Source organism: Lepus europaeus, chromosome 10 (genome assembly GCF_033115175.1).
Source record: "Lepus europaeus isolate LE1 chromosome 10, mLepTim1.pri, whole genome shotgun sequence".
NCBI classification, from domain to species: domain Eukaryota; kingdom Metazoa; phylum Chordata; class Mammalia; order Lagomorpha; family Leporidae; genus Lepus; species Lepus europaeus.
Window position 1 is genome coordinate 100,922,371 of NC_084836.1, and position 109,776 is coordinate 101,032,146.

General features: G+C 61.9%; 4 protein-coding genes across 4 annotated transcripts; all 4 read left to right on the top strand.

Moving 5' to 3' along the window:
* The first annotated feature begins 3,873 nt into the window (after positions 1-3,873).
* BPIFB2 (BPI fold containing family B member 2) lies at positions 3,874-15,439 on the top strand. The gene is made up of 15 exons (XM_062202546.1): positions 3,874-3,982; positions 5,871-5,970; positions 6,755-6,859; positions 8,504-8,650; positions 9,637-9,697; positions 10,063-10,123; positions 11,355-11,446; positions 11,556-11,741; positions 11,937-11,990; positions 12,423-12,593; positions 13,142-13,209; positions 13,345-13,390; positions 13,976-14,039; positions 14,312-14,388; positions 15,398-15,439. The coding sequence occupies exons 1-15, from the start codon at positions 3,874-3,876 to the stop codon at positions 15,437-15,439; spliced, it is 1,383 nt and encodes a 460-aa protein (XP_062058530.1).
* A 6,754-nt stretch (positions 15,440-22,193) lies between these two features.
* Positions 22,194-32,782, top strand: BPIFB6 (BPI fold containing family B member 6). The gene is made up of 15 exons (XM_062202335.1): positions 22,194-22,290; positions 23,414-23,513; positions 24,408-24,512; positions 24,879-25,028; positions 25,167-25,230; positions 25,558-25,618; positions 26,189-26,280; positions 26,889-27,068; positions 28,278-28,331; positions 28,693-28,866; positions 29,350-29,417; positions 30,807-30,852; positions 31,605-31,668; positions 32,024-32,100; positions 32,750-32,782. The coding sequence occupies exons 1-15, from the start codon at positions 22,194-22,196 to the stop codon at positions 32,780-32,782; spliced, it is 1,365 nt and encodes a 454-aa protein (XP_062058319.1).
* Positions 32,783-38,247: 5,465 nt separating this feature from the next.
* BPIFB3 (BPI fold containing family B member 3) lies at positions 38,248-51,564 on the top strand. The gene is made up of 15 exons (XM_062202336.1): positions 38,248-38,365; positions 38,838-38,994; positions 40,011-40,115; positions 40,462-40,602; positions 41,449-41,512; positions 42,986-43,046; positions 43,626-43,717; positions 43,828-44,007; positions 45,875-45,928; positions 47,684-47,854; positions 48,557-48,624; positions 49,521-49,560; positions 50,207-50,270; positions 50,740-50,816; positions 51,535-51,564. The coding sequence occupies exons 1-15, from the start codon at positions 38,254-38,256 to the stop codon at positions 51,562-51,564; spliced, it is 1,416 nt and encodes a 471-aa protein (XP_062058320.1). The 5' UTR covers positions 38,248-38,253.
* A 9,383-nt stretch (positions 51,565-60,947) lies between these two features.
* On the top strand, positions 60,948-81,033 carry BPIFB4 (BPI fold containing family B member 4). The gene is made up of 16 exons (XM_062202337.1): positions 60,948-61,062; positions 61,610-61,672; positions 62,108-62,639; positions 63,767-63,871; positions 64,277-64,420; positions 65,296-65,359; positions 65,735-65,795; positions 66,560-66,651; positions 67,852-68,055; positions 69,423-69,476; positions 71,400-71,570; positions 71,778-71,845; positions 74,697-74,739; positions 76,737-76,800; positions 78,698-78,774; positions 81,010-81,033. Exons 1-16 carry the CDS (start codon positions 60,948-60,950, stop codon positions 81,031-81,033), a joined length of 1,881 nt encoding a protein of 626 aa, XP_062058321.1.
* Positions 81,034-109,776: the final 28,743 nt, after the last annotated feature.

Here is a 109,776-nt window from a genome sequence, read left to right on the forward strand (position 1 = left end):
AGTGGGGCAGCCGGACTCGAATCAGTGCCCATATGGGATGCTGGTGCTGCAGACCAGGGCTCTAACCCGCTGCACCACAGCGCCAGCCCCTGCTCCACTTCTGATCTAGCTCCTCTCTAATGCACCTGAGAAAGCAGGGGAAGATGACCCAAGAGCTGGGCCCCTGTACCCACGTAGGAGACCTGGATGAAGCTCTTGGCTCTTGGCTTCAGCCTGGCCCAACCTTGGCTGTTGTGGCCATTTGGGGAGTGAATCAGAGGATGGAAGATCTCCCTCCCCCTGCTTTTCAAATAAATAAAATATTAAAAAAAAAAAAAAACGTTGCTGGGGCAGGCACTGTGGTGTAGCAGTTAAAGCTGCCACCTACAGTGCCACATTCCATATGGGTGCTGGTTTGAGTCCCAGCTGCTCCACTTCTAATCCAGCTCTCAGTTATGGCCTGGGAAAGCAGTGGAAGATGGCCCAAGTTCTTGGGACCTTGTACCCATGTGGGAGACCTGGAAGAAGCTCCTGGCCCCTGGCTTCGGATTGGCCCAGCTCCGACCGTTGCGGCCATCTGGGGAGTGAACCAGCAGATGGAAGACCTCTCTCTCTCTCTCTGCCTCTCTGTGACTCTGCCTTTCAAATAAGTAAATAAATAAATAAATTTTTAAAAAAGTTGCTAATCTCGAGATGGGGAGAGTCCAGTGCCGTCACAGGGGTCCGTGTAAGTGCAAGAGGGAGATGAGAAACGGCAGCAGGAGCCATACGTGGCACAGCGTGGCAGGTGGAGGAAGGGCCTGGGAGCCGAAGAACGCGGGCACAGCAGCTCCTCTGCCGCAGCCTCCAGAAACAGCGCAGCCCTGCCAGCGCCACCGAGGGCTCAGCCCGGGGAGACCTGGTGGCGAGCTGGTCCCTGAGTCTGGGGTGTCGTCGCTGCAGCGACAGCAAACCGACCGGGCGCCCTTGAGAGTATTCAGCGAAGGGCAAACTTGGAGATTCTGCCCCCATAATCGTCGCTGGGCTCTTCCGATCGTACATTCCTGCAGCAGAAATTTATGCCGCGCCTCGTGTGTTCCAGGCACTGGTACAGAGCAGAACCGGGATGTCGGGAACATGGCCGCATCTTGCACACACGATGACGAACGGTGCTTGCCACTGCTGGGCTGGGGATGAGCTGGTGAGGATCTGGAGGCTTTGTGCCCACTGGCTGTCACCCAAGTGTCCCCTGTGCTGAAGTGTCGAGGAAGAGGAAGCGTTCGTGTCAAGAGCAAACACTGAGCGTGACTTCAGTCAATATTTGCTCCTCTGACCCCTGAGTCTGCCGTTGGCCTTGGCCTTGGTGAGGGGCAGCAGGGCCTGATCTCAGCACCACGACTGACCGAGGCCAGGGTGGCTGTGAGGGAGCACTGGCCAGGAGGCAGCTCTGGTCACCAGGGGAGGGCTCTGTGGTGGCTGTGGTCCCTGTCAGCTCTGGAGCACACGTGGGGACCCAGCACAGGGTGGGCCTGGGCTCCGGGACTAGAATCCAGGCTGGTGTGGAGTTGGTGGGAGTCACAGAGGGCTACGGAGTGGGGGAAGGCGCCAGGTGCGTCACACAGAGGCGTGGAGGGGCCTTCCCTGCAGCCCTCATCATCTTCATGTACATGTAGGGGCGCACACACATGCAGCACCCCAATCCTAGGAGATGGCCCACTGGACACACATGCACACATGCACCTAACAGTTGACCAAGCCCATATGTGCACACGTGCACACACAACTCCCCACGTCGGTGTCAGTGGGGGTGTAACACCGTAAAGAAAGACGTCAGCTTCCCCGTGTGCTGTGCACACCCTGCTCCAGCACGTGTTCTGATGCCAAGGACTATGACTCAATGCACACGCGCCCAGGAGCCTATGCACACAGACTCCCACGTGTGCATACACAAGCTCCTCACACACGCTCGATAGCGGGGGTCCCCTGTAGCCAAGGTGGCACCTGCAGTTTGTGGCGTAGGAAGTGGTGAGGGGCTGAGTCCGTTGTGAGTGGGATGTGCCGGGGTCGGGGAGGCTGGGTTGCTTCACAGCAGGGACTGGGTCACTCATGCTTTCTTTCCTCTTTGAGTGCCAGGGTCAGGGCTCAGTGTGTGGCTGGGAAAAAGGCTCAGTCTATGATAAAAGTGAAGGCTCAGTGTGTGACCACGATCAGAGCTCAGTGTGTAGCTGAGATTAGGGCTCAGTGTGTGACCCCAGGACCAGGGCTCAGTGTGTGACCCCAGGACCAGGGCTCAGTGTGTGGCCAGGGTCAGGGCTCAGTGTGTGGCCAGGATCAGGGCTCAGTGTGTGACTCCAGGATCAGGGCTCAGTGTGTGACCCCAGGACCAGGGCTCAGTGTGTGGCCAGGATCAGGGCTCAGTGTGTGACTCCAGGACCAGGGCTCAGTGTGTGACCCCAGGACCAGGGCTCAGTGTGTGGCCAGGATCAGGGCTCAGTGTGTGACTCCAGGACCAGGGCTCAGTGTGTGACCCCAGGACCAGGGCTCAGTGTATGGCCAGGGTCAGGGCTCAGTGTGTGGCCAGGGTCAGGGCTCAGTGTGTGGCCAGGGTCAGGGCTCAGTGTGTGACCCCAGGACCAGGGCTCAGTGTATGGCCAGGGTCAGGGCTCAGTGTGTGACCCCAGGACCAGGGCTCAGTGTGTGACTCCAGGATCAGGGCTCAGTGTGTGACCCCAGGACCAGGGCTCAGTGTATGGCCAGGGTCAGGGCTCAGTGTGTGGCCAGGGTCAGGGCTCAGTGTGTGACCCCAGGACCAGGGCTCAGTGTATGGCCAGGGTCAGGGCTCAGTGTATGGCCAGGGTCAGGGCTCAGTCAGTGATAGGGATTGGAGCTCAGGGAACTTATGACTTCTCTTGAGAGGGCTGTGTGTCCGGGGGAGCCAGGCTTGAGGGATCAGCGCAGCCGTCCCGCCGCCTTCAGGGTCCCTGCTCCTCCAGGCCCTGGCCGGACCTGGCAGGGGTGGTGAGAACCTCCTGAGAGCAGCCTGCCTTCCAGAGACCTCCTGGCCCCACTGCAGGGTCTCGCAGCCGTTGGCAGCCAGGCCTGGCGACGTGGCACATGAGATGACCCGGCTTGGCACGAGCCGTGTTTGCAGGGAAAACACCTGCGACCACAAGCAAACCTGCCTGTCCGGGGCCCTTCTCCACAGCCCTGCACACTGGGGAGCCTCATAAGGCAGCCTCCACCCCTGCACCAGGAGCAGAGGTGGGCAGGCCACCGGCGCAGGGTCCCCTGCTTCAGCGAGTGAAGGTAGGAACGTGTGAAACGCCTCCATGGAGGGGCCTCAACTTCTCTGTCTGCTCAGTGGGTCCACAGAGGGATCCATCAGCCCAGACCTTGCTGGGGCTCAGTCTGCCTGGCTGAGCCGTGGCTCCCTCTCCCTGGGTCAGGCTCGGTTCTGCCTACGTAGGCTACACTGGGCCAGGTGGGGCTGGGGGTTCCAGTGAGAACTGGATGTTCAGGCTGCTCTTCCCCTCGCCAGGGTGAGACATGGGCGGGAGCCACCCTGGGTCCTCCAGGGCTGGGTCTGGACAGCTGGACACCAGCCTGGGCGGTCACCCTGGGCGGGCTGCCTAGTGCCCAGAGCCTCGAGGTGGTGGGCCTGGGCTTTCGGCTTGAGAGCCCCAGGAGTCGCCACCCACCTCCGACACAGCCTGGATCCCGCACCCAGTGCCAGGCTGCTGCTGGGCCTCAGGCAAGGCTGTGTGCCCTCTACGAGGCAGGCAGGGGCCGCGGACAGTGGCGTCTCCCTCGGGGCTTGCGCCTTCCCGGCTGCTGTGGGCTCTTCTGGCCAGGCTCCCTGATGCTTGTCCCCTGACCCCAGCCCACAGATTCTGGGGGGCAGCGGCCCGGGCAGCCATGGCCAGCGCACGTGGGCTGGGCCTGCTGCTGCTGCTCCTGCTTCCCACCATTGGCAAAGGTGGGCCCAGCACCGTGGTCAGGATCAACCAGGCGGCGCTGAGCTACGGTAAGGGACGCCAGCGAGCGCCTGCAACTGTGGGTCTGTATGTGGGTTTGGAATTTCTTGGCCACACGTGCCTGTCGGGAGGGGTGCCTGCCCACGGCATGTACCTGACGTGTGTACGTGTGTGGTGTCTGTGTGCACGCGTGTGCTGCCGTGACCAGCTCAGTGCCCTGCTGAGGGCACGGGGAGAGAGCCAGCGCCTCCCAGGGTCCCCGAGGCTGACAATTCTGCCCCACGCCCTGCTTCTACAACCTTCTAGGTCCTGCTCCATCCCTGGGGAAGGGACAGTGAGGAAACCAAGACCAGGGAGGGACAGAGGCCGGGCATGACCCCTCCCTGCGCCCCCTGCATCCTGGGGAGCTGGGGGTAGAGCTAGATCGGGTGTGAGAAATCAGAAGCTGTTTCCCCAAGGCCAGACCCAGCTCAGGTTACGGGTAAGGGACCCCCGGCCACACAGGCAGAGCCGGCCTGGAGGCAGGGAGGCGAGGCAGCGACTCGGGGCAGCACGAGGGTGCGCTTCCCCAGACGGCAGGTGGGTCTGGCAGGCAGTCGGGCCCTGAAGGGGGTGAGTGACCCGTGTGGGAGCCTGCGGCCCTGCAGCAGGGACGGGAACCGCCAGCAGATCAGCGGCTCCAAGGCAGGGCGGGGCGGCGACTTTCATGCCCACAGACCCCACCCCGCATGCCCCAGAGTTCCAGCCCTGTGCTGGGGAGCACAGGAGATGGAGTCCCAGGCCACGGCGTGAGTCTCCGCTCAGCTGCCGATGGCCAGGCTGGAGAGGGGTCCTGGGAGCATGGAGACCACCGCCATTATGCCCCAGCCTGGGAAACTGAGGTCCAGGGACTGCCTAACGTCCCACTCTGGGGCCTCTTGGCTCCCTCCCGGCACCATGGCCCCTCATTTTAATTCTGCCTCCCCGGCCCAGCAGCACAGCAGGTGAGGTGGTCCGTGGAAGCCAGGATCCTCCCTGGTGCAGGGCCAACTTCCCCCGCCAGGTGTCTCACCTCCCTGTGAAATGGGCGCAACCGTGGTAAAAGCAAAGTACCCAACAGGAGAGGGGCACCGTGTGGTGACAGCCGCCAAGGCAGCACGGTGACAGCCAGCACTCACCGAGGGCTCTTTAGCTCCAGAGGTGTGGCAACAGCGGTGGTAGTCACCGCAGATGTGTACATGGGGAAACCGAGGCACGGCACAGCCGCACAGGCAGCGATGCAGAAGCAGATGCTGCTGGGGGTGGGGAGTGTGTCCGCAGCGGAGCAGCCCCCTGGGGAACGCACCTTCTGTTGGGGACTGTCAGGGGGACGCGTCGGAGTCTGGCAAGAGGATTATCACTGTGTTTTCTTTAATGTTTGTTCATGTGAAAGGCAGAGTGACAGAGGGAGAAGGAGAGAGAGAGAGGGAGAGGGAGAGAGAGAGAGGGTCAGAGAGCTCCCATCTGCTGGTTCACTCTCCAAATGGCCCCAACAGCTGGCGGTGGGCCAGGCCAAAGCCAGGGACCTGGAACTCCATGCGGGTCTCCCATGTTGAGTGCCGGGGCCCAGGCACTTGGGCCATCTTCCGCTGCCTTCCCAGGAGCATCAGCAGGGAGCTGGATCAGAAGCAGAGCAGCTGGGACTCGAACTGGAGCTCTGAGACAAGATGCTGGTGTGGTCGGCAGTGCGTTACCCTGCCGCGCCCCAGTGCCAGCCCTAGGCTCATTGTCTTTAGGGTGGATAGGCAGCATTTTGAGAGGCAGAACAGGAGAGGGAGGGCCTGGCCCTGCTTGCACGGCTCCCTCTGTGCCTGGGCCCTTCCGGTCTCCGAGTCCCCTCCTCCGCAGGGCGGATGGAAGGTGCTGGAAGGTGTCGTGTAGCTCCAGGGGGCCTGACCTTGCTCTGCCCTGGCCCCGCAGTGTCGGACGTCGGGAAGGCCGCTCTGCAGCAGGCCCTGCGGGTCACCGTCCCTTCTCTCCTGGACCTGGACGAGAGCGGCGAGGTGCTGCGGGCCACCAGGTGCGTGCTACTGCCGGGGGGAGTGCACCTGTGCACCGGGTGTGCCCTTGGGCTGCAGCTCCCATCTGCTGGGGAGACCGGAGGCCTCAGCTTTAATGAGTTCTGTTCTCGGGGCTGCGACCCTGGCCCAGGGCGCGCAGGATCTGCCTCCAAAGGCTGCACACCTCCTCCACACCCCAGCCCCTAGACCCACAGGGAGTGGGGGCACCCCACGCTCAGACATCTCTGGTGGCCGGGCTGCTTGTCCCCACCCACATCTCTGGGGCCCCGAGAGATGCTGTGTCTGTGCGGGTATAGACACAGATGGTGGCGATGACCTCAGCACACACAGGTCCCCAAACCAGCAGCTTGGGAGCTCGGGTGTGAAACTGAAGCTGGACTAGGCGTGGCTACAGATGGCAGGAAACTGGGAAGCCAGCGACACCGGGCCACTGAGACCCTGCCCGGGCATGTGGCCTGGCCACGCAGCCGATCCACGTGTGTCGGTGTGGGACAGCTCCACCTGTCCTGAGAAGGGGCAGGGGACCACAGCCCAAGGCTGACAGTGGGTGGCTCGCACGCAGGGCTTCCGTGTGACCTGTGAGCCTTATGCCACCGTGTCGTGTTGGGTGTGCTCCCCTCAACGGCTCTGCAGGATCACCCCTCTCCTTCACCTCATGGTTCCGGTCCTCAGAAAGTCCTCCTTTGTCACACCCACGTGTGGGCGTGGCTCGGCGTGCCCGCCCCAGAGGTGAGCCCACGGCTTCACTGGGGCCCCCCTGTCGCTTCGATTCCCACCCTGCAGGATCCAGCTCCTGAGGGTCCGCGTGTCCAGCCTGCACCTGCGGCTCCTCGCTGAGCTGGGGCTGCGCTTGTCGGCAGCGGCCAACTTTACTTTCCAGGTCCTTCGGTGAGTGAGTCTCCCAGGGCGGGGGGAGGAGGTTGGCGAGGGGGCTTCGAACGGGAGCGACTCTGAGAGCCCGGCTCAGAGCGCGAAAACGGCACGCTCAGACAGACCATGCGCCTGATGCACAGGGAAGATTCTGATGGCCACATTCATTGAGCACCTACTGTGTGCACTGCACTGTGAATGCGAGGGCGGGGGCTCCGGGGGAGAAGACTGAGGGGAAAGGGCTTAGCAACTCGCCCAGGCTCCCACCCAGGCCTCTCTCCCACCCCGAGGCGGGGGCCTGCGAGAGTCCCTGAGAACTGAGACCCCGCTTGGCAGCCCTGCAGCTGGGCAAAGCCGCTTCACCCTGCAACCCTCAGCGCCGAGATCTCTAAAGTGGGATGGCACGTTTCAGAGTAGCTGGGGGGTTGTGGAGGTGGATTCATGGCCCTCCCGTTCGCAGCACAATGCACACAGTCGGTGCTCATTAAATGCAGCTGTCAGAATTAGTCCTGTGGGCCGGCGCCGTGGCTCAACAGGCTAATCCTCCGCCTAGCGGTGCCGGCACACTGGGTTCTAGTCCTGGTCAGGGCACCGGATTCTGTCCCGGTTGCCCCTCTTCCAGGCCAGCTCTCTGCTGTGGCCCGGGAGTGCAGTGGAGGATGGCCCAAGTGCTTGGGCCCTGCACCCCATGGGAGACCAGGAGAAGCACCTGGCTCCTGGCTTCGGATCAGCGTGGTGCACCGGCCACAGCGGCCATTGGAGGTTGAACCAATGGCAAAGGAAGACCTTCCTCTCTGTCTCTCTCTCACTGTCCACTCTGCCTGTCAAAAAAAAAAAAGAAAAAGAAAAAAAAAAAAAGAATTAGTCCTGTGGCTCAGGCACACTGTGCTGCTGCATTTTACTGCCACACCGTGAGCTGGGCTTTCAGAAGAGTTGCTTACCAATCCCTCTCGGCGACACTACGGTTTGACGACTGTTTATCGTGGCCGGGCTCTGGGCTCTGAGCTCTGGGCCTGGTGTCGACATCTTGGAAACTCAGCACGGCCCTTTGAATAGGCACTCTCTCCTCCTCCTCCTCCTCCTCCTCCTCCTCCTCCTCCTCCTCCTCCTCCTCCTTCTCCTTCTTCTTCTTCTTTTAAGATTTATTCATTTACTTGAAAGTCAGAATTACAGAGAAAGAGAGAGAATCTTTGATCTGCTGGTTCATCCCCCCAGTGGCTGCAACAGCAGGAGCCAAGCCAGAACAAAGCCAGGAGCCTCCTCTGGGTCTCCCACGTGGGTGCAGGGGCCCGAGCACTTGGGCCATCTTCTGCTGTCCCAGGCCGTCAGCTGGGAGCTGGCATCCGTATGGGATGCTGGTGTCGCAGGTGGTAACCGCTGCACCACAGCGCTGGCCCCAGGACCTCCAATCTTGTGTCCACTGTGCAGAAGAGGAGCTGAGGCTCAGCAGGGTGAATGACCGAGCTCACGCCCACGTGCCGAGTGTCCATGCCTGGGCAGATCCCAGGGCCCCCGGGCCCCCAGGCAGGGCCGTCTCACTCTGGTGGTGGCGAGCTGGCATCAGGGGAGGAGGCCTGGACCAGGGGAGTTTTGGGGTTCCTTGTCGGCTGGGGTGGGTGCCGCTGGGTGGTGCCACTGGGCTCAGGCCTGGCCTCCCCGCAGGGTCACAGAGCCCCTGGAGCTGACACTGCCCGTGGTCCTGCAGGCCGACGCCCACGTGGCCCAGGGCTCCATCGGGACCCCCGTGGTCAGTGTCTCGGCCTGCTCCTCTGTCTTCGGCACTGCCACCATGCCTGGTGCCAAAAACAGGTGGGTGCCTGGTGAGTGCTGGGCGCCACAGTGCCAGGTGGGCCAGGGCTGCGGATTCTTCCTTGGGCTCCCCCCGTCCCTGCAGTACCGAGCCCACGAAGAGACCTCCATTGTGAAGCCTGTTTTATGGTTGAGGTCGTCAAGGCTGAGAGGCGCAGTGTGTCTGTGTGGCATGCGCCACTTGGCAGTGCCTGCTCGCCGTTGGCATCCTCTCCGGCAGCATATGGGCGGACGGGACAGGCTGTTAGGGACCTGGGAGGGCTGCCTCTCCTGGCAGAGATGGGGAGCCAGGAGCCCCAGGAGCGGCGGGAGCCCGCTGAGCTCTCCTGGTGAGTCAGGCGGCTGCCCACGGCTGCATCTGGCAAACAGCAGCTCCCACCTCCAGAGCACCTGCCGTGTGCTGCACCCCGTTCTGGGCCCTTGAGGCAGCTCTCCTGGCCTAACCCTAACCTGAGTCCTACGGGTGGGTGAACTCCTGCCCCACCATTTTACAGGAGAACAAAAGGGGCCACAGAGCAGGTAAGAGACTTGCCTAAGGTCACATAGCAGTATGTGGTGTCACCAAATTCCAACTCGTGCAGCCTGATGTCCTCACCTGCCTTTGTGTGCCCGAGAGGTGGCTGAGCGTTCTGGAGACTTCCCAGAAGGCAATGTGTGCAGAAGGGCTGTGTGCACACGAATCTGTTCATGCTGGCTCCCCGCCGTGCCCCTGCCCCTGCCCCTGCACCTGCGCCCCTTGCCCTGCTCAGAGCAGCCCCGAGGCCAGCCCGGGGAGACATCCTCCACCCCAAGCCCAGCCTCGCTTTCCCGGCCACTTCCCCAGCCTGACTCAGATGACCCTGCCCTTTGAGACCCGGTTCCCCATCCTTGGGGACGGGTATGTGGGAACGGCCTCCCTGGTCTTCCTCCGCAGACCTGGGCTGTGCTGAGACAGGGTACCTGCTGCGCACGCCCGGAGCTCAGGCCCCTCCCCGTGTCTCCCGCAGCCCCAGCCCTGCGCTGCTGGCCCGCGTGCAGACGCACATCCAAGCCGCGATGAACAGCAAGGTAAGAGTCGTGGGGAGGAGCTGTTACGCTTCTTGTCCCTGTGGTCCTCGCTGTCCCTATCCGCCACCTTCCGCTGGGGAGAGGCTGTGGGTGGCACTGTGGGAAGGGAGACCAGGCCGTCTCCTCTCGGCGGCCTTGCCTAGACAGGCCATGAGTGCCGGCCTTGCGGTCTCTCTTATGCGCCTGCGGGCCCACTCCACCCTTGGCCGTCCTTGGGCTGCTGCTCCTGGTACTCAGGGCCCAGGGAAGACCCCAAAGATGCCCCCTGGGTGGTGGAGGGAGGAGAGGCTCCTGGGCTTGGTGTGAGGGCTGTGGGAGACTCCAGACAGCAGTCCTGCCCCTGCCTCCTCCCCTGTCTCCGGCAGCTCTGTCTCAGGGTCTCCAACCTGGTGCAGGACCTCAACGTGCACCTGGGCACTTTGATTGGTAAGACTTGGGGCCCCTGGGGCCCCTTCTTGGGTCCCCGACTCTGGATCAGAAGCTGGGCTGATCTGAAGCCAGGAGCCAGGCGCTTCTTCTGGGTCTCCCACATGGGTGCAGAGGCCCAAGGGCTTGGGGCCATCTTCTGCTGCTTTCCCAGGCCATAGCTGGGAGCTGGATTGGAAGAGGAGCAGCTGGGACAGGAGCTGGCACCTGTATGGGATACTGGAGTCGCAGATGGAGGTTTAGCCACTGCACCACAGCGCCAGCCCCTGTATTTATATATTTTACGCACTACATGTTGATATATAAAATATTAACTATAAATTTATATATTCTATATACAAATAAGCCCAACTGTACATCATATGTAAATAATAGATATTTGATAGTAAGCATATGAATGGTCTAAATAGATACATCGAATAGGAACTCACACACACGTACACACGCACATAAACACCGCAGCCTGGGTTAGACAGAGCCTTCGGGGGAGGGGCTGGGGCCGAGAGTTGAATGTTCCCGAAAGCTGGAGCTGAGCCTTTTCCCCGCCGCGCCTTCCAGCCGCGTCCAGAGGTGGGGTTGGCACGGGCGTCCCACCCTCTGTGATACTCCGAGCCCCGGGCCTCCTGGCAGAGTTGGACCTTTCGCTGTGCCTCCCCGAAAGCTGTCCTGGTCGTCTGTAAGGTCGACGCCATGTGTGGCAAGAGCTCCCGCAGAGGGCAGGGTGGCCAGGTGGGCGGCGCTGTCTGGAAGTCAGGCTGAGCAGCTGTCCTGGGCCAGACTGGCTGTCGCCCCGGTGTGTGCTGTGCAGGTGCACGTGGGGCTGACAGCGCCCGCCGAGCGCCGCCGTGAGGCCGGCTGTGACACTGTGAGTCCGCTCTCAGCACCTGGGCACGTGGCAGCGCTGTGTTTGCTGCCGTGGTTCCTTCTTGCCTCTGAGCCCTTCTCCTTCCCCTCCCCTGGAGCCACTCGTCTCCTGCTGATTGGGAAGGCGGAAGCCATTCCTGTTAGCGCTGTGTCTAACCAAGCAGGCTACAGGCTATGAGTAGCCGGAGCGGGCCGTGTGGCGTGCACACTGTGCCGCTGAGACACGCTCGCTCAGGGGCCTGGCCCTGCCCTTTCGGTCCCTGGCTCCGGCCAGCAAGGGTGCTGGAGAGCTGAGTTTTCAGGACGTACGAGGTGCTGGTGCACAGTGCTAACTCTGTGGCTGTCTCTTTGCTGTGACGTCACGGAGGTCTCACCCCCGTGGGTCCCGAGTCCCAGATCCGCTACACCATGGTCAGCGTGCCCACTGTCACCAGTGACGACATCTCCTTGGATATCGACGTAAGCTGGAGCCCTGGGTGTCCTGGGAGATTCCTAAAGAGGCAGGGGGGCTGTGGGGGGAGAGGTAGGGGCGTGGCACACAGGCTCCCCCCTCCTGTGCCTGGCATAGGCTGCTCTCTTCCTGCTGGGCACGCCCATTGTCCTGCCTGAGGACACCACCCCCTTCGCATTGCCGCGGCACGGGGGTGCCCGGGACGCCATGGCCACCGTGGGCCTCTCCCAGCACCTGTTTGACTCTGCCCTCCTGCTGCTGCAGAAGGCTGGCGCCCTCAACCTGGACGTCACCGGGCAGCTGGTGAGGGCCAGGCCTGCTCCCCGGGGTGGGTGGGCGGCCGCGGGCAGTGGCTGGTATCGGGAGACCTCCCAGCCCATGGGAGTTTGGGGCCTCAGGCCGGCTGTGAAGGCCTACATGGAGCCCCTCGGGGAGGGCCGTGGGCCTGAGCGCCGGCGGCCCTGACACCGACCGATCGCTGCGCGTGGCTGGTTTCAGAACTCGGCTAACAACCCGCTGAACACATCTGTGCTGGGCCAGCTCATCCCCGAGGTCAGTGCCGTCTCCAGTGGTTCCAGGGACTGGCGGGGTGGGGCCGGGAGAGGGCTCCCTTGGGCTGCGAGGGCTCTGCGGCTCATGTCTGTCCCCAGAGGGCTTCATTCCAGGCCCTGCCCTTAAAGCTGCTTCTTGTCCAGCCCAGGCACGTGGCCCGCTTCCCTCTCCCTCTGCCTTGGCCCAGGCAGTGCCGTCTGCAGGGGGTGGCTTTCTCCTTCCTTCCCTTTATCCGTCTTCGAGACCAAGCCCAGGACCCCCTCCCCGGGGAGGTCCGAACCCCCTGTCCAATCCAGGGGCCTGGGGTGGACTCACCTCCACGTCCCAGTCACAGCCAAGGGGGTGGGGACCTGGTCAGCATTTGGGGAGCAGCTGCAGGGGAGTCCCCAGCCTCTGCCTCCCTCGCCCCCCCCCCCCCCCCCCGCTTCCCAGGTGGCCCACCAGTTCCCAGAGCCCATGCCCCTGGTGCTCAAGGTGCAGCTAGGTGCCACGCCCGTGGTCACGCTGCACACCAACAATGCCACGCTGCGGCTGCAGCCCTTGGTCGAGGTCCTGGCCATGGCCTCCAACTCGGCTTTCCAGTCCCTCTTCTCCCTGGACGTGGTGAGCGAGCGGGCTGGGCGGGGGGGGGGGGGGCTGGCTGGGAGGGCAGTGGGCGACTCAAGGAGCACCTGCTCCCCCGTGCTCCCCTCCTTTGCTCTGCTCTGTCCACGCTGGTCTCCCTGCTGCCCTTTGAACAGGCCAGGCCGTACCTGCCACAGGACCTTTGTGCTTGCCCGCCCCTCTGCGTGAGGTTCTCTTCCCCTGCCTCTGTCATGGCGGCTCCTTCCCATCTTTCAAGTCTCAGCTGAGCTGTGGCAGCCACAGTGGGCTGCCTCCAGCCCTCTCCAAGCTACCACCCTGCCTTCACGGCACCATCACTCTTGGTCTGGTTACTTGGGCTGTCGTTTGCCTCTCCTGCCGGCCTGGGCTGGGTGTCAGGGCCAGGGCCTGTCCTGTCCCCGCCATGCTGTCTGCAGTATGCAGTGCACAGTGCAGGGCTGCACCATGGCAAGTGCTCCATCGACACCTGTGCCTGCTGAGCGGGGGATGGGTGGGAAGCCCCCGCGGGGTGCTGCGCCCTCCGACCCTGCTCTCCCCATGCTCCCCAGGTAGTGAACCTGAGCCTCCAGCTGTCCGTGTCCAAGGTGAAGCTCCAGGGGACCACGTCCGTGCTGGGGTAAGTGAGGCCTCAATGCGTTCCTCTTTGCTGTGGATTCGCAGGCAGGGGGCTCCCAGGCCAAGGCAGCTGGGGAGGCAGTAGGGGCCGGGGAGGCTCTCGGCCCCCTCTGGAAGCTTCCTGCTCCTCTTTCAGGGACGTCCAGGTCACTGTGGCCTCCTCCAACGTGGGCTCCATCGATGTGAGTGGGGGTGGGCAGCCTGGATCAGGGGAGGGGTATGTGTGCACCTGTGCCCGCATGTGCTATTGGCTATCACAGGCTGGCTGGCTGCTGCTCGGTGGGCTGGGAGCCCACCTGCCTGCACGCTGCTGGGCGACCAGTGGCATGCACCCCAGCCCACAGCCCAAGAGTCTGTGGTGAGACAGTGGCCAGATGGGCCACACACTGTCTCGGGAAGCGGCTGGGCCCTCGGCCCCCGCGCATCCATGTGTCCTTGGGCCTGTCACTCAATCCGCAGGAGCCCCTTCCTCTCCCCCCCGTCAGTCTGTCTCTCTGTCAGTCATCTGGCACCAGGCAGTCTGCCACACAGCCTGCTATTGGCCTCCCTGTGCACGGAAGCCAGCCAACCAGGGCTTGTCCCCCAGCCTCCCCTAGGGCTCAGCCAGTCCCCGTGGTTACCTGGGCTCCCCGGAACTCAGGGCCTGGGCAGTGTGCCCTCCTCCACTCGTGGGTCCCTGCCACCACCCATCCCTCTGTCTGTCTGTCCGCCTGTGCACGTGCCTAACTGCCAGTCTCTCCCGTATCTCCCGGGCTCCACGGCTGCAGCCGGCTCAAGTGCACTTGCTCATGGGCACGGTGTTTGAGAAGCCTCTGCTGGACCACCTCAACGGTGAGCCGTCCCCTCGGCCCCAGCAGGCCCCTCCCCACCCGTGTCTTCTCCGAGCTCTGCCCCGGCCCCTGTGGGCATCTGGGCACACACATGTGCACACTGCATGGCAGCTGTGTGATCTTCGCTAGAGGCCCTGTCGCAGCCTCAGCTTTCCCTTCTGAAAGATGGGAGTAGTAACAATGGCGCCCACCTCTCCCAGGTGTGGGAGGGCTCAGGGCCACGATGCTCATGAGGACTTGCAGCTGAACTTGATCTCTCCTCTCCCTCTGCAGCTCTCTTGGGCATGGGCATTGCCCTCCCCAGTGTGGTCAACCTCTGCTACAGCAACCCTGAGGTCTTTGTCCACGAGGTGAGAGCCTTTGCGTACGGCCAGAGGGGCTTCCGCCACCCTTGGTGAGAGGCTGGCTCAGGGGGAGAGGAGGAGGGGGGCGCCCGTGTCCTCCTCCCTGCTGGGGTACACAGTGGGTCCTGGGATCTGCCAGGCCCGAGGGGGGTGCCCTGCTCCTGCCAAGACCACGCTGTGAGTCCTTCACTGCACTGAGATGGAAAGTTCCAGACACCAAGAGACTGTGCTGGTGCGAGAGTGTCACCAGCCCTCAGCACGGCCACAGCAGGGGACACTCAGGGGACTCAGGCCTTCAGGTGGCCCACAATCCCGTGCCCTGGGATGGGCCACCCAGCCCCATGAGGAGGAGCAGTGGGTACCCGGTGGGACAGAGGGAAATCACCCCAAGGCTCCGCGTGGTCAGCGCCTGCCCCACTGTGGCCCCTGGGTCAGAAGTCAGAGACCCCAGAGCCGCAGCGCTCCATGGGGCTTTGCCCAGGGCTGGGGGTCTGCTCTGTTCAAAGCCACGGCCTGTGACCGGCTCAGCGGTTGCGGGCATGCAGAAGGGGGCTGGCTGCAGGCAGGGAGCTGGGCTTCAGGGGATCGACATGTGCTTCACAGCTGTGGCTGATGGCTGGGCGCCTCAAGGGCAGCGCTGGCTCGGGCTGGTCCCCTGCTGGGCTTGGCGAGTGGTAGAGGCTCGGTGAAGGCTGGTTGGGTGACTAAGGGAAGGAAGGATGGAGAGCTGTCTTCCAGAATGGAGGGAGGAGCCCTGGGGAGGCCTGGGCTGCAGACAGCACGCGCGGGTTCTGGGCTCCCGGGCACTCGGCAGCGGCGGCCCTGACCGTGGCTGGAGCTCGCCACAGCCTCACCAGGCGCGGCTGCTGTTGCCACACCCAAGTGACAGAGCAGGGCACTGGGGTCCAGACAGGCCGAGGCTCTGCTGAGGGTGCACGGCGAGCTGACGGGGGCCGGAGCCCTGCTCGTCCGCACGAGGCCTCTCACCCAGCCTGTGGTCTCCTTTGCTCTGCAGGGCTACGTGGTGATATCCAGTGGACTCCTCTACCAGCACTGAGCCGGACCACTGCGAGGGCCAAGGGCGGCCGGGTCACTGCTTAGGGGAACCTCTGACTAACCTCAGGCCACTGGGGAAACTGAGGCAGGGCCAGAGTGCTCTGAGTGCCTGCATCCCTCTCTCCTGCCCCTTCCTCTGTCCTGTGGGAGAAGCCCCTGCCCCCGGGCTGTGCAGCCCCCTCCCCTCCTGTCCCCTCCTGCATTAAACACCTTCTCTTGAGCTGCACCTCCCGGCCAGGCCCCCACAGTCTTTGCACACCTGAGGCTGCTTCCCTACCTGCAGCCCCTGGGTCGTGTCAGTCCCCAGGCCACCAAAACTGCCTGGAGAGGAGGAAGACCGGACCTCGCCTCTGTTGGCCACAGATCGGAGGCCTCTTGCTGCCTTGTCTTTGGGAAGAAGACCCTGGCAAGCAGCTCGGACAGGCTGGTGCTGGTGCTGCAGGCACCACGCCCTCTGTCCACACCGTCCCTGGCCAGTGTCATGCCCATCTTGTTCCGAAGACCTCGTAAGACCCCTGCAAGCCAGGCAGGCAGGGTCCGGAGTTCCATTTCAGAGATGTGGAGATGGAGGTCCAGCGAGAAGGGGACTGCCCCCAGAGTCCTTCCGCTGAAGGGTGGGCAGGGCCCTGGCTGGCGACTTTCCTGGAACCCAGCCCCGGGGCGTCCAGTTCTCTCTGCCTTTCGCCAGCACTGCCACCTAGACTCTGTCCTTGGGTCACAGCCGTCAGGTGGAGTGGAGTACAGTGTCTCTCCAGGCGGCGTCTCCATCGCTGGTGCCCGCTGGTCTCACTGAGCATGTTTAACCCTGCTCCCTCGGAACACTTGCCAAGCCGGTGGCGCACACAGGACAACACGGCCTGGGGCTGAGCCAGGGGTGCGATGCCAGGGGTCTTCTCCCCTGCCCAGCTGCCCGCTTAGCCGGGGTCGGCTTCCTCCCCGCCCAGATGCCCAGGGCTCGGGGTCTGCTTGTCTTGCCTCTGGAAAGTGCCCAAGCAGCCCTGTCAGCAGGCACATCCTTGGTGTAGGGCGACACCAGCTGCTGTCCCTGCAAGGGTCACAGGTTCATCCCTCCAGGCGCAAGTGGGACAGGCAGAGGGCGCTGGACCAAGCCCGGAGTCTCGGAGTCTCGAGGAGGCTGGGGGTGGTGCTGGGAGACTGGAGAGGGCAGGCCGTGACATCCAACTCACGGTTTTGCTTAGGACAGTGGGGCTTTTATTTCGTAGGTTGCTTAGTTGACGAAGGCATCAATCCTGCATTCACTTGGGCTCGCTCAGTTCTAGGCCAGGTGGTCTGGAGCATGGGAGACATGAAACGTGTAAGCCATGGAGGAAGTAAACATACAGAAAGATCAGGAGCACAGTGCAGGATCCATCATTAATCAGTCTGTCCAGGGAGCTGTCCCCGCGCGGTTCCATCCATCCCTCTACCCGCCCCTCCGTCCATGCACCCTCCATACACTTGTCTATCCACCCACCCATCATCCATCCACCCACCCATCCATCCATCCACCAACCATCCATCACCCAGCTAGCCACCTCCATTCATCCATTAATCCAGCCAGCCAGCCAGCCAGTCACCTCCATTCATCCATTAATCCAGCCAGCCAGCCAGCCAGCCAGTCACCTGTCAACTCACACAGCCACCCACACATCTTGTCCATCCGTCTGTCCTGGTCCACTTTCTGCTAGCCCAAGACTGGGTCGTCTGTAGATACAAGAGGTTTATTCAGCTCACGGTGCTGGGCAGTTGCTGGGCCTCAGGCACGGGCCTCATGCCTATGCCTATGTGTGGCAGAATTGTGGGAGCTCGTGCGGAGAAATCGGGGTGAAGGAGCTGAGGGAGAGGGAGAGGGAGAGGGAGCTGATCCACTTTGTAACAGCTTGCTCTTGAGTGATTAGCCCAATCCTGCGAGAGCAACAACTCGCTCAATCCATTTGTGGCGGGACTTGAACACACCCCGTATCTCCAACCTCCCAGTACTGTCCCACTGTGGAATAAAGCCTCAGCATGAAGTTCAGTGGAGCCAAACTATAGCGCCATCTGTCTGTCCATCCACTTATCCAACTATCCATCCACCCATCCATCCACCTGTCTGTCCATCCGTCCATCTGTCTGTCTGTCCTTCCATCCGTCAGCCTATGTTTTATGTCCAGTCCCCCCATCCCTACCTCCATCCATCCATTTGTTCAATTACTTTTTCCATCCTGCCAGACTTTGCCCACAATGTGCCTAATTCTATTCTTTGAGTTCTTCGAAGAGGAGGGGGAGAAAAATGCTCGGGTCAAGTTCCCAGCCCAGAAGGTAGCCGTGATCTGCCCAAAGACAGCTGACCCAATCCCCAGGGGACACCCTTGAATCACGCGGTGAGGTGCCTGCTGAGCACCGGCTGCTGAGGGGGACAGTGGTCCCCCCACAAGGCTGAAACCCTCAGGAGCTTACAGAGTTCAAAGTGAAGAATGGCGAGCCGTGTGGGAGAGTGTCTACAGGATGAGACAACTCTGGGGTACTCGGAGGACCCAAAGAAGGGCGACTTTGAAGGGCTTCCGAACTCTTGGGAGAAGGCACTGCTCAGGCCACTGGGCAGCAGGGAAGTTCCCTGGTGGCCATTTCAGAGCTGGCCAGGGAGTGCCGTGCAAACGATGGGCAACCTCGGGGCCATGCAGGCACTGGGGGGCAGGGGCTGGGGCTGTGACCTGCAGCTGGAGCAGCTGCTGGAGCAGGTGGCTCTCTGGGCCCCAGGAGGCTGTGAGGAGGCCATGCAGGGGGACTCGTGGAGGAGGCCAGGTGCTGGCATGGGCCAGAGGCCTTCAGCGTGGTGGCCAGGTGGGCATGGCTGTCAGGGTATCTCTGGGCTCTCTGCGGCGGCTGCAGAGGGCTGGCCCCTGGCTGAGGATGTGAGTGTGCAGGCCGTGTGGCTTCCAGGTGTGGGCTGGGAGGAGCTTCCCTCCACCATCTCGCCCCCTCACTTCTGACCCACCCAGTCCCGGAAGTCACAGGAAACCTCTTCCAGTGCACTGCTGTCCAGCGCCTTCGCCTGAGGAAGGTTAACATTGTGCTCACCTTCTGTTTGATCTGTTATTTATCTTCACTTTTATTTGAAAGAGCTCTTCCATCCGCTGGTTCACTCCCCAGATGCCTGCAACAGCCAGGGATGAGCCAAGGCTGAAACCAGGAACCAGGAACTCCAGCCGGTCTCCCACAGGGCTGGCACGGGCCCACGGACTTGAGCCATCACCTGCTGCCTCCCCGGGTGTGCGGTAGCGGGAAGCTGGAGTCAGGAGTGGAGCCAGGACCCCAGGCACTCAAATGTGGGATGGGGGCATCCCGAGCTGCATCTTAACCCTGCGTGGGCCCCCCTAATGGTGAGATTGCGCCCTGCACGTGTCCTCTCCAGGCCTTCGCCTTGCTCTTGGCTCCACGTGGGATGCCTTCCCCGGAGCCTGTCCACCCCCAGGCAGCAGCTCCAGTGTGCTGTCCCCAGGCTGCAGCAGCGGGACAGTGCTGTCCTCCTCCAGCCCAGGCCACTCGCATGCCCTCCAGCTGCCCCTGGGAGTACCCACCTCTGAGCCTTCTCTCTGACCCTGCCAGAGCCCAGCACACAGCAGGTGCATAACAAACATGTGGTGGGTGAGCAGCTTGCAGGCGTCCATGCTGGAATTCAGCCCGAGCCCCCTGGGAGGCCGTGGAGAGTGACCGGGGCTGCCTGTGCTAGGTCCCCAGAGGGTCCGAGGGAAGGGAAAGGCTGACCCCGAGCTTCCGGGCTGGCGCAGTCTCCTGGCCCCTTGAGCCCCAGCTGCTCCTGGAAGGCCGGGCAGAGCTGCAATGGTGGCAGGGAGCCCACAGGACAGTCCTGGGGCAGCGGCCAGAGGGAGAAAGGCGGCAGAGGCTCCGCTGGGGACACCCTGGCAGTCCTCATCTGGGGTCTGGAGTCCTGGGATCCCTCTGTGCACCCAGCTTGGGAAGCCCCGGCTGTGCCCGTCATGTGCTGTGTGCCCTTGGGCACATGTTGAGCACTCAGCCTCAGCCTCTCTGTCTGAAATGGAGGCAATCGCCGAAGTGCCCACCTCCCAGGCCAGCTCTGAGGATTCAGCGGGCTAGAGCCTGTCCAGCAAGGAGCACCCTGCCGGGCCCAGGTCAAGGGCAGGGCCACTGGGCCCTACTGCCGCTGGTGTTGGCAGCATCAGAGCGCTGCCCCTCTCTCCAGCACAAAGCGGATGAACCAGCGGCCATGGAGGCCGGAGGAGCTGCCACCGAGGTTCAGTGGCAGGGGACGGGGTTCAGATTCCTGAACTCAACGGGCCTCTCCTGCCGTCCCACACCCGCTGTTCTCCCTGTGCGCCCGATGCGTCCAGTCCACGTGTCCCAGGCCTTTGCACCTCTCAGCGCCCAGCTGCCACACCCACTCCTACCCTGCAGAGTGGCTCTGCTTGCCCGCTGGCATGAGCCCCAACCCCCACCTGCAGGATGGCTGGTGCCGAGGATCACCCTGTTTCTGCTCTCTGTCCCATCCCCCAGGGATGGGAAGGGTTTTGTGGCTGGGGATCTGGGGAGCGTCCATGGCCCCCCTCGGGGGGAACCCCACTGCCTGGTTCACAGTGATCAGCCCTGCAACCTTGACAGGCCTGGCACACAGTAGGTGCTCAATAAGTGCTTGCTAGAGGACTGCATGCATGCCTGCTGTGTGCCCAGCCTTGCGGGAGAGGGGACAGCGCGGGCACTGGTGCCTGCCTGGACAGCCACATCCTGTCCGCAGCGCCCGTCCTTGGCGGCTGCCCTCGCCCTCTATGCTATTTACGTTGGAACAGACCGATAGGTCACGTGAGCCCCGGGCTCCCGCCTGTGGGCCTCGAGATGATTATCTGGGCCTTAGTAAACCCTTAACCACCAAGCAGCTAATCGGGCTCCCGAATATAAGGGCTTCCTCGTCCTGGGGGCCCGGCCTCTGCGGGACTTCCCGAGCTCAGCAAGGTAAGGGCGGCCCCTGCCCAGGGAACTTACCCCAAAGAGGATCCAGCAGATGAAGAAACGGAGGCCCAGAGAGGGAAAGGGGCTCGCCTGAGGTCACACAGCAAATGGGTGGCAGAACGAGGGCTTGGCTCTGTGTCCTGACCTGCCCAGGGCTCCCCCACCTCGCAGGCAACAGGCTGCAGGTGCCAGGGACCTAGGAAAGACCTAGGAAAGGGTTGAGGCTGAGGCTCTGCCGGGTGGGAGCTCAGAGCGCAGTTGGTCAGCTGGGGTGGGCGGTGCAGTTAGGAGCACGGGACTCCGGCTGGAGGAGGAAGAACGAGCAAAGGGGGCCACAGTGGAGACCCCTTCCTTGTTGGCAGGGGTCATGGCCAGGGTCAGGCTCAAGCTGTGAGCTCTGAAGCAGGGCCAGGTGAGGCTGAGAGGGGAAGGGGTGCGCAGGGGACACATGGTGGGGGTCAGGTGTGCTACAAAGCAGGGGCAGAGCTGCCCGCACAGCCTTGTCACCCCAAGCAACCTCTTATCCCGTGAGGGGCCTGGGTTTGGACCTGGGGGCTGGGAATGGGGAGACAGGGGTGGCGCTCAGTCTTCCCGCCAGGGAGCCCTTCGCCAAGCCCCTTCCAGCTCTGCCTCCCCGGCACAGAGCTCCACGAGGCCCCTGGGGACAAGTGTCCGAGCGCTTTGGCCCTGGGAGCGGGCACAGGCCCACGGCCCCGTGCTGCGGGAAGTATCTGACTGCTGCTCTCCCGTCCAGATGGATGTGGGAAGGGGTGCGAGAGAGGTGGCCGACGCTTTCGCCCGCGCTGTTGGCCCAGTGTCCCCGGCTCCTTTTCACTCTCAGCCTGAACACCTCCTCCCCAGGGTCCCCCCTCCGCCTCTGTACCCCTGCCCCTTTCTATGGCTTCTCATCTGCCCTCTGCGCCCCGCCTTTGGGATTCAGGAGGACGCCTGGAGCCCAGAGTGCTTGGTGCAGAGCAGGCTCTCAGTACGTGGAGGTGAATGAATGAATGAATGAATGCGGGCATAGGCTCAGACGGGCAGGTGTGCCCACGGGGAGGGGCACCTGTTAGTTTGTGGCTTAGGGGAGCTCAGGGCCCGAGCCCGCTGTCTGCAGGGCACCAGCTGGAAGTTTCCCCCCTGTGCCACCACAGGCTTGGCTCCCGCACACACGCCGATGCGTCTTGGTAAGCAGGAGGGAGGGAGGGACGGGGCGGGGAGCAGTGTCAGGGGTCAGGGAAGGCTTTCCTGGGGACTGCTGAGGGTCTGGGGTGGGGGGTCCTTATTCCGTTTGCCATTCACTGGCTAGGAGACCCTAGGTGTGCCTCAGTTTCCCCACTGGTGAAGCAATGTCTCAAGAGACTTTCAATGGCTCTCAGTCGAGATTCAGGGGCTCCACGTGGCAGTGAGGCTGAGCTGGGGAGAGGGGTGCTGTTGGCTGGGTGTCAGGGTGCCCCCTCCACTACAGTGGGGGCTCCGGGAGACAGGGCAGGGTTGGAACCTCCTCTGCGGCTCCAGCATGCCCTGGCCCCAAGCCGCACTTGGACTCAGGAGCTTCTATGACCTGCTGCTGTGGGCTGCTCAGAGCACCCCACAACCCTGGGAAACCGGAGGCCTAGGGGGCCTCCTGAGCTGGGGAGTCCTCCGGGGAAGGCAGTCACCGTAAGCGCTGCCCGTTCTGAGGCAGAGGCTCCTGGGCCCCCGACAGCCTCCAGGGGGCTCGGTCTGCCCTGTGCATGGGCCTGGGCCTGGTGGGCTGCACCCGATTCGGGCCCCTCGGCACAGGTGGAGCCATGCTGCGGATCCTGTGTGTGGCGCTCTGCAGCCTGCTGACCGGCACCCGAGCCGAGCCGGGGGCGCTGCTGCGGCTGGGCGTGGACATTCTGAACCGCGGTGAGCCTGCGCGTCCGGGCGGGGGGCTGCGGGCCTTGAACAGCCTGCAATCCGCAAAATCAGTCTATAAGCAGTGTAGTACTATCCCCCCACTGCACAGAGGGGGCAAACTGAGGCCCAGAGATGAGCCAGTCTGCAAGTTAGAGGCAGGGCTGGAAATACTTCTCTCTGGGAGTCTTCCCTTGGCCCCGAAGGCAGGGGTTGGTGGCCACAGGTGGGAGGGGCGTGGGGCAGGTGTTTGGCCAAGTGGTTGAGCCTCGCTTGGGATGTACCCATCCGTGCTGTGGTGCCCGGGTTTGTTTGAATGCCAAATGCCAGCTCCGTTCCCAACCCAGCTTCCCACCGTGCACCTGGGAGGTAGCCAACGATGGCCCCAAGTGCCTGGGTCCCTGCCACCCGTGTGGCAGATCCCGGTGGAGTTCCTGGCTCTGGGCTTGGGCCTCACCTAGCCCTGGCTGTTGTCTGGGGAGTGAACCGGCTCCATCTGTCTCTGCCTCTCAAATGAACACCTAAGTAACTGATGTCTACAACAAAATAAACTGCGCTGGGGGCGCCGTAGTAGAATTCATTTTCCACTTCCAAGCTGCCGGCCCCCGTGGTGGCGCCACCGGCACAGGAGAAGAGGGGGGCACCCCAGTGATGAGGGGCGAGGGAGAGTCCTCCCCGCTGGGCGCAGGACGGGGCACGGCGGGGCTGCACTTCCGGCCCAGACTCTGCACCTGGACAAGCCTCAGACCCATCCCCAACCACTCAGGTCTGCAGGCGCAAACTGCCCCGCCTCCTGCCAGGCTCCCAGCTCCCGGCTCCCAGCCACCACCCTCCCCTCTCCCACCTGTGCACACGCTGTGCCCTCCACCCAGGGTGCTTCCTGGGGAAAATTCCGACTCCTACTTCAAGGACTGAGGGAGATGTCACCTCCTCCTGGGAGCCCTCCTCAGCTTCCTTTCCTGGCCTAGACCGCTCATGTGGTTGTCCCGGCTGCTCGTGCCCAGCCCACCATGGCTCTCAGAGCTGTGGGAGGAGGGGAGGGGCTGCCAGGACTCAGTGCTGCGTCCCTGGCACTGCCCAGAGGAGCAGGGGCAGCCACGCCACGTGTCTTTCTGGATCCCCTCCCCCACAGAGGTGCAGAGCGCGATGGATGAGAGCCACATCCTGGAAAAGTTGGCGGCAGAGGCGGGCAAGCCCCAGCCGGGGATGAAACCCATCAAGGGCATCACCAAGTGAGCAGCGGTGCGGGAGGGGCTGCGGGGGAGGGGAGAGAGCAAGGTGGGGGTGGGGCTCTCCCTGTGCGGCCTGGGCCTCCTCTGCCAGCCCCTGGGAGCACTTCCTGTCCTCTTGGAAGCAGGGTCATTTTGAGGAGGAAGTGAGGGTGCAAAGTCGAACTGCACCTCCTGGCATGCCGTGGGAGCTTCTTGAATGTGCATATTAAATTGAACATCCTCAGAAATGGCGCGGAGAAGTAATCACAAGCATCTAATGACAGGAGGAAATCGGTGCCTAGTGCCATGCTGGATTGATTGCTCGGCGCTGCTCGGGACAGCCGGGGAGGGTTCTGAGACACTATTGGGGCTGAGCAGGAAATGGAACTGTGCTCAATTAGCAATGCCTGCCAAGAGCGTAGGATGAGCAGATGGAGGTATACGCGCCACGTCTGTTATCCTGGCTTTCAACCCGTGCTTCTCAGCCAGGGCAATTTTGCCTCCAGGGGGATGTTTTTAGCTGTCACGACTTGCAGGGGAGTGGGGGAGCACTCCCGGTGTCTAGAGGGCTGAGATCGGAGACGCCACTCAACACCGCACTCTGCACAGGAAGCCTCCCACTGCAAAGAGTATCAGGAGCACCCCTGATGAGCGGCCTGATCTGAGCACAGCCCCACTTTGCTGCTGGGGAAAATGAGGGCCCAGGTCATGTCAGCCGTGGGCTCTGCCTGGAAGACGATTGCTTCCTGCATGCAAACTGATTTTTTGTTTGTTGTTCACGACAGCCCCAGGGGCAGGCTTACCCTGTGTGTGGAGGGGGGCTTTTCCCAGGGCCACCTAGCAAGGCAGCAGAGGAGCAGGTGAGGGCCGGGGTCTGCCCTGCTCTGTCCTCACGGTGGCACCTGTGCCCCCCAGTATGAAGGTGAAGGATGTCCTGCTGCCTGTCATCACGCTGAACTTCGTGCCCGGAGTGGGCATCTCCCAGTGCGTGTCCACGGGCATGACCATCACTGGCAAGAGGTGAGAGGGCAGAGGAGGGGCGGGGGGTGGCCGCCCTGGGCCACCCTGGGCTGGGAGCCAGACCTTAGCAGTCACAGACCAAATGACTGTGCTGGGACAGAGGAAGCACTGGGCTGAGTGGGGGTCACAAAAGGCTTTGGAGAAAGATGACCGCTGAGCGGGTTCTGAAGGATGTGTAAGAGTTCACACAAGCGCAAGGGGGAGGGGACAGGCTGGTTGTGTGACCGTGGGCAGGTGCCAGCCCTTCTCTGTCCTGTGGGAACGGTCCCCGCCCTTCCCCTCTGCTGCTGCTGAGACTGTGGGAAAAGAGGAGGCCCCCGGTGGGACAGTGACCCCAGGGGCAGAGACGTCCGTGGTGTCCTGCAGCTTCATGGGCGGGAACATGGAGATCATCATAGTCCTGAACATCACGGCCACCAACCGGCTGGCGCAGGCGCAGGAGACGGGGCTGCCCGCGTTCAGCAGCGAGGGCTGCGAGATCACCCTGGTCAGCGTAAAGACCAACCTGCCCAGCAAGTGAGGGATATGGGGCGGGGGGGGGGGGGGGCGGGGGGGGCGGGGAGGAGGCGGGGCGGGGCCGCATCGCATGGCCTCAGCGTCCCGCTGCTGAGCCCGACTTTCCTCCGCGTGGCCCTGTGTGTCCTGCCCACCCAGCATGCTGCCCAAGGTGGTCAAGAAGTTCCTGGACAGCACCCTGCACAAAGTCCTCCCGAGCCTGGTGAGTGCAAGCACCCAGCCCCCATTGCCTCATGGGTTGAGTGTGGCTGGCTCAGTGGGAGGAAGTGCCGCGATCATCTAGTGATGTCTGCCGTGATCGCAGGTGGGGAAAGGCCGGCCTGCACACCAGAGCTTGCCCACTCTGCTTCCCCGTCCTCACTGACTGGACGCAAGCACAGGCTTTGCCATTGACCATCTGTGTGATGTGGGGCCTCAGTTTCCCCATTGCTCCCTGTGTCCTTGGGACTCCCGATGGAGCCCACTGCCCTGTGAGGGGTGAGACCCTCCCTGGGGAAATGCATTCAGCCCAGGGCCTCCTCTGTTCCAGCTGTGCCCCGCCATTGACACGGTCCTGGTGTACGTGAACAGGAAGTGGGACCACCTGAGTGGTGAGTGGAACCCCAGGGACACCGCGCCCCTACACACAGCCAGCGAGAGGGGTCAGCCCTGAAGCCCACTCCCCATTCAAGGGCCTGCTTCCTGCCCCGCCTGGGGGTTAGAGGGGTGCGGGTGTCACAGTGTCCTCTGTCCAATGTCCCAGGCTGCACCCCCGAGCACCTAGGATGTGGCCGCTTTGCTGCAGGCAGACCCAGCTCTGCTTTGCTGGGCCATCTGCTGCCTCCATTGCTGCAGGGCCCCCAGGCTTCCCGAGTGGGAGGGAGGAAATCCCAGTGGTGGGAAGGGAAGAAAGCCAGCCGGCGTCCCCAGCAGCGTGGCTGGGCAGAGTCAGCCCCTCCCCGAGTCTCCCCCTGCCTGTGTGTGGGTCGCAGGCCACCGCCCCGACCCCGGCTGTCTGCTGTGAGACCCCGAGGGGACCCTGTGCTCTCCAGGCCATTCTGCTGGTGCTCCCAAGGCCCAGAGAGGCTGGGCAGTTTGCCTTGGGCCACACAGGGGGCAGAGCTAGCTCCTAGGGACGCCTGCGGTTGGCACCTCTCTGAGTAGAGCCCCTCTCGGCACAGACCCCATGCCCGTGGGCCAGGCGGGCACCGTCAGATACGTGCTGGCAGCCTCGCCGACCACCACAGCCAGCTACATCGAGGTGGACTTCAGCGTGAGTGCGGAGGGCCACCAGGGGCTGGGGTCCCAGGCTCGCCGGCAATGTCGCTGGACAGGGCTGTGGAGGCGGGCGGGCCTGGGGGGACTCCTTTCTGCCCCACTTGTGAGCCTTGAGTCCCCTCATGAGTCCATGGCTGCTTGCTTCTCACGAGTGGCTCGCCCCTTGTGCCCCCCACCATGGTGCACAGCCCAGGGGCCCGCAGTGCGGAGGGCTTGGCCGGGCCTCATCCAGGTCTCCAGGGCCCAGGTGTTGGTGGTGGTGGTGGGGCGTGGGAAGAGCCTTCCTCAGGAGCCCCTCACAGGAAGTCTTCCCAGGCCTCCCTGGTGGGCCGCTCCCCCTTCCCGCTGTGAATGAAGCAGAAATCCGGATAGGTGAGGGCTCCAACCAGCGGGGGTGCGGCCAGCCCAGGTTCCCTGAGTGGCCCCAGGAGACACCAGCCGTGGAGTGGTGACTGCCCCTCCCCCCGGCCCCTCGGCCTCGGTCTCCCACCTGCAGTGCCCTGGGAGAGGCGGCCCTCTCCAGCGTGACTTGCAGACCTCAGGCCTGATTTGAGCCGGTGCCTTTGGGGACGGGAGACCCACCCACAGCCCCGGCCCTCACAGCCCGTGGTGCAGCGGCCCGAGGGCGGAGCCATCAAGGTTGCTGCTGAGAGCGAGGAGCCCCCGGCGCTCCCCGAGGGCTATGCTGAAGGCTCCTCCCAGCTGCTGCTGTCCGCCGCCTTCCTCACCGGCCAGCTGGCCCTGCTGCAGCAGTCCTTGGACGCCAGTGTCCCGGAGAGGAAGGTGAGCCCCCCCGGTGCCCCGGCCCTGTCGGCTCTGTCCTGGCACGGCAGGTCCTGCCCAGCCCCTCCACGCTGAGAACGGTCCTGGGGTTGTGGGCATCGCAGGTCTGGGAGATGGCAGCACTGGTTTGAGCTTCTAGCATCGGTTCACTGCTCCCCGCCCCGCCCCCATCCCTCTGGCTGCATCACCACCATGGCCTCGTCCGGACACTCACTATCCACACAGCCTCTGTCTCGCATGCCTTGGCCATCTCCCAGCCTCCCCTTGTCCACCAGCCTCTGTGTGCTCGCATATCAGCTACTGTGCACTCGAGACCCGGTTCTACCCCTCCAACAAGCATCCATCCACCCCCCCACACCCACACAACACACAGAACAGGGCCTGCCCGGGCGAATGGGTGAGTCGATGCATCTGCCATCAACCACAACCACCCCTGCATCCATCCACCTCTCCATGAGCTGCTATCTACTCACTCAGCCAGCAGCTGTCCGTGCAACTGCCCACCGTGTGTCCCTCCATCCCTCACGGATCTAACAGTTCCTCCCATCCATCCACTTACACCACCCAGTACACCTCCCATGCACCCTTTCCTCATCAACCCCATGCCTGTCTTTTCCTTTCCACCATCCCGTTCCACCGTCTTCCCAGCTACCCCATCCTCCTACCCATCATGCCTTTCATTCATCAATCCACCCACTCATCTACGCACACCTCATCCATCCATGTATCCCCCATACCTCTGCCCGCCCATCCACCCACCTCCCACCCATCATCCATCCATCCATTCATCCATCCACTCGTACAAACATCTATCACCCACCCACCCACCTACCCACCCGCCTACCCACCCATCCGCCTGTCCATTCATCCTCCTCCCCATGTGCCATCTGTTTATCCATTTTCCTCTTCCACCTGCCTCTCCAGCCATGAATTTATCCAGCCATCCCCTCTCATCCACTGCATCTACCCACTATCCTGTCTGTCTAATGTTTGCTCAGCATGTGGCCCTGTGTGAAGTGCTGTGGCTGATGGAATGCGTAAGCCACGGTCTGGCCTACCCGGACGCTCTCATCAGCTTAAGCACAGAGTGCCAAGTGTTGTGACGAAAGCAGTCTCAAGGCGGGGGTCTCAGGCAGTCGGGAAAGTGTCTGCTAGGACGCGTCAGGCCGGGGGGCTTTGGTGATCCTAACCTTGACGTTTCCTTTGTAGGTGGGTGAGCTTCCCCCACAAACCACGGAGACCCTGGCTGCCTTCATCCCAGACGTGAGCACCCCGACTACCCACGGTCCCCACCCCCCGGCCCTGCCCTGTTCTCCAGTCCAAAGAGAGAGACCAGGAGGCAGCTGCTGCACGCCACATGCCCCTTGCCCAGTGTGGGAAGGTCTTGACTTCTACGTAAAGTGCTCCCTGGGCCCCGCCCCGGAGGAACTCAGCTTCTACGCAATGGGCCTTTCCCGGCCCGGCACAGAGGCAGCGATGGCGCGCTCTGTCACTTCCTCACACACAGACACCTGCTCTACTTCCTGCATCCAGGGCGGGAGCCACCTGGTTCACGGGGGCTCCTGGTTTCAGCAGAAGCCACCAGGCTAAGGACTGGCCCTGAGCGAGTGCCTGCTTTCCGTAGGTGGCTGAGGCCTATCCCAAGCCAAAGCCCTTGGTGACCCAGATGAGAATAAACAAGCCGCCCAAGGTCACCATCAAGTCAGGCAGGAGCCTGCTGCACCTCCACGGCACCCTGGAGCTGTTTGCCGCCTGGGGGCGGGGCAAGCCCCCCACGGCGCTCTTCCTCCTGGAAGCTGTGAGTGCGACGCGCCTCATGCGCGATGGGGGATCAGCCCTGCTCCCTCTCTTCCATTGACACCCACTGGGGCAGTGAGGGGACTCTGGGAGCCAGAGAGACCAGAGCCAGGCTGGGTAAATCACAGAGGACATCCCAGAAGAGGTGATGACGGCTGGGTTATGTTGGAAGCCTAGGCAGGATCTGGCCGGGGAAGGGGTTGACACTGGGGAGGCTGGGGGTGGAGGACACCCCGGGCAGAGGTTGCAGGATGCAAAGGCCTGGAGCGATGCCATGCTGAGTCCCAGGGCCGGCCGCGGGGCCTGGTATTTGGCAGGGAGGGGAGTGCTTGGCCCTGGCCCAGGACAAGGAGCCTGGCTTGGGGGATGGGAGGAGAGGAGGACCCCTGTGCTGCCCCAGCAGTGGTACTGGGGAGTCTGGCTCTGCCAGCCCTGAGTTGGGGGGGGCCTCCCCGTCTTCTCTCGGCTTCCTGCCCGGCACCAGCACTTCAACTTGAGAATCCAGTACTCGGTGCGCGGGAACCGGTTGCAGATGGCCACCTCTCTGGGCAGGTAGGAGTCTGCTGGCCCTTGCTGGTGCCCCGCAACCCCTGCATTGCCCTCCCCGTGCCACCCAGCGTGGCCCACATGCCCAGGATGCTCTGGCCACTGCTCCCTGCTCTGGAGCCCTCAGTGGCTCCCACTGTCTGCCGGATTCGGTCTCAAACCCTAGCCAGGCTCAAGGCCTTTCCCAGTTCTCCCACCTCTGCCCTCACTCTTCCACCAGGCTCTTTCATGGGGGTGTGACCACGGGCCCCTGGCCCCTCCTCCAGGAACAGGCTCCCACCCGTGCCGTCTGAATGCCACTGGAGAGTCAGGGCCCAGCTCCAGGGCTGCCTCCTCCAGGAAGCCTTCCCTGGTTTGTGGAGTTCACTACCTGTGCAGCACAGGCTGCAGCCATTGTAGCCGTGAGCCTGCTCTGTTCACACACCCTGGGAGACGGGGACTGACACACCCTCGCCTTCCCTCCGGCTGCTCACAAACCCCTCTATGTGCCTTAATAGACAGTCAGACTTGTACTAGGCCGGCAGAATCCCAACTCCAGCTGCCTTAAGCCCCAAAGAGAGTCTTTTATCTCACATGATTGGAAACTCTAGGGGTAGGTCTGCCTTCAGGCATGGTTGGATCCAGGTACACAGCATTCTCAGTGTCTGTCTTCCTTCCTCCCTGTGCCTTTCCTGTCCACTTTGCTGGCTAGTTCTCAGGCTAACGGTCCCCACGGGATGCAGCATCATCCCAACAAAAGAAGCCTCTTGGTCCAATGATTAACAAAATTGCCCAGGCTTGGGGGTGGGGGAAATCTAGCCTGGGTCACATGACCACCTCCAAACCAGTCGCTGTGACCGTGAGATGGAATGCTCTGACTGGCCAGGTGTGGGTCTTATGTTCACCCGAGGGGCTCTGTGTCCAACCGCTCTGAACAACTGGGAACACGACTAGAAAATGGAGGGCTGTTACAGGAACAGAGGGTGGGGCCACCAGATGCTGGCGACATGGCCAGGACCCCTCAGTGCCTCCCAGGGGCTGTGCAGGAGGTGGGGCTGCCGCTCCGGGTCCACCAGGAGACTGCGGCTGGGCTGTAAACCTTTGCGTGGCCGGCCTGGGGCAGGAATGGCAGGCCTGGGGACCCAGAGGGTGGAGCCGAGCCCAGTGAGATGAGACACAGGCGAGCCCCCCGGTCTGAGCTGTGGGAAACAGCGTGGGCACTTTCCCACCAGCGGGCAGGGCAGTGGCCCATCCTCTGTGGCCTGGAGCAGCGGCCATGACCCTGGGCTTCAGGTTGTAGCAGGCACTCCTGCTTCCGGGAGGGCAAGAGCGTGCATGGGATTCCCTGCCTCCAGGGCCAAGGCCAGTGGCTCCCACCACTTTCCCCACCCCTACCCGTCTTCCCCTTCATTGCAGAATACTGAGCCTGTCCCGGGGCGCCTCATCGATCGGCGACTTCGATGTGAGTGTCCCAGGTGCTTCTGCCTGGCCGGGCTTGGGAGCCAGACTGGGCCCATTCTCCCCGGGGACTGCAGGGAAGAGGCCCTGGAACAGAGGCAGGGTGCACAGGGCCAGGCCTGGCGAGGGCTAGGGCTCCAGAGCTGCTGTGTGACTTCTGCCAAGTCCCTTCGCCCCCCCGGGTCCCTCCTTCCTCTGCTAGATGGGACCTGGCTGTGACCCTGGGTTGATTTTTAGGCACAGCGCCCTGGGTGGTGGTAGCCTAGGCTGCCCTTGGTTGTCCGAGCTGTCGATGAGTCTCTGTGGCCTCAGGGTCCAGTGCAGAACCCGACCCTGGCTCACGGTGCACGGTGCTTTCCCCACACTCACCTAGCCCTGGAGAAAACCCTGCCGTGGGTGCTTTCCCATGGTTGTGTAAGTTTTCTGCAGGGCAGGAGAGGGTCCAGGGAGCCACCTCCTGCCTCCTGAATTCTCCCTCTGACATCAGCACCCAGGGCCCCACTTGTCACCCAACAGGGTGAAGCAGAGGGGAGGGGAGGGGCCTGGGCTGACGGGACAGCAGGGCCAGGGCTGGGTCGGGTTCTGATGTGGGCTGGACAAATGAATTGACTGATGTGTCTGATTGTCATGCCTATGGTCTGTAGGCCCAGCCAGAGGGAGGGTGGAAAACGTGGGTTGGGTTTGGGTTGGGTTGGGCTGGGTTGGGCTGGGTGAGTGCTGGGGTGTGGATGCTGCCTCTTCCCATCTCTCCCCCAGGAGAAGGCATTAACTGGCTTCATCACCGATTACCTGCAAGAAGCCTACATCCCAGTCGTCAATGGTGAGGGCTCCCACAGGTGCCAAGAAGCATTCAACAAAAGCGGGACAGTCCCATCACTGGCTCCAGATAGGGGAAGCCAAAAGGGAGAGGATGCTCATTGCTGAAACTTTGAGGCTAATGTCTAAATATCACCTGGCTGAGGACAGGTTGGACTGTGACCCTTGACCCCAGGTCCTAAGTGAAGTCTTGACCTGGGATGTAAACACATGCAGATCAGCCCAGACTGCTCTGCCTGTGCAGCTGGCAGACATCATCAATCAAGCACTGCACTGTTTCCCACCAATCTGCTCAGGACAGGCACTCCTAATCAATTGCAGAGCAGTTGGGCTGAGATGATTCTCACTGTCTTTCTCAGATGTCCTCGAAGTTGGGTTCCCACTCCCAGACGTTCTGGCGGTGAATTACAACCTAGCTGAGCTGGACATAGTGGAGGTGAGGGGAGGGGCTGGGGGGGGGGCCACGTTGTGGCCCATGGGTGGTGAGCAAGAGCCCGGCTCTCTCTAACTGGAGGGGGAGGGGCTGGGGAGGGCAGGTGGCCACCAGTAGAATCCTGCCAATGCCCTGAGCCAAGACCCAGGCCCTCCTTGGCCAGGGGTCCCGGGGAGGACGTGGACCCCTGGCACTTTCTTGCTCTGACACCCTGGACAGATGGCCGCCTCTCTCTAGGCCTCCATGTTCCTGTGCTGAGAATGGGGATGGAATTGATAGCCTTTGACCTCCTAGAGCTGTGGCCCTGATTCACCTAAAGGCACACAGCAAGCGCTCAATGCATACGAGGAGTCTTCCCACAGTTCCTGGAAATTCCATTTATCCAGAACTCTCTGAAGCGTGCCAGGCCTCAAGCTTAGCGTGCCCCAGGCATGATTCCTCTCTGATATCCCCATGCTGGGGAGCACTTGGGAAAATTGGGGCCCAGAGAGGGGAAGGGAGCACCCCGGGCCCAGGTGGGTCTCCTGCAGCCTTTGCTTAAACACCTCCCCGGTGGCACGGCCAGTTCCAGCCCACTCCTGTGCCTGGGCCCCCCACCTTCACCCTGTCCCCCACTTCCCAGCCCCCACCCTGGCCTTTTGTCTCCTGCCAGAATGCCCTGGTGCTGGACTTGAAGCTGGGCTGACTGAGGCGGGACGCCCACGCAGCGCCAGCGGCCTGCACCCCGTGGAGGAGCCGCCCGAGGAGCCAGAGTGGCCATGGCCTGTGATGAGGTGGCGGCGGGCGGACCTGGGCAGCATCCTCAGCAATAAATGGGAGAGAGACCCTCACGGACGCCTGATGCCTCTGTCTCTCTCTCTTTTTTGGTAGCAAACTGGTGTGTGGATTTCTTCCCTCTGGTGGGTGTGGAGGGAAGCTGGCCGCAGCCGTGGGCGTGGCCTTGGGCACGTGGTGAGCGCCTGCTGAATGCCACGCTCAGGGTTTTGCTTGTGCCACGTCCTTTAACCTCCACGAGAACTGTGGGGGTGGGGAGGGAGGACGAGGGCGTCATCCCCCTTTGACAGGGTCGGCCACTCGTCCAAGGTCGCCCAGTTTAGCAAGGGGCAAGCTCTTCACCCCCAGATCTTGGGGTGGCTGCCTGCCCAGGGAGCCCTGCCCCCAGGAGCGCGTCCTCACAGCAGTTGAGGGAGCCGAGGACTGGGCCCGCTTCCCGGATGGGGAGACCGGGTCTTAGCGAGGTGGAACAGCGAGCTCGAGGCAGGGCTGGGGTGGGAATGTTGGCTCCCGAGCAGGCTGTGTGTGTCCTGCGCCATCACTTAACCAGTCTGAGCCTGTTTCCCCACAGTATGATCCGCTGTGAGGGTGACAGGAATCAAATCATGGAAGTGCTCAGTGGGGCCGGCGCTGTGGCGCAGCGGGCTAAGCCTCCACCTGAGACGCCGGCATCTCATGGGCGCCAGTTCAAGTCCTGGCTGCTCCACTTCCAATCCAGCTGCCTGCTGTGGCCCGGGGGCAGCAGAGGACGGCTCTAGTGCTTAGGCCCCTGCACCTGCATGGGAGACCCAGAAGAAGCTCCTGGCTCCTGGCTTGGGCCTGGCCCAGCCCCAGCCCTTGCAGCCAGTTGGGGAGTGAACCAGCAGATGGAAGACCCTCTCTCTCTCTGTAAATCTGCCTTTCAAATAGACAAATATTAAAAAAAAAAATAAAGTGCTCAGTGTGGTGCACCCCTCCTCGTGCTCCACAGCCCCTCCCTGGGGTTGTCTGTCGATGCGACAACTGTTGGCCATGGGTGGGTCCCTGAGGCCCAGAGCGGGAGCGAGGCGCTCTGTGGTGGCGAGTGCAAGGCCCCAGGAGGGGCGGGGCCGGCCCAGGGGCTGTGGGAGGGAGGAGCGCCGGTGCACGCTGGTGTCCTGTGTCCTGGCCTGGGCGAGGGTGTTTGAGCCGCACACTCCCGAGAGGATCAGTTCCCGGCGTCCCTGCCCTGGGACTCATGCCACCGCTCTTCCTTTATTATCTTTTTTTTTTTTTTGACAGGCAGAGTTAGACAGTGAGAGAGAGACAGAGACAGAGAGAAAGATCTTCCTTTTTCCGTTGGTTCACCCCCTAAATGGCCGCTATGGCCGGTGCATTGCGGCCGACTCGCTGCGCCAGTCCGAAGCCAGGAGCCAGGTGCTTCTCCTGGTCTCCCATGCGGGTGCAGAGCCCAAGCACTTGGGCCATCCTCCACTGCACTCCGGGGCCACAGCAGAGAGCTGGCCTGGAAGAGGAGCAACCGGGACAGAATCCGGCGCCCTGACCGGGACTAGAAAGCGGGGTGCCAGCGCCGCAGGCGGAGGATTAGCCTAGTGAGCTGCGGGTTGCCATCGCTCTTCCTTAATTGGCTCTGACATCCGCGTAGGTTTCTGCCTCAGTCAGTGAAAGATGTATACTCTGGGCAGACCCCGAGATCGGTGTCGCCTGCTGGAGAGTGAAAAATCCAGAATTTTGAAAAGTACGAAGCACCCGAGGGTCTCCCAGGCGGTATGCTGGCTCGGGGGTGCTGTGGGGTGCTGGCTGGGAGTCCCAGCATCCGTGTGCTGGTGCATGCACCTGTCAGCAAGCCTGCCGAGAGTCTGTGAGTGCAGGGGTCTGCGGGCCCATGTCTGGTCACACACGTGTCCAAGGTGTGGCCAGAGCCCTGGACAGGAGGCCAGTGCTCCCTCAGCCAGTGGGGCCCTAGCAGGTGTGCCTGGCCCAGCCTGGCACAGGCCCACAGCATGGAGGAGGGAGGCCCGGATGACAGGGCATGCCCTTGTCCCTCACGGCCAACCCTAATCCCATCAGCTGTCACCTCCCCGCCTTGCGGACAATGGCACCCTTGAGGCTGGCCTGGCAGGGACAGACGCCTGGCTAATCTAGGGGCGCCAGGGGCGGGCTCTTGGTGTGCCAGGGACGCCCTTTCCCCCACCCCCCCGGGGGGGGGGGCTCACACAGCACACTCCCAGCCACCTAGGACTTTCTGTCCCCGTCTCCAGCGTGCAGAGCAGGGGACCCAGGCCCAGTGCTGTCACAGTCAGAAGGCGGGGTCTCGCCCAGGGGTCTTGATGCTGTGCGGTCCACACCGGGACAGGGGAGCGTCAGGGGAGCACCTGCTGCTCGGTGAGCGTGCTGGAGGGCAGGACAGTGGCTTGGAGGGGACACCGGGGGACTCTCGGAGTGCTCATTCTGTGAGAATTCCCCAAGTTACACCACCAGGAGAGGGCTCAGGGCCAGGGCAGGAGACACAGCCCCAGACATGTGGTGACAGCCTGGGGTCACAGACTCAGAGAGGAAATCCCGGGGTCTGGGGCCCCGAGGCTGTGCTTCTTGGGGACCGGCCTCTAGAAAACTGCCAAGAAAAGCCCAAGTCCTGAATCTGTCCTCAGCCCCAGGTCCCCCAGGGGCATCCCTGGCCCCGCCCCCATACGGACTTAGGACGTCCCCCAGCGGCCCTGGGACTGCGCCCTCTTCTCCCCAGCCCAGCACTGACCACGCACCCCTTCTCGTGCTCCACAGCCCCTCCCTGGGGTTGTTGTTGTCACCAGCGTGACCTGCTGCTTCCTGGGTTTGCTCACTCCAGAGCTGTGCCGCCCACTGCCGCGGCCAGCAGCCTCACGAGATGCGGCCGGGCCACATCTGGCGCACCGCCAGTGGCTTTCGGAAAGAAGAAACACAGCATGGGGCCACTGCTGTGGTGTAGAAGGTTAGACCTCTGCCTGCAGCCTCACCATCCCTTACGGGCGCCAGTTCGAATCTCAGCTGCTCCACTTCAGATCCAGCTCCCTGCTAATGAGCCTGGGAAAGCAGCAGAGGATGGCCCAAGTGTTTGGGCCCCTGCACCCATATGGGAGACCGGGAAGAAGCTCCTGGCTTTGGTTTTGCCCAGCTCTTGGCATTTCAGCTGTTTGGGGAGTGAACCAGCAAATGGAAGATCTCTCTCTCTCTCTCTCTCCCCTTTTCTCCCTGTATTTCTGCCTGTCAAATAAATTAATTAATTAAAAAAATAAAGAAAATAAAAGCAGCAAGGTGTGGGAAACATTTTAGGTTGATTTTAGCTCAGAATAATAGTGTGGCTCTGTCAGGGCCCAGCAATGATCTCGTTACAATTAATCCCATCTGATTCTGTTTACCTTTGTGTAAACATGGCTTCCAGGAAAACTTAAATGGCGATCGGCTCCTCCAGGACAGGGTCTGTCTCTTCTGCTTGTAGAAGAACATCTAGAAAACAGCTTCTAAAAATAGCAGGTGCCCCACAAATGCCAGCTGTAGAATAGTGAGTGTGTGAATGAACGAATGGATGAATGAATGAATTTCCCCCCTGGGATGGAGGGCAAACAGGACCTCAAGAGGTGTGGGGGGGCAGAGTCAGGTCCCTCCCCCACTCACCCGGAGTTCCTCTCCCCAGGCCCTGGGGGTGGGGGGAACACAGGTGATCAGAAGACCCAGCAGCCTCATCCCTCCCACCCCCGGCTCCCGGGGCCCTGATGGGGGCAGGGGCGGAGCTGGAGGGCAGCCAAGGGGCCGGGGAGATGGCAGAGCCCTGTGCCCGCCTCCAGCCCCCCGGGAGGGGCACTCACTCCTGCCCCTGGCACTGACCCCAGCCCCTCACTCTCCCTGCAGAAGGAAGGCTTAGCCCAGGCCCTCTGGGAAAACCGCAATTTGCCTCTGACATGACACCCTGACGGCTTTCTGGCCGCTGGGCCCCCTTTGTGTCCCTGGAGCTGCTGTGGGCATATAAGGGCCGCCACGGGGCTGGGGCGGGTGGAGGAGGCAGCGGGAGGCCGGAGCCCCCACCGGCCCCTTGTGGAGCAGCAGAAGCCAGCGGTAAGGCAGCGGGAGACGGCCCCCACCCCGTGCTGAGCCCCGGCCGGCTGGCTGTGGACCCTGGGACCCTCCCTGTCCCATCTGAACACCGGGCACAGAACTCCCACTAGGAGTGGAGAAGCTGGGCTCGGTGGGCAAGGCCATGGCAGGGCTGGGGGCCTGGGGCAGGGTTCAAGGGGTGCTCTTCTCTGGGAGAGACCCTGGAGGGGGCAGGGAACTGCTCTGGGGTGAGGCCTGGGAGACAAGTGCAAGGCAGCCGGGTTGCTGGCAGCTCCTTTGTGCAATGAGGATGGCACCTTCTCCGCCCAGGGCCAAGGTTGCTGAGGGAAGCCCTGCTGGTTTTCCAACCCCTGCACACAGTGGTGTGGAGACCCTAGGCCCGGGCCCCGCCCTGGGAGAGCCTCCCGAGGTGGCCAGCAAGGCACAAACACACAGGGACACAGGGCCTGGATGCAAGTTGTGATGAGTGCCTTGAGATACACACAGGGTATGATGGCTGGTGAAGGCCGAGCCCCTGCAGATGGGGAGGGGAAGGGGCCTCTCCCAGGGGGTCACAGCTGTTCAGAACCCGAATGACAATCAGTCAGGATGCCAACCGGAGAAGAGCCACCACCTGTGCAAAGGCCCTGTGGTGGGTTGGGACGTGGCATGTTTCAGGTGAGAAGGCTGGAGAGGCCGGCCGGCAAGGACTTCATGGGGAGCTTGGGTGTCCTCCCACAGGCAGTGGGGGGCGCCGCAGGGTTCCAGCAGAGGTGGTCTCCCTAAAGAAAACTGCCACTCGGTGAAACTGCTAAATCAGCCAGGCTCACCTCCCACCGCCTGCCCATTTCTATAACACGGGATGAAGCCACACCTTCTGAGAGCCTCACAAGCCAGCCAGCAAACAGGGCAAGACCGCGGCCACCATCCTGAGGTCCCTCCAGACGGCGGGCCAGGCTCACCCAGGCTGCAGAAGACTGGAACCTGCACGTCACATGGCCTCGGGCTTGGAGTCTGGCCCTGCCGCTGACTAGCTCTGCGGCCTCGGTCAAGTCCCTCCGTTTTCTGGGCCTCAATTTTCCCATGTGTGAGATGGGATTTGAAGCAGGAGAGGCTTGGACAGTGCCTGGGAAGCTGCACTGTGCAGTGCACCTGCTAGCCACCGCTGGCTGGCCCCCGCGTGGTGGGGGTTTTCCTGGGAGTGACCCTGGACTTGGGCTGTACTGGTTGGGTGGGAGGGGCCTGCGTGGGTGATGGGGAACGGGGAGGGGCGAGCCTTGGGCATGCAGGGTGTCTGAGTTCCTGCTCCTACCCCTCACAGGTGTGCGGCCGACCATGGTGGGTATAGGGTCCCTGCTCCTGCTCTGGGGCCTGGTGACTCCGTGCTGGGGACTGCTTGAGACAGTGGGCACACTCGCTCGGATCGACAAGGATGAGCTTGGCAAAGGTGAGCCCGGGGCAGGTAGTGTGCTGGGGACCCCACCGGTACGCTGAGCAGATCTGCTCTGAGAGACAGATGAGACAGCGGTGAGCGTCCCTGCCCGGAGAGGCTTCTCCGGGGCTCTGGGGCGCCGGGCGTGTTCCGGAGGCCAAGGTTTGCCCACAGGCCCCCGCAGGCCATCCCATCACTGCGAGAGGTGGGCTGGCTGGTCCCGGCTGAGGCCGTGGGGGGCAGCGAGCAGCTCAGGGAGACACCGGGTAGGGTGTAAAGGGATCGTCTTGGGATTCACGCGTCCATTCTACAGACACTGAGTACCCCATGTGCGAGGCGGCGAGCAGGAGCCAGCGCCCCCCGGAGTGTGACCGCTGGGTCAACTCTGTCAGAAGCCAGCTCCTCAGGCTCGGGGGAAGCAGCAGCAGCCAGGTCCTGGGTGGGGGTGCGGGTTTCTAGCGCCTTCCTGCCCCCACCCTCTCTGCAGCCATCCAGAACTCGCTGGTCGGGGGGCCCATTCTGCAGAACGTGCTGGGGACCGTCACGTCCGTGAACCAGGGCCTCCTGGGCTCGGGCGGGCTGCTCGGAGGAGGCGGCCTTCTGAGCTACGGAGGGGTTTTCGGAGTTGTGGAAGAGCTCTCTGGGTGAGTCCGGCAGAGGGGCGTACAGCTGCCCACCTGCTGCAGGCCCTGGAGGGCCTTGGACCCCTTTAAATGCACTGGCTGAAAGAACCACTGAGCGGCACGGTGGCCCCTCCCCCACTGGCATAGAGCTCTGGAAAGGACTGGTAGGGGCAGCTGTTGCTCCAAGCTCACCAAGGGTCACTCGGAGGCAGGTGTGGAAGGGGAGGCCTGGAGCAGCCGCGTGCCTTGCCCAGGCACCAGAGTCAGTGGCAGAGCTGGGATGTGAACTGTCCGGCTCTGCCTGGCCTCACCAGGAGGATTAGCAGCCACTCCTGGGGTTGTTGCCCGGACAGTGATCTGCGGCAGGCGGAACAGAGCTGGGCACACAGTAAGTGCTCAATAAATGCTATTAGTAGTATATCCAGTAGCCTTCCCACAGTGGAATCTCCTGGGGCTGAGCCTGGGCACTCACACATGAACCTGACCTTGTCCTTGCTACAAAGAGCCCCCAGGAAGTAGCAGGAAGTAGGCTTAACATCCAGGAGCCCAGGGCCCTGATGGAGGCGGCTCAGGCAGCCTTAGGACCGGGAGAGAAGACTTCCTGGAGGAGGGGGTGCCAGGCGGAGTCAGCTAGCTGCAGGGAGATGAAGGGCAGAGACCCAGGGGAAGGGAGTCCCCGACAGAGGGAACTGCCCAGGCAAAGACCAGAGGACAGAGAAGCTAACGACCTGCAAGGACACACGGAGCACGGTGAGGAGACACGCAGCGCCCACTGGGGTTGCACGTGTGTGAGCCCAAGGGGGCAGGCGGGGCTCAGAAGCCAGGACTGAGGCTGAGGGGTGGGGAGAAACTGCAGACTGCCCCCCTTATCTCCCTCTGCCAATGCCCCTAGGAGGTGGCCCCACGGCACAGATGAGACCCCTGGGGCCCGAGGGCTCACAGCTGGTTCTGTGGGCGGGGGCTGCACCTGGGAGAGCTCCCTGGGCCCCCCTGGCAGGGTGTCTGGGCAGAGCGCCTTTCCTGCACTCCCACCCCAGGCTGAAGGTGGAGGAACTCACGCTGCCCAAGGTGTTGCTGAAGCTGCTGCCGGGGTTTGGGGTGCAGCTGAACCTGCACACCAAGGTGGGCCTGCATGGATCCGGGTGAGTGCCCCCGCCACACCCTGAAGCCGCTCCACCACCCCGCAGGGGATCCCTACCCCTCTGCTCGCTATCCCCTCCCCCCTCCCCAGGGGACTCCCCACCTTTTTTGTTTCCCACTGGATCCCACCCCTGGGACCTCTCCAGGGACCTCCTTCTCGCTGGGGCTCCTACCCCACTGGCTGGAGCGCGCTGGAGGGGATGGGAGGAGGGCCCAGGGAGGCAGGGTGTGAGAAAGGGACACAGGGCCCAGGCCATTCCCACCAGAACCTGACTCCCGCCTCCTGAGGGCGGGCGTGGCGGGCGGGGCCTGGCCGCCTGGCCACGCCCCCAGCGCCGGGTCTCGCAGCCCCCTGGGGGGCCTCCTGCAGCTGGCGGCCGAGGTGAACGTGTCCTCGCGGGTGGCGCTGGGTATGAGCCCACGCGGGACGCCCACGCTGGTGCTGAAGCGGTGCAGCACGCTCTTGGGCCACATCAGCCTGCTCTCGGGGTGAGGCTCAGCGCTGTGTGCGTGCGGGATCCCGCGGTCTGCTCTCCCGGCGGCAGCCGGCGGGGGGGCGTGGTGGGGGCGGTCCCTCTTCTGCCCCTGGCCCCTCAGCCTCCCTACACCTGTGCGGAGCCGTCACCGGACTGAAGCAGCTGGCCGGGGCTGTCTCTGACCAGGTCACGGGTTCTCTTAGCTCCTTGTCCTTGCTCCCCCGACCTGCACCTGTGTCTGCCCCCATGGGTCCCTGCATCCCAGCCTCAGCCAGCTCTGTGGCTGGCTCTGAGCAGTGATGGCTCCCAGGATGAGGGTGAGCCAGGACAGAACAACCTTAACAGGGGCTCTGGGCTCTCTCCTGCTCCTCTGGGTTGCCAGGGGCTTAGGAGGGAGTGGACACGGGACAGGCATGGCCAGTGGGGAGTGTGCTGGTGTCCTGAGGCGGTGGCTCTGTGGGTGCCACCACTCTCCCTGCAAACAGGCCTGAGCCCATCGACACACAGCCCTCATCCTCGGGCCCCCACGTTCATCCATTTGTTCATTTTCATTCAACAACTACTTACTGACCCCCCACTCTGAGCCAGGCACCGTTCTGGTCCCAAACGCCACCTGACAGCAAACAGACATGGATCAAGCACAGATTGTGTCCTGACACGCACACGCCCCACGTCAGGCACCGCACAGACAGGGAAAGTAAAGCCAGCCCTGGGTCCCCTGGTGGGGTAGAGAAAGAATTTAAACCCAGCTCTCCAAAGCCCCGAGAGAGGAGGCAGGAGAATCCGGAGCCCCAGCGCCTCCCGATCTGGGTGCCCCGGGCCCCCGGCAGCCACGCCCTCACTGCCTTCCTCCGCCCAGGCTGCTGCCCGCACCGCTCTTTGGGGTTGTGGAGCAGACGCTCTTCAAGGTGCTGCCAGGACTGGTGAGTGTGGGGCCCTGGGCCAGGCATGCTGCTCCCCCCGCCCCCGGCTGTGCCCTGCCCGGTTTGGGGTACAGCCAGGTGCCAGGTGGGATTAGGCTGCACTTCCCTTCCCAGCCCAGGTAATCCCATCCTGGCTGCCTGTGAGTCTAGGGACAGGCAGGTGCGTCCCCCACCCCATGCCCCGCCCAGCCCTCCCGCGGGGACTTTTAGCTAAGTGCCATGCTCGGCAGCCGTGGCCCTAAGTTCCCACGTGGACGTTCCCACGTCACAGGCACAACACACCCGTGATTCACCTGCCCCAGACGCGCTGTCTGCCTGCCCTGGGCAGCCTGCTTCCACCAGGGGGAGCAAACCACACTCCAGGAAGCTGGTCTGGCCCGAGCCCCGTTTCCCAAAGGAGGGCAGGGGCTTGCTGGTGCCCACAGGCCTGCTGACCCCGAGAGCTGGCTGCCTGGCCGCTGCCCGGATGGTGGGGGAAGGGGGCCCTGGGGCTGGCAAGGCCGTCCTGGGCTCGAAGAAGCCAGTGTGGAAAGAAGCCCAGCGGCGGAGGGGTGCCCCCGCGGCCGCCTGGGAGCATCCAAATCCTGGTCCCTTGGGGGCTCTCGGCCAGCAGCTGGGTTTTGTGCGATACAAAGAGGTTTCTAAGATGAGTTTATTGCCGATGTTCAGAGATCGGGGGTTTTGCCAAACATTTAATTTCAGGCTTCTCTGGTGCTGTCAGCAGTCCCGAGTGCCTAGTGCCTCCCTCCTGCCGGTCGCACAGAGCTGGTGCCAGCGGGAAGCAGGGGACTTCACAGCGCCTTTGGTCTCCTCCCCCCATCTCTGTGACTCGCCAAACCCCAGAAGCCCTGGAGTCCGGGGTCCCCAGTTCAAATGCAGCAGCAGCCCTCTCTGGCTCCTGCAAACCGCCTTGACCTTGGGCAGGTGGCCTTTCTTCTCTGGGCCCAGCTGTGGGCTGAAGGGGCCAGACAGGATGACCACTGAAGTTCCTGCTCCCTTGGGCCATGGGACTCGGCTTGTGTCATTCCCAGGCCTGGCATTCTGGAAGTCGAACCACTTGCTGTCTGCTCTCACAGCTCAGGGTTTTAGTGGTGGGGTGTGGAGTGGGCACCCTAGCTCCAGGCCTGGCGCTGGGTGGAGGAGGCGAGGCGCCCCCCTGCAGGGTCTTCATTCTAGGCCTCCTGTGCCCACCTGCAGCCTTGGGAAGGCTTTGTCCCCATGCCCTGGCCTGCCTCTGAAGTGGGTCTCCCCTGGTCCCCAGCAACCTTTGGGGTTCTCCATTGGGGCTCCTGTACAAGGGGAGTGGGCTTGGGACCCACCCGGCCCCCCATACATCGAGCGCCAGCCCCTCCTCTGCACCCCCTCGCTCATTCCCCCCGCCTGTCCCTGGCTCCACCTCCCAAGTCACAGACCCGGGCCCTGAGCGTGGCCTCACTCTCTCTCTGCTGTGACACCTGTCTCCTCCCGCCACAGCTGTGCCCCGTGGTGGACAGTGTGCTGGACGTGGTGAACCAGCTCCTGGGCAGTGTGCTGGGTAAGTGGGGGCCGACCCCTACTCTCCGTGCTTCTCCCACCCCTCCCTGGGGACCCTCGGCGGCTAGGGGGGAAGGGCAGAATTCTGGGGCCGTCAGCTTCCTGCTCACACTGAGCCCGCAGCTCGCGGGGGAGGCGGGGGCAGCTGAGGGCTCGGGCAGGGCGCAGAGCCATGAGTCGGATTCTCGGGGGGCTGCGGGCCGGGAGCACCTGCGGGCATCCTTCTTCTGGGGTCTTCAGCGGGCAGCCGGGGCCGGCAGCCGGGTGGAACCCACCCTGCACCCGAGGAGGGGTGGTGTTCTCCAAAGGCCTCTCCAGGAGAGAGAGCATGTGTGCCAGTGAGCTCGGGGCAGGAATCCTCCCTCTGTGGCCTCGGGGCAGCAGCCCTGGAAGGCCTGAGGTCTGGCCCCACCACCCTGTGGCTCTGAGGCCTGTGTCCAAGCCTCAGTTTCCCCTCTGTGAAATGGAAACCACAGCAGCGTCCAAGCGCATCCTTGGCAGGCTGCTGGGAACTCACAGGTGCTCTGGCAGTGGGAGGAGGGGCTCATGGGGCCTCTCTGCCCCTCCCTTCCGCACGCAGGCCTGGTGCCCCTCGGGGCTCTAGGGTCTGTGGAGTTCACCCTGGCCACGCTGCCCCTCATCTCTAACCAGTACATCGAGCTGGACGTCAACGTGAGTGCCGCGAAGCCCTGCTGCGGCTCGGGGTGGGGGTGCGGGGTCCCTGGAGCCAGCCCACCGTGGGTGAGTGCCGGAGACCACCGCGCCCTCTCCTGCCCCTGCAGTCCATCGTGAAGAGTGTAGCTGGTGACATCATCGACTTCCCCAAGCCTCGCCTCCCGGTCAAGGTGCCGCCCAAGGACGACCACACGTCCCAGGTGACGGTGCCTCTGTACCTCTTCAGCACCGTGTTCGGGCTCCTGCAGAGCCAGGGCGCCCTCGACATAGACATCACCCCTGAGCTGGTGAGTGTGCCGTCGGGGAGCCGGGCTGGCGCTGAGCCCTCGTCCCCTCCTAGGCCAGAGCTGGGCAGGGTGGCAGCGTGGACCAGGTGTTGCTGGTCCTTGGTGGCCCTCCATGGGGTTATGCTGGAACAGGACGGAATTCACCTTGCACTGGTCAGAACCGGCTAATGAAATGAAGCCGTCTGGGTCTAAGATCAACTTTATACTAAAGTGTGGCTAGCTAACATGTCCGCCGCTGTCTGTGGAGCAGATTTGAGTCAGAACAGGCGACTGGGGTGGACCATACCAAGGGCCGCTCGCACGTTTGTTCCCAAGTCTCTGGGGCCTCCCCACTTCCACCCCGACCCCTCTCGTGCCCCCAGAAGCTGTGGCCACAGGTAGGTTCTTGGTGTCGGCTCTCTCCGGAGTCACTGAGCTCCGAGCCACCTGGACTCCTGCCCCTGCAGCCCAGGCCCAGGGAGCCAGGGTGGGTCGCTCACTCCCTACCCGCGGGGTCCAGAGACCCTCTGAAGGCTCTGGGAGAGTGACGGGGCCTTGAGAGGAGAGGCAGGTGGCTCCCGGCCGGGGGAGGGGCAGTCACAGCCTGCAGGGGCTCTGAGTGCAAAGCCAGGGGGCTCGGGGTGTGGGCATGAGCACTGGGCGAGAAGGTGACCTCGGCGGCCACGGCGTGCTGCTGGCTGCCCGCGGTGTGTGACGGGCGGGTGCTTGTGCGGTGTGAACAGGTCTGCTTGCAGACGGCCAGAGTGCAGTGCAGGGGTGTCGGGCGCTGGGGCTGGCGTCCACTCGTGGCCCCCGTGGCAGGGAGAACAGGCCCCACGTTGCCGCCTGCTAGCCACATGCTTGCACGTGACTCCCCGACTGGCCGATCTGCACCACCGCTGGGGTACACTCTGGGTCCTCAGTGGGTGAGCCCTGGCGGAGAGGGGAAGGGGTCTGTAAGGAGCCTTGGCTCCAAGTCCTGGTGCCCCCGCTGACCGAGCGGCCGCCTCCGAGGCGGTGGGGGCACCACCTACCTCTGCGAGCTGCTGGAAGGCGGAAGGCGGGCAAAGTCGGCCAAGCCCTGGGATGTGCAGGCCGCAGTGTGTGCTTCATGACTGCCGCCAATGGGACCAGCGGCGGTGTGTCGCCGTGTGTGTGTGACCATGTGTGTGTCGCTGTATGTCACTATGTGTGTGCTGCTGTGAGTGTGTCATCATGTCTGTGTTGTCATGTGTATGTGTGTGTTGCTGTGTATTGCTGTGTGTGTCACTGTGTGTGACCATGTATGTGTCATGTGTATGTGTGTGATCATGCATGTGTCATCGTGTGTATGTGTGTCACCGTGTGTGTTGTGTGTGTCACTGTGTGTTGTCATGCCTATTGTGTGTATGTGTGTGTTGCCATGTGTGTGTCGCCACGTGTGTCGTGTGTGTTGCCGTGTGTATGTGTGTCACCATGTGTGTGTCACTGTGTTGCCATGTGTGACCATGTGCGTCGCGTGTGTCGTTGCGTGCATGTGCTGCCATGTGTGTCATCATGTGTGTCATCATGTGTGTCACTGTGTGTTGACTGTTGTGTGTGTTGTCATGTCTGTTGTGTGTATGTGTGTTGCCGTGTGTGTCGCTGTGTGTTGTGTGTTGCCATGTGTGTGACCATGTGTGTCGCTGGGTGTGTCGTGTGTATGTGTTGCCATGTGTGTCATCATGTGTGTCACTGTGTGTTGACAGTCTGTTGTCATGTCTGTTGTGTGTGTGTGTGTATTGCCGTGTGTGTGTGTCATCGTGTGTGTGTGTGTCGCTGGAGGAGCAGACAGAGCTGCTTCGAGCGTGCTGGGGGATCCTGCCCTGCCCCTGCGCTCACTGGTCTCCGCTCCCATTTGGTGGTCCAGGTTCCCAGCCGCGTCCCTCTGACAACCTCAGACCTGGCGGCTCTTCTCCCTGAGGTGAGTGTCCCTCCCCTGGCTTTGCCCTCTCCTGCAAGCCTGAATGCACTCCAGAACCTGGCTCAGTAAAGCCCTCCAGGAAACCGAGTCAAGGTTGAGGCCAAATTCACACTCAAGTGTGAGTGGTTAACACTTTATCCTTTCCTCGTAGCAGATTTTGCTTAGAAAGGAAAGGACTGGGGTTTGACTGCCCCAGAAGTCAACTGGGCATTTGTCCCACGGCCACTGCTCCTCCAGCAGGCAGGGGACAGGGCCTTCTTCTGGTCACCGAGGGCAGGGCCTTCTTCCGGGTCACCAGGCTCCTCCTTTGCCTTATTTGGCTCCATCGCAGTCTTCTCTCACTGCAGAGGGAAGATTTAGGGCATTGGCTTTGGAGAGGGGAGCCAAGCGGGAAAGAGCCAGGGATTTGGCTGGTGGGCACAGGACACGACTTCAGGACCCAGCCTCAGCTTTCCCCACCCTCCAGCTGGGGCTGGGCCCGCTGCGTTCCAGCGTGAGCATCTGAATTCATACTAAAGTTGAAATGACTACTGTGAGGTCCATCTGTAACGGCAGGTTCTGATGGAGGCTGGGAAGAGGCCTGGAGGCAGGTGAACCTGGGGGTACCGGGGGCAAACCTGAAGCCGGAGAGACCCAGAGCCCCCTTGGAGAGCAAGCCTGGGGCCTCTGCTTCTCAGAGTCCCTGGACCACAGGGCAGAGGGACAAGATGGGGGTTGGACACTCAGAAGAGCCTCCTGGAGGCAGCAGTGGAGAGCGGGGCCACAGCGGGCCCTGTGGCCGCAGTGCTGGAGACGGGGCCTCCGCCCTGGGCCTGTGGGCCTCACCCTCCACACCTGGCTCCATGGCTTGGGAGTCCATGGTCCCTTGAGGGTGGAACCTGGGATTCCCCCTCCTGGTGATCCTGAGCCTGGGTGTCTGAGCTCGAGGAGCCGGTCCCCGCGTCCCAGCACGCGGGGGTCCTGTGTCCTCAGGGTCGCCATTCCGTGTGAAGCTCCTGTGATTTGGTGCCTTCCGTGGTGTCGGGAGAAGGACAGTTGGTGGCCCCCGGGAGGGGAACAGCAGACAAAGGCCCCCATGCTCAGGGGCTGCTGTTCTGGGGGGGGTGACGGCACCGCATAGACAAGCAGACTGGAAACGGGGTCAGAGCTGGGCGCCGGTGGGCGGCGGGGGCGGACTCCGAGTGCCGGGGCCGGTGGGCGGCGGGGGCGGACTCCGAGCAACGGGGCCGGTGGGCGGCAGAGGCGGACTCCGAGTGCTGGGGCCGGTGGGCGGCAGAGGCGGACTCCGAGCGCCAGGGTCGTGCACGCAGTAGGTATTGGCCAGGCCTCGATGAGGAGGTGACGTTGAGGGAGGGCTGCAGGAGGTGCGGGAGGCTACTGTGTGGTTACTTGGGGAAGGTGTTTTCAGGCAGAAGGAAGTGCAAAGGCCCCAAGGTGGGAGCCTGCCCGGCAGGTGGGGGCAGCAGCCAGTGGCCAGTGAGTCTGGAGAGCAGAGAGGAGGCTGGGCAGTGGGCGGCAGGGAGTGGGGGCTGCGGTCTGAGCTGGGGGTCCCATGGATTGGTGTCTGCCCACCTGAGTGTTGCCGCGTAGGGCCATGGCCAGTACTGTCTAGGTCAGGTGAGAACCTCAGTGCCCTGCACCATGTCTGGTGCCCGGTAGATGCTCGGGGAGTGTTTGTTGACTGACTGGTTGATTCTAACAGCAGAGACGCTAAGCTGCCCTCTTGCCCCCTGCCCTGCCCCCACCTTTGTTCAGGCCCTGGGGACATTGCCCTTAGGCCAGCACCTCCTGCTGTCACTTCGGGTGAAGGAGCTGCCCACAGTCACGCTCCAGAACAAGAAGGCCACGGTCACCATCCCAGCCAACATCCACGTGCTGGCCTCTGTCCGTCCAGGGGCCCCTGAAGCCCTCTTTGAGCTGAACGTGGTGAGTGGCCGAGGGTGGGAGGGGCCGTCGGGGGGTCTCCTCCTGATGTGGGAGGGTGGGGAGGCCCGGGGGCAGCCCAGCTCGGGAAGCCCACCAAGCGCCCACTCCTGGGGCACCTGGCCACACCGCCACCTGCCCCTCGGAGCATGAATGGCCCGGCCCACAGCCGTGCACCCTGCCTGGCTGGGACCTCAGAAACTGCTCCCCGTCTGTCTGGCCTCTCTGCTCAGACACGTCTCAGACACCCCCAGCTCCCTGTGCTCCGCCCCCCCAGCCTGCCCACGTCCACCCCCGCTGCACAAGTTGCCCCAGGCACATGGGGGCCGAGGCAGGTCCCTCCCCGGCTCACTCTGCTCTGTTTCCCTGTGGCCAGGCACCTGAGCCCGGCATTCCAGGCCTTGCCTCTCTCGTCCTTGCTCTGTAAGCCTTGGATCCTCCGGCCACCCCTCCCAGCTCCCTGGCTTTGTCTGCGCAGAGTCCCTCCCCCGCTGGGGCATCACCTTCTCGGGAAGCCTTGCTCGCCCCCTGCTGGCAGGAGGAGGCCTCTCCCAGTCTTCACTCTGGTTCTCCAGTACCACTCGCCACGGCGGCGCTGGGGCAGAGGCCAGCCAGAGTGGCAGGCAGGGACCCACCTGCTGGCCAAGGCAGCCTGGCCTCGGGCTTCTGATTCCCGGGGTGACCTCTGCGGGCTTTTCCACGCAGGTCATGACCCTGAACGCCCAGCTGGCTCCGTCGGCCACCAAGCTGCACATCTCCCTGTCCCTGGAGCGGTAATGTGGGGGCCGGGGAACAGGGCCTTGCTGCTGTCCTCAGGAGTAAGAGTTAGGGACGCCGGCGCGACGCCTCTGTTCCCTGAGCATCGGCTAAGCGCCAGGTTTGCCTTCAGGACAAGGCGGCAGAGGGCTTGGTGTTAGCCCACTTTACAGATGAAGCAGCTGAGGCTCCAAGAGGCAGCCTCCAGAGGGGGCTTCTCCCTCTGCCCCCTTTTCTGCTCAAACCCTGCCACCACCCTCCCGTGCACGAGAACAGGCACAGCACTCTAGAGTTTGCACGGCTCCACGTCCAGGCCCAGTGCTCACCCCTGCTCCCCCTGCCCAGGCTGCAGGGGCTCTCCCAGGGGTCGCTGGCACCTGCCCGACCTGGGTTGTGGGCGCCCAGTGCTCACTGGCCTCCACTGCAGTGCCCCCTGCTGGTCCCTGGTGGTTCCGCTGCTGCCCACTGCTGTGCCTTCTGGCTGCCTGGGCCCCCGTGCCTCCCTTGGCTCTGGCCCCGAGCCTGCATCTGGGTCAGCCTGGGTGCTGACTGCGGTGAGCGCCTGCTGTGTGCGGGCATCTGTGCCCCGTGCTCGGGCTGGGAGAGGGCTCTGCTCAGGGCAGCTCAGCCGCTTCTCCGGGGCCCGCGGCTGGGAGGCGGCGCAGGCCACAGGCTGCGGCATCACAGGTGCTGGTCTTGGTGTCCCAGAGGGAGGTCAGCTCCCTCCAGACCCGCGATACAGATAGGAAAGTGGCCTCTCGGCCATGGCTGCCCGAGGCAGGGCTGAGCCTGTGAGCCCACTTCCTGACCCCGGTGAGCTACGGCGAGGGCAGGCTAGGGTGGGACGGGGTGTGGGGACTGGAGGTTGGTGGTGGTGGGGGCCAGGCCCCTCAACACTCTCCTCCCTCCGCAGGCTCAGGGTCAAGCTGGTCTCCTCCGCCCAGACTTTTGACGTACGTTCCGCGGCGAGCGGCTGTGGGGTGGGGAGGGCATAGGGTAGGGTGGGGAGGGTCTCCGGGTGGGGTGAGTCATTGCAGAGGCTGAGCTGACCTGGGTCTGGGTGCAGCTCCAACAAGCCAGCCAATAGCAGGGCAGGCGTGTGCGTGTGTGTGCATAGGTACGTGTTGCATGTGTGCGTGCGTGTCTGTGTCTGTGTGCCTGTGTGTGTAGGTATGTGTGCATGTGTCTGTGTGTGTGTGCACGTGTGTATCTGTGTGTGTCTCTCCATGTGTGCCTGTGTGTTTGTGTGTGTGCATGTCTCTGTGTCCTGAGGTTCTGGGATCGCGATGGTCTCAGGCTCTAGAACATTCTAAGGGTCCCTACACTGACAGTCATCTCAGGACAGACCTCTGTGGTTCTTCTGAAATGGCTACTGTCTCAGCCCCTACCCCCCTGCAAGCCCCACAGGCTCTCCTAGGAGGGGGTGTGTCTTCCAAGCTCATGGGGCTGCAGGTGGGGCTGGCCCACACCCTAGAGTCCCCTTCAGAGATAGTGTACTCCACGGGTCTTCAGGCATGGGGGAGGCTGTGCAGCCGGGCCTCTGGATCCCCCCAGGGGCTGCCCTTTGTGAAGCCACGCCCCTCTTGTGCTCTGTCCCAGGCATCACGTCTGGAAGAGTGGCTGAGCACCGTGGTCCGCGTGGCATATGTGCCGAAGCTCAACGGTACGGCGGCCCCTGCTGTCTTCTTGGGCACGGGGAGGTCTAGGCTTGTGATAGATCAGTTGCCCCTTCCTGTTGTTCTGGGGGGACCCTGAGGACAGAGAGGGGCGCCTACCATTTGTAGGATGCACTGATGTGTCCTCCCAGGGAACACCACCTGCACCTGCATCGGGCCAGGCTCCAGGCCCCAAGAGCTGATCTGTCCTGGGTCCTGCCTTACGCTCCCACAGTGCCGTGGGCAGCAGGTGCACAAATGGGGACCCAATACTGATGGCCCAGGGAGTGCAAGGGCCTGCTGGATGCTCTAGGGAGATCTAGCACCATCCGGAAGTGGGGCACTGGTGTCTGGGTATAGGAGGACATATAGGAGTCTGCCTACCAGAAGCTGAGCGCCTAAGAGGGGAAGGATCCCCGGGGTCCCAGATACACCCCCCCCTCCAAATCTTTGCTTCCACCCATCTGCTCTTTGCAGTGGGCCTGGATGTGGGAATTCCCCTGCCGAAGATTCTCAACGTGAACTTTGCCACGTCGGTCCTGGAGATCATCGAGGTGAGCTTCCCCCCAGGAGCCTTTGCTCGTCTCTGGGGAGGGGCTGCTCCCAGCCGGCCCTGCGCCCTCTGCTGGATTGCTCAATCACATGGGACTTCACTTGCAAGTGGCAGACACGTGGCCCGTGGGCTGGCTCTATCAGTCACATCCCTGCTGAGCACGGACCCCGCTGGCCTGCTCTGTCAGTCATGTCCCTGCTGAGCGCGGACCCGACTGGCCTGCAGAGCGGAGCCTGGGATTCACCCCCAACAGGGCCCTGGTGCTCGGGAAACGAACCCCGGCGCTGCCCCATCCTGTGCCTCTGCAGGTGGCGACCGCTTTCCCCGCGGTGACCAGCCTGGCCTCGCAGTCCTGACAGAGCAGCACAGCTCTGAGTCCCGGGACAGCACGGGCTGGGGCAGAGTAGTGAGCCCTGCGCCCATATCTCAGGTGGGAGCAAGGCTGCAGCAGGCTGTGTTTTGGGCCCAGGGCCAGCCAGTGGGTTCTCAGCAAACGTGCGCATGGACGCCGGTCTCTCCTCCAGGCAGCCCTGGCCCACGCCGGCCGCCCTGTCTTCATCATTTATCCGTCATTTAATGAAAGAGTGCCTGCTGTGGTCCAGGCCTGGCGCTGAGCCAGGGTGGCGGCAGGGGTGATGGCGGCGGGCTCAGGGCTGCAGGGGTGGCGGGGACGTGGGGCCGAGCCCTCAGGGCCTGACCGGGAGCCTTTGTCCTTACAGAATGCTGTTGTGCTCACTGTGGTGTCCTAAGGCTGGGAGGTGGCCGCCCCTCTCCCTGCTGGCCACTCCCAGGGTCCTGCCCACCTGCCTGCCCTGCCTCGGTTTCCCCTCGCAGTCTCCAGCCTGTGTGCCCGTGCCCACTCTGTGCCCAGACCCTCCAGCGCCCATGGGCCCTACTGCTCTGCCCCAGGCTGGGTGGGGCAGCCGGGCTGCTGCTCAGAGCCCTGGGGCATCAGAGCCGCATCTGGAGCCTTCAATAAACTCCGCCCAGGCCTCAGAGCCTCCGGCTGCTTTGTTCCTCACTCAGAGCCGCGGAGGGGCCTCTGTCCCCGGGCTCTCCCTAGCCCCACACCTACTCACTGTGGCTCTGAGCCCACGCTAACTGGCTGGCCAGAACAGCCTCCCCTGGCCCAAGCCCCCGTGGCCCTCTCCTCTTCCCTGCTCCCCTCCCTCTCTCTGGTCGTTCTCCACTTCTCTAAATTCCGCTGTCTTTCACTGTCTCAGTCTCACTGGGTCTGTGCTCTGTCACTGACTTTGGGATTCTTCTCAGAAGGGACTTCTGAACTGGATTTTGAAGGGTGAATAGGAGTTTTTCAGGGAGACAAAGAGCTAGCGCTCCAGGAAGAGAGGATGAATGAGATTCGCTCTGCTCCAGGATGGTCCCCGTGAGCTGCACAGCACACGTGAACACGCTCAGGACAAAGCCGTGCCAGATGCTCTCAGTGCATATGGGGAAACTGAGGCCAGAGCTGAGCCCAGCTGGCCAAGGTGCCAGCGCAGAGCTGGGGTGAGAGAATGAGGGTCCTGCATCTTGGTCCTGGGCACCTCTCTCCTGCTTCAGCTGGGTCTCCTTGGTGAGACATAACCCCAAGTGGCCACTGCGCGTGGGCCTGGTGAAGAGAGACAGCCAGCAAAGCTTTGGTAACTGGATTAGAGGACTTGGGGCCAGGGGCCGAGCAAAGGAGAGTTGGAGCACATCTGAAGGTTTGTCCTCCAATAGGAATGGCCCTGTGACCATCCCTCCACCCAACCACTCATCATTCATCCATTCACCCATCCACCCATCCCTCCACCCAACACCCATACACCCATCTGTCCTCCCTCCCTCCCTCCCTCCTTCCTTTCTCCTGTCCACACGCCACGTTGGTACCTACTACTTGCCAGGTCCAGTGCTGGGTGACATGCCGGGGTCATCTTTACTCCTCATCGCCACCGTAGTTAAATGAGCGGCTTGAACTGGCTGAGGGTTAAACCAGGCAGTCCTGAGAAGCGCAGACGTGGGTGTGTGGCTGTGTTACATGAACAGTAACATGCAGCCGGGCCTCTGCACGGCGTCTGGACAGCCATGTGGCCTTGGACAAGCCACCCAACCTCTCCAAGCCGTGGTTTCCTCATCAGTGACCTGAGCGCGAGGTAGCAGGTAGCAGTGGGCTCTGGAGGGTTGCAGCCGGCCTCGGGCTGGAGACCGGGCCTAGGCAGCAGCTGGTGCCTGCAGCTCCTGTTGGTGCTGGTCCGTGCACCTGCTCTCCAGGCCGTCTTCCCTTCCCTCCTGTCCGCTGTGGCCCCAGGGCACCCTCCTCGGCTCTCCCGAGGATCCCTCCCTGGCCTCCCGCCCTCCTCCCTTCACGCCCATCTCTGCCACTGACTTCAGTGCCTGCGTCCCAATGCAGGCAGGAAAGCACCCGAGTGCCCAGGCTCAGCATTCAAGGTTCCTCTGGGAGCACGGGCGGGGAACAGAATTGCCTCTGCCCCAGCCCTGTCTGAGTCTGGTGGTGCTGCTGTAAGAGTGCCTGAGCCCAGCCGCCCGCCTCCCTGTGCCATGGGCAGGGCCGGAGAGTGGCCGCCGCCTCGGCTTAACTCTTGCCCTTGACCGAGAACTCCTCCAGGTCGGGGCAGTGCCTGCATCATGGTGGGAGTCCTGGGGCTGCGCGGGGCAGCTGACGCGCACGAGCACTTACTGCACAGCAGAGACTGCCCAAGGCTGACGATCGCACAGTGTCCAGAATCTCACAGCGCCCATGATGGCCAGCTGCTGTCATCCCGTGTTACATACGGGGAAACTGAGGCTCAGAGAAATGGAAGTGGATAGCTCCCGAGTGGCAGAACTGGGACTTGAACCAGAGTCTCTGACCTTAATTGAATCGCTGCCCAAGGAGCGGGCGTGACTCCAACCCTAGACATGTGTGGCGGCTGTGGGCTGGCGGCTGTGGGCAGCGGCTGTGGGCAGTGGCTGTGGGCGGCGGCTGTGGGTGGTGGCTGTGGGTAGCGGCTGTGGGTGGTGGCTGTGGCTGGTGGCTGTGGGCAGTGGCTGTGGGTGGTGGCTGTGGGCAGTGGCTGTGGGTGGTGGCTGTGGGTGGCGGCTGTGGGTAGCAGCTGTGGGCAGCAGCTGTGGGTGGCAGCTATGGGTGGTGGCTGTGGGCAGAGGCTGTGTGTGGTGGCTGTGGGTAGCAGCTGTGGGTGGTGGCTGTGGGCATCGGCTGTGGGTGGTGGCTGTGGGCAGCAGCTGTGGGTGGCGGCTATGGGTGGTGGCTGTGGGCAGAGGCTGTGGGTGGTAGCTGTGGGTGGTGGCTGTGGGCAGAGGCTGTGGGTGGCGGCTGTGGATGGCGGCTGTGGGTGGCAGCTGTGGGCTGGTGGCTGTGGGTGGCGGCTGTGGGCGGCGGCTGTGGGTGGTAGCTGTGGGTGGTGGCTGTGGGCAGAGGCTGTGGGTGGCGGCTGTGGATGGCGGCTGTGGGTGGCAGCTGTGGGCTGGTGGCTGTGGGTGGTGGCTGTGGGCGGCGGCTGGGGGTAGCGGCTGTGGGTGGCGGCTGTGGGTGGCGGCTGTGGGCGGCGGCTGGGGGTAGCGGCTGTGGGTGGCGGCTGTGGGTGGCGGCTGCGGGTGGCGGCTGTGGGTGGCAGCTGTGGGCAGTGGCTGTGGGTGGCGGCTGTGGGTAGCGGCTGTGGGTGGCGGCTGTGGATGGTAGCTGTGGGTGGCGGCTGTGGGTGGTGGCTGTGGACGGTCCTTGAAGCCGCCCTACTCCCTAGGAGCTGCTGTCCTTCTGTTCCACAGCGGCGGGAACCAAAGCCTAGAGAGGCTGAGGGGTGCGCTCAAGGCCACTCTGCCGGGTAGCGGCCAAGGTCAGGGTTTGAAGCCAGTCCCCGGCTGAGCCTGGTCTGAACCTCTGGCCCGTGGGGCCCTGGTGGGCTGACAGATGGTGGGGGTCAGGTGCTGAGTGGAGGGCGGGGGGTTCTGCCTCTGTTTCCAGACCTCTACAGCCCTTGAGGCCACCTTCAGGCTCTGTCACCTCCCAAGGACCTGGATGTCCTTCCCGGCAGGCCCTGCCCGGCCCCCCAGTCCCAGACAAAGGGGCCTTTGGGACACTAAGACCAGTTGATCTCTCTGGCGCCAGGGCCACACTAATCCTCAGGGTGGCCGGATTGGGGCGGGGTGGAGGCCTGGCTTGGCCTCAGGACAGACCGTGGGTGCTGACAGTAACACCTTTGCGCGGGCACCGCCCTCTCCGGCTGACAGCACGTGGCCGCCCCGGCCTCTCGGCATTTTATTCTGATTTTAAAAGGTAACACATCTGCTTAACAAGCACTGACACACAGCATCCCCGGCCATAGACAACCACGAGATCTTCAAAATCTTTATTTGAAACACAGATACAGGAGACAGAATGACAGAAAGACAGAGAGAGAGAGAGAGAGAGAGAGAGAGAGAGAGAGAGAGCGCGCTTCTATCTGCTGGATAACTTCCCAAATGTCTCAACAGCCAGGTCTGGGCCAGGCTGGGCACAGGAGCCCAGCGCTCCATCCAGGTCTCCCACAGGGTGGCAGGGACTCACACACTTGACCATCACCCACTGATTCCCAGGTGTGTGTGAGCAGGAAGCTGGCTCAGGGCAGAGCTGGGACTTGAAGCCAGGCACGTGGAGATGGGATACGGATGCCCCAAGCAGAGCCTTGACCACTGAGCCAAACTTCTCCCCTCACAAAGCTGGTGTTTTTGCTATTTGAAAAGCAGAGTGGCAGACAGGGAGAGACACACACAGAGAGATCGTCCATCTGTTGGTTCACTTTCCAAATGCCCACCACAGCTGGGGCTGGGCCAGGCTGAAGCCAGGCGCCTGGGATTCCATCTGAGTCTCCCACATCACAGGCCCTTGGGCCATCTTCCGCTGCCTCTCAGGGACACTGGCAGGAAGCTGGATCAGAAGCCGAGCCAGGACTTGCACGCAGGCTCTGCAGTAAGGGATGCAGGGGTCCCAGTGGCAGCTTAGCCCACGGCATTGCAACACCACCCCTTCCCCCAGAGGTGTTAAAGTAGGGAGACCTGGGAGCCAGCGAGCAAACAGCGCCGGCCCCGTGGGGGTCATGGTGCATCTCCCATCGTGCAGCGGTGAGAACTGAGGATGTGCAGAGGTGAGGGCTGAGGGCGTGCAGAGGTGAGGGCTGAGGGCGTGCAGAGGTGAGGGCTGAGGACGTGCAGAGGCGAGGGCTGAGGGCGTGCAGAGGCGAGAACTGAGGGCGTGCAGAGGCAAGGGCTGAGGGCGTGCAGAGGTGAGGGCTGAGGGCGTGCAGAGGTGAGGGCTGAGGGCGTGCAGAGGTGAGAACTGAGGGCGTGCAGAGGTGAGGGCTGAGGGTGTGCAGAGGCGAGGGCTGAGGGCGTGCAGAGGCGAGGGCTGAGGGCGTGCAGAGGTGAGGGCTGAGGGCGTGCAGAGGTGAGAACTGAGGGCGTGCAGAGGTGAGAACTGAGGGCGTGCAGAGGTGAGGGCTGAGGGTGTGCAGAGGTGAGAACTGAGGGCGTGCAGAGGTGAGGGCTGAGGGCGTGCAGAGGTGAGGGCTGAGGGCGTGCAGAGGTGAGAACTGAGGGCGTGCAGAGGTGAGGGCTGAGGGCGTGCAGAGGTGAGAACTGAGGGCGTGCAGAGGTGAGAACTGAGGGCGTGCAGAGGTGAGGGCTGAGGGCGTGCAGAGGTGAGAACTGAGGGCGTGCAGAGGTGAGGGCTGAGGGCGTGCAGAGGTGAGAACTGAGGACGTGCAGAGGTGAGAACTGAGGGCGTGCAGAGGTGAGGGCTGAGGGCGTGCAGAGGTGAGAACTGAGGACGTGCAGAGGTGAGAACTGAGGGCGTGCAGAGGTGAGGGCTGAGGGCGTGCAGAGGTGAGAACTGAGGGCGTGCAGAGGTGAGGGCTGAGGGCGTGCAGAGATGAGGGCTGAGGGTGTGCAGAGGCGAGGGCTGAGGGCGTGCAGAGGTGAGAACTGAGGGCGTGCAGAGGTGAGAACTGAGGGCGTGCAGAGGCGAGGGCTGAGGGCATGCAGAGGCGAGGGCTGAGGGCGTGCAGAGGCGAGGGCTGAGGACGTGCAGAGGCGAGAACTGAGGGCGTGCAGAGGCGAGGGCTGAGGATGTGCAGAGGTGAGGGCTGAGGGCGTGCAGAGGCGAGGGCTGAGGGCGAGTCGGCGCTCGCAGCGGCTGCTGTCACCGAGGGCTCAGAGGGAGGCTGCCGAGAGGGGCTCCAGGAACATTCCAGATTTTCCTGTGTAACCCTGGGAACCCCGAAGGGCAAGGGGCAACCATGCCCGCTCTCCAGGCAGCCAGGCCGAGGCTGGGAGGAGCAGGGATTGTCCAGGCAGGAAGGGCAGGGCCCCAGCCCCCACAGGAGGTGGCGGGCAGCCCACGTCTGGGGCCGGGCTGCTCCCTCCTCCCCTCGTGGCCTTCCAGACCAGCCGTCACGTGCAGCCAGCGGGGACCAGGAGTGGAGATAGAAAAGTCACCGCTGGGGCGGGTGTTAAGAGGCCACTGGTATGGCACAGAGCCTGGCTCCGGCTCCCACTCCTGCTTCCCGTTAGCACAGACCCTGGGAGGCAGCCATGGTGGCTCAAGGAAGTGGGTTCCTGCCACGCACGTGCGAGATCTGGCTGGAGCTCCTGACTCTTGTCCTGGGCCCAGCCCTGGCCTTGCCGGTAGCTGGGGAGTGAAGCAGCGGATGCGGCTGCCTGCCCGCTTGTCTGCCTTATTAAACAGATACCTACTGCGTGTCAGGAGCCCTACTGCGTGCCAGGCGCTGCTCACGGAGCTTTGTGGCCCGGGGGTCCAGATCACCATCTCACAACCGAGGAAGCAGCCAGAACAGGCTGCACAATTCAGACCTGGCGCCAGCTCCGGAGCCCATGCTCTCAACTGCTTCCCTAACGCGTCTGTGCAGTGGACCCGGAGCCCCAGGGAGCCGGGCCCAGGGGCGCAGGGGCAGCTCGTGGTGATGTCAGCCAGGCTCGGCACAGGGCAACTGTCTGAGAGCCCACGGGGAGGAAGCACCCCCCAGGGCAATTCGGGGTGACACATTTGTTCCCAGGTGGACTTGGCGATGGGCAGGGTGGGAAGAGGTGGCGTCGATGGAGCGTGGAGGCAGGACCTGGACCGCGCCTGGGGGAAGGAGAGGCGGGGAGGCTGCAGACAGCTCCCAGTCCAGTGGAGACTAAGGCTCACTCACTAATTCACTCACTCAGTCGTTCACTCCACTGGCATCTGTACCTGGTTTTCCTGAAGAAGTGACACTTGGGCCCTGGCATTGTGGCAAAGTGGGTCAAGCCACTGCCTACAACGCCGGCATCCCATACAGACCCCCGTTCAAGTCCCGGCTGCTCCACTTCTGGTCCAGCTCCCTGCTGACGGCCTGGGAAAGCAGCGGAAGATGGTCCAAGTCCTTGGGCCCCTGCACCCACCAGGGAGACCCAGAAAAATCTCCTGGCTCCTGGCTTTGGCCCGGTCATTGTGGCCACCTGGGGGAGTGAACCAGCGGATGGAAGATCTCTGTAACTCTGACTTTCAAATACATAAATAAATCTTTTTAAAAAGTGACACAGGAGTATGGGCTCCAGGGACAACCGGGTGGTCGGGGGGAGGGGACGCTTCCTGAAGCAGCAGGCGTCTTGACCGGTGGCGCATGGAGAAAGCGTTCGATACGGAAGGGACCGCGTGTGCAAAGGCCCAGAGGTGGGGTGGCCAGGGGCCGACGAGAACGGGCAGAAGGCCCTGAGAGCCAGGACCGGAGGTGTGGGCTGGTGCCAGCAGGTCTGGGAGGGGGCGCTCTGGGCTGATGCAAATGGCCTGCCCTGGGGTAGGGCGTGGGCTGAGCGGCTATGTGCGGTGGTCACGACTCGGCCAGTGAACACCGCAGAGCTGTGCCTTTCACCGGGTAGATTTGACATGGGAAGAAAAGACTCACACCGGCCTGGGTGTTGAGGTGCTCAGTGGGGAAGCACCAATGTCTGCAACCAGCCATGCAGCGCTGGACGGAGGGGAGCCCGGGAAGCCTGCAGCCCTGCCACTGGCACAGGCAGAGGTGGCTGCTGGGGCGGGGGATGAGGATGGGGGTGCCACTCTTTCCCCTCTGAAGGATGCAAGTTTCATAATAAAACATTTGCTGCAACTGTGCAGGTCAGAGAATCCTGCCTGCGCGCCGGCCTCAGGGCCGAGGAGTTTCCTGTCCCCTCCGAGCGTGGAGGCAGGCAGCCCCTCCACTGAGCATATGCTAAGATTGAAGGCTCAGAGAAGGCAGGCGGCTGCCCAAGGTCACACAGTGAGTCCCAGGTGGCACAGGGTTTGAACCCGGGTCAGCAGATGCCAAGTCCAGTGCTGGGCACCTCTTCTCTGCCCACACCTATGGAACGGGCAGTGGCGCCATGGAGCTTGACCCCAGACACACCTTGGGGGTGTTTCCAGCTTCCCACGCTGGGGTCTCCAGGATGTGCCCAGCCCGGGGGCTGATAAACCCCAGCTCGTGTGACAGCATCCGGGATTGAGGACCATTCCTGGAATTAGCCACAAACCACAGACCTTTGTGGTTTTGGGGCTCCACGCCCGATTCGCAGAGCAAATCTGAATTCCGGTCTCGTGTCACTACACAGCGTCTCTTCTCGCCGAGATATAAGGCGCCTCCAGGGCCAGCCTCCGCCCAATGCAGAGGCCCAGGGAAGGGATCTCTCCGGACTGAGCTGCCGATACCTCCTGGGGTAAGGAGCAGCCCCTCCCCCGGGGAGGTGAGGGGAGCCCCAGAGAGGAGCCTGCCCGGGCATCCTTGCTGAGCTCCAGTCTTGCTGCAGTGGGGGCTTCGTCCCGAGAACCCCATGGGGAGCAAGACGAAGGCCTGACTCGCGCCCCTGCCATGCACCGTCGGGGCTGCGCTTGTCTGTGCTGGGAGGCCAGGGACCTGGGAGCTTTGCTCCCTCCCTGAGGTGCCTCAGCTGCCTGCTGGGGCCACAGACTCCTCCATTGGTACCTGTGGTTTTAACCCAAGGGGCTGACCCCTCTGTGAACAGCGCTCTCTGGGCAGTAGTGCTGGGATGAGGTGAGGAAGCCAGGCAAAAATGTCCATGGTAGCCCTTCATGTTCTAGTATAAATGAGCACCTCCAATACTCTCCTGGGAGCTGATGCGAGTGGGGAAGGAACTTGGGGTCTTTGTGAATTTCAAGAGAAGTGGGGACAGGGAAAAGAGAAGAGGGGCGTAACCGGAAGAGGAAGAAGCCAACAGTTTTAGCTGGGCCCGGAGGGGAGGCTGTGCCTGTGAGGGTGCTGGGTCTGGCCAGTGGGTGGCCTGGGCTGGTGGCCCGAGAGAAGAAGGCTGAGGCGCGGAGGCAGCAAGACCCAGTCTCCTGGAGGCTGGCATCCAGCTCGTCCCACAGTGCCCGTGTCACCCTTCCCATCGCCTATGTCCCCACCTGCCTCCTGGGGGCCTGAAAGAGCAGTCTCTAAACAGCAGCGCTGTAGTAGATATCGCACGTAGAGAGCAAACAGGTTCAGAAAGGTACAGTCTCGTGCCTCAGGGTGAACCTTCGTCTCCCCATGTGGTGCAGAACCTACTCCTGCAAAGACGGGGGAACATGGGAGGTGGCTGGCTGGAGGTGTTGCTGAGTAGATGGCAGGATGGATAATGGATGATGGGTGGATTGACGGCTTGGAGAGGAGAATGAGTAGATGAGTAGATGGGTGGGTGGGTGGCAGATGGATCAGCGGGTGGATGGATGGGTGGGAGGATGGGAGGATGGGAGAAGGATGGATGGATGAGGGACGGATGCTGGCTGGCTGGCTGGAAGGGGGAGAATGAGTGGACGGGTGGGTGGGTGGGTGAGTGAGTCAGTGAGTAGATGCTGGAGAGATCACCGTAGAGTCTGCCTGCTACGTTTGCTCTTTCTGTCGGAATCCCCGGTATCGCTCTCCCTGAGGCTGTCTGGAGCTCCTGGGGGCGGAATCAGACGTCCACACACTGTGTCACATTGGCTCATGAGCCTGTGCTGTGGCATCAGATAATGGGTGAGACCGGGAGTTTTGGTCCCCCTGTCTCTGGGTCTCGGGGTCCACATACGACTCTCTCCTGGCCCGGGTGGTGGCATGGGGCCCTGCCCTGCAGTGACTGTCCCCTCTGCAGGGCAGCGGCCAGCATGTGGGCAGCCTGCTATGTGGCTGCTTTGGCCATGGCGGCGGCGCGTGGGGTCTGCCAAGACACAGTCAAAACAAACACGGTCCTCAGGGTCACCAAGGACGTGCTGAGCAACGGTGAGTCCAGGCCTGAAGGGGGTCGGGTGGCCTGGGGTGGGCGGGGCTGGCAGTGCCCAGGGACCCTCCCCCTGCCGGTGGCCCCCACACCATACGGCCAGGTGGCTACTCCTCTCTGGGCCTCAGTTTCCCCATCTGGAAAGCAGGTGTAATTATGGTCCCTACCTGCAAGCACTAGAATGAAATGACAGGACCCACTGGAGACCAGCACAGCGCCCGCTGCAGAGAAGGCCCTCCCGGGGGCGCTGCCACCGTCCCTGGCACCCCCGACTCGCTCCTGCCCCAGTTCCCAGCCAAGGCCATCAGAAGCAGGAGATGTGTGCGCAGGCCTCCCCGCAGCGGGACCACTGCCCTGGCCTTGCCTCGACCCAGGCGGCTGTGAAGGGCGCAGCCCCTGGAAGGGAGGAGGAGGAGGGAGGTGCAGGTGGCTTAGGCAGCGCAGGGAGAGCCCAGCCAGCCCCAGGCTCACCGTGGGCTCACAGGGTGCAGGTGGCGGCCAAGGAGGGGCTGGGCCACTGACGGTGTCTGTGCCCTCTGCCCCCCACAGCCATTTCGGGCGCCCTACAGCAGAGCGACGCCCTGCGCTCGGCCCTGCGCGAGGTGCCCGTGGGTAAAGCCGGTGCCGGCGCTGGCGGGCCTTTCCTGGGCGGCTTGCTGGGCGGAAGCGGAGGCGGAAGCAGTGGGGGCGGCGGGCTCCTGGGGGGTCTGCTTGGAGGTGGCGGTGGAGGGGGCGGGGGTGACCTGTTGGGTGGGGGCCTCCTGGGCGGCAGCGACAGCAGCGGCGGGGGGCTCCTAGGTGGCAGCGGCGGGGGGCTCCTGGGCGGCAGCAGCGGTGGGGGGCTCCTAGGTGGCAGCGGTGGGGGGCTCCTGGGCGGCAGCAGCGGCGGGGGGCTCCTAGGTGGCAGCGGTGGGGGGCTCCTGGGCGGCAGCGGCAGCGGCGGTGGGGGGCTCCTAGGTGGCAGCGGTGGGGGTCTGCTGGGCGGCGGTCTTTTGGGTGGAGGTCGCCACCGTCCCAACGACTACAGACGCGTGGAATTCCCCCGAGGTGTGGGCGGCGTCCCCTACAATGACTTCCACGTCCGGGAGCCGCCCCCCACATACGCCCACGGCAAGCAGCTGGGCGGGAACTACAAGTACGGCCGCGTGGAGGCCAGCGACAACGCCGCGCAGCTGGGCGGCAAGTACCGCTACGGCGAGATCCTGGAGCCCGACGGCAGCGTCCGCGACCTGCGACGCGGCGACTACCGCGCGGCCCCGGGCGAGCACAGCGGGCCCCCGGGCGCCGGGCGCTACCGGTCGGCCGAGGCTCCGGCCCCCGGGCACCGGCTTCACCGGCGGGACCTGCGGCGAGACCTGCAGCCCGGAGAGATCCCAGCTGGGGTGGCCACGGGCGCGCTGGGCCCCGGCGGCCTGCTGGGCACCGGGGGCATGCTGGCGACAGACGGCATCCTGTCGGGCCAGGGTGGCCTGCTGGGCGGAGGCGGTCTCCTGGGCGATGGAGGACTTCTCGGAGGAGGAGGCGTTCTGGGCGTGCTCGGAGAGGGTGGCATCATCAGCACGGTGCAAGGCATCACAGGGTAAGGAGGCCAGGCTCTCCCCTGGGCCCACCGGCCCCGCCCCGGCCCCGCCCCCGGCCCCGCCCCCGGCCCCGCCCCCAGGCAGACCCCACTCGGCCTGTTCACCTGTGCCAGAGTCTGTTTCCCCCTCTGTAGCATGCACAGTGGCAGAGGGTAAGTGGGAGAAGCCTCAAGGTGTAAGAGTATGCCCAATGATGATATACTATAGCTTCTTTTTTTTTTTTTTTTAAGATTTATTTATGTATTTGAAAGGCAGAGTGACTGAGGGAAAGAGACAGAGAGAGAGGTCTTCCATCCTCTGGTTCACTCCCCAGTTGGCTGCATGGCCAAGGCTGAGCCAGGCTGAAGCCAGGAGCCAGGAGCTTCTTCCAGGTCTCCCACGCGGGTTCAGGGGTCCAAGGACTTGAACCATCCTCCCCTGCTTTCCCAGGCGCATTAGCAGGGAGCTGGACTGGAAGTGGAGCAGCCGGGACTCGCACCAGTGCTCAGATATGGGAAGCCAGTGTTGCAGGTGGCCCTCCATCTGCTGCGCCTCAGCTCCCGCCCGTGTTTTTTATCAGCAATGCCCCACCTCTTCATGGTCATTATTTAATTCAACAAATACCCAGAACTCCCACTCTGGGGGGACACCGTGCCGGCACCGGGGACAGAGCCAATGGTTAGCCAAGGAGAGATACAGCCCGGTCTGGGGCAGCTTGCAGGCTGGTGGGGTCCATGGCTGTGGCTCAGTGACAGCTGTGCAGGAAGTTCATGGAGAAGCGGGGGAGTTTATCTCCCTGGGGCAGGTCAGGGGAGGCTTCCCGGAGGAGGAGGGCCTAGACCTGAAATCTGTAGGAAGCCCGGGAGGGCCCCGGGCAGAGGGTCGAAGGGACAAGCCTGGAAAAGACATGTTTGATGTGGCACAATGACTCGAAGGACACGGACAGAACGTGGGTGGCGGGTCCAGGCCGTGGCTAATGGGTCGTGGCGTGCTCGCCTTTAACCTCTGTGCGTTTTCCCGAAGTGCTGCTCGGGAGCCGCAGGCCTCAGTGGAGACGGGCGTGAGGGCGGGGCGGGCGCTCCGGGCTGAGCGGGCGGCCAGAGGTGGGGGTGGTGGTGGCTGCTGCTCACGGCCCTGGTCTGTGCAGGCTGCGCATCGTGGAGTTGACCCTCCCGCGGGTGTCCGTGCGGCTGCTGCCCGGCGTTGGCGTCTACCTGAGCCTGTACACCCGCGTGGCCATCAACGGGAAGAGGTGTGCACCCCACCCCAGCAGGGAGGGCGTGGGCACGGCGCCTCCCTGTCAGTTTCTGTCTGTCGTTCCAACGTGAGCACGAGGCAGAGTCACGTGGCTGTGGCCATAACCATAAACAAGGTGCCTCCCTGGATGGCACCTGCCACATAGCAGGTGCTCAACTCAGCACCAAAGCCACCTTCAGGGCCCCTCTGTTAAGCTCAGGGGGCTGGGATGGTCACCTTGGCAACCAGAGTGCACACTGAACCCCGTCCCTGGCCTTTGGGGCTCCCCCAGCCTGCAGGTGGCATAGGGCAGGTCGGGGGGAGGAGATCTGGGCACAGATGACCTGAGGGGTCCCGAGCACGAGCCAGGGCCTCGGCCACCCGGTGACCCTCTGCTCCCCGGCCCCTGGGTCGCCTGCAGTCTCATCGGCTTCCTGGACATCGCCGTGGAGGTGAACATCACCGCCAAGGTCCGGCTGACCATGGACCGCACGGGGTACCCGCGGCTCGTCATCGAGCGCTGTGACACCCTCCTGGGAGGCATCAAAGTGAAGCTCCTGCGAGGGTGCGTGCCCTGCCCTCCGCGTGGAGACCTCGGGGGGCCTTGAAGGGGAGCCGTGTCCTGCGCCCCAGGGGAGGGATCTGAGCAGGACTGGGTCCTGCTCTGCCAAACTGCGCAGTCAGCGGTGACGCTGGGGGAGGGGACCCGGGTGACGTCCGGGGGGCGGGGCGCAGGTTCCTGAGGGTGAAAGCCCCAGGGGCCTTTGGTGCAGCTCTGGCCATGCTGCCCGCCTCCTGCTCGGGCCAGCTTCTGGATTGCCGGTGGCTCTGCAGGTCTCATCCACTCCCCTCCATCACCAGCTGCCTAGGGGTTGGGGGGGGCGGTACACTGAGAACTTACTCTGTCTGGGTCATGCCCTTGGACCTTGATTTCCCTATCTGTAAAATGGATCACACCTCCCCATCTTTCTTTAAAAAATAATTTCTTTTTCATTTATGTGAAAGGCAGACAGATGGAGAGAGAGAGGTAGACAGAGAGGGCACTCCCGTCGGTGGTTCACTCCCCAAATGCCCACCATGGCTAGGGCTGGGACCTCCACCTGGTCTCCCACACGGGTGGCTGGGACCCACCCATCGGCACCATCACCTCGGCCTCCCAAGTTCTGGGTTGGCAGCTGCACGTGGGTAAAACCATGCACTCAGTGTCGCAGGGGGAAGGCACAAAGTGGAGGCAAGTGCCCCGGGAGGGACTGGCTTTGCAGCTACGAAGCCGGAACAGCCAGGCCCGTGGAAGAGCTCAGCAAACCAATTTCCCTGGGTGTCCTGGTCCCAGACACAGGGGAGCAGGCTCTGTCCCTCCGGGCGCTCAGAGCCCGAGCCAGGGACCTGGTGCCGGCAGCCTTGCGTGCCCCTGGCCGCAGCCTGCTCCCCTCTCTGCAGGCTTCTCCCGAACCTCGTGGACAACTTGGTGAACCGAGTCCTGGCCAACGTCCTCCCCGACCTGGTAAGGATTGGCCTGGGGAGCAGGGAGCACGAGCCTCCCCCAGGCCCGGCCGCGGCCCACCCTCCATTCCTAGGGCGCACGGTGGCCTTCCCAGGACGGGGGACGCCGGGGGCTGGGCGTGTTCCTGGCGGTCTGGGCAGGCTCCCCAGGGACACGCAGGGACAGACCAGTTAGGGACAAGCCAGGGAGCTGGAGAAGGCCCCAGTTCTGGGATCGACTCCCAGCTGGGTGACAAGTCACGGCAGCTGCCTGGGCCTCAATTTTCCCATCTGTGGTATGGGAGTGAGGACAGAGCCCTGCCCCCGGGGCCGTGGGGAGGACAGTGCCTGGCGCAGGGCCAGCATCACAGCGGCTCCCGGATGTTTCCCCCTGCAGCTCTGCCCCGTCGTGGATGTGGTGCTGGGTCTCGTGAACGACCAGCTGGGTCTCGTGGACTGTGAGTCCCCCGCCACCATCTACTGATGCCTGCCCTGGGCCAGCCGGGCACAGCCGCCTGTGGGAGGAGGGCCCAGCGCCTGGGGGCCCGGCCTCTCCTCTGCCCCCTGGAGGGAGGGGCTTCCCGGCAGGGCTCTGTGTGGACCTGGGTGGACCCTCCCCGACTGCAGCCCACAGAGGGCCCAGAGGGCGAGTGGAGACTGCGCAGGTCCTCAGAGCCAGGCCCTGGAGCCCTGAGTGAGCATCCTGAAGGCAGCCCGCCCCGGGCGGTTGTGCAGCTGGGGCACTGCCCCACCCCAGGGTTACAATGGATGGCAGCACCTTGAGTTGGGCAGTGCGCGGCCTCTACAACTGTGCAGGGCAGCCCTCTCTCACGGTGCGCCCGCTGCCCTGGGACACCAGGCAGCTTGAACATGGCTGTCCCAAGTCAGGGGAGCGAGGAAGGGCGAGCCTCTCCCAGGAGGCGGGGCTGCCCGTAGCGCCAGTTTGGAGCACCAAACGCTTCCCTGGTGTGCCATGGGTCCATCTGCAAGGTCAGACACCTCCAGGATCCCAGTCCGCCTTCCCCGAGAGGCTCACAGAACCCATTTGTGGGGGAGGACCCCGAGGTGCAGAGAGCAGTGCCGCGATCTGCCTGAGGCCACACAGCAAGGGAGAGGCTGCCCGCGGGGTCTGCAGCTGGCGCCTTGGCCACACCCCACCGCCCAGCCACGGCCCCCGGGCTGGGCTGCGGGACCTCCCTGTGACCCTCGCCTTTGCCCACAGCCCTTGTGCCTCTGGGCATCCTGGGAAGTGTGCAGTACACCTTCTCCAGCCTCCCGCTCGTGACGGGCGAGTTCCTGGAGCTGGACCTCAACGTGAGTGCGAGGCCGGGATGGGGCCGGGGCGGGGCCAAGGCCAGGGCCGAGGTGGTACAGGGCCAGGGTGGTGCCAGGGCCCGGGCAGGGCTGGGCTGGAGCTGGGGCAGCGCCCCCCCCCCCCCCCCGCAGGCAGGGTGGAGCCAGGGCCCCAGCACCCTGGCGAGTGCCTGGGAGGCAGCCTTTGATGGCAGCGTTCCCTGATCACCCGGACCCCTTCTGCAGCCAGAGCCGACCCCGGCCCGCTGCTTGCCCAGTTCTACTCAGTCTGAGCTCACAGCAGAGGTCAGACCACCTGCCCAAGGCCACGCAGCTAACAGGCGTGGACCTGGGATGTGAACCCCGGCGGCCCCCTGCCAGCTGCTGGAGCACTGGGGAGCACTTCCCCAGCGCCTCACTGAGACCGCTGTAAAAAAAAAAGTCCCAATTAGCAGCTCTGCTGACCGCCATGGCACGCCCACCGCGGCCAATTTCAAGCTGCCCCAGTGTGAGGCCGCTGGAGGCCAAGGTGGGAAGAGGGGCCCGCAGTCGGGGCTCAGGCGCCAGCCCTTCCAGCACATGGCCGGCCCGGCCCCCACACGCACGAGGCTCCCGCACCCTCCCCAGCGGCCCCCACCCCCGCACCCCACACAGACGTGCAGGTGCACACCCGTGCTCCCCACCTGTGCACACGGGCACAGCTGATGCATTCCTGGACACAGATCTGGGCAGACACACCTGGGGTCACTGCTGTGCCCAGGCCCTGGGCCTCCCTGCCCCAGTGGGAATGCCAACCCATTGCAGGGTATGGGCTGTAGAGGCTCACGCCCTCAAACAAAGATGCAGTTACCAATCCACTGCTGTGATAGAGCCTCAGGGAAGTGAAGGAGGGCTGCCTGGAGGAGGTGACACCTGACCCGAGACCTAGCAGATGAGTGGCATGTAACAGGGGAAAAGTTCGAGAGGGAGAAGAGCCCGGGGGAAGCCACGTGGTAGGGGGCTTGGGAGAGGGGGATCCACGTCACTGTCTGTGTATGTGGTGGCCATACAGCAGGGACTGTACGAGGTCCCAACCCAGCACAAATGGAAGGCGGCTTGGGGCTGTAAGTGGCCCGGGGGTTGAATCAAGGAGGGCTGCCTGGAGGCAGGTTCCGAGCCCAGCCAGCCTCCAGGCTCCGTCTGCCCGTCCTCCCCCCACTGAGGGCCCCCCCTGCTCCGCAGACCCTGGTCGGGGAGGCCGGAGGAGAGCTCATCGACTACCCGCTGGGGCGGCCGGCCACGTCGCCCAGGCCCAGGATGCCGGAGCTGCCCCCGATGGGCGAGAACACCAACTCCCAGCTGGCCATTTCCGCCAACTTCCTGGGCTCGGTGCTGACACTGCTGCAAAAAGAGCGGGCGCTGGACATTGACATCACCAACGGCATGGTGCGTGCTGCCCCCACGCCACTGCGGCCCGAGCTGGGCGTGGCCCTCGGCCCTGGCCTCTCCCCGGGTGTGCGCTCGGACGGGTGCCTGAGGCTCGGCGCACACCCAGGCGCGGCGAGGCCGTGGCTCCCCGCTCCAGTCGACTTCGTTCATTCCAGCCCTTTCTGGAGGGGCCGCGTTCACACACGTGTGTCCCTGTGCGCTTCCGTGTGAACGCCGAGAACCCGCTCTCGCGGTGCCGCCGAGCCCCAAGGAACAGAAAGGCGGGGCCGACTCCCGGCCACACAGCTTCTCTAAAATATTCAAGCCTTCAGAGAAGTTAGAAAACACGAGTGACCCTCACCGAGCCCACCGCGTAGTATTCTGCCACATTGGCCTCACAGGCACCCATCTGCCCTCCTGGCCACCCACCTGGCCACCTAGCCACCCTACCTACCCGTCCACCCTCCCTCCCCTCCAACTATCTATCCATCCACACATCTACCCACCACTCAGCCACCCACCCACACATCCACCCATCCACCTACCCACCCCCCACCCATCCACCCACCCACTCATCCACCTAGCCACCTACCCACCACCACTTACCCATCCACCTACCCACCCACCCACCCACCCGCCCCATCATCCTCCAGTCCATCGGCCAGTCACTCACCCACCCATCCCGTCATCCAGGATCTGCCTGTCTCTCTATCTCCCCATCTTTCTGTCCACCCTGTTCGTGAGCGATTGGAGCTTTTAGCTGCACTGGGACATCTGGCTCCACAAACGCCATGGTTCAGCTCCTAAGCACAAGGCGTTCTCCAAAGATCCACCACGATCTTTGATTCCAGCGAGAGGGAAGTGACCGCTGGGGCCGGTGCACGGTTAGCCTCTCGCTGACCAGCAGAGCGCAGAACCTGTGCCCGGAGCCCTCTGCTCCGAGCTGCACGCTGCGGGGGGGCGGGTCTCATTTTTGCTGCATCGCTCTTGTCCCGAGCCCTCTCTGCCCCTGGCGCGGGCTTCCTGCCCCTCGGCCTGGAGCTCTGCCCAGCGAGCCACCCGGAAGACAGCCGAGCCAGAGCGCGGCAGGGGCAGGGCGTCCTGGGCCCCAGAGGGGTGCGCAGACACGGCGATGCACCCTGGTTTCAAGCAGCAGCGGGTTTTTAGAGAAGAGCCACTCCGGTACAGCCTCCTGCCCTGCACACGGTCCCGGCTGCCCCATGTGAGGGCGTGGCCGCCACTGCAAAGGCAGAGCCTGGGTGGGGTGGGGGATGGAGAGTGTCTCGGAGGGAGAGGCGCCCCCTGGCGGTGGGGGTTGACCACTGCGCCAGCAGCTCCTGGCTGTCCCCGCAGGGCCTGATGTGACCCTTCTGCTTGTCCTGCAGTTTGAAGAGCTTCCTCCACTCACCACGGCCACGCTCGGGGCCCTGATTCCCAAGGTAGGTGAGGCGGGGGGCCCCGGTCCGCAGGCAGAAGGGAAGACGCCCAGCACTGGGTGGGGCGGCAGTGACCAAGGCTTGGAGCCGGTCTCAGCCTGTGCGGGTCTGGTCCTGGCCTGGCTGCTCCTTTGCTGTGTGACTTTGGGCTGGAGCCTTAACGTCTCTGAGCTGTGGCTTCCTCATTGTCCAAACAGGATGCAGGTTCAGACAGTTTTGGGAGGTGCCCACACAGGGCCGGGCAGTCGGGGTGCCTGGGCGCTCAGAGGGAACCAGCCGGCTCTGTGGCACAGGGAGACATGACCAGCACATCCCAGTCCTGTCATCTCGGGCCAGTGACAGCATCTCTCTGAGCCTCAGTGTTCTCAGCTGGAAAATGGGGTTAACAACGTTGGCCTCCCGGGGCAGCTGTGGACCTGGCATCTGGAACCCGGGCACAGGGCAGGCACTTGGCAGGCATTAACTACTGCTGTTAACCAATCCTTCTAATGGGAGCAAGCACACTCTCGTCCGGTGGGAGGCCATCCACAGTTGGAGCAAAGGCTTGTGGGATGCCCAGCTCCTGTGCGAAGCCCGTGAGCCTGCACCTGGTAGCCAGGGCTCAGTCGCTGGTACTCACCTCGCAGGGGCGCAGGGAGGCCGGGATCCCGGCTGCGTGGGCGCTTTCCATCTTTTTCCCACCTGCCCTGTCTGGTCCTGGGTGGAATTCAAGGGCGAGGTTCTAAGCCTGCATCTGGGGGCGGAGACCAAGCTCAACAGGCGGTCGCGATCGCCGTCTTGTGGCTGAAGGCGGAACTGCAGCGGCGCGAATACCCGGTTTAAGACATGCTGGGGGCTCCACCTTGTCCCAGGGACCCCCTCCAACCGGGACCTTTTTTTTTTTTTCTGGACCACTGCGCTTGCGCACTGCACTGCGCTGTCCAGCCCATGACTTATGCTTAGACGCACTCTTTCATTTGGTCCCAATCGGCTCCCATCCTTGGGGCCACAAGGGAGAAGAAGGTAGAGGCGGAGAGGCACCTGATGAGGCCGGGACAGGGCTGGGCCCAAGGGGTAGGGGGGCCTCAGGCCGTGGGGTGGCTGCAGGTCGAGCCGATGCCCAGGGCTGTGTCCTGGAGCCCCCGGCTGGGCTGCAGTCCCCGGGGGACAGGCTTGGCCGGAGCCAGCAGGACGTTCAGGCCCTGCTACTTGGGGATGCTGGCATCCCCGTGAGGGAGCTGTGACTACGCAGGCTGCTCTGGGGAATCGAGGCGCCGGGAGCCAGTTTGCCGGAGGCTGCAATCAGCACGTGAGCCGATGGCTGACCTTGCCAATGACCAAGAGCTGCACGTGGGAGGGCGGCAAGGACGGGGACAGAGGCCCTGGCGCCCGCCCCGCGGCCTGGTGCCAGCGCTCGCTACAAGAGTGCTCCTTCCGCTGCTGTTTTGGGGGTGAATCAGTTATTTTGTCATGTGGCAGGCTGCACCTTTGGTCAGCAGATCAGCTGGGGGGAAGCCGCCTGCAGGCAGCCGGGGACCCAGGAGACCCGGACAGGTGGCGCGGCCCGAGCCTCGCTCTAGAGCGAAACTGTGGACACCCCAAGGCGGGGACTTTCCTGCTCTGGGAAGCTCTGGGAAGGTGTCCAAGCGCCTGGGCTCGCGACCTGCGGGAAAACTGCCCCCGGAGCAGCTGCGGTGACTGAGCGGCCCGCCACCTCCCTTCCCGCTCCCAGGTCCTGAACGCAGGGCTCGTGCTCCAGGCTGTGACTGCATCTGCACAGCACGTGTCAGAGGCGGGGGAGGGGTCCGTCCTCCCCAGGGCCTCTGGCTTCACCTGCAGTGGGCGGGACACAGCCCCCGGGCTCTGTGTTTAGAGGGTGACCGACGACCCCCTGGGCACCCACTGCCACCAAGGACCCCGCCCAGCCGGCCTGGTGCCCGCCCACAGGTGTTCCAGCAGTACCCCGAGCCCCGCCCACTCACCATCAAGATCCAGGTGCCCAACCCGCCGTCGGTGACGCTGCAGAAGGACAAGGCGCTGGTGCAGGTGTTTGCCACTTCCGAGGTCGTGGTCTCCCAGCCCAACGACGTGGAGACCACCATCTGCCTCATCGACGTGGTGAGCGTGATTGACGTGCAAATAATTTCTTCTTCCTACCTCCTTCCCCGCAGAGGGTCCCTGTGCACCGTGCGTGTTGCCCAGAGGCTGGGGCTTGGGCAGGAGGTAGCCCAAGGCCTCGGTGACCTCGGGGCTGGAGGTGGCTCGGCCAGGCATGCAGCGGCCCCCGGGGTCACAGTGCCCTTCCTCCTCCTTGCCTCCCCCCAGAACACCGACCTCCTGGCCTCGTTTTCCGTGGAAGGCGATAAGCTCATGATCGACGCCAAGCTGGACAAGTAAGGGGCTGCGGCCGGGGCCGTGTGACCGCTGCTGGCTCCCAGGGGGCCCTGGGGGATGCAGCCCCCAGGTGGCTGTCAGGCCCGGGGAAATCCAGGAGCCTGCAGAGGTGAACAAAGCCCATGCCTGCTGAGCCCACGGGCGGGGTGGGGGAAGCCATAGCCCTAATGTCGTCTGTTGGACTTATTGCCAACAACAACAATGGCAACAGTAATAATAATGATGCCAGCGATGGGGTTGCACCAGGCTGTGCCCTGCCTGCCTCGCACACGGCTTCCCCAGCTCTGGCCTCCTGATGGGCCTGGGAAGTCAGCACGGTTATTCTCACTTTAAATTTTTATTTTATTTTATTTATTTGAAAGGCAGAGTGACAGAGAGAGAGGGAGAAAGAGAGATTGATCGTCCATCCACTGGTTCATGCAAATGGCTGCAACAGCAGGGGCTGGACCAGGCTGAAGCCAGGAACCCAGAACTCCATCAGGGTCTCCCACGTGGGTGCAGGGGCCCAAGCACTTGGGCCATTCTCCGATGCTTTCCCAGGCCATTAGCAGGGAGCTGGATCGGATGTGGAGCAGCCGGGACTCGAACCAGTGCCCATAAAGGATGGCGGTGACACAAGCAGCAGCTTAAATGGCTGTGCCACAGCGCAGACCCCTTGTTTCCACTTTGCAAGGAGGAGACTGAGGTGCAGAGGGGGCCCAGGCTGCCCAGGGAGCACAGAGAGGGGGCCCGGGCTGCCCAGGGAGCACAGAGAGGGGGCCCGGGCTGCCCAGGGAGCACAGAGAGGGGGCCCGGGCTGCCCAGGGAGCACAGAGAGGGGGCCCGGGCTGCCCAGGGAGCACAGAGAGGGGGCCCGGGCTGCCCAGGGAGCACAGAGAGGGGGCCCGGGCTGCCCAGGGAGCACAGAGAGGGGGCCCGGGCTGCCCAGGGAGCACAGAGAGGGGGCCCGGGCTGCCCAGGGAGCACAGAGAGGGGGCCCAGGCTGCACAGGGAGCACAGAGAGGCCCCTGAGCTGACCCAGGTTGTGCGACTTCTGTGTTCAATGGTGACTGCACCATCTACAGAGCCAGGCACTGTGGGCTCCAGTCCTGATGTGACGCTGGTGACAGCTGTGACACTGGTGAGGGCTGTGTGACACTGGTGATGGCTGTGTGACACTGTTGACAGCTGTGTGACACTGGTGAGGGCTGTGTGACACTGGTGACAGCTGTGTGACACTGGTGAGGGGCTCAGTGACACTGGTGACAGCTGTGTGACACTGGTGAGGGCTGTGTGACACTGGTGACAGCTGTGTGACACTGGTGAGGGGCTCAGTGACACTGGTGACAGCTGTGTGACACTGGTGAGGGCTGTGTGACACTGGTGACAGCTGTGTGACACTGGTGAGGGCTCAGTGACACTGGTATCAGCTGTGTGACACTGATGACAGCTGTGTGACCCTGGTATCAGCTGTGTGACACTGATGACAGCTGTGTGACGCTGGCCTCCAGCACGTAGGACCCAGAACCAGTGACACTGCTGGAAGTCTTTGTGCCAGGCGCTGAGCTGAACCCGAGCTGTGCCTTCACCCAGTTCTGCCCTCAGCTCCTGGAAGAGCATCCGGTGTCACCTGTCAAGATGAAGGAGGTTGGGTGCAAAATTCCCACTGTGCGCTCGTGTCGTTCTAAGTTTTCTTTTCCTTTTTTGAAAGATTGATTTTGAATGGCAGAGAGGCAGGGAGGGACATAGCGAGATCTGTCTACTGGCTCAGTCCCCAAATGCTAGGGCTGGGCCAGGCCGAAGCCGGGAGCCAGGAACTCCACCTGGGTCTCCCACGTGCGTGCAGGGGCCCACGCACCTGGGCCGTCTTCCGCTGCCTCCCCGGCCACAGCAGGGAGCTGGACAGGAAGTGCAGGCGGGGCTCCAGCCCAGGCACTCCGACACGTGGCTTCCCGTGTGGCAGCTTCATCATTGCCCCCAAACCCCCGCCGCAAGGCCTCTTACCGCAGGCACTGGTTCAGCCGGCGATGAGTGGCTCTCTGATCGGAGCCCCAGGAGTGCCTAGGGAAGAGACGTTCACCCCGAAGTGGGGGAGGAGACAGCCCGGTGGCGGGCAGAGCTGGCGGTTCCAGGCAGGGGAGCAAAGGGGTAAAGCCGGGAGCTGTAGAGTGGCCGGAGCAGGGGTGGGCGTGGAGGCCAGGAGGGCGGAGCCTTACGTGGGGAGCCCCCTCCCACATGGCCCCCGTTCTCCCCCCACACACACATGAGCGGTCTTTAGGGGAGACCCCTGGGGAGCTCTGGCCCGGCCCCTCTCCAGCCGGACTGGCAGTTGCAGATGAGACACAGGTGCCGCGAGACGGAGGCGGTGACTCAGACCTGGGCCTCAGGCCTCTCTCAGAACAGCGCGTTGGTGGCCAAGGGCACAGCTGCAGGGCCCGGGTCCTGGCGTCCTTCCCTCGCTCTGGGACTGGGACAAGTTGTGCCTGGGCCTCAGTTCCCCCGCCTCCCCGCGTGGCATTGCTCCAGGGATTGAACAAAGCGATGGCGGCCGTTAGGTGCTCTATAGCAGGCCCTCGTCCAGCCCGAGCAGCGCCCACTCTGCAACGAGGAGGCCGAGGCAGAGAGCTGAGCTGTGTAGGCCAAGGCCAGGCAGCCAGCAGGTGGCAGAGCTGCAGTTTGAGCCCTTATGCGTAGGAGGCCCTTAGCAGGGCTGGTGCTCAGTGGCTGGGCACCAGCCTTGTCCTTGGTAACCACTGCCCCTCCCCCTGCCCGCCCCCGGGGCCAGCCAAGAGTCTCCCTGAGGAGGCCGGGGGAGGAGTCCTGGCCGTGAACCAATCGCTGCTTCTCACAGGCTGTGTCCTCTCTCTGCAGGACAGACCTCAACTTGAGAACCTCGAACGTGGGCAACTTTGACGTAAGTGCCCGGCCCGGGCCCCAGGAAGGGCATCCCCGGGAGGCTGTTGGGGCCAGTGAGACTGACATGGGTTCCAGAGGCTTGGCACCAGCCCTGTCAGCCCCCTTTTACATATGGAGAAACTGAGGCCGCAGTGGCCAGAGCACAGACTCACAGCTCCTGCTGTGCCGATGGCACGGTTCCGTGGGGACGGCTGCCCCCAGTGGGGGCCACCTGCCAGGCCCAGGCCTCTCCACTTCGGGGTGAGGATGTCTGGGGCAGCCTTGGGGACCCTGTTGCTCCTGGAGTTACGGGGCCGCTGACTCGGGGTGACCTGGAGCCACACCCACCCACTGCGAGCCCGGGTTCCCACCTGTAAAGCAAGCAGGCGTGGATCCGTTCCCAGGCCCCGAGCCCCGTGCCCTGGGGCGCCCGCCAGCCTGGGCTTGGTGCCACGTCCTCGCCTGGCTCCTCCTTGCACCCCCACCCCCACCCCACCTAAGGCTCCAGAGGCCCCCAGCTGCTGCTTTCCGGCCGAGCCTGGGCAAGCGTTGTGCACAGACCAAGGCCGGAAACCTAGTCGCTAGGGTGCTTGTCTCTGCGAACCCCAAACACCGCAGCCTGTGACGTGGGCATCGCCAGGGAGGACCTGGCCCAGGCGTCACAGCTGGCGTGGGCGCAGTCGGGACTAGAACGGAAGTCTCTGGACTCCGAGGGGAGCACAGGGTTCACGTGTGCACACCTGATGCATATTCACGCGCCATGGATGTGCGTCTCTGTTACAGCCCCCGCGTGGGGCCCTGAAGCCGCCTCCCCCTCCTTCGTGAGCTTTGCTCGCTCCGGCCTCACAGCGCTCTTAGGGTTTGCGTGCTGTTGTCAACCCGATTTCCTAATAGGGAGGCCACACTCCGGGAGGGGACGCGACTTGCCCGGGGTCCTGGTGCTATTCATGGCGGCGCTAGGGAGAGGCACGGGCAGCAGGGGCCTCGCGTCTGCTGTACCCACTCTCGGCCTCACACGTGGAAACCAAGGCTTGGGGAGGTCCTGGCGGGGGTGACCCGGCAGAGGGGCTGGCCGTGGGAGCCTGCGGGTGCCCGGTCCGTGATGCCCCAGCCCCTCCCGTGGAACGTGGTCTGTACACGGAAGCCTCAGCAAGTCCTCTCGTGGCCTTTCTTCTTCTTTTTCAGTTAGTGAATTTGAAAGGCAGAGAGCTCCCTGCTGCTGGTTCACTCCCCAGATGCCAGGGGCCAGGCCAGCCTGAGCCCAGGAGCCTGCAACTCAACCCAGGTCTCCCGTGAGGGTGACAGGGCCCGAGAGCTTGAGCCGTCAGCTGCCCCTGTGCCCCCAGGGTGGGCATTGGCCGGAAGCTGGAATCAGAAATGGAGCTGAGACCCCAACCCAGGCCCTGCTGGACGGGACGCAGGTGTCGCAGGCCGCGTCTTGGCCGCTGCTGCAAGGCCGCCCCTCTCGTGTGTTAAAATGGTCTCTGGGTTCCTTGTGTGCGCAGCTCGGCGTGAGTGCTGTGCCAACAGCCGCACGCTGTGTTTTTAGGGACTGAAGACGAGAAGGCCGTGTAGCTGTTCCGTGCACACATAGTCATGGTTTTGAGTGTTTCCCGTCCACCACTGGCGGCACCCACGGACACACGGCCCCGGCCACCTGCTGTGGCCAGGCAGTTTACGTGACCTGCCTACCACCCCCTGCCCCCGCACTCCTGCAGGGCTGAGCGAGCTGGGAGCGCGGCTGTTGGCTGCCCGAGCCTGAGGCCTTCAGGGCACTGCCCTTGCCCCGTGCTCTGTGTGCCCCGGGGAGGGGGGGAACAAGGCCTCCCTCAGCGCCTGCTCTGCAGGGCCTGGGGCCAGGTCTCACCGGGCTCTGGGCAGGCAGGGGAGCAGGGGCCCCGTGGGGCTCTGCTTGCCAGAACCGCCCAGAGCATCCGGGAGCGGGTGCGGGAGCCAGGGCGCCCTCGAGGGCTGGGTGCAGCGCGGCCTGGGCTCAGCGCTCCTCTCGCCCTGCAGGTGGGCCTCTTGGAGGTGCTGGTGGGGAAGATCTTCGACCTGGCCTTCCTGCCCGCCATGAACGGTGAGCGAGGGCTGTGGCCTGCGCCCGATGGTATTTCTGAGAATGTTCGCAGCTTGTTGACTGAAGTCTAAGATCCAGTGTTCTTCAGTCTCTAAACATTGCTTATTTTGAAAGTTTTAAAAAATTATTTATTTATTTACTTGCAGAACAGATAAGACAGAGCTCCCGTCCACTGACTCATTCCCCAAAGGCCTGCAACAGCCAGGGCTGGGCTGGGCCCGAGCCAGGATCTGGAAACTCCATCCGGGTCTCCACCCGGTACTTGAGCCTCCACCTGCTGCATCAGCAGGGAGCTGGAATGGGGAGCGGAGCCGGGACTCGAACCCGGGTCCTGTGATATGGGATGCTGGCGTTTCAAGCAGCATCTTAGCCACTGTACCAAACACCCACCCCTAAAATTTATTTTTTTTTTAAGATTTATTTATTTGGCAGGCAGAGTTAGAGAGAGAGAGAGAGAGAGAATCTTCCATCCACTGCTTCATTCCCTAATTGGCCGCAATGGCCGGAGCTGAGCCTATCTGAAGCCAGGAGCCAGAAGTTTCTTCTGGGTCTCCCACGTGGGTGCAGGTGCCCAAGGACTTGGGCCATCTTCTACTGCTTTCCCAGGCCATAGCAGAGAGCTGGATCGGAAGTGGAGCAGCCAGGACTCAAACCGGCACCCATATGGAATGCCGGCGCCACAAACCGGGATTTAACCCTCTGCATCACAGCGCCGGCCCCCAAAATTTATTGTCAGTTGCCCGATGATGACTGTGTCTGTTTATGGGGTGCCTGGGGGTGACGCCCCTTCCTTGTTCCTCCCCTGTCGGGCTGGTGCCGGTCTTCCTGCCCTGTCTGTGAGAAGCCTGTGTGAGCGTTCAGAACGCACAGAACACAGGTGGGCTCATCTCAGCGCCTCGGGATGCGTCCTCCAGAACCTCTTGCTCTGTTTTTAAAAAAGTACAGGCAGAGGTTTCCCGACTTGTCGAGAACAGCGTGTGCTGGTGACGGGCCCCACCGGGTATGCTGTTGCTGTGGGAAGTGCGGTGGGAACAGAGCCCCCGGGCCGCAGCCCCTAGACCCGACCCTGGCCTGGCCGCCACGCTGCCGCACGTCCTCCACAGCACAGGCCCAGCCTGGCGACTCTGTGGCATCAGGGGTGCCGTGGGCAAGGCACCAGGGGAACTGCGGCTCCACGGGAGACAGCACGGGGGCGGGGAGGCTGGAGGTGGGGCCTGTCCACCTGGCTCCGCCCCCCAGAGGTGGTGTGAGCTCAGGGTGAGTCCTTCCATCTCCCTGAAGTACAAGTTCTCATGTTGGAGAGAGATTGGCCAAAGTGGGTCCCTTAAAGCATTAATCCCACGGAGCACCCCGGGGAAGGGAGCCCTGGCCAAGCACGATTGGGAGGGGGCAGAGCTGCCCCCGTGGAGTAGCCCACGGCGTCCTCAGCTCCCTGGAAGGCCAAGGACCGCACCCGCCCTCCTTGCCTGCTTCCCAACCGAGGCCTCTGTCCAGGCAGCCAGTCCGCCGTGGTCATTGGCTGGGCCTCCCTCCCTCACCAGGCAGCACCCGCCCTCTGCTCTGGGCCCAGCTAAGGGCTCTGGGCCTCTGGGGCCGAGGCCCGTGCCCACCAGGAACTCACGGTGCCATGGAGCCACAAGAGGGAAGCAGAGTGTGTGATTCCTGTCCTGGAGGAGTTCGGGTGGCTCAGGGTGCGGCGATTGCCTGGGGCTACTGGGCCTGGGGTGCGGGAGCCTTGGAGAGGAGGCGGTATCTGGACCACATCGGGAAGGCTCGGAACCGCCGCGGAGGCCGAGTGGGGCGTGCGTGCGGGCAGAAGGAACCGAAAGACCCTGCCAGTCTTCCTGCCGGCGCCAGCGCCTTCCGGCGAGGCTGACGCCCTGGCTTTGTTTTGCAGCGGTGCTGGGTTCCGGCGTCCCTCTCCCCAAAATCCTCAACATCGACTTCAGCAACGCCGACATCGACGTCTTGGAGGTAGGAGGAGATGGAGCTCTTTGCTCCCCGTGGGCCACTGCAAGCCCCAGGCCAGGACTGGAAGAAGAGGAGGAGGAGGAGGAGGAGGGGGAGGAAGGGCGGGGAACAGAGGCCTCTTCCAGAGCACGGGGCTCAGGAGCAAGGAACAAGGCCGTTTCAAATCCTCGAAGGAAACTCACATCCACAATCTCACTGGGTCCGCACCATAGCGGCCACTGCTCCCATCTTACAGATGGGGAAAACCGAGGCCCAGAGTGGTATGCAGCTTGCCTGAGGTGGAAGGACGATGGGCTCGCACTGTGCAGAGGGCTGAGGATCGAGCTGTGAACAAGCAGAATGGGGGCACAGCCAGCCCCCGGGGGAGGGGGCCCCCACAGAGACTGTTGAAGTGATTCAGCAAATGCCTTGAGGTTTGAACACAGGGGCTCTTGTTCCCACGCTAAGAACTCTGCTTGCTTGTCCTCTGAAGAGGAGAGGAAGCAGACAGGCGGTCTCCCCCAGTGTAAGCAGCCCGGAAGTCGCCCTCATGTTCTCACGCCAGTCTCCCTAGGATCTCACCTTTAGACCCAGCTCGGCCCAGGGAGTCAGTAGTGGACTGGCGTACGGAGTGAGGCCAGAGTTCAAATCCCGCCCCGCCAGTTTCCGCTGGGTGACTGTGGGCGGGGCTCAGTGTTCTCATCGGGAATGGGCCCCGGCACCACCCACCTGGTGGAGTTTGTGCTGAGATCCAACGAAGACGCATCCTCCTGCTCACAGGCGCCGTTCACGTACACCAAGGGCTGGGCTGGGACACGTGAGAGGACGGACACGAGTCTATCCCCACCATCACCACGACCTCCACCACCGACTCGGCGTGCCTAGTGCCTGTGCACAGTCATCGGGGGTTTGGACCCGAGTCCAGTCCCGGTGCACGCTTGCCGCAGCGTGGGTGGGCCACAGACACGGCCACGGCCACGAGCGAGGGAGTGGTGGTGTCTGCCCTGGCTCCTGGGAGGCAGCTCAAACCGGGGGTCCCCACCACGGCCGCCCTGCAGCCCCTCTTCTTCGGGCCTCTTTGGAACCCGTGGGGGTGAATATTTCTTTCCTGGAAAGTCGTGCTTGTGTATTCTCGCGTCAGAACACGTCTCATTTTACCGTAAAGGACACACCTCCCACTTCTCGCAGTCAGGAGTTACACTGGTTTTAAAAGCCCGTGGGTGAGTGGGCCACACAGTCTGTGAGTTCGAGTTCAGAATCATAAAGGAGATGACGCAGTATCGATGACAGAATGCCAGGTGGGGGTCAGCTGCTCTTATCATCGCTCCAGGGACCTGGCCAGTTAGTCTGACTTTTTATTTCAAAATAGTTGTAGACTTACGAACTGACTGCAAAAATAGTACAAAGGGTTCCAGAATGTTCTTTTCCCAGCTTCCCCCAGTGTTAGAGTCTGACATAACCGAGTATAATGATCAAAACCAGGAAAACAGCGCCTCCCAGCCAGGATCTCACCTGCGCCTGGGAGCCGCTGGCTTCCCCACAGCGCCCTCGTCTCCCCCGGCCTGGGACAGTCCCTCGCCCGTTCCTTGTGGCCTGCCGGGAGGGAAGGCCCTGAGTTTGGCTTCGACTGATGCTTTCTCACGGTTGGGTTGCCGTGCTGGGGTTTGGTCACCCTTAGGTGACACGGTGGCCTTCCCCGAGGGCCCTGCCAGGGAGCCTGCTGTCCACGGGACCTGGTCCTGCAGGTGCACCCCCGCTGTGCAGTCACCGCGCCGCACCTGGGGGAGGCCCCGTGGGACTGCCGGGGTCCAGTTTCTCACGGGATCTCTCCCACTGGCTGTGGCTTCCTGCCTGGGTCTTGCCCGCAGCAGTGACCAGAGCTGTGTCCGCCTAGTGGTGGTTTGCTGTCACTGCAACTCCTAGACATTTGTCGATGGGGATTCCGTGAGGAAAAGCTGCCCCTTCTGCCACACTCGTCCACTGGTGTATGTTAACACCGCTCACAGACGGGGGTATGCTCTGGTACTGCTTTGTGGCTGCAGAATCTTTGCACTAAGAACACTGGGTCCTGCAAGATGACCGTGGCGAGCGGCTCGGCCTGCTTTTCTTATCTGGGGGAGAGAGGAGATGGGGGTGTGGCAGCTCCGTCCCTGTGACCTACTGCTGCCCTGGAGTGCCTCGGGCCCACCAAAGGCAGGCGAGCGTCTGGCCAGAGCCACCCCAGCCCTGCTCACCAGCCTTTCTGTTTTGCCCCCCAAGGACATTCTGGTGCTGAGTGCTTGAGAGGCGGAGCTTGAGACGTCGCCCCCCCCCCCCCTTGCGAAGGAGCCCGAGCCGGCCCTGGAGAGCTTCCGCCTGGACACGGTCCCCGGGCCTGAGTGCCCTCGGCTTCCAGGACAAGTCCCTCCCCGGCCCTGCACCCTTGCTCCCCGCCTGCCCCTCCCTGAGAAAGCGCCCAGGCGCTGTGCAGGGGCGGGGAAGCCCCCCTGGCTGGGGCCCCGAGGCCCCACCGTGCTGTGCACCGCTGCTGTCAATAAAAGATCCCACGTTCCCGGCACTGGTGCGAGTCTGGCGAGGACCCTCCGCAGGGCCCTGCTGTTTATCTTCCAGGCCTGGTGCACTGGGGACACCTGGCAGTGGGAGCGGCAGCTGCGGGGGGATGGGTCGCGCATGACCGAGCCCCTTCACACACACCCAGAGGCCCATGGAGGAGTGGGGTGGGGGCTCCGGCTCAGCTCCCACTGCCTCCCTTCAGCACGCACCGTGGCTGAGTCCTCTTGCCTCAGTTTCCCCTGCCACAGTGCACACAGGGGAGGGCCGGGGCTCAGGAGCAACAAGTTCAGAACGGTCAGACTTGACATTGCCACAGGGGCCTGTGCGTCCCGCTGGGACGAGGCTCTCCACTCCTGGGCAGCCTCGGGTCGCCCTCCCCGCTTCCCTTCTGCTGGTTTCCAGGGGGCGGACGAGCGGGTCCCAGGTCCCGGAGGAGGAATGAAAAGGGGCCATAGAAAGCTCCCCTGCTGCTCCATCCCCCCAAGGGCTTGTGGGGGCTGGGTGCTCACTGCCTACTCAGCCCCATGCTGAGAGCACCGGGCGGGGTGGGGGGGGAGTACCAGGTGCAGGTGGTGAGACCCAAGCCCTGAGAAATGGGGGGACTGGGGTGGGAACCCAGGGACCACTCTGCTCCACCCCCAGGGGGCAGCGCTAGGCTGCTCTGGGCCCCCAGGTCGTTCAGCCTCAGAGGACAGAGGCTCCGGGGCTGCCATAGCAGCTCCCTTCTCATTGGCCAGAGCAGGCCCCGGGAGGGGAGAGCCAGGTCTGCTCTCCCAGGTTCTCTGCGGGGACACAGGGGCGGGGCAAGCCACCGAGGACAAGCCGCGCTGCCCCTGCCTGGAGGATTCTGCCAAAGAGCAGGGATCGGGCCGGCCGGGCGCCGAGGCGGCCGCAGCCCCACCGGCGTTCCCTGCCCCTGCCCTGCGGTTCTGGAACTAAAGCTGGCAGAGTCCCCAGGGGGTGCCGGGCCGGGCGGGTGACAAAGTCGCCTTTGAGGTGGCTCATTCCTTGGCTGCTCTCTCCTGCATCGCACACCGTCCCAGCACTCGGTAGCTGAAGCGCCCAGCAGCTGCTGCAGGACACACATCTGTGGGTTGGCGCAGTTCTGCCAGCCGTGGTGTTGGCCGGGACACCGAGCTGGCCTCAGAGCCGACTCAGAGCCCGGCTGCAGCGCTTGGCCAGGGAGCCACAGGGCTGCTCCCGATGACTGCTTAATAATAATAATAATAATAACAACAATAATAATAGGGTGGCGAGAGCGAAAGCTGCCGATTCTCACGGCCTGGCCTTGGAGGTCACACGGCCCCACTTCTGTGTGCGATTCTGGCCACACAGCTCATGAGGTCGGCACAGATTGCAGGCGAGAAGCGTGGACTGCACGCTGCGATGGGCGGCGTGGGGCTGGATGGGTGTGTGGTCATCTCCCCACCCACAGCTCGCTCGCTGGTGACGAGGTGGTTAGCGCAGGGGAAGGCTGTCGGGGTGGCTCGGTGCCAACGTTGTGATGCCACCGCCTGTGACGCTGCCAGCCCAAATTCACTTCCATCCCAGCTTCCCGCTGACGTGCCTCTGAAGGCAGCAGATGGCCCAAGTCCTTGGGTCCCTGCCACCCCAGTGGGACATCTGGATGGAGCTCCAGGCTCCTGGCTTCAGCCTGGCCCAGCGCGGGCTGTTGCTGTCATTTGGAGAATGAACCAGCAGATGGCAGCTCTCTCTCACTCTCTCCCTTTGTCACTTTTGTCACTCCGCTTTTCAAATTTAAATAAAATACATTTTTTTTTTTTAAAAGAAGCGGGAGCGGACTTCCCAGGGGCTCTGTCTAGATGAGAACTCTGCAGACACACACAGGGAGCCGACGTCTCCCGCAGAGACCACGTGGGCACGAGTGTAAGCCCACAGCAGCCACACCACCCATCAACATACACAGAATGAAGCGCCAGGGACACACAGACACGCAAGCATTTGGAGCAGTTTGGAAGCCACACTCCCGCCCAGGTGCCTGGTGGAGAACGCTCATGGCCTCCTCAGGCCTCCAGGTGAAGCTGGCCCTGCCCTCCCCAGCTCTGTCTGTCCTCAGTCTCTCCAGTCTGCCCACCCCTATGTCCCAGCCCACCTCGTGTCCTGGATCCCTAGCTGCGCACCCTGCTCTCTGCTCCTGGCTCCTCCTCCAGACCCCCCGGCGACCAGAGCCACATCCCAGGGGAGGGCCGGAGCTCCGCTCCACCTGAGGCTTGCAGAGTAGCCAGGGGGTGATGGCAAACGTCAGAGCCCTGGCTCTGTCACCGCCCCGCAGGTGACCTCGGGCTGTGGTTTCCAGATCTGTGCACTGGAGACTCGCAGGCTTTTGTCCACGTATCCGACAGACAGCAACCCACCCCAAGGGACGCCCACAGCCCACGTGCAGAGCAGAACCCGGGCAGCTCCCATGCTCTGCATCTGCCCTGCTCGCCTGTGTACATTCTGAGGTCACGGTCAAGGCCACTGGCGCTGCCCACGCTCAGGGTGAGTCCTCCAGCAGTGCTGGGCAGCGGGGTCTCCAGCACTTCAGAGGCCCCAGTCTGGGCTGCTGGAGTTGGACACCCCTGTTTAGGAAGCTGGTGGGGGGGGTGGCCGTATGGCAACGTAGTTCAGGCACTGCTTGGGACATCTCAAGCTCATATTGGAGCGCCTGGTTCCACTCCCAGCTGCGCTCCCCATTCCAGCTTCCTAACGCAGACCCTGGGAGACAGCAGGGGAGGCGCAGGTACTTGGGTTCCTGCCACTCACATGGGAGACCCTGATGGAGTTCCTGGCTTCTGGCTTCCATCTGACCAAGCTCTAGCTGTTGCAACCATTAGGGGAGTGAACCAGCAGATGGAAGATCTCTCTCCTCTCTCCCTCTCCTCCTTCTCTCTCTCTGTATCTCTGCCTTTCAAATAAATAAATAAATTTTTAAAATTTTTTTTTAGTTTTTTATTTTTTGAGAGGAGAGTGGACAGTGAGAGAGAGACAGAGAGAAAGGTCTTCCTTTGCCGTTGGTTCACCCTCCAATGGCCGCTGCGGCTGGCACATCACGCTGATCCGAAGCCAGGAGCCAGGTGCCTCTCCTGGTCTCCCATGCGGGTGCAGGGCCCAAGGACTTGGGCCAGCCTCCACTGCACTCTCGGGTCATAGCAGAGAGCTGGCCTGGAAGAGGGGCAACTGGGACAGAATCCGGTGCCCCGATCGGGACTAGAACCCGGTGTGCCGGCGCCGCAGGCGGAGGATTAGCCTATTGAGCTGCGGCACCAGCCAATAACTAAATCTTAAAAACAAAGAAGAAAGCAGCCTGAGACACCGTGTCCTCGTTCTGCTGACCGGCATTATGGCTTCACCCCTTGGATTGATGAAGGCTCATCCAAGCCCCGCTACCCGGCAAACAGCACCGGAAAGGGGGGAGCAGACATCTAAACTATATGAACACGCAGGAGCCACCACTCTGGCCCACAAACCCAGCCCCTCCTCGCACTGCTCCTCTCCCACGCCCCCCTCACGGGCTCCAGGCTGCTCCACCTCCTCGGCAGCCCCACAGTAGAGATGCCCATCATGGCACCTTTGCACCTGCTTCACCAGGATGTGTGTGCCGGCGGGGGGTGGTGGTGTACATCTGAGCATGGGACAGTGCCCTGTGCAGCCGCGGGGACCCTGCTCCCCTGGGGGCCAAGGCCAGCACCCCGGCAAGCAATGCCATCAGAGCATCTCCCGCCTCGTTTCAGAACTGCCTGCTCTGTCCAGGTCTCTCCTTGGGGGAGCTTCATTTCTGGGCAGGAGGGGACACCTTGCTGGACACAGGCACCTTCCTGGGCCGCACCCCTCCCTCTAGGGAGTATGGCCTGCCCGCACTTCTGTCGTCACAGGGAGGGATCCCGGGCTGCCCTCGGTGGCGCCCCAGCTCTCGCTCCATGGTAACTGCCCGGGCGCACGTGAGCTCTGGGGGGCAGAAGCCACCTCTGCTTATTACAAACACTGAGCCAGGCAGGCCTGTGGTGTAACTGGAGCTACATCGGGGAGCGAGACAGGGAAGGGTGGGGTGGGAGGAGGCGGGATTAGACAGACGGGTGACTCAAAAGCCCCTCCCCCCGTGTTCTATCCCAACACCCTAAGCCTGGTGCACTGGATCAGGTCTAAAATTCACGCTTACCTCGCTTGCGCCCAGCGAGCTAAGGGTTAGCCAGATCCTGCCGTGAAACGTTTCAAAAGGACCATCGTCTGGGAACACACGCAGGGGCTGGGCTGCGCACCCCAGGGCCGCCTGACCGCTGACGTCAATGTTCCACGCCGAGATGGGGGCTGTCCGTCTCCGGCAGGTGCCGTACGGAAGGAGCCCTCTGTGAAAGACCCCCCCCCCTCCAAAAGCCTTTCTTCCACAGTGAGTGTGGGGGAGTGGGGAGGGGCCGAGGCAGGGCCTCCTCCGGGCGGCCGCCCCTAAGGCCTCGCTCTGCTGCGCAGCCGCAGAAGCCCAGCAGCCCCTGTCTGTGGGGTCAGTGTGGTTCTCCACCAGGACTACGCTAAGGGTGTTCCGATGCTGGGGGCCCCTGTGAGGGACCCGGACTGAGCTCCGGGCTCCTGGCCCAGCCCTGGCTACTGTGGCCATTTAGGGAGGAACCAGCAGGTGCAAAACCTCTCTCTCTCCCCATCCATGTCTCTGTCTCTCTGCCTTCCTTCCAGATAAAATGAAAATGAGTTCAAGGAAGTGGGGGCTGGTAGGGGCGTCCTTGGGGTCCTCCGGCTCTGCGTGGTCTGCCGCTGCCCTCCCCCACCGGCCGGGAGCTGTGCCCCGAAGCCGCTTGCTAGCAGACAGGGATCCCTGCAGGTCTGCCTGGTAATGACGCACGGGGAATCCCAGGAGGTCCTGGGGAGCCCACGCCCTCGGCCACGGGTGGCACGCAGCAGCCGCGCCAGCCCGCTGGGTGCACCTGCAGGGAGCCCTGAGCTCTCTCAGGCAGGAAACCCTCACCGTGCTGGTGTGTGTTCTGAGAAGTGGGCGGCGCCTGTCCCAGCTCTTCGGTGGGACAGGGAGAGGCTCTGCCTTTAGAGCCAGGTAGCCCTGAGTTCCAACGGCGTGTTCCGCTGTCGCTCGGAACCTGTGGGGTTCTTGCTTTCCTAATCCGTGCACGCCCCTGAGCCCAGGGAAGGGGTGGGCAAAGCGCAGGCCCTGGCCAATGAAGAATGAGTGGATGCCCTCGCCTGGCACTACCTGGACCAGCCAGGCGTCCGCTTGGAGCGGGGCCTGGGGGAGCCTGCGAGCTATGCCCCCTGCAGGATTGAGGACCAGGGGAGTCCTGCCTGCGGTTCTGCCAACCAGGCCCAGATGCCTGGCACTGCAGGGTGCCGTGGTGGCACCCAGGGAGCTGGCAGAGCAAGGCCCCCTGGTCACACTGGCCACTGACCCAGGAGAGGTAAAGGCCATGGCTACCTGCATGAGTCAATGCTCCCGTGACCAGTTCTGCCTCTTGGCCCTCTCCGGCCAGACCTCAGGGGTTGGATGAGGGCTTCCGGGAGGCGGTGCCACCCATGAAGAGTCTTGGGGAAGAGGACGACGCTAGGGGCTGTGTGGCAGGGAAGGACACCAAGTCCTGCGGAGGGTGGGGCACCCGGTGCCAGCGCAGGCAGTCCCCAGGGCCTCTCTGGTGAAACGGGCTCACGTGCTCCCTCTGCTGGTTGCGCAATAACAACTCAGCGCCGGGGAGTGGGGCTTGGATGGTTAGCTCTGTGCCTGGAGCCCAGGGGCGCACAGGATCCCAGCCAGGCGCCGGATCTTGGTGTTGACATAACAGTGGCGGAGCGTTCATATTTCACCGTGTATTTGTCAGTAAATGGACACTTTTATTTTCAATATTTACTCTGCATGGGCGTGAAATGAGGTCCATTCCATTGGAAAGGCCAAAGGTGCCCAATTAGGGAATCAGTTGTAACAGGGATTCAATAGGCTGTTTTCTGAGCATTCAAGAGAGAGAAAGAGATAAATGCTTGCGGTTTCCAGCCGGGTGCAAATACAGATTTTAGAACTGAGTTTGGTTGGAGTCACAGCAATGCAAAAAGCAGATTGGAAAAACAGCCTGAAAGGAGACACGGAAACTTGACCAGCGCCTCTGTTAGGGGCGACTCTCATTTCTGTGTGTTCTCGGGAAGGTGGCCGCGGATCTCACCGAGCAGGGCTGGGTCATGGATGGCTGGAGATCAGCTTGGCTGGAATGTGCCCTGCTTGGCACCAGCCTGCCGTGGGCGCTGGACCTGCTCCTGCCACAGCAAAGGCACACGGCCTCCTGGTACAGAGTGGCCGACAGCGAGGCCGGCAAGTGCAGAGAACAGCCCAGAGGTGGGGCTTCCGACTCAACGTGGAAGTGGGGGCAGTCACGGAGGGCTTCCTGGAGAAGGCACTGATTGAACTGACAAGACTGAAGGTCGTCAGGGAAGGGAGAGGAGAGCATTCCAGGCAGAAGTGACCAAAGGCTGGGGTGGGAATCAGGCGAGGCTGCTGTTGCCTGCGGGTGCAGGACCAGGTGGAGAGCAGGACCTTGAACATCTCCCTGGGGACGAGAGGATGGAGCTGCTGAGCCCACAGGTCCGGAGGTCTTTCCGTTTAGCAGCTCTCGAAAACCGAGGCCCTAGAGAGCTTCAGCTCATGTGGATTCCGTTTATCAATATTTGCCATCAGAGAAATGAACACAGAGATTTCTCTCGATACATATAGAGATATAGATATAGATGTAGATGGTACAGACCTAGAAAGCTGTAGGTATAGAGATCTATAGATGTATGTCCCCACTTGGACAGAGTGAGAGGGGAAAGGCGGGCCGGTGGCGGCGTTTACTGGCTGACCCGCAGACTGCACACGGAACCATCAGGTGAGGCACTGGGGAGCCACAGCGGGTTTCAGAGCAGGGGAGAGGCCCTCCCAGTGGGCGGCTTCAGGCTGTGTCACAGGTCGGGGATGAATCAGGTATCTAGAAGGAAACAAAGGCAGAGGTTGGGCAGCTGAGAGAGGTCGCTGGGGAAGGGGAGGTGAGCCCTGGACCAGGAGAGAGGTGGCGTCCGGGGAACGGGAGCTCCCAAGAGACGGCTGGCCAGAGGAGCCCTTCCCGTGGCTCCCTCGTGCTGATTCCTGGCCACCTGGGGGCCCCCAGGCCAGGCCGGGGAGGGGGCCAGAGCAGAGGGCCCCGGGCCTGCACCCACTCGGCCAGGAGGAAGGCAGCGGTGTGGGGAGGAGCAAGCCTCGCTCTGTTCCGGAAGGGGGGTGAGTGCTTCTCTTTGGTCCCTGTCCGCGGCAGGGCAGAGCCAGCGCGGCCCTTGCTGGGCTGCTAACCGCCCCTCCAGCCCGGCTGTCAACCGGAGGCCTGCGGCGCGGCTGCAAGGGGAGCGGCTGAGCTGCTCTGGAAGCTGCGGCCTTGGCTGTCGCCACCGTGAGCAAGCTGGCCAGCAGCCTATGGCCCCGCCATCACAGGCCTTGCCATCTGCCCTAATGAGTCAACGTTTATGTCCGGGGCCGGCGCTGTGGCGCAGCAGGTAAAGCCGCCGCCTGCGATGCCCGCATCCCAGATGGCAATGGTTTGAGTCCTGGCTGCTCCACTTCTGATCCAGCTCCCTGCTCGTGTGCCTGAGACAGCAGCAGAGGACGGCCCAAGTGCTTGGGCCCCTGCACCCACGTGGGAGACCAAGATGGAGGTCCAGGCTCCAGGCTTTGACCTGGCCCGGCCCTGGTCATTGTGGCCATTTGAGGAGTGAACCAGCAGATGGAGATCTGTCAGTCTCTGTCTTTGTCTCTCCCTCTCTCTGTAAGCACCTTTCAAATAAATAAATACATTTTTAAAAAATTATGCCCAAGGCGCCAGTGCTCTGGTGTAGCCAGTAAAGCTGCTGCCTAATGTGCCCACAACCCAAATGGTCGCCAATTCGAGTCCTGGCTGCCCAACTTCCGATCCAGCTCTCTGCTATGGCCTGGGAAAGCAATAGAAGATGGCCCAAGTCCTTTCGTCCCTGCACCTGCGTGGAAGACCCGGAGGAAGCTCCTGGCTCCTGGCTTTGAATTGGCACAGCTCTGGCCATTGCGGCCATCTGGAGAGTGAAACAGTGGATGGAAGACCTCTCTCTCTCTCTCTCTCTCTCTCTCTCTCTGCCTCTGCCTCTCTGTAACTCTGCCTTTCAAATAAATAAATATTTTTCTAAAAAAAAAAAAAGTATGTCCAAGCAGAAGCCTGCCATGGACGTGCAGCTGTGTTCACAACTGTGAAAGCTCAGGAGCCATCAAGTGGGGGGCACACCGTGGACACGCGGACAAGGGGGTGTTACTTGGTGCTGAGAAGCGGGCGCCAGCCAGCCGAGGAGACCGGAAGGGCTGGGAGCGCTCGTCAGCTCGTGCAAGCGGCCCTCGGGAAGCCAGCGGGTGCAGCCACGTGGCACTGTGCGGGAGGCTCAGCTATGGGGCTGGTGCAGATCAGTGGCTGCAGGGGTGGGCACGGAGGGTGGGTGCTGCAGGGACGCGCGCTGGCACCCACAGCAGCGGCAGACGCGTGTCATCACACCCACAGCCTGGGAGCCGGGTGCGAGCCGGCGTGTGAGCCAGTGACCACGAGGTACCTGCACGGCTTCGCCAGCTGTGCAGCACACTGGAGAGCGGTGCTGACAGGGGAGGGTGGGGGGGGAAGGGGGCATATGGGAAGTCTCTGTACTGTGGTTGTGAGCCCAATACTGCCCTTAAAAAAATCAAGTTATGTTAAAAACCAGCAGTACAAGAGCCTTCTATGGGGGAGGCTGCGAGCCTGCCCTTCCACTTCACCGAGCCCTTGACCCCGCCTGCCCTTTCAGCCTCCCCTGCTGGCTCCTTCGGCCGGCTCTGCACGAGGGAGTGTGCAGCGAGGTGCTGGGGGCTGGCCCGGAACTGTCCGGACAGCCACGCGCTCCCGGACCCAGCGAGAGGAGCCTTCCAGCGCCACACACGTGGGAGGCAGCGACCAACGGGGCGCGAAGTCAGGCCACAGTAGAGGGCGTGGCCCTGGGTCTGCAGGCTGGGTGCTGGGGCTCAGTGTCGCAGGGCTTGCAGCGGGGGAAACGAGGCGAGGTGAGCTGGGGAGCCAGCAGCAGGGGGCAGGCGCGTCCCTGAGGGCTGCCCCGGCAGAGGCAGACGCTGGACCTCAGAGCAAGGGCTGGCCAGCGCCAGTGTCGGGCTCTGGGCTCCAAGGCGGACTCACTTCCGCTGGGTGGGTGTGCAGCAGCTTCTTAGGACAGGCGAGCCTGGAGCAAGCCAGTCACTGCGTGTTCCAAGGGGGAGACGGACACACAGAGCGCTCCTCTCCGCTGGGTCACTCCCCGAAGGCCTGCAACCAGGCTGAAGCCAGAGCTGAGACCCCAGTGCAGATCCCCACGGAGATCAGGGGCTCGCCTCCCTGCCTGCCGTGTGTGCACCACCAGGAAGGCGGCGACCGGGAGCAGAGCTGGAGCTCCAACCCCGGGCCTCGGACGTGGGACACAGGGCCCCAAGCTGCATCTCGGCCACCACACACACACTCCCTCCCGTTCATTCATTCTTTTTATTTGACAGGCAGAGTTAGACAGTGAGAGAGAGAGAGAGAGAAAGGTCTTCTTTCCGTTGGTTCACCCCCCAAATGGCTGCTACGGCTGGCGCTGCATCGATCCTAAGCCAGGAGCCAGGTGCTTCTCCTGGTCTCCCATGGGGTGCAGGGCCCAAGCACCTGGACCATCCTCCACTGCCTTCCCGGGCCACAGCAGAGAGCTGGCCTGGAAGAGGGGCAACCGGGACAGAATCCGGCGCCCCAACCGGGATGGACTAGAACCCGGTGTGCTGGCGCCGCAGGTGGAGGATTAGCCTAGTGAGCCATGGTGCTGGCTGTTCATTCATTCTTGAACTTGGACTTGCAGGGCCTTGGCTGTCTTCCAGGTGGGCCATCAGGGCAGCCTGAGCAAAAGCCCTGAGGCAGCAGGGAGCCGGGCACTGCAGGGGAACAGTGAGTGGGCAGCAGTGGCTCAGGCTGTGTGTGGGGCTGATTGGTGAGAGCTTCCCTGGCACTGCCCGGTCTCTGCCCGGAAAAGCACAGCACTCAGCTGTCCCCGCTGTCGCTTCGGAGCGCGACCACAGAGAGACCTGTTGCTGACCGCAGCAACGCGCCTGTCCCGTCTCTGCCCGGTCCAGGGCTGTATTTTCCTTCATTTGAAGCCAGGAGCCAGGAGCTCCCTCCAGGTCTCCCACACGGGTGCAGGGGCCCATGCCCTTGGGCCATCTTCTGCTGCTTTCCGAGGCTGGGTAACAGGAAGCTGGATCAGAAGTGGAGCAGCCGGGACTCGAACCTGCACTCACATGGGATGCCGGTGTTGCAGATGCTGGGTTAACCGGCTGCGCCACACTGGCCCCACGTGAGCATGCATTGTTTGAAACATCAGAAATCCGTGCTCTCAGTCTGTTTCTGTTGCTGTAACAGGAGACCTTAGACGGGGCAATTTACAAGTGCTAGAAACTTCCCTGTCACAGTGTGGAGGCGGAGCATCCAAGCCCAAGGCGGCAGCAGTCGCTGTCTGGTGAAGGCTCGCTCTCTGCTCCCAAGACCCTGCGGTGTCACAGGGGGGAAGGGGCGGAAGGGGGCTTCCCGTGGCACGGGGTGGGGGTGGGGGCTGGGAGGGCCAGGGCAGCCCCTGAAACCTTGCAATGAGGCGCTAACCCCAGGCTCGGGACCCGGGGAGGGGGGAGTAGAGCACTCACAACGTCCTCACCTGCCAAGATCCCCTGGGAGTCCCCTGGCCTGGGGCAAGGCCAGCACTGCTCTCCTGCTGGAGTGGGAGCCCGTGACAGACAGCAGGTGCCCGTGGGCCCCTGACGGCCTCCGTGGACAGGGGACAGCCAGCCCCACCCGGGAGGACGCTCCGTCCCCTCTCGGCCGGCCCCAGCTGCGGCACAAGGCAGAACCAGAACCAGAACCACGAGCGATTCTGCTCCAGACTTAGCGCTGGGACCTCGGCACAAAGTCTCCTCTCTCAGTCTTGGTTTCTCCTCTGTAAGGTAGAGCTCGGACTAGTTCCTACGGCACGGACACGGGGACTCGCTCAGCTCCTGGAAAACAAAGCCCGTCGAGGCTGCAGAAGGGGAAGTGGAGCCATGGCCAAGGTCAGCCGGCCCGTGGCGTCCCACTCAGAGCCCCCGGGCCCCCGCTCGGCTGTGTGGATGAGGAAATGGGCTCAGGGCAAGGTAGAGGGTGCGAGAGCTGCACCCACGGCCCTTCTGGCGTGCCACACGCTGCCTGCCTCGCCAACTCCTGCTGCGCGCCAGGGACAGCCTCACACACGTTGTTGACCTGCCCCGGGCCCTCCGGGCAGGGCTGTTTGATCGGGAGGCGCCAGCTGGACATGCGGACATGGAGGGTGTTTCCTCCGCTCCCTGGCTCCCCATCAGCAGGGCCACATCTGCCCCCCGGGAGATCACTCAGCATTTATAAAGCTCACCTGGTCGCACACCGGTCAGCATCCGAGCAGCGGACTGGAGCAACCGGCAGGACACCAGAGACAGCCAGGTAGGCACAGCCCCGACAATCTCACTCCAGCCTCCCTTTCCGTCAGATGCTGATTCAAACTCTACTCTTGACAAACACGGTCTGTTAGAAGCTGGTTTGGTTCTAGGGCAAAACGTCGAAAACGACAGCTTTGACAATGATAAGAAATCCACAGGTGAGCTGTGGATCCTGCCGGCTTGTCCCTCTGCCACCCCTGGGCTGTGGCTTTCATCCTCATGCTAATAAAATTGTTGCTGAGCTCCATCCATCATGTCTTATGTCTAATCCGGAAGGTACAGGTGAGGAGCACAAAAGCGTAACCCCCCCCAGCTGGGTCAGGCTCTTTAAGGAGTTGTTCAGAACAACTCCACTCGGTTCTCCTGGGCCGGGCCTGATTGCAAAGAACTTGGGGATGACGGGTTCTTCGGGAGGCACATTTCTGTCCGCAGATGTGGAAGGATGCTATAAAGAAGGAGGGAGGAACGTGCAAGCCCCCCGGCTTCCGTTCCCTTGCTGTGTCGGCGCTTGTCTCAGAGGGCGGGGCTGTCCCCAGGGCTTTGTGTGTCCCCAGGGGTCAGCGTCCAAAGGCTTCCCTGTGACCTTCTCCCCTCCTGGCTGCGCTAGTTGCCATCTACCAAGGGCAGTGTCGGGACCAGGGAAGGATTAGGAGTCCAGAATTGCCTTTCACTGTTGGATACGCAGTGACCTGTGACCGCAGGACGGAGTGGAGCACACACAGCTAGAAGGCAGAGTGGGGTTCTAGCCTCACCCTGCGCTGAGCCTCGATTTCCTGCCTGCAAAACGGGCATGGGGGGTAGGAGTTAGTCTGCATGAGTCCCCCATGCTCCTCTCCCATCCCCGACCCCTGTATCTTCATGCAGACTCTCAGAGTGGCCCTCAACTGACCCTGCTTACCTGGGTCCCCCACAGGTAGCGCCCCACGACACCAAAGGGCTTGTGCCTCCTTCTTACCCTCTGTGGGTTTAGCTTGCCCGGCCGTCTGCCCAATATTTGAATATTAAGCCAATTGGTCTATTATATTATTATATATCTGAGTCTCTTGGTCTCTGTCCATTGTTCTTTTTTTCTTTAAAGATTTATTTATTTATTTGAAAGTTAGAGTTACACAGAGTTAGAGTTACACAGAGAGAGGAGCAGCAGGGAGAGAGAGAGAACCTCCATTGGCCACAACGGCCTGAGCTGCGCTGATCCAAAGCCAGGAGCCTGGACCTTCTTCCAGGTCTCCCATGCAGATGCAGGGACCCAAGCACTTGGGCCATCTTCTACTGCTTTCCAAAGCCATAGCAGAGAGCTGGATCAGAAGTGGAGCACCCGGACTAGAACCGGCACCCATATGGGATGCTGGCGCTTCAGGCCAGGGTGTTAACTCGCTGCACCACAGCACTGGCCCCGGTCTTTTTTTTTTTTTTAAGTATTCATGCCTTGTGATTTTTTACTAGGTGCTGGACATTGTGAGAAAAATTGCAGAGACTCTGAATCTTTTCCTAGACAGGAAGGAAGACACCTGTGGCCTAGACTTATTTTTCGCTCAAGGAGAGCTGTTTTGGTTTCGCTCCTGCTCCTAGAGGGCCCTTCCCTGCCAACTCGCGAAGACAAATCCTTAGAATTAGCAAATAAGACTCAGTAACATGATAGCAATTGGCCGCACACAAAGGGTGCTGTGTTAAGTGCATGTGGAAAACTGACCACTGCAAGGGTGCTGTGCTAAGTGCCTAGGAAGAAGCTGAGAGGCAGGGGTGAGGCTGCAGCACCTGCAGCTCCCCGGTGAGGGAGCCGGGCTCCCCAGGCCCAGGCGACCCGGCTTCCCCAGCAGGCAGGCACAGAGCTGGGAGCCCGGCCCAGACCTGTCTGTCCCTGAAGCCGTGGCAAATTCCACGTGTGCTCGTGGTCAGATGGGCGGCGTGCAGCCCGCACAACAAGGGCACGTGGCGCAGACAGGGGCCCACATCCCACAGCCCCGCAGCTGGGGGGGGGGGGGCTTCAGAGACCATTTTTTTTTTTTTTAAGCAAGATTTATTGAAGTCGGAGGCCTCCAGCCAGAGTGGCCTGCAGGGAGAGGCCACTCCTGTTCCTGAGGCTCCACAGACTCTCCCCGTGCAGGGAGCAGCCCTGCCGGGGAAGGCGGGAGCCACATGGCAAAAGCCCGCATGGCCGGCTCTCTGGGGCGTGAATCTGGGTGGTGTGGCCTGGGGCAAGTGCCTTCAACTCGGGGACCCTCGCTTTCTTGCTCTGTACGGGAGGAAAAAGCATGTCCCCTCTTGTACCTCAGCGGCCCCGTCTGTAAAATGGGTGTAAGTGAAAGGAAGTTTGTCTGTGGCCGCTGCACCCAGGCTCTGGGAGACCTGTCTCTCTCCTGCTCCCCCGCAGGGGCCCAAGATGCTGGTGGTCTCCGCCCTCCTGCTCCCCTGCGGCCTGCTCACCTTGGCGTCTGCTCAAGGGAACCGGCCTGCGTTTTCTCCCCAGCTCACCGACGGTGAGACCGCCCTGCCTCGGGCCAGGCCTGGCCTGGTCACAGCCCCTAGGACTGCCCTCGAAGGCCGGGCCAGGAGCCAGGGCCGCTTCTGGTCTCACAAGCCTGGTGCCCAGGACACGGTTCACCCCGCTGATCACTCACTGTCCCGGGCGGGGCTCCTTGTAGTTCTCTTTCCCCGGACTCCCGGCTTCCCTGTCTCCTTGCCCTGCTTCACCTAAGGGTCACCGTCAAGGGGCCCGCACGCACCGGCCCCCCCACCGCGCACCTGTCTCGCCACCCGCGCCCACTCCCATCTTGCCCCAGCGGCCTCGCCAACGCGTCAAGCATGTGCCTTTGCGGTCCCCTCTGCCTGGAGCACTCTCGCCCTCACCAAGGCTGCCTCCTTCCCGGCCAGCCCTGCTCACGGCTCACCTGAGCGGAAAGGCCTGCCCCGACCTCCCAGCCTCGCCCCCAGGACCCCAGCCTCCCCACCAAGCAAAACCTAAGGGTGACCCCTCGCCCAGCCTGGAGAGCCCATAGCCTTGACCAGTGCCCTCTCTGATTGGCCAGTGCGCACCTGGCTGGCCACTGGAGACTTGGGAAGCAGTCCCGATCCTGCACGACCCCTTCCTCACGGCGTTACCATCTGTCGCCCCCGTCCCTACCAGGCTGCAGCGCCAGGTGAGCAGGGGTCTCCGTCTGCCCTCCCCGGGGCACGCCCAGCCCTGGCCCAGCCCTGGCACACTGCAGACCCCTCCCAACATTTGCTGGATGATCGACCCTAGAACTTGGCCCAGCACCGAGCAGGCCAGAAAGAAGAGAGGCACGAAGAACAAATGCCGTGGGTGGGGCGTGCCCAGAGGTCAAGCCTGCACCTGGGGGTCTCGGGCGTCTGGGGGTCTGACTGGGGCCTGGGGGTCCCTGCCTTCTCTACAGCTCTGGCTCAAGGACTGCTCCAGGAGGGCCTGCTCGCCAGGCTGCAGACGGGAGGCCTGCCGACTCTGCTGGGCGACTTCTTTAGATACACATTGACTCTCTGGGCAATCCCCGTTCACCCGCACAGGGATAACAGAGATGCTGAGTGAGTGGCCTGGAGGGCTGGACCGGGGGCTGCCGGGCTCACTCCGTGCTTCCTGACTTCACAGAGACCCTCAGCTGAGGGCCCTTCCAGCTCCGATGGCCTGAGACCCCATGGCTGGGAGAAAGTCCCATCCCAGGGAGAGACAGGTCCTGGGGCGGTGCTGCAGGGGACACAGAGGGACTCGGTGCCCTGCCTGGGAAGAGATCAGCGGCCCCGAGCACGCCAACCTCTTTGCTCTCTCGGCCTCAACCTTGCCCTGGTAAACGGGAACCCTGACCTCTGCCCCACGGCTGCTGCGTGCAGGTGCTTAGCACAGCTCCCCAGTCCCAGCGAAGGCAACAAAACAGCAGAAATAGCAGTGACAATCACGTGGTCATCAACAGAGGCAATGTCGTATGCTAGACGGACTGCCGGGTGTGGAAGACCCGGGTCCCTGGTCTCGCTCGCTTGTCGGAAACTCCACGGCTGACTCCGCCTTCGTCCCCTGCCTCAGCTGCTCCCCAGCCCAGTGCACTGAGAGTTTCGCTGAGAGAACAGTGAGACACGTGATCGCCTACAATTTGATGGAAACAGTAAGTGCAGACACCCAGGTCCCTTCCGTTTTTGAGCCAAGACCACGTGCGGTGGGTTGGAGCTTCTTGCTGCAGTGGGAGGGGGTGACGAGTGAGAGGAGGTGACAGGAGGGAGGGCCAGGAGACAAAGTGGCGCCCGGGGAGCCCCACCTCTGCCGCCAGGCACCCGACAGCCATCGCTCAGCTCTTTAAGTAAAAATCAGCCCCTGCGTGACCACAGGGCTGGGTCTTCCCAAGCTCGGTTCCTGCTCTGTAAGATGGGTGTGGGTGGTCATAGAACGCACAGCCACCATCACCACACACACAGGCACTGTGCTAACTGTCTTAATACCACGCTTCAAACAATCTCATACTCAAGGTTCTCTGGTGCCCCCGTGTTCCAGGTTCAACAAAGCATTGCAGAGAGGGCCAGTGGTTTGCCCGGGTCCCCTAGCTGCCAAGTGGCTGAGCTGACCCAGGGCAGTCTGTCCCCAGCCCCTCCGGCGGGGCTGGCGTAGGGGAACCTGCTGTGGTCACCTGCCGCAGGCTCCACGCAGAGCCTTCCTCCACCCTGCCTGTCTCCCTGTCTTGCAGATGTGTCCTCTGATCTGCAGCTGGCTCCACCACCTGGATCCGCGCTTGGCCAATGAAATCAGTAGGTCCTCGAGGTGCAAAGGGCCAGGAGCTCTGGGAGGACCCTTGCAGCTCCCAATACCTCAGCTGCCCTTTGATGGGGGAGGCCCCAGTGCCAAGGCCAGGATGAAGCTCATGCTTGAGTAGACCCTGACTCCCACCACTAGCTAAGGTCATGCTGATTTCAATTCTGTTTGGGTCCCAAAAACCTAGAGACGCTGAGCTATGATCAAGCCGGCCTGATTACCCTCCTCTTAAATAGTCCATGTTGCATCAAGAGCAGAGAATCAGCTTGGTTTCAGCCCATAAAGAAAACAGTCTCCTTCCAGTAGTCTCTGCTCCAAACATCCCAGTTTCCATATCTGTCAAAACCCAAAGTAAAGAATGCAAGATTTGTTCTTTTTTAAAGATTTATTTGAGAGGTAGAGTTACAGACAGAGAGAGGGAGAGACAGAGACGTCAGTCTTTCATCCACTGGTCACTCCCCAAATGACCTCAAAGGCGAGAGCTGAGCTGGCCCAAAGGCAGGAGTCAGGAGCTTCCTCCAGGTCTCCCACACAGGTGCAGGGCCCAAGCACGCACTTGGACCATCTACCACTGCCTTCCCAAGCCATTAGTAGAGAGCTGGATTGGACGAGGAGCCGCTGGGACAGGAACCTGTGCCCCTGTGGGTGCCGGCGCTGTAGGCGGAGGTTCAGCCCAGTACACCACAGTGCCGGCCCCATAAATGCAAGGTTGAACCTCAGGGGCTGGGGTTTCTAAAGCTCCCTTACGTGGTTCTCCTCGCCAGCAATTTTCTGGCCTCTGCTCACGTAGCTCCATTGATAAGGAGCTCACTGCATACGGTGTTGGGGAGCTTGAGGCATTGATAGACTGAGCCTTTACACTCCCAGGGCCTGTGCCCCCATGCTCAGCCATAGGAAGTGTGAGTTGGCAGCCGCACCGACTCGCTCACCCTGCTGGTGAACCTCCTCTTTGGGGCAGGTGGCCAGGCAAATGGGAACCTTGGCTGCTGTAATGCCAGCTCCCTCCACTGTCTCACTCGTAAGCAATTAGCTTGGGAGGAAGTGGCCATTCCCAGCCTATGGATAAAGGAACCAAGGCCCAGGAATTGTCCAAGATTACTCAGCAAGAAATACCAATGGCAGCTACGTGCCTACCCAGTGCTTTGCTTCCCAGACCCTGGGAAGGCTTGACAAGCGTTAGCTCAACCAGCACACGTGGCCACCCTGGGAAGTAGGTATTACCACTGCGCATGTCGGAGAAGAGGAAACAGACCCGGAGGGGGTAAGAATGCCTGCCGGGCTCCCGCGGAAGAGAGTGGCAGAGCCAGAGGGACTGCACGGCCGCCCTCATTGCCTCAGTGCAGCTCCGTCAGTGAGGTGGCCGTGGCAGCCAGTGACAGAGCTCCCAGCCCCAGCCATCCGTCTCCAAGCCTTTGTCCCACCCCCCAGCCCTACCCTGCTCCTTTGGCCTCTGATCCTCCTCCACTCCCACGACTGCAGGCTCTCTTCTGCATTGTAGGCATGGTGCTGAGAGAGGACAGCTCCCAGGACAGCAGCCATGGGGGCCGCAGAGTGAAGGAGCCCCGTCTGTCCTACACTGGTGAGCTGTCAAGCACATCCCATTAGCGGTGACTCTTGGCCGTTAGGGTCATTATCAGCGTGTCATTATTTCATTCATTCATAAAGAGTAAGTAAGCACCTGCTCTATGGGAGGCACTGTTCTAGATGCTGGGGCTGCAGCAGGGAATGGGACAGACTGGGAGTCTGATCTCCTAGAGCTGCCTGGGCAAATGGATAGTGAAGGAGGGAATGACCCACAGCCAACTCAGCTCCAGAGAGTGGTGGGTGTGATGAGGAGAAACACAGCCAGGAGCATGCGAGAAAGGGGGCTGGGGTGGAGGCAGGGCAGGAGCCATCAGGTTAATAATAGAGCCAGACAGAGGCTCCTGAAGACAGAGAGCTTTCAGCTGAGTCCCGAATGACAAGTTAGAAGACGTTGTCCCAAGACCCAAGAGGGAATCAGCGCACAAAGGAGGCGGCCAGTGCAAAGGCCCAGAGACAGAGCAAGCGAGTTTCCTTTTAAAGTAAAAAATAAAATGTTTAAATTGGCTGGATTATGGCAGAACACAGTTATAGATGACATTTTTTAAAAGATTTATTTATTTATTTGAAAGTCAGAGTTACACAGAGAGAGGAGAGACAGAGAGAATGAGAGAGGTCTTCCATTTGCTGGTTCACTCCCCAAATGGACACAATGGCCGGAGCTGTGCCCGATCTGAAGCCAGGAGCCAGGAGCTTCTTACAGGTCTCCCACATGGGTGCAGGGGCCCAAGGACTTAGGCCATCTTCTACTGCTTTCCCAGAGAGAAAGTGAGAGCTGGATTGGAAGTGGAGCAGCCGGGTCTTGAACCAGTGCCCATATGGGAAGCCGGCGCTTCAGGCTAGGGTATTAACCTACTGTGCCACAGTGCCAGCCCCTATTTTTTTTATTTTATTTATTTACTTGAGATGTAGAGTTACAGACAGTGAGAGGGTGAGACAGAGAGAAGGTCTTCCATCTGCTGGTTCATTCCCCAAATGGCTGCAACAGCCGGAATTGGGCCAATCCAAAGCCAGGATCCAGGAGGTTCCTCTAGGTCTCCCACATGGGTACAGGGGCCCAAGGACTTCACCCACCATGCCACAGCACCAATCCTGGCATTTGCCTCTTACCGTCTACATTCTAGTGGGGGAGACAGAAAAGAAACAAGTGCAATAGTAGGAAGTCAGATAGCAGTGAGTGTTATGAGTTCCATTTTGTTAGATTTGAGATAGTGACACACGAGCAAAGGGTGCTCAGCACAGAATAATGCCAAATATATGAGAAATGAGTCAATAATGACATTTCATTTTTACATAATCCTCTCCTTTTCTCTGCAAATAGCATCCTTGTAAAAATGCCTTCTAAGGGCTGGCGCTGTGGCGCAGTAGGTTAATCCTTCACCTGCAGAGCTGTCATCCCAGATGGGCACTGGTTCTAGCCCCAGCTGCTCCACTTCTCTGCTATGGCCTGGGATGGCAGTAGAGGATGGTCCAAGTCCTTGGGCCCCTGCACCCATGCGGGAGACCTGGAAGAAGCTCCTGGCTCCTGGCTTCTGATCAGCGCAGCTCTGGCCATTGCGGGCTTCTGGGGGGTGAACCAGCAGATGGAGGACCTCTCTCTCTCTCTCTCTCTCTCTCTCTCTCTCTGCCTCTCCATAATTCTGCTTTTCAAATAAATAAATCAATCTTAAAAAGAGAGAGAGAGACAAATACCAGGTGCCAGAATTACAAAGATGGATCATTTACATGGCACCTGAGCTCCAGAGTTCCCAGTCTAGGAGGGGATAAAACAAGTGAACAGGCAATATCACGTGCAGTAAGATGTTCTGGTGGAGGGTCTATGGCAATGGGAGGCGAAGCCTAGCAGCTTCAACAAGGGCTTCATGGAGGAACCATGATTTCAGCTGAGTACTGCAGGATGACTGGGTTTCACGATGGGGAAAGCCAGGGGCTGCAGCATGACAAGAACACTGGTGTGAGGAGGATCTGGCACTCAGGACAATGGGGAGATGCTCTGGGGGTCAGGCCAAAGGGGCTGTGGGGGTGGAGGCACCCCTCCCTTCTGAGCAGTAAGTATAGATGTGTAGGGAGCTGCACACATACTTCCTGAGGATGAGGGTGTGTGTGATGGATTGAGCCACTGAAAAGAGGGTGCAGCCATGACGAGGGTGCATAAGGCACTAGTGGGCAGCACATACCAGACCCCACACCCTTGGGTTGGGGAGTTCAGTTATGTAATACTCTAACCCAGTGCTGTAAATAGAATTAGAACATGAGACACTCACGTAACTTTGCCCTTTCTAGCAAAGACATTTTAAAAAGAAAAGCAAATGATGTTTTTAGTCATATATTTTATTTACCCAATATATACAAGTAATTGACAAGAAAATGATGAAACACTTTATATCCTATTTTTGTGCTAAGTCTTTGATCTGATGTGTATTGTATCCTGAGAGCATATTTCAGTTCTGACCAGCTGCACATCACATTCTAGTAACACATGTGACTAGTGGCTACCATATTGCATAGTGGTGCTGTAACTAAGTTAATTCATGGCCAGCTGAAAAAGTTGGAAGGTCTAGATCATATCACTTTATCCCCAACAAACAAACACATCTGGCTGCCACTTGCCACAGAGGTCCCAGACTTGAGGCTCCATGTCACGGTCACACCACAGACACAGTTGGTTTAGCTTAGGAAGTGCTTTGTAAATGTGAATGAGTCAAGTGGCTTTCGATCCACTGGGGCATCTGGCTATTATCTCCATCCTTGTGTCATGAATTAGTCAAGGTGAAGAGGAAGCTCCGTCTTAATGGGTGAGAGGGAGTCCCGAGTATGAGAGAGAAAATGTAGCTCAGGGAGAGGCGACGGATGGTTCAGCACCGCGGACAGCGGACAGCGGCACCAGCGTGGGAGCCTCTGTGCTGCAAAGGTGCGAAGTGGACTAACACCTGGACTCTCTCACACAGACGCGGGTCCTGCTCGCTGATCTCCCTCGAATGTCCTTGGCCTCCAGGTCTCCAACTGCACAGATCACGTTGATGATTCAGCCACTGGGCCCAAGGACCCCCACTTCTCTGGGAATGGAGGCTCTCTCAGCAAATCCTCACCAGAACCCACATGCTGATTCCACATAACCTTCCAATAAATGATTTGCAGCCTGTCCTGCTTACCCAGTGCTGTGTGGTGGAGGCTCGGGTATCAGAGACTTGGTAGCTCGAGTGGTGGTGGCAAAAGGTGGGGGAGGATGCCTGGGTCAACTCCTCCTTTTCCTCAGGCACATTTGAACTCTCCACATAGCTAAGGAGCCCCACTTCCCATCTTGCTCTGATGTTTTCTGATCCTGTGACCTTGGGTAGTTCTGTCTTCGTGGCCACAGCCTCCTCACTGGGCAGTGAGGGTGTTGGTCTCATCCCCTGAGTGTCCCTAGGCAAGAACAGTCTACAAGGCTTGTCTTGGCCCGGAACTCCTGTTTTCTTTCCCATATCACCAAACCTCTCAAGACATGTTGCTATTCACTGCCTCTACTTCCTCACCTTCATCCACTGCTCCAATTTTTCATAACTGATTTCCCCTAACTCCTGAAAACAACTTTCTCTGCATCACACACGTCTTCCTTAGTGTCCTGCTCCAGGGAAGCCTTGCCCAGCGCCCACACTCCTCAAGTCATGTCACAGTCAGCACCTTTGAAAAGGACTCACATTACTCCCCATCCGCTCCTCCTCTTCTTCTTCTCATTGCTGCTTTTAAAAAAATCTTGACTTACGCCTGGCACTTGTCTACACCCGTCACAACATCCATCACTTACTCTTTCAAGCAGGCTGTTGGTTAGGGAGTTTTGCCTCTGGGTTCTAAATCCATCTTTCTGCACTCCATTTTGTGAGGCTGGGCCTGGAATCCTGCAAACCACACAGATTCTTCACCGCTTGTGAGGGTCGGCCAACAGGTGTTGCAAGGAGCGATTTCAAGGCAGAAGAAGAGAAAGCTTTGTTTACTGCCTCTTCCTCTAGGTGTCACCCTACAATGGCTTCTCCCTCAATCAGGGAAAGGTGGTTTGAGTTTATACATTGTTTTTCCTTTTAAAATTTTTTAATTATTTGGGGCCGGTGCTGTGGCGCAGCAGGTTAATGCCCTGGCCTGAAGCGCTGGCATCCCATATGGGTGTCGGTTCAAGACCTGGCTTCTCCACTTCTGATCCAGCTCTCTGCTATGGCCTGGGAAAGCAGTGGAAGATGGACCAAGTCCTTGGGCCCCTGAACCTGTGTGGGAGACCCAGAAGAAGCTCCTGGCTCCTGGCTTTGGATCAGCATAGCTCTGGCTGTGGCAGCCAATTGGGGAATGAACCAGAAGATGGAAGACCTCTCTCTCCCTTTCTCTCTCTCCCCCCACCCCCCATGTAACTCTGACTTTCAAATAAATAAATAATTTTTAATTATTCATGTATTTTTTATTTGAAGGGCTGGGGGAAGGAGACAGAGAGGAGAGAGAGAGCGAGCACACACATGAGAGAGAGAGAGAGAGAGAGAGAGAGAGAGAGAGATTTTTCTTCCATTGGTTTATTCCACAAATGCCTACCATAGCTGCTGGAACTTGGCCAGGGTGAGGCCAGGAGTCCAGAATTCAATCTGGGTCTCCCACGTGGATGTCAAGAACCTAAGTATTTGAGCCATCACCTGGTGCCTCCAAGAGCACGTTAGTAGGAAGTTGAAATTGGAAGTGGAGCCAGGACTCAAACCCAAGCCCTCAAACACGGGATGCAAGCGTCCCAAGCAACATCTTCACTGCTGCACCAGTGCCTGCCACTGTTTTCCTTTTCGTGCTCCCAAAGCAGCCTTATCAGGCCCCTTCTGCAAACCACGCCCACCAGGAAAATCCCCCTCTTTGATGTCTGGTGTCCAGTTCCATAGGACCCCCCCTGCAAGATCCTGAGGTCAGGAACAGCTGCACAGTGTCTCAGTTTCCCCAGGTTCCTCCCTGACTCTGGAAGGCTCTTCCAGCCCCCAAGTCTTCCCTTTGCACTGCAATCCTAGAGCCAAGAGCACTTATGGCGGTTCCTATCTCTATGGCCACTCGGCGAGATTCCTTCACTTTTTCATTCCTTCAATATTAATTGACAATTTCCTTATGTTAATTATTCCTTAAAACAAGTGTGTGCTTTCCTTTTTCTTGATCAGACCCTGATCAGTACAGTACTTGGTACCAAGAGCTGTTGCAAGAACCCAAGGATGGTGACGCATGGAACACAGGGGCATCGCGAGCGAGCCAAGTAGCACTGTGATCAGACCTCAGAGAGCACTGCTTGAAGCCATTTTTAAAGGAAATGGTGGCTGCAACACCCAACCATCTGGCATTCCTGGTGTCTACAGCGGGATGGCATGGCTGTCTCCAAGCGATCTAGAGTCCTTGCGGAAGCGCATCTCCATGGCATGCAGCTGGTGTGTTTCTATGGTGGTAATAAAGGAATTGTTTCTTACGGTCATGAGGCTGATTCACAGAAAATAGAAATTCAGTTTAATTCCAGGGTCACGTAATTACCTTGGGATTGAATCTACAGACTCAGCACGCCACCCCAGAGAAGTCAAGACATTTGCTGGAAAGGCCTGGGGCTCTGAGACTTGGAATGTGCACATCTGGGAGAATTCAAACCTTGAATCCCAGAGTCACCCTGAGCTGCTATTGCCAACAGAAGTACCCTTCTCGCCTGCTCTGAGGACACGGCCTTCCCCACCTCGCCTACTCTGTAGCAGCTGCAGGCTCAGCAGTCGTTTGGCAGGGAGAGGCCCATTCCCTCAAATCTCACCCCAACCTCCCCTGGCTGCCAGTAGAGCCACACTGAGGTTCACGGCTCGGCATGCTCCCAGGGGACAAGAAGCAAGGGAAAAGTCACCTGTAGACTCCCAAACAATGGCCATTTCCCCTATCTCTGTCAGCACACATGGGGACCGTATGTGGCAACTTTCTCTAAGGATGTTAGGCCAAGGAATGAACTGCAACACGATTGCTCCCGCTTCCCTGTGGACGGGTACATTTACCAAAGACCTTGGATCGCCCATAAGGTCACACAGCTGGAAACGGCTTCGAAAGTTCACTGTGGAGGCTGCCGGAAACAGAGGCCTTCACTCAGTAAGGCTGCGATGCCTGAACTTGCTGATGGTAACAAGATGTAATGGACAGCAGGGACGGGCTGGCCATCAGAACACTGGCCCACCAGACTATCTGGCAGTCGCTCATTCATCTCAGGTCCCTGGAAATGGAGTAGATTATCCACGATGGCCTGCGAGGATGCACTTGATCTGTGCCAGGGCAGGTGTCAGACCCCAGGCCCCACCGCTCTTCCTTCTGGTCACACTGGCATTCCGGTTCTTCCCACAGTGATGCTCAGCTCAGCTCACTCCAACTTCAGAGCTGGAACATGCAGCCTGGACACCCCGCTGCCCCATCTCCTCACGGCTCCTATCAACACCTGCAAAGATCCACGCCCAAGCTTTGTAAAGGGGCCCTTCCTTCCCACCCACCAGGCAGCATCTCACTGTTCCACCTCATTTCCTTCATAGTTCTCATCACCCTGAAAAATCACTCATTCAATTCCTTATCTATTTGTGGCCTGGAATGCCAGTTCAGTAAACACAGGGGTTTTGTCTGCTCATTGCTGCTGGGCCCAAGGAAATGCCCAGTGAAACCCATGGTCCCACATAGAGATACAAGCTGTGTCCCACACTGCACAGCAGGACGGGGACATCCCTCTCCCCTCACACGACCTCTGCTAAGGACAGTTCCCCAGTCCCTGGATCCAGGAGCAGAAATAGAACTCCATGGCCATTTTCAGCAACTACAAGAATTTAGTATTAGGGGCCAGCACTCTGGCGTGGTAGGTAAAGCCACCGCCTGCAGTGCTGGCATCCCATATGGGAGCCAATTTAAGTCCCAGCTGCTCCACTTCCGATCCAGCTCTCTGCTATGGCCTGAGGAAGCAGTGGAGGATGGCCCAGGTGCTTGAGCCCCTGCACCCACGTGGGAGACCTGGGGAAGCTCCTGGCTCCTGGCTTCGGATCAGCTCAGCTCCTGCCTTTGCAGGCGTCTAGGGAGTGAGCCAGCAGATGGAAAACCTCTCTCTCTCTGTCTCTCCCTTTCTCTGCCTGTAGCTCTGCCTCTCAAATAAATAAGTAAAATATTTTTTAAAAGAATTTAGGATCACTTAAAGCAAAATGAACAAATTTGGGGTGACATGTATCACCAAAAATTGGCAAAAGGACGGCTGGGATCCAAAAACTGAGAAAGAGAGGAGGGACAAAGAAAGATGTGGCCCCTTTGAGAAAGACGGTGGGGGCCGGCACCGTGGCTCACTTGGCTAATCTTCCGCCTGCGGTGCCAGCACCCCAGGTCCTAGTCCTGGTTGGGGCACCGGGTACTAGTCCCGGTTGCTCCTCTTCCAGTCCAGCTCTCTGCTGTGGCCCGGGAGAGCAGCGGAGGATGGCCCAGGTGCTTGGTTCCCTGCACCCGCATGGGAGACCGGGAGGAAGCACCCGGCTCCTGGCTCCGCATCGGCATAGTGCCGGCCGTAGCGGCCATTAGGGGAGTAAACCAACGGAAGAAAGACCTTTCTCTCTGTCTCTCTCTCACTGTCTCTCTTTCTCATTGTCTAACTCTGCCTGGCAAAAAAAAAAAAAAAAAAAAAGGACAGTGGGAAGCAGAGCGGAAGCCAGGTATGCGAAAAATGAAAAATAATCTTAGGAATACGTAACGGAAGCCATGAGTGATCTAAATGAATAACGGGCCTCTGTTCTCCACACTTGGACTGAACCCCCTGCGCCACCCCCAGCGGGCGCTACCTCTGCATACAGTGCCCGCCTCTGGAGTCAGAGTGAGGCTTCCGCCCCCTCCACTGGAGGAGTCAGGGGTGGTGGTCCGGGGGAGGGGCTGGAGCAGCCATGGAGCCTCCAGGAAGTGCGGCTCCGGGACCAGCCACCAGGGGCGCCTGTGTGCCCAACCTGCTCGGCCGCCCGCAGAGCTGAGCAGGACCTCAGGGCACCGACCTCTCACCTGGTGGATCTGGCCTAACCTGTCTTCCTTTGTTCCCCAGCCCAATGAGGCCTTACCAGTTCCCTCTGCCTGGCACACCTCCTCGCCCGCACGGGGTGCAGATGTCAGCTTCCGGGGAGCCCCTCCCCAGCCCTGCTCTCATGTGGGCTCCCAAGTGCACGCTGTGCTTGTCTGGAGCTCCCCGACTGGATCTTTCTTTTGACGTGTGCCGACCCCACCCTGCACCCTAAATGCCTGGAGAGCCAGATGCCTCGGCCTGGAACCCGGCCGGCTCTCGGTGAACACCGGCTGCATGAGTGGATAAATCAGTTTCACCCAAGCCAGACTCCTTGAGACCAGTTACCCAGAAGGCCACAGTTTCCCCGTGGTGCCAAAGGGCGGGGCTCAGGGGGTCCATGGGACCCCAGGACTATGAGCAGCACCACTCATCAGCTGCCTTTTTCATGAAACGACAAACCAAAGTTTGCATCGCCTTTCCAAAATGCCCCCGAAAAGGAAGAGCCAGTTCTGTGGGAAGCTGGCTGGGAGAGGGAAGCGAGGCAGAGGATCAGATGATGACAAAGACGCAGGGGAGCAGAACACCATGACTTGTGAGCTCTGACCGGGCCTGGCTCCCTCATTGCAGCTCTGGGGTCTGCACTGTTCTCTCACCCACCCGGGGAACTGAATCCACCAAGAAGGCAGCCAAAGATGGCCCAAGGGCTTGGGCCCCTCTCCCCCACGTGGGAGACCAGGATGGAGTTCCAGGATCCTGGCTTCAGCCTGGCCCAGCCCTGCCATTGCAGCCATGGGGTGGGGTGGGGGGGGGAATTCAGCCCGTGGAAGATCTCTCTCTTTCTCTCCTCCCTCCCTCCAGTGCACCTCTGCTTTCCAAATAAATAAGTTAATCTTTTTTTTTTTTTTTTATCTTTGACAAGCAGAGTGGACAGTGAGAGAGAGACAGAGAGAAAGGTCTTCCTTTGCCGTTGGTTCACCCTCCAATGGCTGCTATGGCTGGTGTGCTGTGGCCGGCGAACCGCACTGATCCGATGGCAGGAGCCAGGTGCTTCTCCTGGTCTCCCATGCGGGTGCAGGGGCCAAGCACTTGGGCCATCCTCCACTGCACTCCTGGGCCACAGCAGAGAGCTGGACTGGGAGAGGGGCAACCAGGACAGAATCTGGCGCCCCGACTGGGACTAGAACCCGGTGTGCCGGCGCCGCAAGGCGGAGGATTAGCCTATTGAGCCGTAGCACAGGCCATAAGTTAATTTTTAAAAATAAATAAATAAAGGCCAGCACTATTGCATGGTAAGGTAAGTCTCTGCCTGTGGTGCTGGCATCCCATATGGGTACTGGTTTGAGTCCAGCTCTCTGCTAATGTATCTGGGAAAGCAACAGAAGATGGTCCTAGTTCTTGGGCCTCTGCACCTGCATAGGAGACCTGCAAGAAGCTCCTGGCTTCAGATCAGCGCAGCTCCGCCCATTGTGGCCATTTGGGGAGTGAACCAGCAGATGGAAGCTCTTTCTCTCTGTCTCTTATTCTCTGTCTGTAACTCTACCTCTCAAATAAATAAAACTTAAGAAAAAAAGAGAGAGAGAGGAAGAAGAGACTGAGACGGACCCAAGCTCTGATCTGTGAGCCGCCGGGCTCCACACGTCCTTGGCTGCAGACCCGGTGCTTGCCCCCTGAGCACGGCTGCCTCATCGCTCCCAATGGGCACGCAGCCCCCTGCCCGTCTATGCCCTTCGTACCGTACTTCTGTTCAGCTCTGGGGCCTGAGATGAGGCAGGACCCACGGCTGCGCCCACCTCTGTGCCCAGACGTCCAAGGCCAAGGCCAACAGCCCTGTGCTCCCGGCCGTGCCCGCTCTTCTCCAGTTTTATTGACAAAAACTAACAAATTCCAAGCGGTTACACAAGACCAGGAAGGCTCGCGAGGCGCATCTGGAAGAAACTGAGATTCTACAAACATCCCCGAGGGGTCATGAACCCTGAGAAAGGACCTGAAATGAGGAAAACCAACACCCTGAAGCTGGGCGCCAGCGCGGGCTCTTACAAAAGCAGGGGGCGTTGTCCCGGCCCTTGTCCAAGAGGGACCCTGCGCATCCCCTCGAGCCAGGAAGCGGCACAGGACAGGGACAGAGGCCTTTGTCTCAGAGCACAGCGGTGGCATTGAAGAGTCCAGACTCCAGCCTGCGTGGCTGCAGGGGAGCTGGCGCGGGAGCCAGAGGTGGGAGGTGAGGTCCCGGGGTGGGGAGGGCTGGGGCCCGGGGAGGCACGGCTGGGGTTGAGCTGCTATTCTATGCACGATGGGGAACGCGGAGTGACGGCTCGGGCTGCCGCGTGCAAAGGAGGGAAGCACGGAAGCTGGGTACCTGCCGGTCACTCAGGCCGCGACAGTGGTGGCCGAGGGGCTGGCGGGCATGGTCAGACTCTGGAAGCCGCTGTGGGTTTTCTGACAGATGGGAGATGAGGGAAGGGGAGCCCAGGGTGACGCCAAGGCTGGGGCTGGGACAACGGGGTGGTTCGCAGAGGCGCCTCTCAAGCCGGTTAAGGACAGGGGACCTGGAGTGAATTCCCTCTGACCCCCCAAGCCCAGAACTCCAGGGCTAACCTG

What these genes read in the sequence shown, in the direction of transcription:
- BPIFB6 (XM_062202335.1), top strand. Translation starts at nt 22,194, where the DNA reads ATGCTGCGGATCCTGTGTGTGGCGCTCTGCAGCCTGCTGACCGGCACC. An exon ending in CCCATCAAGGGCATCACCAA is followed by an intron (nt 23,514 to 24,407) that starts GTGAGCAGCGGT and finishes TGTGCCCCCCAG; the next exon opens with TATGAAGGTGAAGGATGTCC. An exon ending in CTGAGCTGGACATAGTGGAG is followed by an intron (nt 32,101 to 32,749) that starts GTGAGGGGAGGG and finishes GTCTCCTGCCAG; the next exon opens with AATGCCCTGGTGCTGGACTT.
- BPIFB2 (XM_062202546.1), top strand. Translation starts at nt 3,874, where the DNA reads ATGGCCAGCGCACGTGGGCTGGGCCTGCTGCTGCTGCTCCTGCTTCCC. An exon ending in GAGGTGCTGCGGGCCACCAG is followed by an intron (nt 5,971 to 6,754) that starts GTGCGTGCTACT and finishes CCCACCCTGCAG; the next exon opens with GATCCAGCTCCTGAGGGTCC. An exon ending in TTTACTTTCCAGGTCCTTCG is followed by an intron (nt 6,860 to 8,503) that starts GTGAGTGAGTCT and finishes GCCTCCCCGCAG; the next exon opens with GGTCACAGAGCCCCTGGAGC.
- BPIFB3 (XM_062202336.1), top strand. Translation starts at nt 38,254, where the DNA reads ATGGTGGGTATAGGGTCCCTGCTCCTGCTCTGGGGCCTGGTGACTCCG. An exon ending in GTTGTGGAAGAGCTCTCTGG is followed by an intron (nt 38,995 to 40,010) that starts GTGAGTCCGGCA and finishes CTCCCACCCCAG; the next exon opens with GCTGAAGGTGGAGGAACTCA. An exon ending in CACATCAGCCTGCTCTCGGG is followed by an intron (nt 40,603 to 41,448) that starts GTGAGGCTCAGC and finishes TCCTCCGCCCAG; the next exon opens with GCTGCTGCCCGCACCGCTCT.
- BPIFB4 (XM_062202337.1), top strand. Translation starts at nt 60,948, where the DNA reads ATGTGGGCAGCCTGCTATGTGGCTGCTTTGGCCATGGCGGCGGCGCGT. An exon ending in GTGGCCATCAACGGGAAGAG is followed by an intron (nt 63,872 to 64,276) that starts GTGTGCACCCCA and finishes GGTCGCCTGCAG; the next exon opens with TCTCATCGGCTTCCTGGACA. An exon ending in CCGACATCGACGTCTTGGAG is followed by an intron (nt 78,775 to 81,009) that starts GTAGGAGGAGAT and finishes TTGCCCCCCAAG; the next exon opens with GACATTCTGGTGCTGAGTGC.